Here is a 144179-nt window from a genome sequence, read left to right as displayed (position 1 = left end):
AGAGGCCCAATGCAAATTTTCACTGCCGAGCTATAAACATTCAAAATGTCAACAATCCACACTTTATGCATCAATGCTCACTAGTATCAGCAGTATTCAACCCTCTGACATGCTTCTCTTTCCCGCATGAGCCAATGCAGGGTCAACTTACATTAACAATTTGGTTGTATTTGGAGAAGCACCAAGTATCAACAGAAAAAATAAATAAATAAATAAAAGTTATCACATCCCCCCCTCCACATACCGCACCCCAAAGATACCCCACATGCACATCTTAGTATGCATTAAGAATATTTCTATATTTGTCATGCACATCTTAGTATGCATTAAGAATATCTCTATATTTGTCATTGGGAGATGTTCCAAATACGTGATTGGGATGTGTAGTAAAACGTTTTAAGGATACATTTGTGAGGGGGAGATGCGACTTCCCTACCCAGTACCCACCCTTTTGTTACCCGGTAGATTCTCCTTATCATTAGAAGTCATATTAAATGGGTTTAAAAGATGTGAGTCTAGTTTGCTCATTTCAGTAATTCATACTTACACAGACGGGAACAGGGCAGCTCACACATTACCCAAATTTTCTGTCGTACTATTACTTGTCTCAGTTTCCTGATTTGCAATAAATATCATCACTCATAATTGTATAGTTGAATGAATTTGCCTTGTTAAGGCATCAAAAAACTAAAAAAATTAAACCTATGGTTTTAAAATGAGCTGGGATGCTCTCATGAGCTCAAATTGAACTACACGACTACAAATCCCCCACACCCCGCGGTTTTCATGAATAAACAAATTCCCTCTCTCTTTGTTTGAAAAAATGCCCTTCATTCATCTTCAGTTCAAGCATGGTTTCTAAAATTGGACCGGACCATATGGTCGGATTGGAAAATTGGTAACCGTTCAACCCTTGGGTCTGGTTATATTGTAAACCGTTATTTATTAAATAACCATTGAAAAGGTCAAAAAATCATTGATACGAGCGGTCGAACCACTAAACCATTTGACCAGGCAACAATTTGTGGGTAGCGTAATTCATTTTCGTTCGATTAAAAAAAAAAAACAAAACAAAAAAATGCCATTCATGTCCCTCGATTCCAGCCATACGAGTTAGGGTTAGAATGAAAGTTCATTTTCCTTCTAACCCTTCCAAGTTCCAGCCTTCCTTCCGCTCAAACCTCATACTCTGACGGCACGACCGATGACTTGCGGCAGCCATGACCGATGGTGAATCACGATGACTGACGACTACGACGGATTTCCTTCCTCAAAAGAGCTCCATCTACGACAGTGAGCAACAAAGAGCAGCAGCAGATTTCCTTCCTCTTGTAATCAGCAGCAATAAGGAGCAACAAGGAGCAATGGCAGTCGACGATTTTGCAACGGCAGGTTTCCTTCCTCTTGTAATCAGCAACAACAAGAAGCAGCGGCGACCGACAGTGAGCTTTGAATTTTTTGCGTAATTTTTATTAGAAATCTCAATATGATAAAATTTTTCATATGCAAATTATCATATTGGTTTTCATATGATAAACCAACACCATATTGATTTCCATATGCAGATTATCATGATTCATGAAAATTGCTTAATTTTTTGATTAATTTTTATTGGAAAACTCAATATGATAAAGCAACACCATCATGATTGATTTTCATATGCAGACATCATGATTCATGAAAATTGCTTAATTTTTATAGGAAACCTCAATAAAATAAAAATTTTCATATGTAGATTATCATATTGGTTTTCATACGATAAACCAACACCATATTGGTTTTCATACGATAAACCAACACCATATTGGTTTTCATATTCTGCACTTGGTTTGTAATCTTTTTATTACTTGTAATTGTGATCTTTTTATTTTTGAGTATCTAGGTATTATATTTTATGAATTAAGAATATATGATGTTATGGTAATATCTATAGAATCGTTTGTAAATTTTCTTTTTCTGTCTTCTTAGTGTTTTTAAACAAAAAGTGCAGAGGAAACTCTGAGAGACTTGACCATTTAAAGGGGTTCCTTTCCATTTATATAGATAAGGGCATTATTTATAAAGCAAGTTGTTTTTCTTTCTTGATAAATAATTGGAAAAGCCTTTGTTTTCAAGATCTGGTCATACAATGAAGGGAAGAAGAAGAGAAGAGAAAGGGAAGAGAGGAGAAGAGAAAGAATGTTTTTTTTTTGAGTGCCAAAATCTGGGCTGGCGGCCCCGAGTCAGCTTACTAGAGCTGATTTATTTCATAACTTCTTGCTATATATATATATAGAGAGAGAAAACTGGGCATATGCCTAATATTATATATTCATCATGTTACACAAAAAATAAATGTGATAAATAAGTATTATTAATTATAGAAATGGATAAAAATACAAAAACAGAAAAAAAAGAATTAATATCTAAGCCGTGATTCATTGACCGGTCAAATGGTTCAGCTGCTCAACCATCTGGGTCACTGGGTTGTTGACCAAGCCAACAGTTTTTTGCAGGCAAGCATTGGTGAAACAACTTGGAATTCTGGTCGGGTGATGGGTCAGTTTGATTGTAGGTTGGAAGCACTAGTACATAGATGTAGACATTTGACACTATTAAACATTTGCATCCTACTAAAATGGCATTAGAGAGCAATCTTAGTAGTCACTGACTGCATAAATGAACTCTTTGCAAATCAGAATATTAGAAGACAAAAAAAAAGCAAAGGTCAATTTCAAATGCTAAAATAATTTTCTATAAATGATGACTTTGATGGAGTCATGAAGGGCTGTCACAGTGACACCTCAAAGTAGGCCAGGTTACCCTTTAGAAACCACTCGGTCCAAATCCACATAATGTCATGTAACATTTGAGGTTTGTGGACCACCTCAAGATTTCCACCAGAGTCATTCCAGCTGTTCTTGTGATGGGTTGGTGGGGGAGCATTGAAGAGTTCAGAGATGGAACAAGAGCCTGTACAACCAGCACTTTGACTTTGAAGTTCATCCTACTAGGTTGGTCATTTGATGGGTTTTGTAGCCTCTTTCTTGGCTGAGAAATATTTGATTGTGGTTAGTCAATTTGGTGATAACTTCAACAAGTTTCAAGTTTGAGAACTGATGATGCACAATCTGGCCGGTCTTAGTTGTTGACGATCTTGCCTCTGAAGTGAGTAACAGGGATCTGAAATGGGAGGAGAAGCTCCGGGGAGAACCCGGCGTAAGGGCTCCGAAGCTCAAGTTAGAATCTTTCAAAGGCAAGAATAACCAGATAGCGCGAGAGTTAGCATACCTCCTCCCTGGGGGGTAGAAGCCTTTTATAATCATTTCGCGTACTCACTTCCATGCCTCCGTCAGGTCGGGCATGATTACTTCTGAACTCCTGCCAGTTCGGGTGTCACTTCCTCTGGTTGAACAGAACCGCCACTGTTCCTTCTGTCGGAGCCGTCCAGCGGCATGTGACGACGGTTGCAGGTGGCGGTGGCAGGAAGCCGTTTGAAATGCGGTTGTCAGGCATCAGATCTTAAATCAGTCAGGTACGCCGCCCTTGGGTAAGGGCGTCCTTGGCATCGGGTATGTCTGGCGGGCCTGGTGTTTTGGAAGTGAAGTGTTGGAGTGGCGAGCGAGGTGCCTTGAGTTCGGTTTGGAGTGTTCTGAGCTGGCACGGGTCAGCTCGGGTTAGCTTTTGAGGCTTGGGGCCCAGTATAGTTCGTGCTCCTTGTAGGGAGCTCGGGTTCTCAGTAGGGAGCTCGGATTTAGGGAGCTCCGGCTCCTAGTACCGAGCTCGGACTTGGGGAGCTCAGTTTTCACGGAGCTCGGACCTTCGACCGGGAGCTCGCTCTTTATCAAGGAGCTCGGACTAAGTACAGCGGTCTGGAGTTCGGGCTCGGTAGTGAGTTTGGACTTGCTTCCGATGTTCGCCGTGTGCTCTACTGTCCCGAACTGCTTGCCTTTGCCGCGTGTCGGGCGATCACGAGGTCGGGCCAAATTTCCCTTCATCAATTGCCCCCCACTCCCTGCGGCGATGGTTCCGTCTTGGCGCGGGGAGTTTGCAAGGTAGCAGTATGGTTTTTGGTCTGTGCTGAGCGCGCTTGCTCTAATTTGATTTTCAAAAAAGGGCGCGCGTTTGGGAGTCGTGACGGCAATTATTCGGGAGTTGCGCTGCAGACGCTTTTATTGCGAGGGGACGTGCGCCGTTGCTCCGTCAGTTTCGGGAAGACGTGTGCCGACACCTGTCCTTTGACAAGACATGCGCGACGTTCCGTTAGTCTCTGAAAGACGTGCGCCGATTGGTTTTTGGAAGGCGTGCGTCTTAACGCGGTTGTGGGCCGTTGGATTGGCTTCGATCTGGGCCGTCGCTTTCCGTACGCTGTGGATATAAATAGTGCGCGGGGGGGGGGGGGGGCGTCCTTGCTATTGTCGCATATCTTGAGCTCACGCCTTAAGTTTCAGCTCGCGTCCCAGGTCTTGCTTGTTCGAGTTCTCGCGGTCTGCTTCAGTCTTCTTCCTGGGTGAGTATTTTTTGGAATCCCGTTCCGTTTCGCAATGTCTGGTTTGGAGGGTTCAGACTGTTCAAGCGGGTCTGATGTGGGTTCTACGAACCAGTTTGCGTCCCACGGTAGTTCAAGCGAGCCCGATGTAGGTCCTGAGGGAGGGGTCGGGCCTACCACCCAAGGTGCTTCGGGTAGGTCGGCATCCACCTCCCGCCGTGGCCGGGTTGTAGATCAGTTCGGCCCTTCGACCATGACGCTTGAGGAACTTCAAACCCTCGTAGACTACTATAATTTGCCCAGTGAGTATGGTTATTTTATCCCTACGGGGAGCTTTCCTTGGGAACATGGCCCTGATGAGATGGTGATTTTCCGGGAACAGCTCGCCGCGGGGCTGCGACTGCCCTTCCACCCTCTTCTTGTCGAGGTCCTAAACCACTTCAGTGTGACGGTTGACTAGCTTCACCCGAACTCTATTAGGAACTTAGTGGGAACGATCTCTTTATTTTGCGACGAGAACTTCCCTCTGGATCTGGAGATTTTTTCTTCTATCTTAATGTTGAAAAAGCAAGTGGGTCCCCTTCCTGGGCGTAGGCGGGCATACTACCTGTCCCCTCGCCCGGGCTTCAAGCTTTTACACGGACTCTCCAATAAGGTCCCGGCGTGGAAGCGGGACTATTTCGGGGTGCGAAGTGCGATGGGGTGGCCGTTTCAGACCGGCTGGGGGGTGGCCGCTCCTGATTCCGGCATCACACTTGATGAGGAGACGGCGGAGGGCCTCCGGCAATGGGCGCGGCTTGGGCTGGATTGCCAATGGTATCTGACGGAGGCCAAGCTTATTGCTGCGGGCCTGAGTTCGGGTAGGTTCTTTCCCTAGTGATCTTGTCTTGTTCTTCGCTTATGTCTTACTGATGCCGAACTCCTTTTTGCAGGTACAATGGATTCCCGAGGGTCACGAGGTGCGCACTTGTTTGTGGGGATGAAGAGGAGAAAGCGGGTGGCCAAGCGAGCTCGCGCCGAGCCATCCCGAGCTGTGGAGCCCGAGGTGCCGGACTGTCCGGCAGAGGAGCCCGAGATGGTTCCTCCTATGCAGGGGCCGGCGGAGGCTCCTTATGCTGAAACCACACACACGGGGGCTCCCACCTACTCCGAGTCTGCTCATATGCGAGCTGGGCCGTCGGGCTCGGAGGCCCCGGGGGACTTCAGGAGCGTGCTGTCGCCTGTGCATGCTCTTCAACGGAGTAAGGAGGTGACGTTTCCTGAGGAAGTTGCAGCATGGACCGAGCTCCCACTGCACCAAGTGGCCTGCCGTGCCGTTACTCATGCCATGGTGGTAAGTGATTCTTCCTTTAGTGCTTGGCTTCTATTTTTTCATTCATTTCTCTGATCTCCTTTCCCTTTGATAGGTGAACTCCTCCATTCACGCCTTGGCGAACCAGGTGGAGAAATGCTCGTGGCAGGCGCGAGCTGCCGAGGAGGCTGCTCGGACTGCCGAGGAGAATGCTCGTGCTGCTGATGCTGCTGCTCGCCGTGAGCGGTCTAGGCAGGCGAGGTCTCAGAGGGATGCCGAGGCCATGGGGGTGGTGGTGCAGCGCATGGCGGAATTGAAGCTGGACCTGGAGCACCAGGTCGAATATCTTCAGGACGATATCAGGGAGAGGACTCAGATCTTCTCTCAAGGCATCGAAGACGCGAAGAAGAAGGCTGTCAGCGATTACATTGCTTCGCCGGATTTTAACGACCTGATGGTAGACTCCTATAGGAGGGGTTTCAAGTTAAGTCGGTGGATGATCCGGAATACGTACCCCGACCTCGATACCAGTGCCATATCCACTTCGCGCATCACTCCGGAGATGGCTAATGCCGCGGATGCCGAACCAGACTCCGAGGGGGAGGTAGGTCCTTCGGGCGTCGTCGGAGAGGCTTCTGATAACGATGAAGTAGCTCCGGGCTTGTGAAATGAAATGAAATGTACACATCTGTTTTGAAATGAAACGTCTTTTTGTTCATGTACGGGTGTCTTCGAGCTTATATTTTTTGCCTGATTGACCATTTCTGTCAGTTCGTTTTATGAAATGACTTCGGCGTACTTGCTTTGGTGGCCTATAGATAGTACCTTCTCAAGTTGACAACGTTCCAGGGTCGGGGTACTTGTTTCCCTTCTAGGGTTCCGAGCTCGTACGCTCCCCCACCGAGTGTTTTCATTACGCTGTAGGGTCCTTCCCAGTTTGGTCCAAGTTTCCCTACGCCGGGTTCGAGCACCATGACCTTACGGAGAACCAGGTCGTCGACGCGGAAGTTCCTCTTTTTTACTCGTGCGTTGTAGTACCGAGCTACCTTTTGTTGGTAAGCCGCAGTTCGGATGTGCGCGAGGTCTCTCACTTCGTCCAGTAGGTCGAGGTTGGTGCGCAACTCGCCCTCGTTTGTCCGTTTGCCGTACGCTTCCAGTCGTAACGTAGGCACTTCGATTTCTGCCGGGATCACTGCTTCGGTGCCATAGGTGAGGTTAAAAGGGGTCTCACCCGTGGCGGTCTTTTCCATGGTTGGTGTGCCCATAAAACACTTGGTAGTTCGTCTGCCCACAAACCTTTGGCTCGGTCCAATCGCGCCTTTAGTCCGCGGAGGATGGCTCTGTTCATTACTTCTGTTTGGCCATTTGCCTGCGGGTGTGCGACCGATGTGAAGTTCTGACTAATTCCCATACTTCGGCACCATTCTTGGAACTTGATGTCTTCGAACTGTTTGCCATTGTCGGAGATCAGTACCCGAGGTAGCCCAAAGCGACATACGATGTTTTTCCAAAAGAAGTTTTGTATGTTTCGGGCCGTAACTATTGCCCGGGGTTCGGCTTCTATCCACTTTGTGAAATAATCTACTGCCACCACTAGGAATTTTCTCCCGCCTGTCGCCGGTGGGAATGGCCCCAGGAGGTCGATGCCCCATTGGGTGAAGGGCCATGGACTGGTGAGGTATTTGAGGTCGGCAGCGGGCTGATGGTGGATGCTGACATGCTTCTGACACTTGCCGCATTTTCTAGCGAGCTCGATTGCCTCTGTCTTCATCGTTGGCCAGTAGTATCCTTGTCGAAGTGCCTTTTGGGTGAGGGCTCTGCCCCCCAGGTGTCCGCCACACAAGCCTTCGTGGATGTCGCGGAGTACCAACTCGGCTTCGGCTGGGCGCAAGCATCGCAGATAGGGGAGCGTATAGGATCGTCGGTACAACCGTTCGTCTATCATGACGTATTTGGCTGCCTGGCGCTGCACCCTCTTGGCTGTGTTGCGGTCCGCGGGGAGGGTTCCGTCTAACAGGAAGCTCGCGAGTGGGTCGATCCAGCTCGGCTCCGCTTCGGTGACAGGAGCGACCTCTCTTGCCCCATCGAGAATGCTGGGCCGAAGCAAGTCTTCTACGTACACGGTTCTCCTGGCGTTGTGGCTCGTGCTAGCCAGTCGGGACAGGACGTCGGCCTCAGCGTTCTCTGACCTCGGGATTTGCTTGATGAAGTGTGATTGGAAGTTGAGCAGAGCTTCCTTTACTTTTGCCAAGTACGCAATCATAGTGAATTTGCGTGCTTCGTACTCGCCTGTAACTTGGTTGACCATGAGCTGGGAATCACTGCAAATAACCACGTGCTTTGCCCCGACCTCGTATGCTAGGTTTAGCTCGGCTATCAGTGCCTCGTACTCTGCCTCGTTGTTGGATGCCGCGAACTCAAAGCGTAGTGCATATTCCAGTTTTGTTCCGCCCGGGCCGCGTAGCACTATTCCAGCCCCGCTGCCTTGTTGGTTCGAGGAGCCATCTACGTGAAGGATCTAGGGCTCCTCCTCCCAGTTCGCGCTTGGTCTAACCAGGAGGGATGCCACACTGGCTGCTACTTCGCGGGGTTCGGACTTGTTTGGCTTGGGAGCTCCGAGTTCGCCCGAACTGGGGATCTCGGGCTCGACCGTCTCAGGGGCTTCGAGGCTAAATGTGCATTCTGCGATAAAATCTGCTAAGGCTTGGGCCTTGATGGCAGTTCTTGGCTTGTACTGGAGATCGTACTCGCTGAGCTCGATGGACCACTTCGTCAGCCGGCCGGAAACCTCGGGTTTGAGTAAGACTTGCCTGAGAGGTTTGTTGGTCAGGACGATGACGGTGTGGGCCTGGAAGTACGGGCAGAGTTTCCGTGCTGCTATCACCAGAGCATACGCTAGCTTTTCTATCTGCGGGTACCTTGTCTCTGCTCCCTGCAAGATTTTACTAACATAATATATGGGTCGTTGGACCCGGTCTGCCTCCTTTACTAGTACCGAACTGACCACCTCGTCGCTGGCCGAGAGGTATAGTTCCAAGACTTCGCCTTCCTCAGGCCGAGCTAAGGTTGGTACTTTGGCGAGGTAGCCTTTTAGCTCGTCAAATGCGAGCTGACAGTCTTGGGTCCATTCGAACCCTTTGCCTTTGATCGCTTTGAAGAAGGGTAGGCAGCGGTCTGCCGATTTGGACATGAAGCGGCTCAGGGCGGCTATGCGGCCGTTCAGCCTTTGGACTTCTTTTATTTTCCGAGGTGGTCTCATATCTAGGATGGCTTGTATTTTGTCTAGGTTGGCCTCGATGCCACGTCGATTGATAACGTAGCCCAGGAACTTGCCCGAGGTGACGCCGAAGACGCACTTGTTGGGGTTTAATTTCATGTTATGCTGACGCTGGATTTGGAAGACAGAATCTAAGTCTTGTATTAATTCTTGCGAAAACTGTGTTTTGACGACCATGTCGTCTACATAGCACTCTATCTTTGTGCCGATCAGGGGCTGAAACAGCTTATTTACAAGTCTTTGGAAGGTCGCCCCGGCGTTTTTTAACCCGAAGGGCATGACCTTGTAACAGTATATACCGAATTCGGTTATGAAGCTGGTTTTTTCCTCGTCGGGCTGGTCCATCCGGATTTGGTTGTAGCCTGAGTAGGCATCCAGGAAACTTAGCAATTCGTGTCCCGAGGTCGCATCCACTAGGCGGTCGATCCTAGGAAGGGGGAAGCAGTCTTTTGGGCAAGCTCGGTTCAGGTCGGTGTAGTCGACGCACATGCGCCACTTGCCGTTTGCCTTTTTCACCAGCACAGGGTTGGGCACCCAGCTCGGGTAATGGACTTCCCTTATGAAGTCTGCCGCGAGGAGCTTTTCGACTTCTTCGTCGACCGCTTTCCAGCGCTCTGGGGCTAAGTTCCGTTTCTTCTGTCTAACGGGTCTGACTAAAGGGTCAGTGTTAAGTTTGTGAGTTATAAGACTAGGGTCAATACCGGGCATGTCGGCCGCGGACCATGCAAAAATATCTAAATTTTGGAGTAAAAAACTTACCAGTTCGGTCCGTAGAGGTTCCTTGACAGAAGCACCAATCTGGAGTGCGCGAGCTGGGTCCGTAGGCAAGGTTGGGATCGCGACCGTCTCTTCTGTCGGCGAGGCTCGTTCTTCGCCTTGCTCCGTAGGCCGCTCCAGGTCGAGGTCGCCGGCCGGCTTGGACTTGCCCTTTAGGCCGGCGACGTAGCACTTGCGGGACTCGAGCTGGTCGCCCCGCACTACCCCCACACCGAAGTCCGTAGGGAACTTCATCGCCAAATAATAGGTAGAGACCACCGCCCGCAAGATATGCGCGATCGGCCGTCCCATTATGGCGTTGTATGGGGAGGGGGTCGCGACCACCAGAAAATCGTGGTTGAGTCTGACCGCACAAGGCCACGTGCTGACTTCCACGGACACCGTTATCTTTCCAAGGGGCCTGACTTCCTCCCCGCTGAACCCCACCAGGGGAGTGCTCGCAGGTTTTAGTTCGCTCCTTGGCAGTTGTAGCCGATCAAATGCCGACTTGAATAGGATGTCTGTCGAGCTGCCTGAATCTACGAGTACGCGCCTAACTTCGCAGTCACTGATCCTGAGTTTAATGACGAGTGCGTCGTCGTGAGGGTAGCGAACTCCCCGCGCGTCATCTTCTGTGAAAAGGATCGGCTCCTCGGTCTTCGGCCTCTTCGGGGGGTTCCGCTCCTCGAGGACTGCTTCGCGAACTGAGGTTCAAGCTGCCGCAGATGTGCACCCCGCCACCACTGAACCTCCCACAATTACATGGATGGTTCCCCGCACTGGCCTTTCTGCCGGAGGCTGTCGCTGCATCGGTTCGGCAGGCCTGCTGCTAGTCTCCGGGGCGTCTTTTAAGTGTTCGCCTGGCTGGTCCGCTTTATTGCTATTATTGTTGTGCTGTACAAAGTTTCTTAAGTATCCGCGACGGATGAGCCCCTCTATCTCGTCTCGGAGGTTATTACATAGCTCGGTACTGTGACCGTGGTCCCTATGGAAACTACAATACAAATTCTTGTTTCTTTCGTTCGGATTTCCCTTTAGGCGAGGTGGCCATTTCACGAAGGGGGCGTCCTTGATCGTCATTAGGATCTCGGTCCGCCTTGTGTTCAGTGGTGTGTAATCCGTCCGAGCTGGGAGGGGAGCTCGGAATGACTGGTTCGGTTTCGGGTCCCGGGCCGGGTTTTTTCGGTCGACCGAGCTAGAGGGCTCGCCGTCCCTCTTTCTTTTCTCGTTTCCGCCCTCGGTTCTTTGGTTGATTTCTTCCTCCGTCCTCATGAACTTGTCCGCGAGCTTGAGGAACTCGGCCACGGTTGCAGGCTGGTTAGCTACCATGTGCCACTTGAATTCCTTGTGCGTCACCCCTCTTTTTGTTGCGGCAAGCTGTACCGCGGGGTCTAACCGAGGTATTTGTAAGCATGCCTCGTTGAACCGTTTGATGTAGCCCCGTATGGGTTCTCCTTCCCTTTGGACTACTCTGAAGATGCTTTCCTCTGCTCAGGGGCACCGTTTACTGGTAACAAAGTGTGCAGTGAAGACCTGCACGAACTGAGCCCAACACTTTATCGATCCAGGGGCCAGGTTCCTGTACCAAGTGCGGGCTACCCCCTTGAGGGTGGTGGTGAAGGCCACACACATGCATGATTCACTGGCCCTGGCGAGGTGCATTTGGGATTGGAAAGCGTCCACGTGGTCGTTGGGGTCGAAGGATCCGTCGTACTTGTCTAGGGGCGGGAGCTTGAAATCTCTAGGCAAGGGGACTGCCAGGAGTTCTGAGGCGAGGGGGGAAGGAACTGAGAGAATCGGGGCGATTCCTACCTCGTTCGAGCTCGTCTTGCCTTTGCCTCTGAGCTCGAATAGGACGCGGGTGGCGGTTCGTCGACTTCGACGGCGTCTTCGCCGCTGAGTGGGCCTTGTGCTGGCGCTGCTGGCCTCCGTGTTGCCGAGCTCGATGGGCTCGGAGTTCTGGTAGTCCGTTGCTGCCAGTGCGCCGAATCGATTTCCCACCAGTGGGGATTCCGGTTTTGAGACCCGAGGTGCTGACCTCGCAGGCGAGGTTCCTGATCCGCCTGCAAGCCGCGAGGCGGGGATGACCTTTCTTTCTCTCCGGCCTGGGGACGAGGCCTGGCTGTTTGGGGGATTCTGGGGCCTGGAGGCCTTTCCTTGGTGAAGGCGCCCATCCTGCGGCGAGGCCTTTACTGGCTTCGGGGCAGGGTGGCGAGGTGGGAGCAGCGGTTGGTTCAGTGTCAGTTGGGGAAACTACTGCTGATAGTGGTATTGGGATAGGTTGTGCAACACTTGGTGTTGGTGAAGCTGGTGTTGCTGGAACTGCTGCATCTGGGCTTGCATTGCCCGCATGCATTGCATTAAGTCGTCCAACCGATTTTGGCTAGCTGCCAGGGGGACGGTGGTCGGTTCAGTGAACGTAGTCTCGATGGGAAGAGGGAAGGAGATGTTTGCGGAGGGCAGGCTTATAGGTGTCACTGCTTGTGGCGTAGTTAGATTGGGGATTCCATCCACCGTGAGGGGGATGGTGAACAGCCCAACACACACCACGAGAACTTGGAGCTGTTCCCCGGTGGTGTTTGTCTCTGTGCCGCGTCCGGCGTTGCTGGATGAGGCCATAAGTAATGAGTTTTTCAGAGACGAAGGAAAGGGTATGAAAGTTTTGGAGGGAGGCTTTTTGAAGCGTGATTCCCACAGACGGCGCCAAATGATGATGCACAATCTGGCCGGTCTTAGCTATTGATGATCTTGCCTCTGAAGTGAGTAACAGGGACCTGAAATGGGAGGAGAAGCTTCGGGGAGAACCCGGCGTAAGGGCTCCGAAGCTCAAGTTAGAATCTTTCAAAGGCAAGAATAACCAGATAGCACGAGAGTTAGCATACCTCCTCCCTGGGGGGGTAGAAGCCTTTTATAATCACTTCGCGTACTCACTTCCAGGCCTCCGTCAGGTCGGGCATGATTACTTCTGAACTCCTGCCAGTTCGGGTGTCACTTCCTCTAGTTGAACAGAACTGCCACTGTTCCTTCTGTCGGAGCCGTCCAGCGGCATGTGACGACGGTTGCAGGTGGCGGTGGCAGGAAGCCGTTTGAAATGCGGCTGTCAGGCGTCAGATCTTAAATCAGTCAGGTACGCCGCCCTTGGGTAAGGGCGTCCTTGGCATCGGGTACGTCTGACGGGCCTGGTGTTTTGGAAGTGAAGTGTTGGAGTGGCGAGCGAGGTGCCTTGAGTTCGGTTTGGAGTGTTCCGAGCTGGCACGGGTCAGCTCGGGTTAGCTTTTGAGGCTTGGGGCCCAGTATAGTTCGTGCTCCTTGTAGGGAGCTCGGGTTCTCAGTAGGGAGCTCGGATTTAGGGAGCTTGGGCTCCTAGTACCGAGCTCGGACTTGGGGAGCTCAGTTTTCACAGAGCTCGGACCTTCGACCGGGAGCTCGCTCTTTATCAAGGAGCTCGGACTAAGTACAGCGGTCTGGAGTTCGGGCTCGGTAGTGAGTTTGGACTTGCTTCCGATGTTCGCCGTGTGCTCTACTGTCCCGAACTGCTTGCCTTTGCCGCGTGTCGGGCGATCGCGATGTCGGGCCAAATTTCCCTTCATCAAGAACTTATACTGTCATTACCTGAGCTTGCATCCCTTTCGTGGTGTTAGAATCTGATCGCCACCACAGCAAACCCAAGATAGTTGCAGTAGCAAGAACTTGAGTAATTCTCAACCAACTCAAATAATCATGGTGCTTTTCTTGGCTGAGAAATATTTGAATGTGGTTAGTCAATTTGGTGAGAACTTCAACAAGTTTCAAGTTTGAGAACTTATATTGTCAAGTGGCTGAGCACTTTGACTTTTTATAGTTTTATTTTTTATGCCTAGGGGTTAATTTCAGTTAGGGTGGGGCCTGGCCCAATTTTTTTCTTTGTTTTAGCCAAACTTCTGTGTTTTTGGTGATTAGAAGAGCAATATCAAGTGCACCATACTAGTTTCTTTCTAGAACTTGTCTGTTGCTTGCATCATGAAATGTTCTGATGAGCAAATAAGTTCTTGTGACATAGCTTTTGTGGAGGAGATCAAATAAGTTCTGCATATAATTGATGTAGGCCCAACTAAAGCCCCCAAGCCTAGATGGGCTCCCAGCTATATTCTTCTAAAGTAGTTGGGATATTCTTATTCCTGAACTTAAGGCATTTTCATTGACCCTATAAATATTATATCCATCAACGCCATTAAACGAGGTCAATAGATGGGAGACACACTCGAAAAATGCAAAACTTTTTAATTGATACATGGTTTTGGGTTTTCTAGTAATTTTATATCTAAGCCCTATATGTATAATTTTTGCTGTAATCTTGTTATGTTTGGAGGAGCAAGGATTGGGGCTGCAAGTTAGGTCGGGTTGGATTCGGAGTTATTAAGTATTCAATGCGTCCAAATAGGCTAAAATTTGAAACAAAAATAAGTCAGAATTTATACTCAAATCATATGCACTACCATGGTTTTGTATCAGTGCAAATTTATTTGTATTGCAATCAAATACAGCCTAAATAATTTACTTCATTTGAAATTTGAAATTTGAATGAATAAAGCCTATAAGCACACTAATAAAATGCTTTAATTCACTGGATTTTTCATTTAAAAAGAAATAAAATTTGACTTAATTTTATGCTAAGCAGGTTATGTTTGTTTACTGCAAAACCACTCGTATTCGCTATAAAATTTACACGTTGGGGCTGTATCATATCTTTCCATTTCCTTAGTAATACTTCCAGTTTTAGTTAAATTCCAGCTTCTAGCTTCACTTTTTTCGCATTCTCAGTCTTGATATATTTGTGCTGGTTTAAATGAATTTACATCACAAAGGAACATAACGTTTTTAACAAATCAAATCTCATTTTATTTTTTTATTTTTTGGAAATGAAAAATCTAGCAAATTAAAACATTATATGGGTGCGGATACAGGTCCTATTTTCTCAAATAAAGTAAATTATTTATTTACAAATTAAATCTAATTTAACCATTTAAATAAGATAGAAAACTGAACCTGAATAATTGAAGAAACGATTTTCAAACGGTCATTGACCTGTGTGATGGAAGACCATCCAGGCAACTGGTTCTGTTTTACTCCTATCTGATCTTTTGCCAAAAGCTGTTGATTTGTCAATGACCAACTGATTCAAGCGATTAACCATTGACCTGTCTGGTCCAAACAATGGTTTTGACCATTTTTGTTTTAATTATTTATTTAAATCGCAACGAACATCATTCATTCAAATCAAACAGTTGAACCACTGATCCAAAAATTAATGATCAAAGTGGTTCTGACTCTAGATCAATTTTTAAAACATTATTTTAAACTACACTGCTTGAATGGGACAAAAATACCCCTTTTAATAATTGAAATTTCTGACTAAAATGATCATTGCCTTACAATGGAAACCTAAATGTCATTCTCTATATGGCTGAGATTACTTTTCAACTACGACCCATTAGTATTTGTTCCCATTTAATAAAATCCCAATCCAACCCGTTGCAGCTTCTTCACAGCATCGCCACGCCACTTGTAGAAGTCCACATGGTTGTACTGCATATAAATAGCTTGTTTTGCTTGTCATTTATCCCGTGTACTGCTTGTCCAATACCACTTTGAGATATAAACAAAATGTAACTTTAATGCAAAATATTAAAATTTTGCATTTTTCGAGGGTCTTTTCCTATCTATTGACCTCGGCTTATGGATTTTCTTTTATAATAATTAAAGTACCTCGACTGGGGGACGTAAGCCTTGTTTTCTATTTTTTATTAAGGATAAGATATGATTTATTAAAACCTTGTTCTCTATTGGTCAGAAGGTTACTTTGACCCATTGCAAGGAGAGTCCTTAATTAACATTGATAAATAGTGAATTAGTGATGTGGGGTGATTCAACCCAGCCAATTTAACGTTAGGAGGCCTAGCCCATGAGCACCAGATTAGGGAATGAGATCTGCTACAGCAAGGGTTATCTTGTTCTCATCGTACGGAGCCAACTGTGATGGGTTCACATGACCCTACCTAAGCTGTTGCAAGCCCTTGTACGATTCTCATCTTAGGCGTTCATCACCACCTACTTCCAGGTAGTTCAAGTATAAATAGGGGTACCCCTCTCCAGGTAAGGGGTGACAAAAAAACTCAAGACCAATAGTTATTGTCATAAAGGTACTATTGCAATAGCTGCTGCGGTGACTTTATTCTAGAACTACCTACCAGGATTCTTTCCCGGTACTCTTCCTTCGTATCCAGAACTAACTCGACCATCGGAGACTCTGCCTCGGGTTCTCACCCGGGGCATCTGATGAGTTTCTACCTTGCAGCACTTCAGCCACCTACCCTCAGCTTCTACCATACTCAGAGTCCACCCAGCCTCGACCTATACACCTTGGCCTCAACAGCGACCTCTCCAAATCTTCAAAGCATTCGGTCCCATCTCAGGGACCCGCTTAACAGCGCTGGACCTCCCACTGGGGGCAGAAGATATGGTCAGACCATTGGGCGAGCTCCCCCATTGACGTGAGAGCAGAGAACGGCCCAATACGCTCCATGTGGGACCCCCTCGAGGCATCACTAGTAGAGCTCCTGGTGTGGGCCACCTTCTACTATGGTGACCCCCCATGGCCCCCTCACCCAATCTCTTCCTACCTGCCTCGACCTCGTCGATAGGTCCTCTCGGCACCTCGGCCGGTTGCTACAGCGCCTTCTCGTCGCACCCCGGCTGGCCCTCCTCGACAGGCCCCTTTCCCTTTGCGGGGATGTCTAGAGTGGCTCCCTTCGGGGGAGTTGTCGAAGAGGTCCATTTGGCAGGGACCTGTGCCTTCGTCTCCTTGGCAGGGACCTGGTGGGAAGACCCCCCCCTTTGCAGGGGTCGAGACCTTCTCGGCCTTCTCCTTCTGCCCATCAGAAAGCCTCTGAGGTGTCTTGGACCATCCCTTCTGCATGGCATGAGCACGTTCCAAAACAGCCTGCGGGCATCCATAGGCACCTCTACAAACAAAGTAAAGCCATTAGTAAGGCAGCAAAAAAAAAAAAAAAAAGAGAGAGAGAAGAAGAGAAGATAGAAGAAAAAGGAAGAGGGAAAAAGTACGTGTTAAATGACTGCTGGGTCTCTTCTACCGAGGGGGAGACCTCCTCCTCTACCAAGGGCTGGGCTCGGACTATCCCCAGGTCGAGCAATTGCGCAAGGTCATCGTTCTCCTCACTCGTGAGTGCGGGGACACTCTTCTCCACAGCCTGGCTAGCTTCTCCCCACCTCGGCTTGAAGGACCAACCCTCGGGGCATGATAGAAAGAAGAATTTTTCCTTCTAGTTATGCACGGAAGAAGGGTTGTCTATCGGCTTGGTCTTACGGGGTTGGAGGTAGTACATGTCGTCCTCGGAGGATTGCCTCCTTGGCACAAACAACGCTCAGAAGAGCCTTAAAGTCGGCTCCACCCCCAGGAATCGAGCCACCACTAGCATGGCCACTGTGGTCCTAACGGCGTTGGGCACAAGTTGGCTGAGAGTAATCCCATACATCCTCAACAGTTTGGGAATCAACGGATGAAGGGGAAACCGGAGAGTTCTCGAAACCCAAGCGGAGGACATCAGTCTTAGCTATTACTTGGGCAGCCCTCATCCCGGGAAAATGGTCAAGGGTTCCCTCCCCATCGGTTGGGCAGGCCCCTTCGACCTCCCTCGATGTCATAGAAGCGGCACTCTCACAGGGAGGGTCCTCGCCTCGATGGCTGCTTTTGGCACCCTCAGGGGCTACCCTTCCCTGAAGCACCATGACCTCCTGCCGGAGGGGGGCAAGAGTAGAAGAACTCAAGGGGGAAAGGGGTGAAGGGGTACAACAAGAGCTCCTTTCCGACTCATGTGGAAGTTCATAGCACTCAGGTCCAGAATCTGAGAAAGACATTGTTTAAAGTTACTTAAGAAATGTGGAGGAAGAAAGAGTGAGAGTAGAGTGTTGAAGGTTGGAGAGTCAGGAAGCTGAGTTCACTCGAAGGCAAAGGCCCTTAGAGGCAAACGATGGGAATGCTACTCCTAAGGGCCCTATTTGAAGAGGAACGAACAACCCAAAATTCTCAAGATCCAACGGCTAAGAAGCCACTGCCTCCACTACCCAATTATGGCGCGATGTGTGACGCTCAACCTCAGAAGGTGAAACGATGCTCTAGCAATGGCTCGGATTGTCCTTGATCCAACGGACGTGGAATGCCTCCGCACCTACAATCCAGCTACGCCACATCCCTAAACCCTCACTCTCGGAAGGCGAAACGATGCTCACCCTCCGAAGGCGAAATGACGCTCACCCTTGGAAGGCATAACGATGCTTCGGGTGAACTGACGTGTCCACCCATTGTGGACTACCAACCTACGCAACCCGACCGCACGAAGGCATGCACCGGTCAGACCAGAAAGCCGTTCCATGCACGAGTCCTTGGGCTTCACAGGTCTTCGGCCTAAAATAGCCTTCGGATTCACAAGTCTTTGGCCTAAACAACCTTCAGCTCCATTGGTCTTCGGCCTAAACAGCCTTTGGCCCCATATGTTCTTAGTCCAGATGCCGGTGCTAGAACATCCGCACTGATTGTGCCTCCCGAATCACTTATCCGAAGCAGTAGTGCTGTAAACCACTCGCAGCCTCCGCCGAACTCATAAGGACAAACTAGGTATAGACATGAAAGGGGACACCACCATGGGGTACACCTTGGCTGCCCGGCCCACTGGCGCTCACCATTATTACTCCCATTAGCCAAAGCCGAATTTTCCTCTTCGGCTTCGGGAGTGGGGGGCAAGTGATGTGGGGTGATCCGCTAGGAGGTCCAGCCCACGAGCGCCAAATCAGGTAACATGATCCGCTACAGCAGGGGTTATCCTACCCTCATTGTATAGAGCCAACCGCGATGGGTTCACATGACCCTACCTAAGCTACTGCAGGCCCTCGTACGGCTCCCATCTCAAGCGTTCATCTCCAACTATCTCCAGGCAGCTCAAGTATAAATAGGGGTACCCCGCTCCAGGTAAGGGGTGACAAAAAAACTCAAGACCAACAGCTATTGTCATAAAAGGGCTATTGCAATAGCTGCTGCGGTGACTTTATTCTGGAACTACCTACTAGGATCCTTTCTTGGTACTCTTCCTTCGTACCCAGTACTAACTTGACCGTAAGACTCTACCTCGGATTCTCACCTGGGGCCTCTAACAAGTTTTTGCCTTGCAGCACTTCGGCCACATATCCTCGGCTTCTACCATACTCGGAGTCCACCTTGCCGGAATAAGTGGACATAGGTTCTCGTGAGCCTTGACAACCCATCCATGTAATTAAGAACCCCATACAGTAATGGTGGGTAGTCTCTATACACACGCAATCAATTAACATACAATTGAATATTTTTTTATATTTATTATTCTTTATTGTTGTTATTTTGTATATAAAAGAAAAAAATTATTTTACCCCAAATGGTTGCTTTTTCTTTTTTTCCCCACGCATAAGGGGCACGTGAAATTGGATTCGAACTCTTATCAAGTCAGCTGATAAGGCCATTTTACTATTGGGTTCAGTGAGCTGATGAGTATATGACAAACTTTTTTTCGAATAGTTAATTCCTTTCAATAAAGACAACTGTTGAACTAACTTGTTAAATGGGGTAAAACTTGTTACTACACTTCCACTAGAAAAACTTGTTAAAGCAGAAACGTTTATTATCAAAGTAGTTGTTTATATCAATGAATAATCTTTCAATTGATCATGTGTTAATGTTTAATGTTTATGTCTATAACATTGTTGGGAAGAGGAACCGCGATTATCATGGTGAATAATAAGAATGCGATTGTTTGAAAGACACTCGGATTTGATTCCTTTCTCTTTCATTTTATCTGGAAAATCATGAACAAGTTTATTAAATAGAATTATCTATTGAACTTATTTAAGGTATAAATAAATGATTAAACAAGAAAATATTCAAGGGTGTGGTTATTTGTCCAACTTCAAGTTCAGCCATTAAGGATCCGTTCGCTTGTCGGTAAGTTATTTATCCGGCTAAATGCAGTTATTTGGGTAAATTTTTCCTAGGAAACACTTACCCGGGTAAGTGTACTTACCCATGTTCTTTTATTTCTCATGTAAATAAGGCAATGACCATTTTAGCCATAAAAATCCATTATTAAAAGGGCATTTTTGTCCAATTCAAGTATTGACAACTTTCCCCATAGGTGGGAAAGTTAATTTACCCACCTAAGAAGTGATACCTAAGAAAATAAACTTTCCCTGGTCCCCACATAAATTTGAGAAAAGAACATGGGATTTTTTATCAATGGGAACCAAAATCCCATTGACCAACATTCCCCCCTCTCAAAATCCGAAAAAAGAATGCCCCCTAAGAAACTCATAAGCACCTCCTTCAAAACTTATTCAGTAAAGGACAAATTAATAAGTTTTTCAGTTCCCCCAGGTCAACTGTTATCAAATGTCTCCTATAAACTAACCGTTCAGCTGATTGCTGAAAATTGCATTTGACACACCCATTGCTTCAGTGGCCAATGCTCCCTCATGGAACCAATTGAGCCTTACTAGGTGAAATCCCCTAAATTCATGCTAAGGTGGGGTGTAGGGGTGCAAGTCAAGCAAGTTGGGTTGGTTTTATGCTCAACCTAGGCCTAATCCTAAGAATTGGGCCTAAGGCCCGAGCTTGAGGTCAATCCAAACTGTTCAACCTGGGCCTGACTCAAACTAAAATTTGATGTCCTTGGGTTGGGTTCGAGCCTAGGCTGGGCTCGGGCTGGTCAATCATCCCATACTAAAATTTAATGTGAATGTAAGCATATGTGTATGACTTATCAAAAATCAAATGCATATATGTATGTACATAGGTGGTCATGCTTTGGTTAGAATAAGATAGGATCAAGCTCAAGCTAGGTTTGGGCTACCCAAAAAATAAAAAAAGGTTGAACTTTGGGGTCTGGCCCAGCCTAAGGACAAAACATCCAATCCCAAACTAAGTAAAATTGTGGATTGGATCAGTCCAAGCTTGGGTTGGTCCTACTTAAGTTGCACCCCTAGAGGGGTGGCATGTAGTTGGTCTAATGTCCCTTTCCCTCCATTTTTTGGGACTTCGTGTGTGCTCGGGTGTGAACATTGGGAAAATACCTTCACTAGCTCTTCACTCCATGGTTGATGCTATGGAGTCACCACCCATTAGAAAATAGCTAACAAGGAGTGATGGGGCTCCCCGAATTGCTTTTAGTAAAAAATAATCTCAGAATAAATAGTGACTCCATACCACTTTGCTAAGGCAAGGCTCATTTGAGTAAGTTGAGAGGGAGAGAGGGAAGGGGTTAGGCACCCCTCTCTCCTGTCAATGTGAATACTGAAATCCCTTCTTTGTAATTAAAATTTTTATTTGATTTTGCTTCTAAAACAAAGAAATACAACAGGTCAGAGAATTGGGAATCGGTATTTTCTAGAAAATTGGAAGGGTGTTATTGAATCCGTATTTTTGGGTAGTCTGAGGTGATTGGTAAGGTTAGATTGAGCCAATTGGGCCCAACTCGGGTAGATTTGTAATCCGGTCAATCTAGGACCTTGAAATGGAATCTTGGTGCGACGAAGGTATTTTGGGTTGAGATTTCACAGGTGGGTGTTTTGGGAGGTATTGGGTCTGATGGTTGTGTCCAATCCAATGATTGAGGTGAAAGTGGAGGTCGATTTGGGCCATCGAATAGGTATCAGGTAGGTTTAATGGCAGACCTGAGGGATTTCAAGGTGAAAGTTGGGTTCTTAGGGTTTTTGGGTGTTTCAGGGGGATCGAAAGGGTCTGATTTGGTGTTTGGGGTATCTTGGAGGTTCAAGCAGTAGACTGTGCAAAAATTGGGTGCTGACATGGGGACCTAAATTGACCCATATATGACATAAAGTCTCCATAGCCACTTAATTATTGTTTGCTTTAATTCCAATGAACACAATGAAACCATCTTTTGCTTTAGATAGTGTATGCCCTTAGCTCTGGAAGTTAGCTCCCATACCGATCGTTTTGGAGTTAAATGAATAAGGCATGAAAGCCTAGTTCGTGTTCAAAACAATCTCTGAGGACTTTGGATCGGTAAATCACATCCTCCTAGGGATTTTGGACATAGTGCGTGAAGCTTATGCCAACTGATGCCTATATAAAGACGCCCCCATTTTCTAAGAAGGATACACATGATTTAGCTCTCATAGTTCACTAGCTCTCTAGTTCTCTCACTTTTGACTCTCTCAAAACTCTTCGTTGACTTAAGCATTGTAGTGCCCACCCCGGGAAAAGTAACCCATACACTTTGAACATCACTTTCTTGCAACTTGACCAGATGACCTACTCAATCTAGCGTCCAAGTTGTTTGCTAGCAAGGAGCACTAGATTGTGCACCATTAGTTGGCGTTATCTATGGGAACACGCTACACAAAAACTAAGTTCTCATTCATTCTCTGAGCCCCAAGTAACGGCATTCTCAAGCAATAACAACAACACCTGGATCAAAGGAACCCCTACAGGAGGGCAGAATCAAAATGATCAACCCAAAAAAGTTCTTGCCATGATGGCCTACCTAGCCAAAGTGAGGAAACTCCTGCCCAGCTTCCACTCTTGGTTCATCCAGAAAGTACCAAGATCGGAGAATGCTAAGGCTGATGCATTGTCAAAGCTGATCAGCATTAGTGACATCACCATGAGGATGGTGTACATTGAAGACATGCCGCGACCTAGCATCGTGAGGGCGACAGAAGAGGTCCTTCTCATATTGATAGAAAAACCAAGCCAAATCAATCCTCTCGTTGACTATCTACTCCACTGGACCCTACTAGCAGAGCATAATTGGGATCGACAGGTAGAGCATCAGTTAGCCCAGTATGTCCTCATTGACAGGCATTTATATAGGAGATCCTTCACGATCCCCTACTTGCCTTACTTGCGCTACTTGCGACCTTCAGAGGCGAGCCAAGTGCTACATGAGATCCATGAAGGTCTTTGTGGAGGACACTTGGGGGGTAGGGTTCTTGCCCAAAAATCACTAATGCAAGGATACTACTAGCCTACTATGAAATCAGATGCATTGGAGCTCATCCGAAAGTGTGACAATTTCCAAAGGCACACTAAAATACTTCACCAACCCATAGTCGACCTGAAGAATCTAACCAGATAGTGGCTTTTCACCCAATGAGGGATAGACATCCTGGATCCCTTCCCACCTACAATCGAGCAGAGAAGGTTCCTGGTTGTTCTAGTAGATTACTTTATGAAGTGGGTGGAGGCAAAGCCGTTGGTGACTATCACATCCCAGAATGTACAAAGCTTTTTTTTGGAGTAATATAGTGTACAAATTTAGACTATCAAAGGTGCTGATCTTTGACAATGGAAAACAGTTTGAGGACATTAAGTTCCAAAATTGGTGTGCCGAGATGGGGATCCAGCAAAACTTCACATCGGTGGTGCATCCACTAGCAAATAGACAAGCTAAGGTGATAAACAAGATGATTCTCTATGGACTAAAAGCTCAGCTAGCACGAGCAAAGGGTTTGTGGGTTGCCGTGATGCCCAGTGTCCTATGGGCTTACCGGATTACCATCAAGACCACGACAGATGAGACCCCATTCAATTTGACCTATAGTACGAAGGTTGTCATCCAACTGAGATTGAAGTACCAACCTTATGACTAGAGAAATAGGATGAGGAGGCCAATGATGATGAGTTGTAGACCAACCTTGACCTGATCGAAGAAGTACGTGACCTGACCTACATTCGGACTGTGGCTTACTAGCAACGAGTAGCTCGGTACTACAATGCCCGAGCCAAGTGATGCCAGTTCCAAGTTGGCGACCTTGTACTTCAGAAAGCTTGGGCCGAACAAGGAGGGTCCCAATAGAGTAAGACAGGTGTTTGCTGAAGGAATGTATGAGCTTGAGACATTGGAAGAGAGGCAAGCGCTCTATGCCTGGAACATCGACAACCTAAGGAGGTACAGTTAACCCCTAATTCACGGTGCAGTTTTAAACTAAGAGGAAATCAATATTGTGGAGATGAAAAGATAATTGAGTGGAGATCACTTCAGAGTAAAGAATAAACAAGGACTTAAAAGGTAATTGAGTGGAGTCAACACTCTCTGGTCTTTCTTTATTGTGTTTGAAAACTATGTTAAAATGGTGTAAACCTTTATACATCTGTGCAAGTCATAAAACTTAAATCAAAAGTGTCATATATATAAAATAGGGTTAAGTTGGCTTAATTGATACGACCGAATACCGACCCATCCCCATGCAAAGAGTAAAACTGGAATTCTAGCAAATTTTCTGAAGCTGTAATGAGCTTGAGACATGGTGAGGCCCAGGAATAATGCCAACCAAAAGATGTTGACATTTAACCTTTGGGTCCATGAAGGTGTAAATAGCGAAAGTGCCTTACCGTGCTTCCAGCTGAATACAAGAGAAAGAATCTAATGAGTGTAATAAAATGGCCTTATGCATCGCCCCTGAGATGAATATGGTGCAATTTATTAGTTTTGGATGAATACCTTTTTCTCTTTTCAAATTAAATTGATTGAAGCAGCATATTACCAAAGTAGCTTCTGCAGTGTAAAATTAATTTGATTTGAAATATAAAGATTTTGTGTGTTCATTGTCCTTGCAGATATAGGTCGGCCCAAAGGAAGGTTGATATTTGGCCGGGCAGTGAACACACATGCGATGATGAATATTGATATTGTAAAGCTATTATCCATGTGAATAGTAGTTGGTCCAAAGAAAGGCTATTGTTTGACAGGATTTATTATCAATGTTTGATTGTTGTGTTGAGAGTACCATTTACATTTGATGTTTCTGTGCAAAAACTAAATGTCAAGTTGTGTTGGGTATCTTGCCTTTGTAATTTATATTGTTATTGATTATATGTTGTTTTTGTTCTCTGTTCAGTTTCAGCAACTGCAAATAATGTTTCTGCTCAAACCAGTGCCATTCCTATGTTGAATGGTACAAACTTTAAGATCTGGAAAGAGAATGTGGAAATCGTTCTCGGCTGCATGGATTTAGACCTTGCGTTAAGGACGGAGCGACCCATCCCAGTTGAGGACAATTCCAATGAGGCCAAAGTTGAGAAATGGGATCGCTCTAATTGCATGAGTTTGATGATTATGAAACGTTCCATACCGGAAACGTTTAGGGGCTCTATTTCTGTGAGCAATAATGCTAAGGAATCCCTTGTGGCAATACAACAGTATTTCGCCAAGAATGAGAAAGCGGAGACTAGCAACCTTTTAGCTACTCTAATTTCTATGATGTACAAGGGAAAAGGAAATATAAGGGAGTACATACTGGAAATGTTGAATCTTGCGGGTAAACTAAAGGCACTAAAGTTAGAGATAAATGATGATTTTCTCGTGCATTTAGTTTTTATTTCTCTTTCTGCACAGTTCAGTCAATTTAAGGTGAGTTATAATACTCAAAATGAGAAATGGACTCTTAATGAGCTCATTTCTCAATGTGTGCAAGAAGAAGAAAGAATCCAGAGAGAAAAGACGGAAATTGCTCACTTAGCATTAACCTCTTAGAATAATAAAAGGAAGAGGACTAAGGATATTGCAAATGGAACACCCATGTAGAAAAAGGCGAAGAAGCATGGTGTGTAGCTCATTGTGACACTAGCAAGTGCACTAGTCGTTCAAGTAATAAAGTAGTGAGTGAAGTATCGTTCCCACGAGGATTTAGAAAACAATTACCAATACTAAATTGGGCACTTCTTATCTGATCAACAATAAATCAAAACTTTAATGAAAGCTAAAAATTATAAACTAAAATCTATCTAAAATATTGGCCCAATTGCCTTCAAATCAGGTTAGAAGAGTAAGCAGTAAATGTCAATCTCAGAATTCAGCAATCTATCAATTTGGATCATTCGAATAAATCATGATTGAGCCTTGGTTTGGTGAAACCCCAAGGTCATGAACAGCCTCTCTCAAGCGCATGTTCATCCTATGCATGAGTGACGGTTCTTCTATCTCTAGAAAGAATCTAATCTCCATGCATGCATTTCTTCAAACACTTCTAAGGCATCAATTCAAATCTGAATTGATCACCAACTGAATTGTGCAAGTTATCTCTAACCTTGCACTCAATTCAGTTCTTAAATAGTAGATCTGAATTCCTAGAGTCTCTCTCAAGCACTCTAGGAATTCCAAGCTTTAGATCCATTCGGCCAATCTGAAAATTGCAGATCTGAATTCTCTTTCAAGCAATTCAGATCTTGCAATCTCAGATCTGAGAATTCAGATCTGAATTTTGAAGGTTAGTTGGCCGAATTAATCTACAATAACACCCTTATTCAAGAAACTTCGAGTTCAATTCATGACCATTTGAATGATTTAAAAAGAATTAGATTGTTGAACTGAAATTTTACAAGCTGAAATACATCAAGGAAGAATGGAAAAAAAAAAAAGAGAAAGAAGAAAGAAAATATAACAAAGAAACTGAATTCAAATAAAAAGAGAATGAAACTACAATTGATTTATTACAAAAGATCTTTGAATCACAAACCCTCAATTCGAACTCACCTTCTCTTCTAGCTTGCTTGTCTTGAACTTCCTTCAGCCCTTCTTCTTCTTCTTCCTTGCGCCTAGCCTTCTTCTCTTCTCTTCTCTCAAGGTGGCCGAACCTCTAAGAGTGGGAGAGCCTTCCTCTCAAGCAATTGAACACCTCTCCCCCCTCCTAGAGGCCTCCTTATATAGTTTTTCAAGGGGGCTCTTGCCCCTTCTTGAAGCCTCTAGAATGGGGTGTATTACACCCCTTTCTTGAACTTTCTAGAGCTCTCCTGAAAGCCTCCTAAGGGCTGCTATTTGGGCTGCACTTAGGCTCTCTCTTAGCACATGATAGCTATACATTGAGCTGCTCTTTTGGGCTGAGAATGGGCCTTCCTTGCTAGGCCGAATTCTACTCATAGCTAGGCTTTCTTTTCTTGGGTTTTCTCAAGGAATTCACTTGCTCTTCTTGGGCCGAAGTGCTCTCTCTTGCTTCCACGACCGGGCTGGACTGAAATTGGTCTTTTTGAACCTTCTTTTCTTGCATTTTTCCTTCATTTTCTTGGATTAATTATCCCTAGAACTTATTCTTAGCATTAAGCTAAATTAAGGCAAAAATTAATAAAACCGGCATAAAAATCCATGCTAAAGTCCTCAAAAATTATAGATAAATTGTAAGTTCATCAAAGCAAGGTGATGGATTTACCTGTTTTTTCTACAAGAAAGGAGGACACATGAAGAAAGAGTGTCCCAAATACGCCGCCTAGCACATAAAGAAGGGTATGTCTCTCACTTTAGTTTGTTCTGAGGCTAATTTAGCTTCTGTACCTATAGACACTTGGTGGATAGATTCTAGCGCTACTACTCACAAAAGTGTGTCTATGCAGGGTTGCATCTGGAGCCGACCGCCAACTGATGTTGAAAGATTCATCTATGTAGGCGATGGCAATAAAGTTCCTGTGGAATTTGTAGGACATTTTAGATTGATTTTAAAAATTGGTTGTTATTTGAATTTAGTTGAGATGTTTGTAGCTCCATCATTTAAACGGAACTTAATTTCTATTTCCTATTTAGACAAATCTGGTTACTTTTGTAGTTTTGGAAATAATAAAGTTAGTATTTCTCTAAATTCAAATATTATTGGTACCGGTATTTTAATTGATCGTCTTTATATGTTAGAAACTATTGCTTCCCACAATGCAATCCTGCATGCAAGTACTAAAGGTGCAAAGCGTAAATTAATTGAGAATTCTGCTTCCTTATGGCATAAGCGCTTAGGCCACATCTCTAAACAAAGAATTCAGAGGCTTGTGTCGGATGGAATTCTTGATTCCCTTGATTTAATGGACTTCGAAGTCTGTATTGAGTGTATTAAGAGAAAATTGACGAACAGAAAGAAAATAGGTGCCAATAGATGTACGGAAGTCTTAGAACTGATACATACGGACATCTGTGGGCCATTCCCTACGCCTGCATGGAATGACCAACAGTACTTCATTACGTTCATAGATGACTATTCACGGTATGGGTACCTATGCTTAATAAGTGAGAAGTCTCAATCCCTGGACGTTTTCAAGTCTTATAAAGCTGAAGTTAAACTTCAACTTGGTAAGAAAATTAAAGCTGTCAAATCTGACCGTGGTGGGGAATACTATGGCAGATATGATGGATCAGGAGAGTAACGTTCAGGACCTTTTGCTAACTTCCTAAAGGAATGTGGTATCGTCCCACAGTACACATGCCGGGTACACCCAGCATGAATGGTGTTGCTGAAAGACGAAACAGGACACTTAAGGACGTGGTAAGGAGCATGATTAGTCATTCTTCTTTACCTGAATCACTTTGGGGAGAAACATTAAAAATTGCAGTATATATCCTTAATAGAGTACTTAGCAAAGCAGTAACTAAAACCCCATATGAGTTGTGGACTGGGAAAAGGCCCAGCATAAGGCACCTACACATTTGGAGATGTCACATTTTCTATCCACTCTCTACCCACCATGAATTATATTGGAGTCACAACTCTACTATGAATTGAGAGATGTGTGGCTGCAATTCACGGTGGGTAGAGAGTGGGTAGGAAAAATGAGTAGGAAATCTAGGTTCAACAAACCAATAAATGTGTAAAACACATAAAAAAAAGACTTTTAAAACTGACCAACCATCCAAGTTGGACAAATCAGCCCAAGTCCATCTCAGAGATGTATTGATTTACTCTTAAGGTTGACTTTAATTGCTATAGTTGAACTTCTCCTTAACCCAAAGCGCAAATCTTTAAGGTTGAGCTTAGGTTGAATCAATGTGCTTCATTTGCATAATTACATCTTTACATCTATCTATCTATCTATCTATCTATCTATAATTATATATATATATATGGATTTTTCAAGACCTCTTATTTTAATGCATGTTATTATTACATATAAGAGAGAGAGAAAGAGATTATTGAAAATTAATAGTATTTTATTATTAAAAAATACCAAACAATTATGAAAAAATACCCAAGCTAGAATTAATAGTAATTGTAATTTAAGCTATAAATAGCAGAAAATTACATTTAATTACCAAAAAGTTATATTTAATTACTAGAAAATTACATTTAATTAGTGTTATCCAAGAAAATTACTGTATTTTAATAATTAATAGTATTTTAACAAATTTAATTTTTATTAAAAACAATATTAATAAATACGTTATTAATAAATCAACTGTATTTATTAATTAAGAGTACTTAATTAATTATAGTATTTATTAATTAATTAGTGATATATTCAATAAATATAGTATTTTTAATACTTATAGTATTTTAATAAATACATTATTTATTCAAAATAGTATTTTATTATAGCATCAATAATAATTATAGTATTTTTAAATAATTAATTTGATTTATTAAAATATTTTATTTATTCATAAGTACAATATTAAAACGGTCCCATATCGTTTAAAAACCTATAGCATGCAATTTATATATAATTTGAAGCCTAATAACTACAATTAATAAAACTACTAAAGTTAATAAAGATATTAAAATTTAAAAAGTTTTTTCTAGCAATTATTAAAAGTTATGAAATTAATAAAAAATAATTAGTAGTTCATAAATTATAAAAATAGAGATATAATTTAATAGGATAAATAAAATAAATATAAAAAATAAAAGATTATGAAAAATAAAAATTAAACCATTTGCATAATGTCATAAGACTCCTACTTAGGGATGATTATTTATAACTTAGCTCAACCTTGGGTTCAAGCAAATATTTTCTTCTAAGCTTGTCTAATTCATATCTACACCAAACCCAGGTATAAATTATTGATAGGATAATTAAACTTTAATAGGTTTATTAGGGGTGAGCACCATTCAATTAAAACCGAAAACCAAACAAAAAATTTGGGTTTCTATTTTTTAAAATTTTTTGGTTAAATCAATTTTCAGTTTTAGCTTTTAGAATTGAAATTTGGTTAACCAAATTAATCGAACTTTCTATTATTATCTATAATATATGATATATAATATGTAAGAGATAATATATAATATGTAGCATATAATGTATAATATAATTAAAGTTGATTTCATAATATATATTATATGCTATAATACATGTAATAGAGTATATATTAATAAAATTCAATTTTAACTGAAATAACCAAAAACCGAACCAAATATTTCAGTTTCAGTTTTGGCTTTTATTTTTTAGTTCAGTTTTTAAAAGTTTGATTTATTTGGTTTAATTTTTAATCGAATAAACCGAATTCTCACCCCTAGGTTTTATCTAGCAACAATTAAAAATTAGTATTGATAGGATAATTAAAATTAATAATAAAAAAGTAACAAATTATTTATAACTTAACATAACCCAATTAGATCTATAAATTTCTAGGCTCAAGCAACTATTTTCTTTTGAATTAGGTCTAGCTAAGATACTCACCAAGCCCACACATTATCAGGGATAATCATATTCGAAATTGAATTGAGCAACAAACTGTTAGAGTCCAATGATGGCTTTAGTAGAGAGGGCTCAAGCTAAACAATCCCTAATAAGCTCAACTTAGAAGTTATATGCATATATGGTAAATATTGTTATATAATATTTATATAATAAATTGGATATTAATATATATTTTTATAATATACTAGAATTAAATAAAAAATTTAATTTATAAAAAATCATAGTTTTATAATTAACATGGGCAATCCTATAAGCCTATACAAATATTATTACACTTAAGGTGTGGGGTAGGCTAGGCCAAACAATCTTAAAAGTTGCTAATACATTATCAAAATTTAGCTTGAAATTTTTAATTTTTTGGTTCATCTGGCTACACAATGTGGGTGGCTCATTCCTCATAGTTCCTTTGGCTTCAATATTATCAAAAAATATTTAAAAGAAACATAAGAATAATAAATGCAAGGGTTGCACTTGGTTTGGTGACTTTGGTCCTATACAATTACGAATGTTGTTTTTTTTTTTTTAAATAGTGATGGGTGGAAGAGTGTAAAGTTTTACATCGATAAAATCAATGTAGTTTTTACATCGATTATTGGTGTAAAACTTTAGAGGTGATGAGGTTTACATCTATTATCGACATAAAACTATACTCCATCCAAACACACACTAAACTAAACTCAAGTGTAGTTTTACGTCAACAATAATCACACCCTCTTTCCAAATGCATATAAAACTGAACCAATGTAAAATTTACATTGGTTCTTTGTTTACATCGCATCCAAATGAGCCTAATAGAAACACATAAGAGTACACAATTGTTTTATATTTTCAACTTTTTAAATAATTAATAATTATTCATATTTTATATACTACTTTTAATAAATTTTTTAAAATACAAAAATAACAATAATTTATTTCAATTAGGTTTATTCATCAAACTGATGAAACCGATCAACCCGATCAACTCGACCAGAGTTGGTAAATTTTCTAGTATTTTAGGTCAGATTTGGTTCAAAAATTTCCCAATTCGACCAAGTTGGATCAGTTTCACTTTGTCCATTTGTAAACCAACCAAAATCGAATGACATAACCATGGATATATTTATTTATATTTATTTATATTATTTTAATGTGTATTTGTATTTATAAAACAGTATTTTATTATGAGCTCCATTAATCTCACGAGCCACTTGAGTCTGGTATTTCCAAACTCAAACTTGAATTGACCAACTACTCAACTCAAACTGAATTACTGTGAGCTGACTTTGAGAAATTAGCAAGCCAAACGCAAATAGCTCCCTTGAGATGAATATGGTGCAATTTCAATTCAGTTACGAAGAGTGTGGCGTTGACACAGGAAAGAGAAGCAAGTGCAAGGAACAGTGTTGCACTCTCCACTTATATGGATCCCGGGAATTAAAACCTTCTTGCAAACAATTTAGAAACCATACATATATACTTTTATATCTTATATAAAATATATTTTGCAAAACAAATCTCAACGGTTGAAATCGGCTGCCGGCAGTCTTGGTTTCCATCAGTGAGAGTGCATCCCCGATCATTACCTTTGTCCGACAAAGGGGCTGATCCTGTCACTATGATCACCCACTCAGATGAATTCTCAGACTGTCCCAACATACCCAGGTTTTGACCCCCGCTAAGGATCTCACTGATTGGTACATCAAAGACAGCCCAATCCGACACCTAGTGTAGTATCATAATCGAGTCTAGGGGTCGGGTGTAACTTTCCAGTTTTGCCCATCAATCTCCAAGGTCCAGGGCAATACTGGAAATCTGGTCCAGTTCAAAGATTCAATTAATCCTACACTGTATGTGCCTAGGGTCACACCCTGGCAGCTGAGACAAGCCACCCCAACCGACTTGGTGGCACTACAGTGTCAGCCTTGTCAGGATAGGTCTCCCCAGACCGACCCACTGGCTGTGAACATTCTAAACTAACACGAGTCTCATTAAGTGTCCAGTTTAAGGGTATTACACAGAAACATACCAAGGGAACATGAATCAAATATGTATCTTTATTCATTTACAATAAACTCATAAAGTACATCATTCTGATTGAAGCTAAGGGCATACAAAAACTGTCTAACAGCTCCCACTTGCACTTAGGTCCAATCAGGTACTAGCTGGAGTCCCATGCTTTCCACGTGTTTCTCAATGGGTCTACCACATTCTCCGCTGATGCTACCTCTTTACACTATCCTCCCGTAGGTCCAGCGTTGTCATACAATAGTGGAATGAGTGATGTGCTGAATTCCAAATTCAGGAATGAACACCTTCATTCATAAGGCAGCCTCACTTACGGCAATGCTTTCGGCTTGGGTTGTGGACTATTAATTTGCTACTTAGGACCCCTGTTTGCTGACATTCAGGAAACAACACACGATCCTATCGTGAAACCATATCCAGATGTAGACTTTCTATCATCTAGGTCTGACTGGAAATCGGCATCTGTATACCCTTGGATCTGTAGTGAGCTACCGTCGAATACTAGACAAAACTCTTTTGTCCTTTGAAGGTATTTAAGTATGTTTTTCACAACAGTCCAATGCTCCTGCCCTGGGTTGGCCTGAAATCTGCTTACTACACTCACTGCCTGAGCAATGTCAGGATGAGTGCACAGCATGGCATACATGATGCTCCCTACGGCAGAGGCATAGGGAACGTCTTTCATGCCATCAATCTCCTCAGAAGTCTTGGGAGACAACTTCTTGGAGAGAGTGACTCTGTGCCTGAAAGGAACATTTCCTTTCTTGGAGTTTTCCATGCTGTATCTTTTTACTATTTTGTCAATGTAAGCAGATTGAGATAATCCTATTATCCGCTTCGATCTATCTCTATAGAGTCGAAGACCCAGTATATAGGAGGCTTCTCCAAGATCTTTCATGGAGAATTGCTGCGAAAGCCATACTTTCACCGTAGTTAACATTCCTACATCATTCCCAATGAGTAGAATGTCATCTACATATCCCCACTGTACTTCGTGTAGACATAGGGTTCATCCGGATTCTGCTCGAAGTCAAACGATTTGACAGCAGAGTTAAAACGGATGTTCCAACTTCTAGAAGCTTGCTTAAGCCCATATATGGATCTGTTAAGTTTACATACCATGTTTTCCTGACCTGCAGCAATGAAGCCTTGCGGCTGCTGCATATAGATATCTTCAGTAAGATCTCCATTCAGGAATGTAGTTTTGACATCCATCTGCCAAATCTCATAATCATGGTATGCTGCTACAGCTAGCAGAATCCTAATGGATTTAAGCATGGCCACAGGCGAAAAGGTTTTCTCATAATCGATGCCCTCTTTCTGAGTGTACCCTTTCGCCACCAGACGAGCCTTGAAGGTCTCAACTTTACCATCGGGGCCCTTCTTCCTCTTGTAAATTCATTTGCAGCCAATTGCCTTTACCCCGGAGGGCGGATCTACTAGAGTCCAGACTCCATTGGTCTCCATTGAGTCCATCTCTGCTCTCATGGCCTCCACCCACTTCTTGGAATCTATGTCCAACATAGCTTCCGCGTAAGTCATGGGATCCTCCTCACTAGTCAAGGTTTCCACCAGGTAACTATCATGGTCATAACCATAACGGACTGGTGGCCTGGATGCCCGAGTGGATCTTCTAAGTTGGTCACTACCTGGAACTTGTGGGACATCTCCCACTGCTCCTGAGCTCTCCTCATCAAGAACAACTTCCTGACGATGGGTGTCAAGGATATAGTCGGTTTCCAAGAATTGTGCATTTCGACTGCAGAACACTTTCTGCTCACTTGGGTCATAGAAAAGGTAACCTACAGAGCCTTTTGGGTAGCCTACAAATAGGCAATGGCTGGTCTTAGATTTCAACTTGTCTGCACTCGTTCTTTTAACGTGTGCTTGACAACCCCAAATCTTCAAGTGTCTGACACTTGGTTTCTTTCCTGTCCAAAGTTCATATGGAGTATTCGGAACCAATTTGGTTGGAACCCGATTCAGCACGTAAATCACAGTCTCTAATGCGTAACCCCAAAAGGATGTGGGTAACTCTGAGTGTATGAGAAGCGACCGGACCATATCTAATAAGGTCATATTCCTCCTCTCTGAAACACCGTTAAGTTGTGGTGTAGCAGGAGGAGCTAATTGTGATACTATCCCATTGTCCTTTAAGTAGTCCCTGAATTCGTCAGAGAGATATTCGCCACCTCGATCGGATCGAAGGGCTTTAATTTCTCTCCCTAACTATTTCTCGACCTCTTGTCTAAACTCTTTGAACTTTTCAAAGGATTCAGATTTGTGTCTCATTAGGTACACGTAACCATATCGTGAAAAATCATCTGTGAAGGTGATGAAATACACGTGTTGATTTCGTGTCCTAACACTCAGGGGACCACATACATCAGTATGTATTAGGTCAAGTGTGCATGTACATCATTCAGGCTTACCGTTAAATGGCCGTTTCGTCATCTTGCCTTGTAGGCAAGGCTCACAGGTGGGAAGATCTTCTACAGCTAGAAAATCCAAAGGACTATCCTTTACCAACCTTGTGATTCGGTCAACACCGATGTGGCCAAGTCAGTAATGCCACAGACACGTGGGATTAACTGTATCATGGGCTCTCTTCTTGGGGTTTTCAACCGACGTAGTTTCGGTTATGTTAGTTTCTAGAGAAGGATGTAGAACATAGAGACCGTTCTCCAGTTCCCCGTATGCGATGAATCTGTTATTTCTTTTAATAGTAATCGTATTACTAAAGAAGACAGAATAACCATCTGCACACAGTTTTGAGACAGAAATCAAATTTCTTCTTAAATTTTGTACATAAAGACAATCTTTTAGTACAATTTTTCCTTCTCTAAAATTTAATTCCACGGTTCCTATGGCCGCGGCTGCAACGGTTGCAGTAGTCCCCAAGTAGAGTGTGACTTCTCCTTCACTCAGCCTTCTGCTTACCTTGAACCCCTGCAGTGAGTTACACGCATGAGTTGAAGCCCCGGAGTCAATACACCAGGACGCAGAAGCTACCAACAAATTGGTTTCTATAACACAAGTTTCGAAATTACCTTTCTTGGATTCCAGGTAGGCAGGACAATTCCTTTTCCAGTGGCCGGTCTTCTTGCAAAAATGACAGGCATCTGATGCCTTGTCCTTCCTCCGTTTCTTGGGTTTGGTAGCCTTTTTCTGGGGCTTTCTCTTCGCCTTCCTTTTCTTGCCCGATTTGCCAGTTTCAACAAGCATGGCAATGGGCTCATCCTTTTTAATCAATTCTTCGGCCCTCTGCAACATATTGCTGAGTTCCTGCAAGCTGACGTTCAGCTTGTTCATGTTGTAATTCATGATGAATGGATTAAAGGATTGAGGCAGAGAGTTGAGAATAGCATCGATCTGAGTTACCAGATCCAGCCCGGATCCAAGAGCCTCCAGTTCGTTGATATAGCCCATCATCCGGAGACAATGGTCGTGAACTTGTTGGCCCTTGGTCATCTGCGCGGTCATGAACTGTTTCAAGACCTTCTGCCGAGTAGAACGATTCTGCTCTTCGTACATTGTCCTAAGACTGTCCAATACGTCCTTAGCAAGTTCGATCTGATCGAACTGCCTCTGAATTGGATTGTCTAAGGAGGCAATGATGTAGCAGCGGGCAAGGGAGTTTTTCTCCTCCCATTCTTGGTATTCTCTTCTTCGGGCCTCAGAAACCCTATCCCCCGGACGATCCGGGGCAGGATTCTTGGCTACCTTGTCCAATTTCTCAGAGGTTAAGACCAACATAAGGTTCCTATACCAGTCAGCATAGTTTGGGCCTTTCAACTTGTTGTCATCAAGTAGCTTTGCAAATGATCCGTTTGCCATTTTCTGATAAAAGAGCAAACATCAGTCCACGACCTAATTTGATTCATGTTAATTTCATAGATATGGATTTTAATCTACGATCCATTTCCATTTATTCATCTCTGAGATTTCCCTCCTTTCTCAGTGACGGAGACTACGGGTTGTCTCTAGAAATGTGGGAAATCACATAGGGTGCATGAAGCCAACTGTTTCAGCTGCATAACCCCACCACCTTTCTGTGAAGGATCATATCCACTCATCATATGAGTTTTCCCTTTGGCCTCTGTCAGACAAGGTTCAGAGCCGTTTTCAGGTAAACCTTTCTGTCCAGTGAGTGCTTACCCATCATATTCGTGAACGCCAAGGTACCGTGAGAGAGTTCCCATTTTCTGGTGAAGCCCCTCCCACATCGGTCTATGACGCCCCTATCATCTTATGAAACACTTAGACAAGCCCAACAGCAAATGGATAGCCCATTTTCTTGTGTGTTTCCTCATTACTGAAGGACCCATCCTTGTGCTAATGATGGAAGGCCTTTAGAGAGTTCATCATATGAATCTCCCTATCACATGCACTCATATTATCTGGAGGGAACAGATAATTACGCCCTAGTTCTATCTTTAGGTCAAACCAAAGTGGCTCCCACTGACTTTCATAAAGCCAGATTTTGGTGGGCCTAAATCGGCTAGGGTTCCGCACGAGACCTCATGATGAGGTGTGGGGCCCACCACTGAGGGAGGTCATCCAATGACCAAAAGGGACACTATGGCAATGATGTGCATTCAGCCATGGTGTGCGAAAGAGCCACTGTCGATTGAGCATGGACCAAGTACTTATGGCCCATGTACGTAGCACATCACACATCCATACATCACATGCAGGGATAAATTGATCCAATCAATTAATTATCTGTAAAGCCCATTTGAAGCCCATTTTTAAATCCATAATATTAACCATTAACATTATCTAGGTATATGGGCCGAACGGTTCAACCCATATAGCTTTAAGGGTTAAGTGGGCTTTTAGCAGTTTTAACTGTTTAAAACTGGGCCTTTACAGGTTGGGCCGAATTAACCATTCAATTAAATATCAATCCTCAGGCCCATTAGTGGGAAAATTAGGGCTGACTTTCAGCCTTGATTAAACCCTAGATTTGGTCCAAACAGTTTGAACCAATCTTGGTTCGAATGGGTCTAGGGTTTGATTTTTAATTAAATCTTTAATTCAAGAAAATAATCTGAAATTAATAACTGATAAAAGAAAAGCAACAATCAGTAAATCAGGGCTGTTCGCACAATCCATCCTGCAAAACAAAGGTTAGATCACAGAATGCAGTTTCACAAACTGCAAATCGCAGATGGCGATTCTCCCATCTACGAAATCTTCTTCTCTGCGAAATCTCCCTTTCTGCGCCGCCATCTTCGATCCATAATTAAAATAAATAGAAATCATATTTCTATTAATAGTTACAACAGATCGAATACCTATACATTGAGTCTAGAAAATCAAAAAAATTATTTACAGACCAAATGTGATAAATAAATCAAGAAACCGCAAATCTTGCAGGTTCCCTACGCAAACCAAGATTTCGATCTCCTCTTGTACGAACAGCCCATAAATCAAGAAAATCATAAAGAACAATTCTAAATAAAAATCAGATTTATAAAATTAATTTCAGATTATTCGCCCATTAATTTTGGGAACAAAATTTCCCAAAAACCCATATCTGCGCAAATCGGGTAGAACACCTTCTGCCCATTTGCGCAGGTTCAGATCTGAAACAAATTGGTTCAAGATTTGAACCATGGCTCTGATACCACTGAAGGGATGAGAGATCCATCCTATGGACGCCCAAAGATTGCGGAATAAGGGGCGAATTTCAAAAATTTTATCTCTCCCTTCAACTGGGAATCGTATTCCCTATTTAGAAAATCATATTTTCAAGGATCAATCTTGAACCATAAATTGAACCAGATCTGAACCAAAAGGAGTGGGAGAGGATAATACCTGATATGGAGAAATACTATCTCCCAATGGAGGTGTTCACGCCCAAGGAGGATCCAAAATCTGCTCCCACTGAAGATGGCGCAGTGAAGGATGGAGCAGAATCAACAATGTTCTTCAAAAGAACTTGACCCTTCGCAAGAATCAACTGGACGGCTTGTGAGTACAGCTCCAACCAATCTTTTTCCAAAAGATTGAGATCAAGATCAAATCTTGATTGCTCCCAAGAACTGGAGATCGAACTGAAGGAATGGCAATGGCAGGAAGGTGGCGGCAGGAGAGAATTCACAGTATGCAGGAAATCTCTCAATCTCTCTTTCTTTAAGAGAAGAATGTTGTTGATGATGTAAAAGGCTGCCGCCCCCTTCCCCTTTTATAATCTCAAAGGGATCAGCTCCTAATCAGATTAGGAGTTGCTAATCCAAATCATATTTGGGTTAGAAGTCCCTTAGTGATAAGGGATAATCCTTATCTTATCTGCAAATCAGATCAGCTGTCTCCTAATCTAATTAGGAGGTTTCCAGATCTAAATCTTATTTAGATCTTGGACTCTCTGAGTGGATAGGGTCTAAGCCCAATCCTTTTAGCTGACCCACTTCAGAATTCGCCCCCTTTAAATGACTGATCAAATCAGCCCAGTTCGAAATGGGCTTAAGGCCCATTAAGGTTATGTACTCAAAAAACCTTCCAAATTGCTGCCCAGTTGGGCTTCCTTGTATGGCGTGGGACCCAAGCATTGATCTACACATCAGCCACATGGGTTCAGCCCAGCCTTTGTTACAAGGCCTGGCCGAATGCACTGCTGAAGACAGTGTACCCCCTGAAAACCCATCAAATGAGCTCTATGGGCCCAACACTTACACTAAGTGGTCCCTGGGCCAAGCCACCTTGTAACACCCAGGGACTGTGGGCAGATGCAAGATTAGCCCATCAGGCATTATCCTCAATGGTCTTACACTTAACCTCTCAGCCCATAATGATCATACACTGCCCGACAAGAGAGGACCTCTCCCTCGGCTGCAAGGAACAGTGTTGCACTCTCCACTTATATGGATCCCGGGAATTAAAACCTTCTTGCAAACAATTTAGAAACCATACATATATACTTTTATATCTTATATAAAATATATTTTGCAAAACAAATCTCAACGGTTGAAATCGGCTGCCGGCAGTCTTGGTTTCCATCAGTGAGAGTGCATCCCCGATCATTACCTTTGTCCGACAAAGGGGCTGATCCTGTCACTATGATCACTCACTCAGATGAATTCTCAGACTGTCCCAACATACCCAGGTTTTGACCCCCGCTAAGGATCTCACTAATTGGTACATCAAAGACAGCCCAATCCGACACCTAGTGTAGTATCATAATCGAGTCTAGGGGTCGGGTGTAACTTTCCAGTTTTGCCCATCAATCTCCAAGGTCCAGGGCAATACTGGAAATCTGGTCCAGTTCAAAGATTCAATTAATCCTACACTGTATGTGCCTAGGGTCTCACCCTGGCAGCTGAGACAAGCCACCCCAACCGACTTGGTGGCACTACAGTGTCAGCCTTGTCAGGATAGGTCTCCCCAGACCGACCCACTGGCTGTGAACATTCTAAACTAACACGAGTCTCATTAAGTGTCTAGTTTAAGGGTATTACACAGAAACATACCAAGGGAACATGAATCAAATATGTATCTTTATTCATTTACAATAAACTCATAAAGTACATCATTCTGATTGAAGCTAAGGGCATACAAAAACTGTCTAACACAAACTGCCACCTAATTAGGAGCAACCAGATTACGCACCATCATGAACCTTCCTCCTAGTTTTTTTGCTCCATTTGAAATCACATGGCCACTGCTACATCTCCCGGTAGTAGTGGTACATTTGTCTTTCTCTTTCTCTCATTTTTTCATCATTATCTCTCTTCTTGCACTTTGTTCTTCTCCTCCTCCTTTTTCCTCCTCTCCCTCCCCTACATTTTCACTATCACCACCAAACCCACTATTTAGCCAAACTTGCATTGTAAGATGTGAACTCTCATGACCATAGTATGTTTGGACCAATAATTGAAGAAGACCACCGCTACTGCTTTTATAGATTCCTTCATCTATGAACAAACTCTATTTTCCCCGATCTCTGATTTAAAATGCATTGCTCCATTCATAATTTTCTAATCTAGTCATCCTTCAATATCCAACTTAGTAGCATAAGCCTAATCAGTTGAAGGCCACATCCAAGGTAGCATTCCAATCACACTAACTCAGTTTCATACAAAATAATGCTTATGATAGTTGTTTCTACTAAATTTTTCCCACTGAAATGGAATGTCCATGTGAGACTCCCATCTAAATTCCAGTCCTGATTGGAATGTATGATGATGGAATGTCAATTTTGCTTTATTCTGGTTTCCTTCTCTATTGAGATGATGGGTAGCAAATCAGGCAATCATCCTTAAAACCCCTACCTCTTGCCCTTCCTTTCCCTACCTTAATTTTCCTTAAAACCAAGCATAACCTAGGTACCATGCTAACTTGTGAGCCACTCTATTTCATTGACGAGGGACATGATTTAAGCATACCATGCTAACTTGTCATCACATTTCATATCTTTAATCACCTATGAAAACTATGAAAACTGAGAAGTCTCCTTTACAATAACCTGGTGAGTGGTGACAGATGAGTGGTGACAGAGTATGATGGCACAGGTTTTTTCTAAAGCGAGGAAAATATCAATCCGACATTTTTTTTTTTTTTTTAATGTTCGTGAACTGTAATCCCATGGGCAGAGTGCCTTTGATACCCACCGTTTATAGAGCATTCTCTCAATGTTTAAGGGGGCCAAAGTGGAGTAATAATTGGGCCCCACCGGAAGTCTAAGCCCAACTCAGACCCAATGCCAAAATATAAGCCTGGATCCAGGCTTACATGGGCCAAGGTTGGACTGGGATCATGATTCTGGTCCAATTTTAATTCAAAACTCAGTTTTTGTTTGAAAATCATTGACTTAGTCAACAATTCATTAATTCAGATAGTTGAACCATTGACTTGCTTTGGATGGGTCATGAATTACAGATAGTGAGAATCAATTAAGCATCAATGATTCACTATCATGGAAATATTACTCTTTTAGCTCAGAATCTATTCATTCTGTTTTGGTTAAGGCAAGTTGTCGCCTAGGTAGTTTTAGGTGTTACCCAATTGTTCCGAGATGCCATGTATCATGATGTTAGTAGAGGACCAAATCTGTTCTCATCAATTATTATTATTATTATTATTTATTGTTGTTATTTTGTATATAAAAGAAAAAATATTATTTTATCCCATATGGTTGCTTTTTCTTTTTTCTCCACGCATAAGGGGCATGTGAAATTAGATTCCCAAACCCATTTTACTATTGGGTTTGGTGAGCTGACTATATGACAAACTTTTTTGGAATAATTAATTCCTTTCGATAAAGACAGCTGTTGAACTAATTTGTTAATTAAATGGTTGATGTACTTATTACTACATTTCCACTCTATGGGATTCTTAAAACAGCTGAATATGCAGTTGACACACGCATTGCTCAAGTGCCCAATGCTCCCTCGTGGAAGCAATGGATTCATTGGGCCTAAGGCTCAAGCCAAATTGTTCAACATGGACATAATTAAAACTGAAATTTGATGCTCTTGGGTTGGGCTCGAGCCTATTGGGCTCCAGTTGGTCAATCAGCCCACACTAAAATTTAATGTGAGCATATGCATGTGTGTATGATTTATTAAAACGTAAGTGCATATGTGTTTATATATACATATATGTATGCACATAGGTGGGTTATGCTTGTGTTAGAATAAGATAGGGTCAACCTCGGGTTAGCTTTGGGCTACCAAAAAATAAAGAAGCTTGAACTTTCGGACTGGATCTAGCCTTAAGGACCAAAAATCGAAGCCCAGAATGTGTAAAATTGTGGGTTGGGTTGGTACCGCTTAAGTAACACCCCTAGTGGGGTGGCATATAGCTGGTCTACTTTCTCTTTGCCTCCATCTTTTGGGACTTAGTATGTGTTAGGAACCTAAATGGACCCATATTCAAAGTCCCCGTAGCCACCTAATTATTGTTTGTTTTACTTATAATTAACACATTGAAACTGTCTTTTGTGTTAGACAACGTATGCTCTTAGCTCCAATCAGATTGTTGTACACAAACATTTATTAGTAAATAAATAAAGTACATCGTTATTTTATGTTAAATTTGTATACTTCTATGAATTACTCCTTAAATTGGACACTTATAAGTCTCATTTAATTTAAAATGTTCTTAACCATTGGATAGACTTAGGGAGTTTATCCTAACAAAGCTGACATTAGTGTGTTGCTAAACTGATGGAGCAGCTTGTTTCAACTACTAGGGTTCAACCCTAAGCATAGCCAGTGGATGTTTAAATGAAACACTAAAATGCAGACCAATTTCCAATTATGCCCTAGACCTTGGAGATAGATGGGCAAAACTAAAATGTTATGCTTGACCCCAAACTTGATTAATGATGGAGGGTGATTTGGCCTGACCTCGCAGTACGGGTACACGTGGGCGTGACCTTGCTCAAACAGTGACTCAGCATGACAGTGCAACGGACGTGACCACACCTCCTCCCCAGGGTTAAGGCACTTTGGGGGCTCCCGAGTTCGGGGCACCCTGACATCTCTAAAGGCCCGAGCTCCCCCCAGTGGACCTCGGGCCACTCCCAGACAGGAACGCACCGATCCATCTCTAAACACCCCGAGGCATGGACACCTCGGGTCAGCCAGCTCGGCATAACTTGCTACGGGCAGCTCGTCACTTAAAAGACAGCCCGACTCCAGGTAATTCGCGGAAGGGTAGCTCGGCATACCGCAGGAAGGCTTTCTGCTTGACCGTCGTACCCGACAAATCCGTAGACAGCAGACATGTCCCTCGTCAGAAAGCACCGCGCTTGTCACCTTCAGAAAGGTGTCCCGCACCTGACAGGCACGTACCCTGCAACGACGGCCCCACGCGTGCCACCTCAGCCTTGCCAGTAACGGCTGTGGCAGACTGACAGTGGCGGTTATACCTGCCCTGTCAGAAGCAGAGGGCCTGAAGCAACGAAATTCAATTATAAGGGGCTTATTCTCAAGGAACAAGGTATCTTCAAATCACCTGTGCAATCTTCACTCTTAGCCTTCATTTTTCCTTTGCTTCTTGCACAAAATATTGACTTAATCATCGGAGTGTTCCCGCCAGGCAAACCCCCAAGAGTTCTTCTTCTTCCCTCTCGTTCTAGGTGCCTCTCAGGAGCCACGCGAGTGCCAGATAGGAGTGACCGGATTGCGCTACATCATTTGGTGCCGTCTGTGGGAAACGCTTCAAAAGGCCTTTCTCTCTAAACTCTCACAGTTCTCTTCTTGCTTGAAAAAATTCAGCACTCATGGCTTCCTCTAGCAACGTCGGACGAAGCATGAAAATGGATAACTCCAAGGAACAACCCCAGCTTCCTACTGTCTGTATCGGACAGTTCACCGTCCCCCTCTCGACGGACGGAATCCCCAGCTTGAATGTGCCTCTTACAGTGGCACCTGTCGTCGCCCCACTCCCTGTTACCGTCGGAGCGACGTTCACCGAACCTTCGGTCGTGCCCCCGATGGCCGGCTCGAATCAACTGGAGGACTTGATGCAGTGCATGCGGGCCATGCAGGCCCAAATGCAACAATTCCAGCAACTTCAACTCTATCAACATGTGCTGCACCAGGTCTCCCAGTATCAGTATTAGCAGCAGTTCCCCCAGCTGCCTCAACCTCAACTTCAGCAACCGTAGTTCCTACCTCGGCACTCAGCCTCGTAGCAAGCTAGGTCTCGCCGCCAGGACGAGTGCCCCTCTGGCCAGGGTGAGGCCCCCCAAAACCTCCCAAAAAACCAAGCCTCCCCCCACGGCAGACGAGAGAGACCGGCTGCCCCGGCCTTGCCGCGGGCGGATAGGTCGGGAGGACCCCAGCTCGCCAGGTCTACATCACCTCGGTAGTTGAAGTTTGAAACCCCGATCCTTGAGAACCGGTTCGAGATCCTGGCAATAGACTCCAAGCAGGACCCCTCTGTCCGCAGCCATCACCATTCCGGACAGCGCAGAGGTGAGCAGCACGAATGTCAAGCCCACCAAGAAGCAGAGATGCCACCGCCGAGCTCGCCGATCTGTTACCCGCGATTTGCCCGAGCTCGAGGGCAAAGAAGAGGTAAGCTCGACCGAGGTCAAAGCTCCCCTCCTCTCAGTTGCATCCCCCTTGTCTTCCGAAGTCCTGGCAGTCCCAATGCCCAAAGACTTCAAGCTCCCCCCTCTTGACAAGTATGACGAGTCGTTTGACCCGAATGATCATGTAGATGCCTTTCAGTCACAGATGCACCTGGCGAGAGCCAATGAGTCGTGCATGTGTGTGGCCTTGTCTACTACTTTTAGAGGAGCAGCCCGCACATGGTACCGGAACTTGGCACCTGGGTCGATAAGGAGTTGGAAGCTGTTCGCACAAACCTTCACGTCCCACTTCGTCACCAGCAAATGGTGCCCGTGAACTGAAGAAAGCCTCCTCAGCATAGTGTAGAGAGAGGGAGAGTCCATCTAGGGCTATATCAAGCGGTTCAACGATGCTTGTATGCAAATACCACGCCTGGACCCCGCCGTACGCCTTGCAGCAGCCAAGAAGGGCGTGACACACAAAGAGTTCAAATGGCACATGGTCGTCAACCAACCAGCGACCATAACCGAGTTTCTGAAGCTCGCGACAAGTTCATAGCCACCGAAGAGGAGATCAACCAAAAGGGCGAGGGCGCACCCGAGAAAAGAAAGAGGGAACAACCGAAAGAAAAAGGATACAGCTCGGGGGGCAAAGCCGGGTCAATTATTCTGAGCTCCTGTAGCGGACCGAGTTGATTACACCCCAATGAATGCGAAGCGGGCCGAAATCCTGATGGCGATCAAGGACGCCCCATACGTGAAGTGGCCACCCCATTTGAGGGGGAATCCCAATGAAAGAAATAAGAATCTGTATTGCAGTTTTCACAAAGATCACGGTCACAGTACCAGGAATTGTACAAACCTCCGTGACGAGATAGAGGAGCTCATCCATCACGGATATTTGAGAAACTTTGTACAAAATAATAATAATAACAATAGTAATAAAACAAGTCGGCAAGGGGAGCACGGCAAGGATGCTCCCGATTCCAGTAGTAGGCCGGCCGAACAACCGCAAAGGCAGCCTCCAAAGGAGAGGCCAGTTCGGGGGACCATCCACATGATAGTGGGAGGTTCGATTGTTGTTGCACTTCAGCAGCAGCTCGGACGTCAGTTTGTGAGGCCACCCGGGAGGAGCAAAACCCCCCAAAGTGACCAAGGACGGAAGACCCAATTTTCTTCACAGAAGATGATGTGCGAGGGGTCCACTATCCCCACGATGACGCGCTTGTAATAAAGCTGATAATCAACGACTTTGAGGTTAGGCGTGTACTCGTCGACTCAGGTAGCTCAGCTGACATCCTCTTCAAAGCTGCATTCGACCAGCTTCAGTTGCAGAGAAGCGACCTAAAGCCTACAAACACTCCTTTGGTGGGCTTCAGCAGAGAAGAAGTCCGTCCCCTTGGGAAAATAACAGTACTTGTGGAAGTTGGCACATGGCCTTGCGTGGTCAGTTTCAAACATGACTTCCTGGTGGTCGTGACCCCCTCCCCCTATAATGCCATAATAGGTTGACCAATGACCCATGTCCTGCGGGCGGTGGTCTCCACCTACCGTTTGGCTATAAAGTTCCCTACAAACTTCGGTGTGGGGGTAGCGCGGGGCGACCAGCTCGAGTCCCACAAGTGCTATGTCACCGCGCTGAAGGGAAAGACCAAGGTAGCCGACGACCTCGAATTAGAGCGACCTACGGAGCAATGCAAAGAACGAGTCGTGCCCACAGAAGAAACCGTCGTAGTCCCGACCTCAGCGGCAGACCCAGGTCGGATGCTTCAAATCGGTGCTTCCGTCCAGGAACCTCTACGATCCGAACTGGTAAGTTTCTTACATCAAAATTTGGATATTTTTGCATGGTCCGCGGCAGAAATGCCTGGTATAGACCCCAAACTCATAACTCACAAGCTGAACATTGATCCTGTAGTTTGGCCCGTTAGATAGAAGAAACGCAACCTAGCCCCGGAGTGGTGGAAAGCGGTCGATGAGGAGGTCGAGAAGCTCCTCGCAGCTGACTTCATAAGAGAAGTCCACTACCCGAGCTGGGTAGCCAACCCCGTCCTAGTAAAGAAGGCCAACGGCAAGTGGCGCATGTGCGTCGACTACACTGACCTAAACCAGGCCTACTCAAATGACTGCTTCCTGCTCCTCAGAATTGACCGCTTGGTGGACGCGACTTCAGGGCATGAGTTGCTAAGTTTCTTGGACGCCTATTCGGGCTATAACCAAATCAAGATGGACCCAGCAGACGAAGAAAAGACTGCCTTCATCATGGAATTCGGCCTGTACTGTTACAAGGTTATGCCCTTCGGGTTGAAAAACGCAGGGGCAACCTTTCAAAGGCTTGTAAATAAATTGTTTGCACCGTTAATCGACAGAAAAGTAGAATGCTATGTAGACGACATGGTCGTCAAAACTCAATTATCACATGAATTAATACAAGATTTACATTCTGTTTTTGAAATTCTGCGTAAGTTTAATATGAGACTGAACCCAAACAAGTTTGTATTTGGTGTGACCTCGGGCAAGTTCCTAGGATACATCGTTAACCGGCGCGGCATTGAGGCCAACCCGGATAAGATTAAGGCTATTTTAGATATGAGACCACCCCAGAAGTTGAAGGAGGTTCAGAGGTTGAACTGCCGCATAGCCGCCCTGAGCCGCTTCATGTCCAAGTCGGCGGACCGCTGCTTGCCGTTCTTTAAGGCAATTAAGAGCAAAGGGTTCGAATGGACCCAAGACTGTCAGTTCGCATTCGATGAGCTCAAGAAATACCTCGCTAGTGTGCCGATCTTAACCCGGCCCGAGGAGGGCGATGTTTTAGAACTGTACCTCTCGGTGAGCGGCGAAGTAGTCAGTTCGGTACTAATAAAGGAAGTAGATCGGGTCCAAAAACCCATCTATTATGTTAGCAAAGTATTGCAGGGAGCAGAGACGAGATACCTAGAGATGGAAAAGCTAGCATACACACTGATAATCGTAGCTCGGAAGCTCCGCCCGTACTTCCAAGCCCATACTGTTATCGTCCTCACCGACAAACCTCTGAGGCAAGTCTTACTTAAGCCTGAGGTCTCTGGTCGGTTGACGAAGCGGGCCGTTGAGCTCAGCGAGTACGACCTCTAGTTCAAGCCGCAAACTGCCATTAAGTCCCAAGCCTTAGCAGATTTCATTGCCGAGTGAACGTTCAGCTCCGAAGCTCCTAGACCGATTGAGCATGAGGTCCCCAGTTCGAGTGAGCTCAAAGCTCCCAAGCCTGTTCAATCTGAGCCCCGTGAGGTAGCAGCCAGTGTGGCATCTCTTCTAGCTAGGCCAAGTGCGAGCTGGGATGAGGAGTCCTAGATCCTTCATGTAGATGGCTCCTCGAACCAACAGGGCAGCGGTGCCGAAATAGTTCTGCATGGCCCAAGCGGTACGAAACTGGAATACGTGCTATGCTTCAAGTTCGCGGCGTCTAACAATGAAGCAGAGTATGAGGCGTTGATAGCTGGACTAGCCTTAGCCAGAGAAGTAAAAGCCTAGCACATCGTTATCTGCAGTGACTCTCAGCTCGTGGTCAACCAGGTCACTGACGAGTACAAAGCTCGCGAGCCGACCATGGTCGCCTACTTAGCCAAAGTCAGAGAGGCCCTGCTCAACTTCCAGTCACACTTCATCAGACAAATCCCTATGTTGGAGAACACTGAGGCCGATGCCTTGTCCAGGTTAGCCAGCACCAACGACATCACCATGAGAACCGTGTACATAGAGGACCTGTCTCAGCCTAGCATTCTCAGGGGGGTAGAGGAGGTCGCTCCCGTTGTTCGAGCAGCGCCGAGCTGGATTGACCCGCTTACGAGCTTCTTGCTACACGGGACCCTCCCTGCAAATCGCAATGCAGCTAGAAGTGTGCAGTGCCAGGCAGCCAAATATGTCATGATAGACGAACGGCTATACCAGAGATCTTACACGCTCCCCTACCTGCATTGTTTGCGACCTACCGAAGCCGAGCTCGTACTCCGCGACACTCAAGAGGGTCTGTGCGGCGGGCACTTGGGGGGCAGGGCCCTCACCCAAAAGGCACTTCGACAAGGGTATTATTGGCCAACAATGAAGGCAGATGCTATTGAGCTCGTCAGAAAATGTGACAAATGCCAGAGACATGCCAATATTCACCACCAACCCGTTGCTGACCTCAAGTATCTTACCAGCCCATGGCCCTTGGCACAGTGGGGCATCAATCTACTCGGGCCATTCCCGCCAGCAACGGGTGGAAGGAAGTTCTTAGTAGTAGCAGTGGACTATTTTACCAAGTGGGTAGAAGTCGAACCCCTCGTGACGATCACAGCCCGAAATGTTCAAAACTTCTTTTGGAAGAATATTGTGTGCCGCTTCGAATTAACTCGGGTATTGATTTTTGACAACGACAAGCAGTTTGAGGATATCAAATTTCAAGACTGGTGCCGAGACATGGGAATCCGACAGAACTTTACTTCAGTCGCACACCCTCAAGCAAACGGTCAAGCAGAGGTCACAAACAGAGCCATCCTCCACGGATTAGAGGCGCGGTTGGACCGGGCTAAAGGATTGTGGGCAGATGAACTACCTAGTGTTCTATGGGCATATTGGACCATGGAGAAGACCGCCATGGGAGAAACACCCTTCAATGTCACCTACGGCACCGAAGCAGTGATTCCCGCAGAGATCGAAGTGCCTACGCTATGATTAAAGGCATACAGTGATTAGACAAACGAAGATGAGCTACATACCAACCTCGATCTAATCGACGAAGTAAGGGACCTCGCGTACATCAAGACAGCAGCCTACCAGCAAAGAGTAGCTCGGTACTATAACGCCAGGGTCAAGAAGCGGAATCTCCGCGTTGGCAACCTGGTCCTTCGTAAAGTTATGGTGCCTGAGCCCGGTGCTGGCAAGCTCGGGTCCAACTGGGAAGGCCCTTACCGAGTGAAATGAGTGCTCGGGGAAGGAACATACGAGCTCGAGACCCTCGAAGGAAAACAAGGTACCTCGGGCATGGAATATTGTCAACCTAAGACAATACTATCTGTAAGAATCGAGTAGGCCACGAGCCACTTCCAAAGCCTAAGGGCCAGAATACCGAGCTAATATGACCTCGGCACAACAGGACCCAGTCGCCTCTATGGCATGGGCAGACTCCGAGAGTGAGCCACAAGCTACTCCTCCAGCCTAAGAGCTGAAACACCGAGCTAATGAAGAAACCTCAGCAGCATACAAAATTGAGTTACCCCATCAGCATGAACTAAGTACTTGCAGCACCTAAGGTGCAGGCGGCTCGGGCACGAACCTTACAACAAATAGCCTGCCCTAGCGTGCAAAGAGTTGGACCCATTAAGGATAATAGACAGCAACCTACCCCGGGTGCAGACAGGTCGGGCATGTGCCCTACTATGTCCACCCCGACGTACACGAGGCTACCCCTACTAAACCGTTCGGGGCCACGATGGCCGTTAAGGAACACCCACTTTGGAAGTCCAACTCGACAGGTTAACAGCTTGGGGTGAGAACCGTTTCGACAAAAATGAATTGCACAAACTTTTGACAAAAGGAAAAAATTTCTTCATTGTAGAAAATTCATTACATAAATTCCATTAAGAACGTCTTGATTACAAGAAAGAAAAAGGGAGGAGATTAAGTTACAAATATAAAGAGACAAACTACTTCGGGAGCTCGTCGCCTCTATCAGGGACCTCCTCGGGGACAGTATCTGGACCAGCATCCTCTACTTCCTCTTCGACGCCCTCATCTTCGGAATCGAGGTCATCTTTTGACTGATGCACGATGTCGTCAGTGATCCGCGAAGTAGAATGATACTCACGTTACGTTACGTCCCTAACCGGGTTCGTAACAACCCACACCATTGTTATGACGCAGCAATCCAATCTAATCTTTCACACAAGTGATAGGAAAATTTTCTTTTGTTTGTCCAAGTAGATACCAGCCCATGACATCCAGGTCAATCAGGTCCAATTTATTCATAAGATTTGTAAGTTCTTAGGTCCTATAGTTGTGAGCAATACGATTCCCACTACTTAGAAGCGGAGGCTATTAGAATGAAGTCCTCAATGAGCCATTAAGGTGGTGTTCTTTACCTTGGATTGACTATGATATATTGCAGTTGAAAACACATCACAATAGCGTAGATCAATCCACACTACAGGCCTATTTCTGGTTATTAACAGATTTTTATCGTGGACCGATCAATGCTACACCATTTTACTGTTTCAAGAGTGATCCTATGCTTCGCAGGGGATGTCTACTTAAACAATATATCTCATTTTCTCACAGTTGCAAAATCCCAGGTCTTGCTAATAACCACTGCTAATCTTCTTCTTGCCCCTATTACTGATATCGCACTGTTACACTAGACTGCCGGTGGTAAATATTCCTTCTCCATTTGATCATTTCTTATCATATCTTCTGACACCACATCTCTATTTCGATCGGTACTTGCAGCTGTATTCTGTCTTTGATGGAAAATTCACGTCCTACTACCATTAATACGACCATTGTCGCTAGATACGGGTTTCAAGCATTTGTTGTTATTTTATTGTTTTTTCTATTTCTGTTATTCAAACTGGTGAACCCCTGTTTCGTTTTCATTATATAACTGCTTGTGAGAAAACTTATTCAAGTGAAACCCAAACCCCTGTTTTGTTTTCATTATAAATTAGCAACTTGTTTTACAATAGATTTTTCATTGATCAAACGTTGGTTTGCTGCTAAGGTTAAAAATAACTATTGAAATTAAGGGAAATATTCACACAAAGAATAGATTCATCATAAGAAAAGGTTGATTTCTGGCCCCCATAATCCCAGAATTTTGTCACCATAGTTCTGGGCACTATGCCTTGTTTCTGCCTACAAACTATTGCCCAGAAATTAATCATCAACAATGGCCAGACTATATGCTATATGAGTGTAAGTGGTATCTTCAAAGACTATGTTGGAAACATAATACTATTAATATTAGTAATTATTATTAATAATAGTTTATAAAATACTATGTTTTAAATATTATTTTTATTAATTATTAATATTCTTATAAATTTACTAATATTTTTTATTATGTATATTACTAAAATATAAAATATTTCTAATGATTAACAACATATATAATTCACTTCAAATATTGTAGGTGAGATGCATAAAATCAAAACGTAGGGTGTGGATTGAAATGCACCACACCTATAAAATATTATTTCTAATGATTAACAACATATTTAGTTCACCTCATATATTGTAGGTGAGATGCATAGAATCAAAACGTAGGGTGCGGATTGAAATGCACCACACCTTACAAAACATCTATTTTGGTGTAGTGTGGTTTAGTCCACACATCTTTGTCCACAGTGTAAAACAACCTATCATGTTAGGGTGTGGTGTATTTTCATCCACAACACACCATCCAATTTTTCATCTACGCTATAAAACACCCCTTAAATTGTTAAAACATTCCACTAATCTCTTTCCAAATTTAAAATTGAATAACGATAACCATAAATCCAGCATATAAACTGATGTAGGCACACAAGGCAGGCCCAATGGCACGCTGACACATGACATCCTTGTCAGCCCTCAGCCACAACAGTCCTCGAATAACGAAACAAATTACATTATTGCGCTCGACCCATTCCAGGCAGCAACATAAACCAATCATCGGATGAAGGGTTGTCATTATATTGTTAGTCACCTGACTTTAGAATTTGCACATTAAAGTGGGTTCCACCCTAACCACAGGCCTCTGGAAAAGTACATAGCATTAACTACATGAAAACTAGCACCATAGACAAAACATTTGATGATTTTGTCAAAAAAACATTTCATTTCCGAAATGAAGAACATATGTGGGCTAATACTAGCAGGAGCGCTTTTAAATGTCGAAGTACAAGGGCGCTCCCTCCCCCTGGTATTTCCAAGATATAATTTTCATGGCCGACTTTGGAGCTGATTTGGGCCAAATACCTCAGTCCTTATTGAAAACATAGTCTAAGTGCCATACTCTTTTTGAATGGGCTCGCTTTTGATATTGTCTTTGCACTTCAACCCATTGCTGTCTCACATGTCTACATTTGGAAGATTAATATGAATGACATCTCATAATGAGTATGGGTAATATGGTATTTATACATAATATTTTTTTAATTGAAAAGACAAATAAGAACCTGAATTAGTTAAGGTGTTATATACAGAGGCTCCCAAAACAGCCCAAACTGTTTACAAACAGCCAAAGTTTTTTTCTAAAAAACCTGCAGTTTATGGGTTTGATCCCAAGCCTCCACTTATGGAGGAATGCTAAGGGTTGTGCTAAATAATTAGTGCAACTTTTAAATATATTGGGCCCAATAGGCGTGCTTAAGCGTCACCAACCAATCCAATTCTGGCCCACTCCTGAGACCAACCCAAATATGTCAAATTTCATCAGGCTGGTCATGGATTGGACAGATGAAGATTTACCTTGGAGTTGATCAAGATGGGCCAGATTGCTTTGGCTGGGCCGGTAATAACTGCTTAGGAATAGAGAAACCAACTGGGCTAATATTGGCATTGATAGAGATAATGTGACTCATTTTAGATCTTTCTTTGAGTTGAGTATAGATGTTAAAACTCTCATTGTTGGTGTTATTTCTGCTATTCCTGTGCCTAGGATTAGATTTTCATAAGCTCATGATTGTATTGTTCTCTGTTTTATTTTCTTTTCTATTGGTTTGTTTCTCTTTGATAACATGGTTACAGAATTTTAAAGTGACCGCCTTTCACTTGGTCCCCATTGGCTTTTTGGTAAGTTATTTACTCGGGTAAGTGTATTTGTCCATAGTCTTTTATTTCTCAGGTAAATAAGGCAATGACCGTTTTAGCCATAAAAATCTATTTTCAAAAGGGCACTTTTGTCTCATTAAAGTTTTGGCAACTTTCCCCCAAAGTGTGAAAGTTATTGACCCACCTAGGAGATGGGTATCACTTTCTTAGGAAAATAAAGTTTTCCTGGTCCTTGTTAGTGACGTATGTAACTGATGCACGGCCAACATGCATGGGATAAGATAACCTTGCTAATTATCTGTTATTGTTATCTCCTGTTGGAGATAAGCTTAATCTTGTACTCTGTATAGTTTGACATGTTTCTGTAACCTTATATATATATATATATATATATACCAAAAATGGCTTTCACTCCATCTTCCACCTCTTTTTCCTCTATCTCTTCCACTCAATCTCCCTTTGGTAATCTCTCCAATCTGATATCAATGAAATTAGACAAGTACAACTTTCTTCTCTGGAGGGCCCAAAACCAACCATTACTAATGATATGTAAATTTCTGGCCCAAGAAGTAAAATAAATAAGGCCCACTAAAAAATCGAAATAAGCTATTAAGTCCACAAAGAGATGTTTTTTTAGGTGGGACCAATACATTGGCCCATTAAGTCCACAAAAGCTAAGCATTCAAAAGGTGTCTTCTCATTCTTCATTCTACACAGATGTCTACAATTCTCTACCTTGCCCAAAGGTAGGGGAAGGCTAAACCGATTTTGGCTACGCCGTGAATCCAGAAGGCGATTCAATTCTTGACGAAAGGGGGGTTCAAGAATTCTTTCTAATCCCATGAACCAAAACTCAAGCCATTCATCTTGGCTCACCTTTTCATTGTTATGTTTCACTAACTCTTGACTTTCCTTGGTAGCGCTGCCTCGATGCTTAAGTATTGCCTCCTTCATCAATTGCATATAAGCTTTATAGAGATATTCACAACTCTTTGGAAGGTACCTATTGCCTTTTTTATCAACCCCTGTTAACTCCTCGACACATGGATTAACTTCCTCATAGAATTCACCATAGATGGGAAGTCCGACAAGTTGCTTCAGGTTCCATAAAGTTATCCCAATCTCACCTATTTCTATGATGAAAGTGTTTGTATCCCTACACCAAGTTTCACATAAAGCATGATACATTCCAGTGGGTCTGTCATAATCATAAGTAGATGCCAAAATAGATGAATAAATCCCAGTTGTCTCTAACTCTATATGATATTCCTAGAGTATGACATGGCCCCAATCCCAAAATCCGCTCAACCAATGAGATTCACCATGGGGACTTAAATCAGAACCCCAATGAGTTAGGTTGTCAACAATCTTTTGTGCAATAGTCGGGGTTAGGACTAGTGAATACACAGAGTTATGATGAGTGGTGTCACAATGCAAAATAGCTATGAACATCCAAATTGAGTTTGGGGTTCACTTCATGGCTGAAGTGTAAGGAGCCGCCATCCATCGATACAAGGAACATGGGAGTGATGGGCCTCCCAAGTTCAAGAAACAAAACAAGACTCTCATGTGATCCCAAAAGAGGCTATTCTAGGTACTTTATATGGGAAAGAGGGAAGGTGTTAGGCATCCCTCTCTCATACTCAACATATAGTACCATTCCCCTAATTTGGTATAGAAAGAATAAGAATAAAAGAAAACAAAAATCTATAAGATTTCTAGCAGCCTTGCCCATCAAAAAGGATAGTCATGGTGAGCTTGTTTCCCAAGTGATTCAACCATTTCATTCTCTTTTTGGGTGAGGGAAACCCTTAAATGAGCAAAAGATTAGGCAACTACATGCATCCTCCTTCTTTATCCAAGGATCCTCTCATTCCTACTAGGCTAATGAGAAAAAATCAAAACACAAGGGAATCAATCCCCTATGAACCACCTCACTTAGGGCTCACTCAGCACAATCTACACTTATGATTTAAAACAAAAAAAAAGGAAACAAAACAAAACAGTAAACAAGATAGAAAAACTAACTTGAACTAGAATTTAACATAGAGCCAAAATACTATTATGCAAGTATTCTAACAATCAGATAAAAAAGGATTCAATATGTATATTCATTGAACTAGACAAATCTGAATTTAAATACAACAAGAGAAGAAATTTCAGCAATGATATTGATTCTAATTATGTTAAATGACTAATAAATGACATAGAATGTTATCAAAATCAGTCAACAAAGTGTTTTAATAATTTTTGCTCCAAGTCACCAATAAATTAACTAAAAAAATAACAAACATCATCCAATAAAAAAAAAATCAATGCTGAAATGAAATAAAAAAAAAACACCTAGAACATTAAGAAGATTCAAGAAAACAAAAAAAAATACTAAAGTAAAACAAAAATAAAAAATAAAAAATGATGAGGTGAGGGGCTCACCTCTTTGTGGCCTTTTGACATACACTACAAGATAAGTGATTGAAATTGTTTTCGTATCTTTTTGAGGTTGAACCTTGCTTGAATCGAATGGGTAGAGGGACTACTTCTCCAAGGTTGCATTGAGACTTTTCTTTTCTTTTTTTCTTAGATTGAATGATGATGGAGGATAGGTTCAGATGGACTCTTGGAAGGGAGAAGGTTTAAGGAAGAAAAAAGGTTATGTTTTGGGGTTAACAGAACTAGGGTTTTGATGGAGCTAGGTTTCTGTTTGGGGCTGAGAAGTATGAACAAGAGGGTGATGCGTGAGTGAGTGGATTTCAATTGGAGAAATAGAAGGCTAAAGAGGGATATCAGAGAGAGAAAGAGAGGGATTTCGGTGAGAGAGAGATAAAGAGAAATGGATTCTTTACCTTAGCCGAAAATGGTGAATGGACCTGCTCCTTTCCTTTCCTTCTTTCTTCTTCTTCTCCTCTTCTTCTTCTTCTTCTTCTTCTTTTCCGACCGAATGGAGATCCATTTCTATTTTTCTTTTACCTTTTCTTCTTTTGTTTTTGGTTGGGGCATGGAGATTTGATGGTGGCGTTTCAGTTGGGATGTAGGTGAAAGGAGAGGTGGAAGAAGACAATGAGAGGGAGAATTTAGTGGTGTTGTGTTGGTAGAGGTTGATAGATGGGTAGGTTCAGTGGTGGAGGAAGAAGGCGGAGAGGAGAGGAGGAAGGTGGAGTTCGGTGGTGGGAGCTTGAGAGAGTGAGGGAGAAAGGAGGAAGAAGATGGATGGGTTCGATGGTGAGAGCTTGAGGGAGTGAGGGAGGGAGGAAGAAAGTCTGAGAGAGAATCCCCCGAAAAACCCCCTTCTCTTGGCTGGTTTGGTTTTTTAGTGTAGGTTTTTTCTTCCATTTTTTATTATTTTTTATTGTTAAATCGAATGGGATAGGGCCAATTTGGTTTGTTTCAGTTGGGATGGTTTAGTCTCATTAGAACTAAATTAGGTCTAGTTTGATTAGGCTTGAACTGAGAAGGTTTGGAAAGTATGGAGGGTTGAGATGTTTTGATGCTAATCTAAGGGTGGAAAGCTTCCTAGAGTTTGCTCAGGTTTCCTTTTTTTCTCATTGGCTCCTCCTCCTAAACCGAATTTAATAGGCTAGGGGACAATTCCCCTTGATTTGCTCTCCCTTGTTTCCTTTCCTTTAATGCATAGAATGAGGGGAGTTTTAAATTTAAAATTTGAATTTGAGGGGGGAATAGATAGGTGGCAGTTAGGGTTTTAGAATTTAGGGTTTTGGGGTTTGGAAGTGAGGGTTAGGCTGACCCTAGGGTGGAGAAGCAAGGGGGCTCAAATCTAGGGCTAGGATTGATTTTAGGTTTAGTAGAGGCTTTAAGTGATTTTCCAAAATGTGTAGGGTCCTAATTGAAGATGTGTAGGGGGTTTTTGTAATGAAAGGGCAAGTCTAAGGGGTCTGGTGTGCAAGATTCAAGGGTTGAGATTAAAACTCAAGATATTAGGGTTTTTCTCAACCAACGAGATCGCACGAATTGGAATCTTCGTAGATGGAAGGGTAAAATGGGGAGTTTTGTAATGAAATTTTTCAAGAGGGTTCTAAGGTGTATAAAAAGGGCAATGATGGGGTTTGATGGCCTCGAGGGGTGTTTTCGAGTAAGAAATCGTGATTTGGAGTGTTGAGCAATAGGGATGGTCGAATCAGGATTTTTCTTAATAGAAGGGTAAAATGGTGATTCTAGGTTTAAAAATGGAGGAGGGTTTATTCGGGTGTCTAGGAAGATGATTACGTGGTGTAGGTGTATTAGAGGGTGTACTGCAATGCGGATCTTGAAATGAGAGAGTAGTAGTTAATGAGAACCCTCAATTTGGAATCTTTATAGATGAGGGGTAAATGGGTAATTTTAAGGCTTGAATTTTACCGGATCGATGATCGAAAGGTTTTGACGGGGTTTGATGGTGCCAGATGATGTGTGATGATGGATCTTGAATTTGGGGCATACCGGGCAATGAGGATAGTCCATTTGGAATCTTTTTAAGCTAAGGGTAAAATGGTCATTTTAGGGTCTAAAATGTGATGGATCATCGATCGGAATGTTTTGATGGGGTTTGGAAGTGTCAGATGATGTGTTATGATGGATCTTGAATTTGGGGCGTATTGGGCAATAAGGATGGTCCATTTGGAATCTTTTTAAGCCAATGGTAAAATGATCATTTTAACGTCTAAAATATGATGGATCATCGATTAGGAGGTTTTGATGGGGGGTTTGGTAGCTTTTGAAGGTCCTAGATGATGTGTTTCGGTGAAGATCTTAGATTTGGAGAGTGGCGACCAACGAGGATCGTTGATTTTAATTGGAAAGTTGGTGGAGGTCTTGAGGTCTTGGATGGAGTATCTCGATGAAGATCTCGGATTAGGAGAATAGTGGCTAATGAAGATTGTCGATTTAGAATCTTTGAGTACGAAGGGCAAAATGGGTATTTTGAGGTCTGAAATTGGATGGATGGTTGATTAGGAAGTTGATGGTGGTTTTAGTATAGTTTCAGCGTCTTGGAGGAGCTATCACGATGAAGATTTATGATTTTGAGAATGGTGGCTAATGAGGACCGTCGATTTGGAATCTTTTTGGATAAAGGGCAAAATGAACATTTTGAGGTTTCCCCTGCAGGGACGGGGATGGGGAAATTTTCATCCCCATTAGTGGGAATGGGGTAGGGACGAGGAGATCACTCCCCTCCCCACAGGGACTCCAATACCCCACCCTATGAGATCTCTGCTAATATATGTATATATGTATACATGCACATATATGTATTATATCTATACATGCATCTATATATTAATATTTTTAAAAATAATATGGTTGAATATGTTTGAATCTTTTCTAATATGATTATAATTTTTAATTATTTTATTTTTATTTTTTAAATAAAATTAAAAAACAAAATGGTTGACATTATAAAAAGTTAGGGGGAGTGGGTATGGGGATAACCTTGTCCCTATTAGTGGAGATGGGGATGGGGATGGAGATTTTCATGGGGGTGGGGATGAGGAGAGGCTCCTCGTTCCCGCCCTGCCCCATCCTATTGCCATTCCTATATTGAATTGACATGTTTTGAAAATTCGGGTATTAAATTATCATGTTTTAAAGTTCAGGGATCACTATGGCACTAGGCCCAAAGTATAGGGCACTAATTAGGAATTTTCCCAATTATAAAATAGGAATGCAACTTAGATAGATTGGATTGGGCTGTTGTCAACCCTAGTCCAACCTAATGTTTTTAAACCTCAACCCTAATCTAAGCCAGCCCAATCTTGATCTTGCGGTGCTCTTGACCATATAGCCCAACTGAATAAGACTCAATGTTATTTTAATAACTACCAAAGTGAGAAAAAAAAAAGGAATCATAATTATCTTTCTTCCCTTAGGCTGTGTTTGGTTTGAAAAAATAAAAGAATATTCTTTCCATTCTTTTCCCTACCTTTTCTTTCAAATCAAACACAACCTTAATGTTTACGTTTGGATGGAATTGATCATGGTTTTCAAAATCAAACTGGAGAAAAAAATTGGGAACTGGTCTGTTTCACCCTAAAACCGTTTTTAGGCCAAAAATCATTGATTTGATCAACAGCCCGCTGAACTAAGCAGTCAAACCATTGAATCATCGACTTGGGCAACAGTTTTTGGTCCTTTACTATTTTTTAAGTCAGAATAGGCCATCTGTGCAAAACAAATGATTAAACCATTCGACCCAAGGACCAATCCCCGGAATGGTTCCCTAGCTATCTGGTCCGGTTTTAAAACCTTGAAATTGATCCCAAGGCATCAAACCATACCCAACGTGACTTATGTACTGGCTTGACATTTTTTCTATCCCTATATTTAACCTATTATTAAACCAACCTATTTCTTTTTCCGATTGGATTGGGTTGCATTCGGTTTGACCCCATCAAATTTACACTTCAAGGTTTGGCTGAAATAAATTGAAAATGAGAACTATGATTGGTCAATTATATTTTATGGGAATAACCGATAAAGTTAGCACCTATAGAGACTTAGGGTGCATTTGATAACTCTTTTCAGACCTTTGGTTGCTTTTCAGATGTTATGCACATTAAGAGTTCGGCTGATTATGGGTTCAAAACTACAGTTTAGATCTAAAATCGGAAGAGATCAGCTAATCTCTTAACGTGGTCAAATGCATTTCAGACCACATTTAAAGACAAAAATAGGCCTCAACAATTTTGTAAATGCTCCGCGTTGTCCCTCATTTAACTCGGCAAAAAGAGCTCACCACCATCAAGCTTCTCTCAAAGTATGTTCTTTAACCCAAATCTCCATTTTACCTCTTGTTTTCTACTATTTTCTTTAGGCTTTGAAACTCAAGTCTACATTCTACTCCCTGTTCTTCAAATCAAATCTACTTACTTGTTTGTTTTATTCCACTATATTTTGGGATTTTGGGATCGACCAATCTGCCTCAGCTTCGAGCATCCTCCCTTGCAGGTGCGATTCCAAGAAGAGCAATTGGTGTTGCTAGGATCGGCCGATAGAAGCAAATTGAATAGAGCTACCGTCGCAGTTCCCCGCCACTCTCTGTTCAATGATAAGAGGAAGAAGATGAATAGCAGATCTGGGCATTTGGAAGAAGAAGAAGAAGAAGAAGAAAAAGAAGAAGAAGGGGAAAGAGAGAGAATTTAGAGGGAGAGTAACCAGAGAGAGGAGGGGGGAATACCACCGCCCTATTCAGCCTTCGCAAAAAGAACGATGATCAACAATCCCTAAAACTGATTAATTATTTTTATTATTCATTTGTTATCTTTATTAATTTTAATTGTTACTTTTTAATTATTAATATTTAATCAGTAATTATTATTTTTAATTATTTAAGTTTTATTTATGTATATTACTAATTATTAATTATTTTTAATTTTAATTGTGTTATTTTATAATTAATAGTTATTTTAATTTTTATTAAGTATTAATTACTTTAATATTTTTTATTAGTCATCAATTATTTTTAGTAATTTTAAATGTGTTAATTATTATTTATTCATATTATTTCAATATTATTTCGAATTTCATAAATTATTTGATATGAAATAGTACAAATTGAACTCAAAATTATCAAATAATCTGTTTTAAGAGTAAAATAATAAAATCAGGGAATTTCAGATGTTGAATAGTTGATCCAATACAAACAACCTTATCTATTCAGCGCATCTAAAAAGTATAAAAACATCATAGCTCTTTTCAGATTTCAGATATTTTTAACATTTTTTTAGCTTTTCAGATTCAAGATTTTATATTTATCAAGCGCCATCTTAAAATATGTATTAGCATATGATTTCTAATTTTGATAAAATAATAACACGGTCAAGCTAGGGGTGTAAGAAAGATGGATTGGATTGCGTTTGGCCAATCCAGGCCCCACTTTAAAAATTATATCTTGGACGTAGACCCAACATATATATGACGTCCACGCCGATTTGCCAAATTCCTTAATTAGAAACTAGGCTACAAACTAGGCTACTAAGCATTGGCGGAGAAGCTCTAGTTGGTTTTTACTTGTGTTTGGCAATATTACATTTATGCATTGATAAATGACAGAAAATACATTTTCCAATGCATATTTACACTGATAATAAGATGTAAAATTACATCAATAAAAAAGAAGTAAATTTGCATTCAAGTGGACTTTTGATATAAAAGGGATAAGTACATTGTACTCCCCTTCATAAATCAGAAATGGCAGCCACCTCCTAGCCTACTAGTAGCCCCCCCATAAACCGCATCCTGCCCGTGAATTAGGCATCAATTCATGGTCAGGATTCAGTCTACTCCTAAAAATCTTAGCTCTACTATAGGGGTGGATTGAATAACAAAAACCCCTTGATAAGAAAGGCATATGTTTTATTGGAATTCATGTTTACATCCATTACAACTAAAAATCTGTTTGCTAAGAAGGTTAATTTACCGATGCAAAACTAACTCAACTTTACAATTTAAACGAACCATTTTGCACTCTACATATTTATATTCACTCTTATTTGCATCGTTTCCAAACACAGCCTAAACATCAAGTATATGTCAAAGTTGTATCAAATTATAGTGTTATATAATTGGTCATTGAGTTGAATTGAACCATGTGAACAATTGTTGGGGGTAAGGCTGGACTTGTTCAAGTATTCTAAATATATTACATTATTATTATTATTATTATTATTATTATTATTATTATTATTATTATTATTATTATTATTATTATTATTATTATTATTATTATTATTATGAATTGGAATGTATGTGATGCATGGACTTTGTTAAGCAAAAATTTGGAAGGGAGTCTTCTGACATACTTAATTGGACCAAATCAAATTAAATTCACCCAAGCATTATTTTGTTAATATTTATTATCACTAGATAAATTTGTTTTTTACTAATTTTTCATTATTCTTATGTTTAATTTAAATATTTAAATCAAAAGTTAGGTTGCGCTAGAATTTGAACTTACCTCTTTAAATACAATTTATTTAGAGAGAGAGAGAAAGAGAGAGAGTGACATAGAAGTTATAGGTTGGGATGGGTTCGGCTCAATTGGGTGATAGAATTCCACCTAAGCAAAAACTCTTTACACACTTTGAAAGCATCAGAGTCTAATCATACATTGAAACATTGAAAACATCTTTCCATAAATTTAACATACATGTATAAGAGACACTTCCAATGTGTGACCAGATGCTATATAAGCAGAGCTTTTACCTTGAATAGATTTGAGATCGTCGGTTTGCTAGTTTAAGTATTAGGCTTTGTCCTAATCCTAAAACTTCCAAACTATGTTTTATGTTAACGTAGGGTAATTTGGTTAAATAAATTAAGTAGGTTAGTTAAATGGTATTTTGACTATGGATACCTATAGTCAAATAGGTTAATTGAGTTAATTAGGTTAACTAAGATTCATTGACATAATTAGGATTCAGTAGGTTACTTAAGTCACTTAAAGATAATTAATTTTATGATAATACATTAGTATTTATTAAGTTGGCCGGTTAGAAATTCTGGGTTTTCCAAAATAATAGAGGGAGTGGGTGGAAACCGATTTTCACCTGCCACCTCCGACTGCGCTTGGCCGTAGCTTTGCATCTGAAGAATTTGGAGTTTTATCAGCACTCAGAGAATCAATTTAATTGGAGATGCAACCAAATGACCTCTAACCATTGAAAAATCAAAATTTGTAGGGTTCGGAGATGGATTCAACGCTACTAAATGTCGCCTTACAAGTTACAACACCAAAATGCCCTAAGATGCCCAAATTCACATGAGATTTTTCACAAAAAATCCACCATGTTGGATCCACCCAAGTTGCACCTTTATGTTATGGAAGAAAAGAATGGGTGTGGTTCAGAAAAGTACAGTTGAGGTGTAGCCGTGTAGGTATTAAGTTAGAAAGTGTTGGGAAACCATAAGTTAGAAAAGTACATTGTGGGCTCTTAACAAAGCGACTATTGAGACTATAAATTAAAGTAAAAAGTACTGTAAGTCAACTAGGAATAAGCAGGAGAAATTGCACGATGCATGTGAAGCATTATGTGTATACAATGTCAAGCCATACATGCATTCTAAGAACAATAAATAAGGTTTTCTGATACACACCTCTTACTTAAGTTGATTGAGAGAGTATGGATTAAGCAGCAGTGGTGGTTCATTTAGTTGTAATGTAAAACCACTCTCTAAACTTCTACATCCGGTTGATGGTGAACTTGTCCCCCATATACTTGATGGCTCATCCTTGATGAATTGCACCTCTTGAATGTTCCTTTGAAATTGAGTGAATCCTTCGTACCTCCTCAACCCTTCAAGTTCTGAAGCAATTTCTTTCATTGTTGGCCTTTCTTTTCCATTTAAACTCAAGCATCTCTTTGCAAGGTTGGCAACCACTTGTAACTCCTCTTTTCTACTCTCTTTTACAACTTGAGCATCAAGAATCTCAAAAAGTCAATTCTCATCCATTGAAGAAATAAAATATGTAACTAAGTTTCTCCCTTCTGTAGGTCTAGTGTAAGAAATTGGTTTCTCCCCTGTTAGTAGCTCCACAAGAACAACCCCAAAGCTATAAACATCACTCTTCTCTGTGAATTGACTTGATTGAAAATACTCAGGATCCAAGTATCCAAAAGTTCCTTGCACTATTGTTGTTAAGTGGGTTTTATCAATTGCAATTGATCTTGAAGTCCCAAAGTCTGCAACCTTAGCTCTATATTTGTCATCTAGGAAAATATTTGAAGACTTTATGTCTCTATGATATATTGGTATGGAAGCTGCTGAATGCAAGTAAGCAACTGGTCCTGCAACTTCAGTGGCAATTCTTAAGCGATTATCCCATGACAATGAAAAATCCTCATTTTTATGATGAATATTATAGAAAAGTGTTTCACCAGAGATGAATTCATAGACTAGTAGAGGAATTTCTGTCTCTAAGCAACACCCTAACAATTTAACCACATTCCTATGATTGATTTGGGAAAGGATGACTATCTCATTAATGAATTGTTCAAGTTTACTTTCATCAAGTATTTTTGATTTCTTGATTACCACAATCCTTCCATCTGATAGCATACATTTATAAACTGTTCCCTGTCCCCCTTGACCAAGAACTCTGTTCTCATTGTATTGATCAGTTGCCTTTCCTAATTCTTCTGCCATAAAAACCTTTATTTTCTCAACATTGCCTTCTATGGATAAGATTTGTTGTTGCAATAACAAACCACCATTTCTTTTGAAGAAATTCTCTTTGCGTTCATTGATTTGTCTTTTCTTTAGTACTTGGTACAACCAATAACCAACAACAAGTATTACAACACCTATACATGTACCTGCATAAATCAATGGAAGCTAAGGAGTCACAAATTACAACAGTAAGAGGACAAATAAGTGAAAATGGAAATGCGAATAAAATAATGTTAGTATAAGAACCTAGGACATAAATTTGGTACCAGGTCTGGGCTGGGACTCGTTCTGAGATTAATAAGGATACTAAATGGTCTGGTTTGGGACTTTAGGTTCTTTGGACTGATTCATATCAGTTGGGGACCGTCTCCACTCTCCACCCAGACCTAGACCAGTACTAAGTGTTACTCTCCATTCTTACTCTTTCCTTACTTTTTTTTCTCTCAATGCATATTTTCTTTTTTAATGTGGATTAGCTGAAGATAGCTGTTTAGCGGAATGTGGAATCAATGATATTTCTCAATTAGGGATTCAAAGCCAACCTAAACCCAGATTAACACAGTCCTTAATTATTAATTATTTGGGCTTGGATTTTTGATCGTCAAACTGAGACTAGATTACAAGATTTTGGGCATTGCTATTTTTCAAGTTGACCCAGGCCTAATACTTAAATAGCCCCAACTCAGCCCAATTATATACACTCATATATTACATATATTCATACACATGCACACATAGTTGGATAAATGCATATATACATGTGTCAAATTTTAGAGTGGTCTCATTGACCAACTCAAGCTCGGTTTTGGCTTGTGCCCAATTCAAATACATCAAATTTCAGGGCTGGTTGTGTTCATATTGGAAAGATTGGACTTGATCATAATTTGAGCGATAGATGCAAATCTTAGGGTTGGGCCTGGGTTGATCATAAACCCAGTCCAGCCTACCTGGCATGCATCCCTACATACAATGTCAACCATAGTGTTTATTGAATGGCTGTGGGTGCCATATATTTGTGATTGTCATGGGCATTATCATTGGTCACCTCAGAGTACAGTTGGGGTAGGTGCCAGGTCGGAATTGATGCTAATTTACGAACGGGCATCGGTGTATAGAGTGGGGATTTTGACATTTTGAATGTTTATAGGTTGCAATGGAATTCAGAAATCTGCATTGGTCATGACTGGGCTGGGCTATGCAGCTGTATTAAAGGCTGTAGCCTATAGGTTCAGGCCTGAACTATCCCAAGTTTAGGGGCCTGAAACATAATCCTGGGACAGGCTTGTATAATTCTCGGCCTATGTCTTTTTTATATTAAATGTTACAATTATATAATATTTTACATTAAATAACATATAATATGCATATAAATTTATTTTATACATTTTATAATATACAATTTTGTATATAAATTTTTTTTGAGGCAATATGTGTATAAATATCATATTACAAAATAACATAAAATAATATATATACATACATATTATATACTTTATATATAAAATATTTGAACATACACGGACCTGGGCCTGAAAACAAAAACCTAGGTCCAAGACCATAAAATAATATATATACATACATATTATATACTTTATATATAAAATATTTGTTTTTCCTAGTTGGACCGGGCTGGACCAGGCTGAAATGATCACCCCTAAATAAGGGTGCGAGTTGGATTGGACTGAGTTAACGGTTTATGCTGTTTTGGGGTCAGCCTTTGGGTTAGGCCCATTAAAATTTTAGCAAAATCCCAACCCTAACCTGCAAAAGTTTCACCCCTAACCTCTAATTTGAATTAGCCATCACGTTCAAACTGGACCGGTTTTGGATTGGACCCCATTCAGTTCAAAATCAATTTGGATGGATTGGACGAACCAATAAGACATTGGATTGGACCAATCCGGTTCAAATTATTTATTAGATTGGATTGGACCTGGTCCATCCATAACAAATTTATATTGGTTTGGGTTGGATTAATTGAATATCTAGTCCATTGATATAAGATAAGAATATATATATATATATATGTCAATGGATCGGGTTTGGGTTGAAACCAATCTAAATCAAAGTAAATTTGAACAGATTGAAAGGTTAAGACATTGAATTGGATCGATCCAAATTAATCCAAAACATTGATTAGATTGGAAGGTTCAGACTCACATTGGACGACCAAATCCAGTCCAATTGACACCCTAGGTTCAAGTAATCCGAATTAGATATCTAGTTACGAAAAGATACAAGTGACAGATCCCTGGTTGACCAATGACCAGGCGATTTTCCGAGACATATCGGCCAGTAGTAAAGTAAATTCGGACTTTCATTATATTACCTACAATTACTTGTACCGCCACCAATTTTGTGTGAGCAGGCGGGGGCAGTGGGGCAGGCAGCACTAGGATCTGAACGCACCCGCTTCTATTTCTTCTTCCGTCCCCCTCTGTACCAGGAGGGCAAGAGCAGTTGTAAGTCCCAGGCATATTTGTGCAAATCGCTGATACGAATAAGTTTCTATCTTTTCTCATGTTGCTGATATTGGAAACAAATAATTTGGGAGGGGTGAAAGTATTATTGCAGAATAGGTTGAAGCAGCCGCACAACGAAAAGACGAGGAACTGATAAAGCAGCAGCAGCAGCCGCATAACCAGATCCAGAACCATACTATTTCGGTGCTTCCGTTTGGTGATTTCCATTTTATCACTCCTCCTATATTCGTTTATATGCATGCAGGTTGGGTTGCCTATCGAGTATACTAACTTGAATAAAAAAATCGGTTTTTCGTGATTAATTGTGATATTCACAATTATATATTGTGATATGTGAATGAACGAAAAGGTGAATAGGGTAAATATACCATGTGACTCAAAATAAACCCTCTATGGGCTTAGTCTCATTTTGGTTCTGAAACTTCAAAGCGTCCCAATTCTGTACTTAACTTTCAAACTTAAGTACATACCGTTAACTAGTTGTCACTCGTCACGGTATCATGTGATATTATGCGTGACAAGATTTTTGAAAGTATCAAAATTATCTTTCAAAATAAAACATTGTTCCTCTTCTTTTTTCTCAGAGAAATGAAACAAGGGTATAAATTTTGGATACTGAGTTTTGCAAGGGAATGATAATGGTCACATCATTAATCCCGGGCATGGGAGTTGGAAGAATTGAGAAACAGAGATTATAGAAAGAGAGAAGAGAGAAAAAGAGATGGTTCAAACTTCTCAGGTAAAGATCATTTGAATGGTTGATAAAGAAAATTAGATGACACCTGAAGTATATTTATGTTTTTTCATATGCCACTTAAGCAGTAGGTCTTGAGTTGGCATGTTTTAAATGTTTTAGTACTAAATTGACGCATTTTGAAGTTTGGGGACCAAGGTGAAATTAGGCACAGAGTACAAAGGTATTAATCTGCAATTTCTCCTAATAAAATGAAAGATTCCACCCTTCCTCCCTTGAGTTCATATTAATGTTAACAAAAAAAAACAAAATACTAAAGGAAATGGTCAATTATTAAAACACCCATTATATTTCCACGGTTTTATTCAAACCTACCCTACAGTTTCTATTTTACAAAAACACCACATAGTTTGAAATCAATTTACACAATTAATCTTTTGTTCTATATCGTCATGCAATAGTTATATAACCACCTTATACCAAGGGCATGGCCGTTGTTTCTTTCAAAAGTATGTTAACATTTCATATCAAGTCAATCTTCTCGAAAGAAATAATATTTGAGCTCCTGTAGATCTACCAAACAATGTTTGCATTCATTATAATGAAAAGAGTAGACAATGGTGTCCGGATTCTTCATCTGCAAGAGCATATTTTCCTTCTTCCAACAGAGAACAGAATTGACTGAAAGTAGTTGCAAATGACATTTCCATTTTTATTTCCTGTAAATTAAATCTAAATAGACAAAATTTTGATTAAGTAAATTGATTGAAAACTGTATATAGAGGGTTGTATTTTTCTTTGATCAATACAAATTTTTTAATTGATCAATACAAATTGCTACATCTACTTAAAACGTCATATTAATGTTTTTTATACACATGTATTTTTCTAATTGAAATGGCACCGGCATACAATGTGGCAACACATATTTCTCACAGATGTGTATTGATCAATATACCCAAAATACAATGGCAACGCAATGCCATTGTACCAAATACCCTCTCTATTAGTCTTTGACTCTTGATTAGACCTGGCAATTGGGTGGGTGGGTTGGGTTCGGGTTGAATTTCGGGTTGGATTGGCAAATACTAGACTCTAACCCTAAATTTTTAGGTTAAGATTGACCTATGGGTCATTTTGGGCCATCCAAAAAATAATGGAAATTTTTAAAAAATAATAAAAAATACCAAAATTAAATGAATTGATCTTAAAATTCCAAAAATAAAAAAATAGAAAAAACTTGAGTATTTAAGAATTTAAAAAATAAACAATAAAGGGTAAAGAATAAATAGCTAAATATGAGACCCTAACCCTATTTTTCGGGTTGGGTCAGATTCATGGGTTAGGTCAAATTTTTTCCAGGTCTACTCTTGACTACTCTAGGGATTTCACATTAGGAGCCTCAAATTAAACATACACACCACAGCAATAGAAATTAAAAACAATTAATATGATGTTTTGAATTTATTTGTATGAGTGACATTGCAGCAATGGTATATTGTGATGGGGCAGGTCTGGTTCGATAACCCCACGTCACATATCGGAATCGAGTTGGGGTTGGAGTTGACCCAAATCCATACCAAACACAACTTGTTGATATCCTTACCCGCTTTAATCTGATTGGAGGTCACAAGGTGGTACTGTAACCATGGTAACAGCAGAAGCATTTTTTCTAGAAATTGGAATTGAAATGACCTATTATCACAATCTGTTTGGTATTGAAATGAAAATTAAAAACAGCTGGAATGGGATTTCATTCCCTCAAAACGGAATGCCATTCCATGAAAAATTGGGAATGGGCGTTCAATTAAATAATTGGAATGGAAATAGCTCAGACATTTCACGTAAAGAAAACGGACCGTTAAAAATTTGAAATATAGGATTAGGAAGACCTTTCTTTTTCTCTTATTTTTCTTCTTCGAAATAAAACCAACCTACATGATCGATTGACCTAATTATTAAAATATCGTCAACTTCTTATAAAAAAAAAAGGCTCAAATTAAATTTTACTGTTTTCGAGGGATTTTCCTATTGACCTAATTTATGGTCTGAACTGGAGTCTGGAGGGTAGAAGTTCACACGGCCCAATTGCAGGGCCCACTACATTGGTGGTAAGTGGTAACTGGTAAGACCATTAGACGGTAAGAGTGGGCTTGATTAATATAATCATCGATTTTTAAGTAAGCATCCTAACGTACACGTAATACTGGGTCAATAATAATATACCACGTCATCTATATACACGTGGTCCCAGACACGAGGCTATGTGGTGTATCATGATTGTTGGCATCTGATTTACGTAAAGACCCATTAATAATCTACCTTGTGGTATGTGAGTATAACTGAGTTTTCAGATTTTATGTGAGCAGGTTTCTAAGTAAAAATAAATAAATAAAAGCCTTGAGCTTGCTTCTCTGGGCTTGCCCACGTCAACGCCACAGTCTACAATGTTGTAGATTTTCGAGATCAAATTCATTAAATAATTATAAAAAGAATTGACGTCCATTTGACCTTATTCTCTGGGCTTGCCCACGTCAACGCCACAGTCTACAATGTCGTAGATTTTCGAGATCAAATTCATTAAATAATTATAAAAAGAATTGACGTCCATTTGACCTTATTTGAAAAATCACAGATTATCTGTACAACACTGAAACTTACCGGTCAACCGACTCAACCCCTTCTTAAGGGGATAAGTGGACATAGGTGCAAGTAAAGCTTACTGGCATCTGCTAAAGCCAATCAGCCATAAAACTATTAATCAATGATGAAATAATCCCCAACTCCCTATGCGTATATATTAAATTGCACATATATCATCCCACTTGCACTTGAATAGAGTTGTAGTTGATGGAAAAGTGGCCATGACCTCGCTTAATCTATCCAATGGTTATTGATGGAAGATGATTATCTTATGGTTATTTTCATGCAATACTTTTATATACAATCAATTACTCACTTGGTTTTCTTAAATTATTATCTATTTATTTTATTTTTATAAAAAAAAATTATTTAATTATTTATTTAAAAACCTTTTATTCATAGAGATGCCAATATTGTTAGATTGATCTTAGTTCCAACTCTTATTGAGTCAATTGAAATCCATCTGATGGGACTTCATTCAGTCTCTTCGAGAGCAATCCACCCAACGTTCTTATTCAGTTGTTTCATTCCTAAATATATGGAGGTTAATGTTGGGTGCTAAGGTTCTAAATATATGGAAATCTCCAGTACGCTCAGCCCTATTCAGATTAAGTTGTCTCAGTTGTTTCTTGCTTCTGTGAGTCTCTCTAGATCTTAGAGATTTCCTTTTATAGTAGCTTTCAAGTACTTAATCTGGATTCTACAGGAGAACGAATCAGCCCCCCCACAACGTCCCATCAGCCCCCCACAACGTCCCACAGCACGTCTCCGCCGTGTATTGGGAATATCTTCCGATAATGATGTATTCCCAATACACGGCAGGGATGTGCTGTGGAACGTTGTGGGGGACAGTCTTGTGAGGGGGGGTTGATTGAACTCGTTCTACAGTAGGCAATTTAGTCATATTCATTTTTTCTGTCTCGATCATGAAATCTTTCTTGGAATATCATAAAAGCAGGGAAATTGCCGTTCTAATCGGGTTCCCTAAGGGTATTAGTGGACCAATTTTGGGTTGGACCCCAACCAAATCAAAATCAATTTGGATGAATTGGATGGACCAATAAAACATATTGAATTGGATTAGTCCAGATTTAATGGTTCAAAGTATTTATTGGATTAGATTGGACCTAATCCATCCATCCATAATGGATTTATATTAGATTGGGTCAAATTGAACAAATATCCAGTCCATTGATAGAAGATAAGAATACATGTATCAATGGACCAGGTTTGGATTGGAACAAATCTAAATTAAAACCAATTTGAATATATTGGATGGTCTGGACCAAGATACAAAATATCGATATGCCCGATAGGCCGGTAGGGACATATCGGGCAAATCGATACTGTTTTTTATTACTTTTTTTTTTCTGAAACCGGTTCAAGGGGGCCAGTTTAAGGCTCCTCCACCCCCTGAACCAGTCAGACCCCCGATACACCCACTATATGTGCGTATTAGAGGAGTCCCGAAATGATACGTATTGGTCGATACAGGCCGATACGTGTCAATACTTTGAACCTTGGTTTGGACATTGAATATGCTTTCAAAGTATTCATCGGTTTGGATTGGACCTAGTACATTTTTAATGGAATCATATTGGACCAAATCCGATCCAATTGGCACCCCCTAGGTAGCTTCCTTGCTAGATCCAGATTCAATTGCAAAATATGGAATTTTTTAGTTTGAAAGGCTAAATGTGAAGCTTGTTGTAAGTTTTTCTTAGAGCCTCACTTTCACCCTATGGGAGATATAGTTCCTCTTGTACTGAAAAAAGGGACTTTTGGCACAGACAACCCTTGAATTTTGTCAAAAACAAATCATTTTAGACCCTAAAGAATTAAAAGTCATTTTTGCCCTCAAATTATGATGGAAATGCCACTTTAAGACAAAAGTAGACACCGCTAATAATTTAATAATCAGATGAAATAGTAAAATTTTTTTTATAATAAATATCAATTTAATGTTTCATTTGTTTTTTTTTAATTTATTGGAGTGGATAATTTTTATATTTTGAGGTGAAGAGAAGCATTTGTGTGAGTGAAATGAAACACGAATTTACGCTAGGTTTGGTTTGAATTTAAGAGTAGGGAAATGAAGGGAAATCCAAGAAAACCTATACAAGATTTGTAAAGATTTTCCTCCTTTCCTCCTTTCCTTTCCCTACTTTTTCCTTCAAACCAAGCATAGACTCAAGGAAAAGTGCAAGTAAAATAAAATAAGAAAAAATTGAGGCGAGTATTTTGATAATTTAATGCATTGTCATTTGACATAACAGCCAGGGGTATTTGTTGCAAAGTGAAAATTCAGGAATGTCTTTATCACAAATGAAAATTCATGGTGGTAGTTGTCACCGACTCCATAGTACAAGAGGCTCCTTGGCTTTTTGTTTTCTCACAATGGTTTATGCCAATTAAAGCTATCTATATTCTATGAACCAATATTCTCTTGGATCATAGGAGATAATTTCAACTCGATCAGGTCCCTTACCGAACGTATGAGTCGTTCCTCTCAATTGGGGCCCATCAATGACTTTGGGATAGTTTGAAATGAGAATTAAAGAAATTCTTGTTTGTAATTTTAGATTGATTACTATCCACCTTGCCAGTTGTAACATCAACCATACCTTAGAGCCCCTTCCCTGGCTTCTACACAAAACTCAAAGTGAAATTTCCAGTGTGTATTTCATTCTGTCGAAGTTGACAGGTAAGAAATCTAGCTTTTTCATCACAAAATAGCAGAAACAAGACAACAAAAAAGCAAGGAATAACTGACAATCAAGTACTATAATGATTCCTAGCCCATAAAAGGTAGAAAACTCAAACCTGTCGAACTAAGAAAGGGATCAAAACCCTTCAAAACAAATTTAGAAGAGGGGCATCCTCTTCTAACAGAAAGTAACTCCTCTTGTTCAAACTTCAAACCAGAACTCCTTCAGGAAAAATTCAAACTCCACGAGATTTTACAAGTCAAAAAATGGGGTTAGGCAACCCAAGATTCAAACTCCACAAGATTTTACAGGTCAAAAAATGTTGGGCAACCCAAAATGCAAAATCTCAACCCCAATAGCCCAATCAAGGTTGCAAAAACATTGATTCAAAGGGCATTCCCAAAACAAATGTAGTTCACCTTGCATTGATTGAAACAATCACAAAGAGAACCCTATAACAACTCCAATAGGTCGATTTGAAGACCCTAATCAATCTTAATAACCAAGAATGAAAGTTGTCTTCACAGGTAATGAGATCGAACTTTTTTTCATACCATGTTAGAGCAATTCAAATGACACTGGTTTGAATCGGGTGTCACTATTCATCCACCTAGAAAAGAACAAATTATATTAACTCTAAATACTGTGAAAGAATAATTATTTACCTCAGAAACAAGAAAAATATAAATACATACAAGCAAAAAAAAAAGACCAGGAAAAAATACAAGAAACAAACAATGAACAATATAAACATGTCCCCATCACCCCCTATCTCTACAATCTTAAAGTGTAGCAGATAATAAAATATCTATTCAATCCAACTTGAAAGAAAATGATTGGAAATTAATACATTCTCTTGTTGATTATATAAATTTTAAGTCCTAAAATAATATTTTTAAGAAAGTAACCTAATCATTGGTAGGTTCCAATGGACAACTAAATCAACTCTCCGTAAACAGTGAGTTCTTTATATAAAAGGATTGATAAGCACCCGTAATAGTGCCTGCTTAGAAAGAGAGGTTATCAAGATTGGTCAAGATTTTGGAAGGGAGGTGAAAATTGGATCAAATGACAATTGAAGACCCAATATCCTATAAATCAGAAACCCAATCTAAACAACCAAAAATCAGGTTCAAGAATTGGAAAACCGTATCAACATATACAAGAGGAATGTAGAAAATACAATACAAGAATAACCTGTTTATCAAGTCATAATGAATGATTGGATCCTTCAAGAAAACCCCTAGAGAACCTTGCCACCTTGAATGGAGCGGTGACTGCAGCAATGGATCTCATTTTTCAACTTCTTGATCATGCAATTTACAATCTCCCAAACAGTTTCTTAATCGATCAAGTTTACGGTCTCCTTGACAGTTAGAATCTTAACTAAACCAAGAGAAAAATGAACCAAATATTGTCTTAATGAACCATGAAGGCCTTTCCATCATGATGCACATGAGTTGTTTGAATTTCATCTCTTAATATATTCCCTGCATCAATAGCAATATTTTCTACAAAAGGAAAATGTAAAATTAGCAATATCCTTACAAAAATATTAAACATAAGATAAACTAGTTAAGAACACATCTCACCTTCAACCATCCCTTCTATTTGTGAAGAGATACGACCATTTTTAATACCAACTTCTTGTCCAATATTTTATTCCTCAATACAACTTTCCATATTTATAGATTGCATTGGGGCATGAATTGTACACCGAGCACGGCGACGCAATTCAGTTAGGCGGATTCTTCCTTCAGTTACCAAAATTTGTATTGCCCCTATATATATGTCTATATATTAATAATTTATTCATATAAAAAATAAGTAAAAAGTAATAGAAAATATCCAATCATTTGGTGGAGTTGGTTCAAATAATGTTTGATCACAAACCTCTGTCTTTAAAAATTGAGGAGATGTGATCTACTTCATTTGGTCAAATTTCACACAACCCCATATGTCTCTAAATTATGTCTTATATAATATAATTATGTAAAAAATATAAAAACAAAAAGAATTACCTTCGTTAGGACGAGATTGTTCTAACATATTTAACCCTACTATGCTTTGCAATCTTAAAGAGCTACCATCGTGTTGATATGGTCCATTAATTTCATTATGTACTTCCCATTCTTCTTTGTTTGCATGTAATACTTGTCTCCTTTTTCTTCGAGCCTCATTTACATGTTCTCTTTGTTCAGCTGTAAGGGATTGTCTCCTTCTTCTTCGAGCTTCATTTATGCACTCTCTTTGTTCATCTGTCAATGATTGCATCCTTCTTCTTCTAGCTTCATTAATGCGTTTTCTTTGTTCATCAGTCAGGGATCGATGTCTTAATCTATTTCTTACTCGATGACTTTCCCTCTGCTGCTCATTTAATTTCTTTTGGCGTCTCCGTTCAAGTAAAATTCTTCTTTGCTCATCAGTCATTTGCTGACGACGTATACGTTGCAACAGTCTTCGTCTTTCTCTTTGTGCATCAGTTCTAGAACTTTTAGTTTTTATATTGTTGCATATGCCAATTGATGGTTCTGCATGATTCTCCACAAAGTAAACAACATAAGTTACAAGTTTTAAAAATCTAATTTCAAGAAACTAAAATAAATAAAGGCAAACTAAATGCTTATGAGTGGAAAATCTAAAATTAGTCCATGCAAACCCACCCATACACAAAATCAACAACAAGATCTATGAATAGGTCTCAACAACAAAAGAATTAAAAAAATGGCAAATAAAAGATAAATAAGTAGATAAATTGAATGATCTTCACTCCAAAAAAAAATTCAGAATATTAACACAGATTCTAATGACAAGATTTTTAAACTAGCATATAGATAGTAAAGAAAAATTGAATACAGGGCACAAGTATGATAGAGGTATTATTTAAAGCATGAGTCTGCAAATGCAACCAAGCATTAAAAAATGGAACTCTAAGGCCCTGTTTGGCATCAATTCTGGGGATTCTCATTCTCAGAATCCTTTCAGAAAGGAACTGAAAGGGAACTCACTTATACTGTTATACGTTAAACCAAATGTGGTAACTTGCTTACAATGTATGCTTTTGTTTTTCAAACTAAGAATAACTACTATATCAGCAAAGCTATATCGCTTTTCAACACAAGACCAGAAATTCCATAACTCAGAGCCTCAAGTTTTTCAGGTCCAAAATTGGATTTCAAACCTGTTCAAAATCCAGAGTTCGTTAGAGAGGGTAACAAAAATGGAAAAAAAAAAAAAAACAGAGAAGATTGCATATCATAACCACGGGAGAAGAGACCATATAAACTTACCTATTTACCGGCAAGGTGAGTTGGGGTGTGGGTATATGCTGCTGCAAAAGAAGAAGACATCACTCTCTGTTTTTGGATGAATGGTCTGTAGACTCTGTAGGGACAAAAGGGCTTTTCTGATATTGAAAATGAAGGACAATCATGGTACCTGAGAGATCAATCACCAACTGAGAAGATTCTTTGTGCCGTTGAACAGGAGAGATGTCAACCAGAGAAACAACGAAGAACGATGAAAGAATGAAGGGTGCTCGGGTTTTTTGAGTCCGATTATGTTTTTGTGAGAAATTACTAGTATGCCCTTTCTCTCACATGTGCTTTGACCATACATGTTCGTTTTACTTAAAGGATGTAACAGAAAATAACGGGATGAGAAATTCTCATCCTAAGAAGTGAAAAAGTTCATTTAGCAGAATCGCTAGATTTTGCAAGGGAATCATCCAGAGAATCAGAAGAATCACCAGAAATGATTCTCTGAATGCATGCCAAACAGGGCCTAACTCTTCAAATTGATAACCGAGTTTACACTCGACACTACTAATAATCCAGGTGAAAATTGGGCTATGAGGCAAAAGATATGCAGAAAAGTACGGACAGGCCCAATGCAGATTTCTGAATTCAACTGCAGAGCTAAACATTCAAAATGCCAAAAAACCCCACTCTGTACACCAAAGCCCGCCCGTGAATTGGCATCAATTCTGACCTGGCACCTACCCCAACTGTACTTTAGGCCTAGAAATTCTGACCCTGAGCTGAACCGTCATTCTCCCAAAGATATGTGCCTCTTGAGGTGTGAAACATAAACAAACCTAAGCATTGACTTCAATTAGAGGTTAGGCAGTTTAGCTCCACAATCTCAAGGCATTTCAATCTTTCCCAAGTACATTGATTCATGACTCCATGTATAACCCTTCATAAGAAAAAATGGACCATTACACACTGGGTGTTTTTGCAGTGCATTCATGGTGCTTGATACCACAAACATTTGGTCCAGCCTAGGCGACTAGGCAACCCAGTGTCGCCCAGAATCACCTAGACGCCTTGAAAACTATTTACCTTGGTCTCCCATTAGGAGGTAAACCTAAAGCCTGCACCTTTTGGGACCCTATGATTTTTTTTGTTAATAAAATAAAATTTATTAAAAGAAGAAGAAACTGATACAAGTGACCAGAGATCACCCGAAAGAGAAACTCCAGACCCTGCCCACCCCTTCTTGGCAATTATCCCAGGGAAAATAACAATAACAAGAGGCACAAACAACCACAACCAAACAAACTGACCCTAAGCATGTAAACCTCATGACAGAAAACTCCAGATAATACCCAAACCCAATATTTTTACCCAAAAGAACCCAATTTAAGAAAAAACAATCAGAAGCATGAAAACCCAATAAGTGCCAATGAAGTAGACAAGCCACCAACCACCAAAAAAGCCAAACTGGGAGTTCTCTATTTTTTTTTTTAATGAATGAATGGTATTTTATTAAATAGAGAGAGAAATAGTACAAGCATGAAGCACCCTAAGAGGAGGCACGAGGTGTTACCTCCCCTTAAAGGTGGTTCCAAACCCAACTCTTTTCAGATTGCAGTTACAAATTAGCCAAAAACAGAGAACCTCTTGAAGCCCCTTGTTTAGCTAAAGAATCTGCCAAAGCATTTGCCGATTTACTAACTCATTAAAAGCTAACTGACATGGTGCTCGTAAGCCATTTGACTTTTTTGATGATGTCCCTATATCCCCAAACAACAGTTTCTGGGTCCGACATCCATCCCACTATCACCTTAGAGTCTCCTTCAACTATCAAATTAGTCACTCCAAGTTGGTTGGAAATCTGTAGTCCTTGTACCACAGCTAATATCTCAGCCCTTGTAGAGTCTCCATAACCCAATGGACCTGAGAATAAGGACAGAATGCTGTCGTCCTTATTCCTCAAGATCTCTCCTATACCCGAAGGTCCTGGATTGCCTTGACTGCTCCCATCACAGTTCAATTTCACAACTCCTTCCGGAGGGGGTAACCAAACTGCTTGTGTTCTATTTTTCTTGGATGATGTGGAGGCCACTGCTGCCCAACTCCTTCGAAGGTCATCACTAGAGTAATCCACAAAGAGATCAGTAGTTTTTAGCCAAAGGATTGCCCTTGTCAGTATACAATCCCTTATTTCAGCAATGCTTCTCTCCTCCTAGAAAATTCTGGCATTTCTTTCCTCCCAAATGGTCCATAAGAGGGCTGCCCTAATACATTTCCACATTACCTTCCCTCTCTTTGTTGGCCAACCAAAAAAAGACGGATCAAAAAGCAGATTTACTTCAGGAGGCAGGTTCCACTTGTACCCAAATAGCATAAAAACCCAATTCCAAATATTTACTATAAAAGAGCAAGAAATCAATAGGTGATAACAGTCCTCATTCTACACTTTACATAAAATGCACCAACTGGGGGACAAGCATGAAAAAGGTCTCTTTTTTTGTACATTGTCCATAGTATTAATTTTACCATGATACACTTCTCAACAAAAACCAACAATTTTAGATGGAATTGGCCTTGACCAGACTTCTTTAACTGGGAACAACAAAGGGGTAGGGGTAGAGCAAAGGGACTTAAAGAAGGAAGAACAAGAGAAGGAGCCATTCGAGGTCAAAGACCAAATTCTTCTATCTGGTTTAGGAGGGTCCAAATAAACAGAATCAAGTAAAAGTAAGAGCTCAGAGACAAAAACTGATTCCTCATCCCTCAACCCTCTACGGAACACAAAGTCCCAATTAAGAGGCAATGGGAGAATGGGGGGAGAAAGAAACCTCAAAACAGGCTCCTTTTTATAGAGGGAAATAGAAAAAAGGGAGGGATAGAGGTCTTTTAATGGTTGGTTGCCCACCCAAGCATCTTCCATAAAAAGCACAGAATTACCATTGTAGACATCATACCTTACAAACTTGAGAAATTTTGGGAGGATGCCAAAAATCGCCTTCCAAGGTGTAGTGAGTATGGCTTGTTGAGATATCCTGGCATCCCAACCAGATTCAGAACAGCCATGGATACTAGCCACCACCTCATGCCACAATCTCTCTCTTCCAGAGGCCACCTCCATAACCACTTGCCAAAAGAGCTTCATTCTTATTTACTAGGTTCCCTAACCCTAAGCCCCCTTGTTCCTTGCTTCGACTCACCACCTCCCATCTAATCAAATGATCCTTTTTCTCTGCACTTGGTTCCCACAAAAAATCCCTCATCAACTTTTCTATCTTCTTGGCTTCCCTAATAGGTATCATGAAAGCAGATAAGTAGATGGGTAAGTTTCCGAGTGTAGCCCTAATCAAAGTTATTCTACCCCCAAGAGAGATATAGTTCTTTTCTAGGTCACTAGCCTTTTTTCAAACTTCTCTACCACCGGGATCCAAAACCTACTTTCCTTTGAATTTGCACCTAGGGGAAGTCCTAGAAGGTCAAGGTACAAGCAGAAATAGGGCATTCTGAGCAGGCAGCAATAGACTCCAACTCCCTTCCCTCCACATTTAGCCCCACCACACAACTCTTCTCAAGATTTAGTTCAGGTTTGAGACATTCTCAAAGAGGGTTATTAGATTTCTTAGATTTCTTGCCCTCAACAAATCACATCCCTCACAAAAGATTATGATATCATCTACAAACTGAAGGTGGGTAACTAGAACTTGATTTCTTCCTAATCTCCATCCTCTTATCAATCCAACCGTGTCTGCTTTTGACAAAAGTCTACTAAAAACATCAACAACCAATGTGAAAAGGAAAGAGGACAATGGATCACCTTGTCTCAAGCCCCTACATGCAGGGAAAAAATCCTTTACTACTCCATTTACTAAAATTGAGTAATGGCAAGACGTCAGACAACCACCTATCCACTTGCAACATCTATCCCCAAAACCACACTTTCTGAGCACCTCTAGCAGAAAACTCCAATCCACTAAATCATAGGCCTTTTCAAGATCCAATTTGCAAACAAAACATTGCCTACCCAATCTTCTCATCTCTTCCACACTTTCATTTGCTGTTAAAATTTGGTCAACTATTTGTCTACCATGAACAAAAGCACCTTGAGCTTGACTTATGATGCGAGGAAGAGCCTTTTTGATCCTCAAAGATAAGACCTTTAACAGTATCTTATACATGGTTGTTATCAAGCTGATTGGCCTAAAATCTTTGGGATGTTTGGCCTCTTTCTTCTTTGGGACCAGGGCTAGGAAAGTGGCATTTACTCCATGGCTAATGATAAACTGTTCCTCAAATTCTTTGAAAACTTCTAACAAGTCTCCTTTGTAGAGAAGATGGGCCAAATGGCCCATAGGCTATTTATCCTTTTTTATCTTTTATGTTCTTTGCTGTAATGGGCCTTAATCTGGGCTTTATTCTTTCTTATGTTATGTCTTTTTAATTTTCTGCCCAACTAAAGGCTTCTCTGTAAATTACTAAAGTTTAACTTAATGAAATAGAATTAAGGGAGTAAGAGAAGAGATTATGTTCGAAAATCTCTCTCTCTGAACCCAAGTTGCCACCACCTTCTTTTTCTTCTTCTTCTCTCCTCTTGAACTATGATTTCTGCTACTTTCTTTTGAATTTTTGCAACTTTCTAAATAGTCATTTCTTCTCAAAAGGATGTTTTTCTTCTTGGTATAAGAGCAGGCTCGTTTTTCCCTTTTTTTCACCTTTTTTTCCCATACACAATGTGTATGGAGAACTGAATCGTATGAATAGTTAAAGAAACCTACTTCAGCCCAGTTGTTAGTGTTTTCTGGAGAGAAGGGGACTGGTTTTGTCATCCTTTTGATTGATTCAAGTGTGTTGCCTAAAACCCTAATTTTCTGGAGAAATCTGATTGCGGGCCCCACAAAGATTTTGACCTGGGTGCTCAGTGACTGAAGGCCTTCTCATTCTTCTTCTTGAAGATCGAATCAAGTGGATTGGTGTTTTGTGAAGTCTACAAGGAGCGACTGAGTTTTCTCTGTTTCTCCTAGCTTCCAAGTGTGACGCAGGTTGGCTCACAACACAGTTTTTGTTTCTCCTAGCTGCATAGAGGTTGGCTCACAACACAGTTTTTGTTTTGTCTTCATTTGTTGTTATTCGAAGTTGTTTGAAATCATTTTTTGAAGTATTTAAGAAGATGAACTCCGCAGACTTTGAAAACAAGCATATTGCTGAATCTGGACAAGTTCCGGGAGCCTCTGTAGACTCTCTACTAGCTATGACCACAGTCAAGCTGGATGGAACTAATTTTCTGGCTTGGTCACAATCAGTAAAAATTCATATTTGTAGTAGAGGCAAATGGGATTTTATCTCTGGGAACAAAAAAGCGCCTCCGGAAGATGATCCATCATATGAAAAGTGGATGCAAAAAAATTATACTGTTATTGGATGGCTTGTGAATTCAATGCAACCACTGATTAGTCAGCACTATTTGTGGATGAATTCATAAAAGAAAATTTGGGATAGTGTTGCTGAAACCTATTCCCAAAAATTAAATGTGGCCATGGTTTACAAGTTGAGAAGTGATGTGAAGAATTTGAGACAGGGGGAGAAACCATTAGCTGTATACTTCTCAACACTAAAGTCTTTACGGCAAGAAATAGATTTGATAGAAGTTGTAGCCTGGGACACCACTAATGATGCTGAGACCTACAAAAAACTGGTTGAGAGAAACATGGTGTTTGAGTTCTTGACAGGGTTAAATCCAGAGTACGACATTACAAAGCAAAATATTTTATCCAAGGATAATGTCTCACTTTCTCAAGCATATGCCTTGGTAAGTAGTGAAGAAAGCAGAAGACTTGTCCAGGTCCAAGGGGCTCGTCTAAATGATCACTTTGCTAATATGGGAGTGAAACCCAAGGGGGTTGCAGGGACTCCAAGTAGCTCAAGGAAGAAAGAGATTATCTGTGAGTACTATAAAAAGCCAAAACACACTAAAGACAAGTGCTGAAAATTGCATCCTAAGCTCCTACCACTTCGGTTTCAGAAGAAGTCTGATAATATAAAGGCAAGGAGTGCCAATGTTGCTGCTAGTCCAGATAGTGACAGATACCAAACTGAAGAGATGACGGCTAGTGAGAAGTTAGCAGCTATGAAAGCAGAATATGAAAAGCTTGGGAGGATGATCAGTCACCTAGAGGGTGTGACCTCTTCTTCCAACCCTCCATGAAATTCAATCTCTTCTGCATTTGCTCATTCAGGTATACGGGCTTCTGCCAATCATGCAACCATTTCATGTAATCGTAGGATCCCTTGGATTATTGATTCTGGTGCTTCTGATCATATAACCAGCCTTTCTACTTTGTTTGTTTCATATGATTTACTTCCTGGACGTGACAAAATCACCCTAGCCAATGGTCTCTTGCCCCTATCTCCGGCAAGGGAACCATCAAGGCTACAGACTCCTTGGTTCTTCCTTCTGCTCTTCATGTACCCAGACTAAATACAAACTTGTTATCTGTAAATAGCCTAAGTCATTAAACTGTTGTGTAACCTTCTTCCCTTCCTACTGTGTTTTTTAGGATCTTGAGTCTCAGAAGGTGATTGGGAGTGGCCGTGAGGCGAAGGGAATATATCTGTTGGATACTCCTGGACAGTGCCATGAGCAACCTGGAAAAACTGCTTTTGGGTCTACAATTACAGAGTCCATCAATCAAGTCATGTTATGTCATTTTCGTTTGGGTCATCTTTCTTTTTCTACATTAAGTCATTTATTCCCAAAACTATTTAAGGGAATTAGTTTGTCCAATCTTCATTGTGAGTCTTGTGAACTATCAAAACATTGTAGAAACAGTTATCCTCTGAGTAATAAAAGATCTTCTTCTCCTTTTAATATTGTGCACTCTGATGTGTGGGGGCCTTACTACATACCTCCTATGGGTGGATACAAATATTTTATCTTGCTCATTGATGACTTTTCTCGGTTCACTTGGATATTTTTTATGAAGTCCCGTGATGAAGTTCCCAGACTTGTGAGGCAATTCCATGAATTTGTCCTAACCCAGTTTGATACCAGAATTAAAATTTTCAGATCCGACAAAGAAAAAAGAATATTTTGAGAAATACCTGACTTGCTATCTCACTGATTTAGGGGTTAACAAAATGGAGTTGTTGAAAGAAAAAATAGACATATTGTTGAAGTTGCAATAAGTATTATATTTGCCTCACATGCCCCTACAAAATTTTAGGGTGATGTTGTTCTCACTGCTACCTACCTTATAAACCGTATGTCATCCAGGGTTTTAGGGTTTAAGTCTCCCTTCAGTCTTCTTCATTCGGACAAAGATCTTTTTCCTATTCCTCTTCGTGTCTTTGGCTGCACTTGTTATGTACATATCCCAAGTGTCCAGAGACATAAATTTGAACCAAAAGCCCACAAGTGTATCTTCCTTGGTTATTCCTCCACACAGAAGGGTTACTGTTGCTTTAATCCAAAGACTAGCACTCGGTGTGTCTCAATGGATGTCACCTTTGATGAGCTTTCTTCCTTTTATGGTTCTTCTCTAGAGAGACATTGTCCAAAGGGGGAGGATTTGTCACAGGTGTTTGTTCTTCCTTATCCTGTCCCAGTTGAGTCTTTTGCTGAGTCTCTTCCTCCTTCAAATGAGTAAAGAGAGGATCAGTCACTTCACTCTCATTCCAATGTTCCTATTCCTCCTCATTTACCTCATCGCCCTCTTTTTAATCCCAGGTTGTACCACTGGCAGAGAACCAGAAATGAGCAGATTCTTTCCCCTACAACACATGAGCCTCATGCACTTCCGGTTACAGATGAGACAACAGGTACTGTTACAGCCCCTTTGGAGCCATCCTTCCTAGACCTTGATATCCCCATTGCTATTAGGAAAGGAAAAAGGAAGTGTATTGCACATTGCATTTCCAAACACCTTTCTTATAGTTTGCTCTCTCCTTCATATTTTGCCTACCTTTCTTCTGTTGCTTCTAACCCAATTCCCAGGTCTGTGTCAAAAGCTCTTAATATTCCAGAATGGAGGGATGCTATGTGAACAGAATGACACTTGGGAAGTGGTTGATTTGCTTGAAGGGAAGGATCCAATAGGCTGTAAGTGGGTTTTTACTATCAAATATCATGCTGATGGCACCATTGAAAGGTACAAGGCTAGGCTGGTTGCAAAAGGCTATACACAGACATATGGGATTGATTATCTGGACACCTTTGCCCCTGTTGCCAAGATGACTTACTGTGAGAGTTCTGTTATCTTTGGCTGCACACTCAGATTGGCCATTTTATCAACTGGATGTAAAGAATGCATTTCTGAATGAAGAGTTACATGAGGAGGTCTATATGTCTCTTCCTCCAGGGATGTATGAAACAGATATGAAAGGAAAGGTCTGCAGGCTGAAGAAGTCTCTTTATGAACTCAAACAATCCCCTAGAGCATGGTTTGAAAGGTTAGGGGCTGCCCTTGTTAGCTTTGGCTATGTACAAACACAGTCTGATCTTACCCTCTTTGTGAAAAGGAGAGGATCCTTGGCCGTTTACCTGATTGTGTATGTTGATGATATTGTTGAAACTGGTAATGATGTCTCAGGGATTAATGATCTCAAATCTTTCCTTCATACAGAGTTTGAGATCAAAGATCTAGGGGAATTGAAATATTTTCTTGGCATATAAGTTGCTAGATCCAAGGATGGGATCCTTATATCTAAGAGAAAGTATGTTCTTGATTTTGTCTCTGAAACAGGGAAGATGGGTGCTAGACTAGTTGCTACTCCTATCGATATGAGCCATAAACTCTCTACTTCAGATGGAATATTGTTAGAAGATAAGGGAGTCTTCTAGAGATTACTTGGAAAACTTCTTTATCTATGCATGACTCGGCCAGACATTGCATATGCTGTCAATTGCATCAGTCAGTTCATGCATGGTCCCAGGGATACTCACATGACAGCAGCAGAGCGGATTTTGTGTTATTTGAAGGGCTCCCTTGGAAAGGGAATTCTATTTGCTAAGCATGGCCATATGAAACTTGAAACCTACACAAATGCTGACTAGGCCGGAAACATTGATGACAGAGGATCTACCTTTGGGTACTGTAGCTTGGTGGTAGGTAATATTGTCTCTTGGAGAAGCAAGAAACAATCAGCTCGATCTTCAGCCGAAGCAGAATACAGAGCCATGGCCCATGGAGTTTCTGAACTATTGTGGCTTATATCCTTGATGGAGGAACTGGGTATTGAGCATAATAAGCCAATGATGTTATAATGTGATAATCAGGCCGCCATCAACATTGCTCACAACCCAGTGCAACATGACAGAACTAAGCATATTGAAGTTGACAAACACTTCATTCGAGAAAGAGTGGCTTCTGGAGAAGTGTCTACCTTTCATCACCTCTGAAGGACAGTTGATTTCCTCACCAAGGGCATTCCCAAGGCTAAACTTCAGCATGATACTGGCAAGCTTGGCATGATTGACATCTATGCTCAGCTTGAGGAGAGTATAGAGAAGATGGGCCGAATGGCCCCATAAGCTGTTTATCCTTTTTTATCTTTTATGTTCTTTGCTGTAATGGGCCTTAATCTGGGCTTTATTCTTTCTTATGTTATGTCTTTTTAATTTTCTGCTCAACTAGGGGCTTCTTTGTAAATTACTAAAGTTTAACTTAATGAAATAGAATTAAGGGAGTAAGAGGAGATTATGATCGAAAATCTTTCTGAACCCAAGTTGTCGCCACCTTCTTCTTCCTTTAATTATTTTCCAACAGTCTTGAAAGAAAGCCATAGTAAAGCCATCTGGCCCTGGTGCCTTAGATCTATCCATTGAAAAAACTGTTTGTCGTATTTCCTCCTCAAAACTCCTTTCCAACCACAATTTCATCTCTTCAGACAGTGTAGGCCAATCCAACCCAGCCAACTCCAACTCCACACCATCCACTTCAAGTTTAGTCACCAAGTTTTTCCTTCTTCTTCCATTGGCCATCTCATGAAAAAATTTGGTATTCCTGTCCCCTTCCTTTATCCATTGATGCCTAGATTTTTGCCTCCAAAATATCTCTTCTTGCAAAAGAACCTCCTCTAATTCCTTTTTCAACTTCCACCACCTTAATTCTCTTTCTTGAGTATTCATGGTTCGTTGAGATTCCTTCTCATCCAGGTCCTCTATTTGGTTCATCAGATTGGATTTTTGTTCCTCTATTCTCCCAAAAAGGTCCCTATTCCATTCTCTTAAATTCCCCCTTAGGCTTTTCAACTTCTTATGAAACCTTACCCCTTTCCACTTCACCCCCCTCATATCTTGATTCCACCATTCCTCAATCTTTCATACAAAATCTGGGTGTGTCAGCCACATATTTTCGAACCTAAAGGGTTTGGGTCCACTCCTAAATGGCTCTTGACCTAGCTCAGTGGGACAATGGTCGGAGGTAACTCTAGGTAGATCTTTGGATAGCAAGTCTCTCCAATGATTTTCCCAACTTTCATTAAAAAGGAATCTATCAAGCTTCGAGCAAGTTGGGCTTTCTTGGAAGTTAGACCAAGTAAAAAGGCCCTGCACAAGAGGAAGCTCCTTAAGCTCACTACAATTAATAAAATCATAAAATTTTCTCATACTAGTTGTAATGAGCTGTTAGGGGTTATTTGTCTCATTAACAAAGCATAATACATTAAAATCGCCACCCAAACACCAAGGACCCTCCCATAGCCCTTGGATTCCATATAACTCTTCCCAAAATTCATTCCTCTCTCTATAGATATTAGGGCCATACACATTGGTCAACACCCAAACGAAACCATCGTTCACCGACTTGAACTTTACAGACACCAAAAAGTTTCCTATTAACTCCTCCTCTGCCTCTACAACATCCTCTTCAACCCAATGTGACAATACCCCCTGAAGCCCCCCAAGAGGATGCAATGGCCCAACTTATTCCTCTTGACTACTTCTGGCCCATTTTTGTCAAAATCGACTAATTTGGTCTCCTGTAACATCACTATATCAGGCCTATTCCTTCTGAGCAGATCTTTAATTAACCTCCTTTTCCTTGCGCTCCCTAAGCCCCTCATATTCCAACTGATGATTTTCATGGGAAACAAAATTTTAGAGCCCAACTAAGGTTAAAGGTTCCTACTTGGGAGTCTTTCTTCTTCCCCTTCCGCCACTAAACTCAAATGTCCCCTTCTATATCTGAAATCAACCTCTTTACTTCAGTTCTTTTCTTTTTCTTTGTGTTATTTCCCACTCCCTGGGTGCTTGGACAGTTTTTTGGGTTTCGATTCTCATATGTGTTTTCCTCAATCCTCTGTGATCTTGTACTCCTCCAATAGTTCACAAATTTGCCCCTATATCCTCTCTAATTCTTCCTCCTGCAATTTTTTCAAGAGTAGCTCTCCCCCCTCCTTTTCATAGTTTTTGTCAACATTCTTAGAAACCACACCCAACCCCTCCCTTTGTGTGTATTCCTCAAGAAGAGCACATATTAGATTCCAAATTCTCTCTAACTCCTCCTCTTGCTTTTTTCTCAACTGAATCTCTCTCTCCTTTTCAACACAACCATTAGCTATGCCCACACCTTCCCCTCTAAAAGCTGTTCTTTCCGTTTGAGAAGCCGAGATACCTGTTTCAAGCACAGAACCCACATCAGTACCAAAACCCAAATGAACAAACATACCTATACCATTATGGGTCAAGGACAAAGGTTCTAAAGTCCCAGAAATGTAATCAGGGGCTGCCACCAAACCTTGTGTCTGAGGAGAAAGTGGAAGTGTATTTGGTTCTATTAAAGTTGTGTTAATTGTAACATCCAAATCCACCTTAGCATTTTGTCCCTAACCGCTGAATTTATGTTCTGTGAACAGAAAGATTCATGTTCCTCTGATTCAATGAAGAGAGTGTGTTGCTCTGTTGAAAAGGGAATAGGCTCCGGGTTAAGTGTCCCCTGTGTTTCCTTTGTAGGCTCTACTGGATTTACCGCCAACTTTGGTGACGTAAGAGTTTGTAAAACTTCCTCCTAGACATCTTTTGATGGGCCCAAGTGTTAGACAGTTGTATGCCCTTAGCTTCAATCAGAAATATGTACATTATGAATTTATTGTAAATGAATAAAGTACACATTTGATTCATGTTCCAGTGGTGTGTTTCTGTGTAATACCCTTAAACTGGACACTTAATGAGACTTGTGTTAATTTAGAATGTTCACAGCCATTGGGTAAGTCTGGGGAGATTTATCCTGCCAAGGCTGACACCGGTGTGCTGCCAACTGTTGGGGTGGCTCGTCTCAGCTACCAGGGTGAGACCCGAAGCACATGCAATGTAGGATTAATAGAACCTTTGAACCGGACCAGATTTCCAGTATTGCCCTGGACCTTGGAGATAGATGGGCAAAACTGGAAAGTTACACCTGACCCCTAGACTCGATTATGATACTACACTAGGTGTCGGATTGGGCTGTCTTTGATGTACCAATCAGTGAGATCCTTAGCGGGGGTCAAAACCTGGGTATGTGGACAGTCCGAGAATTCATCTAAGTGGGTGATCATAGTGACAAGATCAGCCCCTTTGTCGGACAAATGTAATGATCAGGGATGCACTCTCTCTGATGGAAACCAAGACTGCCGGCAGCCAATTTCAATTGTTGAGATTTTGTTTTGCAAAATATATTTATATAAAGATATACATATATATGTTATGGTTTTGAAATGATTTGCAAAAGGTTTTAATTCCCGGGATCCATGTAAGCAGAGAGTGCAACATTGTTCCTTGCAGTCAAGGGAGAGGTCCTCCCTTGTCGAGCAGTGTTTGATCATTATGGGTTGAGAGGTTAAGTGTAAGACCATTGAGGATAATACCTGATGGGCTAATCTTGCATCTGCCCATAGTCCCTGGGTGTTACAAGGTGGCTTGGCCCAGAGACCACTTAAGGTAAGTGTTGAGCCCATAGAGCCCATAAGATGGGTTTCAGGGGGTGCACTGTCCATAACAGTGTATTCGGCCAGGCCTTGTAACAAAGGCTGGGCTGAACCCATGTGGTTGATGTGTAGATCAATGTTTGGGTCCCACGCCATACAAGGAAGCCCAAGTGGGCAGCAGTTTGGAAGGCTAAGTGAGTACATAACCTTAAATGTGCCTTAAGCCCATTTCGAACTGGGCTGATTTGATCAGTCAATTCAAGGGGGCAAATTCTGAGATGGATCAACTGATAGGATTGGGCCAAGACCCTATCCACTTAGATCTGGAAGCCTCCTAATTAGATTAGGAGATGGCTGATCTGATCTGCAGATAAGATAAGGGTTCTTCCTTATCACTTAAAGGGACTTCTAATCCAAATATAATTTGGATCAGCAGCTCCTAATGGGATTAGGAGCTGATCCCTTTAAATCTATAAAAGGAGGAGGGGGCGGCAGCCTTTAGAGATTGATGTTCAATTCTCTTCAGAGTTGAAATCACAAGAAGAGAGAATTCTGCACCCTGCGAATACTCTCTTGCCGCCTCCTTCCTGCAGCCGCCACCTCCAGTAGTTCGATCTCCTACTCTCTACAGGAGTAATCAAGATTTGATCTTGATACCAATCTTTTGGGAAAAGATTGATTGGAGCTGTATTCACAAGCCATCCTGTTGATTCTTGCGAAGGGTCAAGTTCTTTTGGAAGAACATTGCTGATTCTGCTCCATCCTGCACTGCGCCATCTTCAGTGGGAGCAGTCTTTGGATCCTTCCTTGGATGCGAACACCTCCATTGGGAGATACTAATTCTCCGTATCAGGTACATCCTCCCTCCTACTCCTTTTGGTTCAGATCTGGTTTGGTTCATAGTTCAAGATTGATCCTTGAAAAATATGTTTTTCTAAAATAGGGAATTCGATTCCCTGCAAAGATGGGAGAAATTTTTGAAATTCGCCCAATCCCTTCCGCAAGACTTGGGCGTCCATGTGAATGGATATCCCATCCCTTCACCAAGGCATCATCTAATAAGAAAAGCAAGTCTGTGTGAAAGCTTTCATCCTCTAAAATCGACATTGACAACTGCAGATCGACACTACCAAGGCTGACTACGTCGTCTGTGTTAGACTCTGAAGAAAATCCTCCTCCTTGGAGTTGTCTTCCTTCTCCATTTCTAACTGATTGCGTCTAACACTTCGGGGATTGCGATGGTCTGATTCGCAGGGCTTGAGGAAGAAGATAGACCACAGTTAGTGTCTATTGAAAGGAGGCCCTTTGGCATGTGACTACTTAAGTGATCATGTGCCTTTAAGGCTGATGGGCCTTCTAGACTTGGCCCATTTGCCAATTTGACAGATGGGCCAAGTGGAAACAAATTAATTGGGTCATTTCCTTCTGGAAAATGGGCCCACACAATTCTGCAGGCTTATGAGTGCTAATATGGGCCCTCACGTGACAACTTAAGTTAGATGCCCCCCTGGTTTGACCCACTGGTTCACCCTTAATTGGAGACTGCCTTATTTGGCCAAATCCTACTAGGATTCAAAACTTCCTGTTCGGCCAAATCCTAAATAGAGCCCCTTTCAATCTAGAAAAGGCAATTGAACTAAGAGCATCTCGGTGTTTCCTCTTCATTCTAAATCTACTAACTGCAAGAGAGGTCTTCTTAAGCTTCTTCACATCCTCAAGTTCCTTGTTGATTCTTTCCAATTCTAACACCAAACTCTTCTCAAAAAATTGGCTTGTAACAGAAACCTCATTCTTCTTCCTAACAGCTACAGCCAAGACAGAAGATCTTTAATCATATTGACTTGCTTCTCAAATTGAGTACTTTTCTTCATGGCCTACATCATTTTCCTTAACCAGCATAGGATATTTCTCTTCCAACTCTTTGAACATCTTCCTAACACAACCCTCACCCCCTAGGACAAGTAAACCTAAAGATACGATTTGCATATTTCAACTTCTATATTCACAACCATTTCCAAATCAACTGATTTTTCAATTACATGGGTTTAATCCAATGTAATCTTTTCATCGCTTGAATCACCTTCATTTTCTTCTCTTTTCCACCTTGTCTTCTACCACTGCATTCTTACTCTTCTCTAAAGCTGAACATGTTCTGTAATTTCTTTTCCTTTTAAAATCTTTGAACAAATACCTACTGTGTCCTTTTCTTCTCCCCCCATCTTTCTGCTTTCAAAACCTTCAGGCTCACCCCTTGCTTTTCCCTCTGAAGCTCCAGGTCTTTTCCTTAGATATCAAGCAGCACAATTAAATTTCCCTCCTTAAGCACCATCTCAGATCTTTCTAGCCCCCCAATGATTTCCTCTGTATCCTTCTTTAAACCTCCTTCCCTTAACTGCAAGATACCTCCCCCAAACTCAAGATCCTTATCTTTATCTTATTGGGAAACCCCTGAGACAACTACTTGATCTTCCCTTATACTTTCCTTTCTCTGATTCTTTCGCCTGCTCTCTATCTTCAGCCTCGTCACACCAATCCAAAGGGTTGACAATACCATGTTCTAAAATGATTGATGTCTCAAAAGACACTAATGCTCTTCACACCTTCAACAATCACCAACTCAGCACTCTCTGCAAACCTTGTACCATTATTTTGGGAAGGTTGCCAAGGATGAGAACACCCCAAAGCCCTTTCCTGGATGGAAAGAAAACAATTAGGAATGACAATACATTGCCTTAACCATCTATAAACACTCCTGGCCCACATGCTTTTTTAAGTGAACATGGGCTCCCTGCACTGGACCCAGCAAATTAGTTGGACCACTCAAGCTGGTTCAATCCAAATTTGGGCCCACTTCAATTAATTTCACCACTTTATCACTTTATGCAACCTCCATCAGCTTTCTATCTTCAATTGTAACTAGATTCCCTTCTAACCCAAATTAAAACTCAAACATCCAATCACTCCCTATTGATTCATCTCCCTTTGCAGCCCTTGCACATTGCCACATAGTTTTGCCACTTCTCTTTGTTCTTCTCAAAAACGACGGGCAAAACATCCTGTCCAAACCAACGAGAGGGTTCCACCTGCAACCAAAAAGAGAGAACCATCCCCAAATACAACAAACAAAAAGATATGAAATTAAGAGATAGAAAGCAATCTCACCATTCAACATGCACAAGATGCACCAATAATGGAACAAGAACCAATTTTGGTCTTTTCTTTTGTAGCAAGCCCCAAGTATTAATGCAGCTATGAAAAACTTCCCAGTAAAAAGCACCAACTTCTGGGGAGATAGAGACACACCAAACTTCTTTCATAGGAAAGGAAGAAGAAGAGGTAGTGACTATACCCGACTATCCCTTATTGTGTCATCAAAAATTAAATTATCCAAGAGTTTCAACGAGTTAAGACACAAAAGAAATTTTAGACTCTCTAAGATTCCTTGTTAAGCCCAAATTTGAATTCAGCCCTGAAGATAAAGGATAAAACTGAAAGAACTCAGACACAAGTCTTTCTTTTAAGGTTGGAGAGAATGAACAAAGAAGGAAACACATCTTTCAAAGGAGACTCCCCAATCCAGATATCCTCCTAGAACCTAATCCTATTACCAAAGGCCAAACAATACATGATTCCTTGTTAAGCCCAAATTTGAATTCAGCCCTGAAGATAAAGGATAAAACTGAAAGAACTCAGACACAAGTCTTTCTTTTAAGGTTGGAGAGAATGAACAAAGAATGAAACACATCTTTCAAAGGAGACTCCCCAATCCAGATATCCTCCTAGAACCTAATCCTATTACCAAAGGCCAAACAATACATGATTAAGAAATTAAGGATAATAGGAATAGCTTTCCATGGTGAAACCAAGTTAGCTTTGTGCAAAATATTGGCATCCCAATCATTCCTTGATAGTCCATGAATACTAATCACAACTTTATGCCATAGCATTTCATTGTCCAATAGGAAGCTCCAAAGCTGCTTACTCAAAAGAGGCAAGTTCTTTTTACTTACATTACCAATACACTAAAGCTACTCTTTCAACATGACATCAAAAATGCCTTTTACATAATGATTTAGTTGAAGAGGTCTATATGGAGCAACCACTAGGGTTTGTTGCTCACAAGGAGTATAGTAAGGTGTGTAAGTTGAGAAAGACAACTTCCGCATGCTTAGTTTGGTAGATTTAGTGAAGTGTTAAAGAACTTTGAGATGGCTCAATGTAGTGTCAATCACTTTGTGTTTAATTATGAGAAGAAATCTTCCTATTCTTTCCCAGTCAAGGAAATCTGCTCTTCTCCCATTCCCCTTACAATTAGCACCTTCTGTTGGGAAGTGTTTATTGGAAGCATTAACACCTTTGATCCACTTCAAAGGAAGAGACCAAATTGGTGTTTGTTCCCCAACTGGTGTGTTCTTCGCAAGTTGAATGGTGAGACTGTGTTTCGTCTTCTTATCTGTTGCCCGTTTATTAGCTTTCTTTGTGGTTGGTTTACTTCTATCTTTGGATGTAATTGGTCTTCTCCTGATAGGTCGGAGGGTTTGTTTAGCCCTACTAGCATTAGCTGTACAAAAAAGAGGGGTAGGACCTTGTGGAGATGCACTAGAGCAGTACTAATTTGGACTGTGTGGGAGGAAAGAAATGCAGGAATTTTTGAAAAGAAGGAACGAAGTAAGGAAGCCTTGGTTGAAATTATAGCATTGAAAGTAGCTCATTGGGAAAAAAGTTTGAAGCTGTTTTCGGATTTCAAAATTGAATTGAAGATTTCTTCAGAGCTTGGGGTATCATTGTTGCATCCTGAACTACAAAACAAAGATCTATTGAGGTTTGGTCTCCTCCAATAAATGGTAGGAAGAAACTGAATTTTGATGAGAGCCATTTGGGTAACCCAGGCCCCTCAAGTATTGGAGGAGCCATTAGGGATGAAGAGGGGAACATAATTGCTTTATACTCTGGCCCTGTGGAGCAGGGTGATGTGGCAAGATCAGAGTTTTTGGCTGCAGTTTTTGAGGTTGAGAAGGCAAAATAACTGGGTATTAATAGGCTGATTATTGAGGGAGATTCTAAAAACTGTGGTTAAGTGGCTGGTTAAAGGGGAGGGGTGGCATGGCATTTGAGGAATGAATTCAGAAAATTCAAATGGCTGTCACAGGACAAGTTAATCCATGTGAAATGGGTGAGGATGACTGCTAATAACTTGGCAGATAGCTTAGCCAAGCAAGGGGTACATAGAACACAAATGTTTTGGGCTCAAATGTAGTACTGATTTGGAACAGCTTCTAAAGCTAGCTCTTTTCACAACCTCTTGCTTTTTTTATCAGTAAACATGTATTTTATTAAATTTCAGATTGTGAACAGTTTATACAACTTGGTGATGGGACTGTTTTTTTTTTTTTTAACTGTCTGGATTTGACAGCCAGCGCACAATCACCTTAGAATCCCCTTCAATCAATAGGTTCTCCACTCCTAGTTGATTAGCAATCTTAATTCACTGTACTGCAGCCAATATCTCAGATCTTGTAGAGTCCCCTATCCCTATCAGGCCTGAGAATAAGGATATGATGTTGCCATTTTCATTCCTCAATACTCCTCCAATGCCAGACAGTCCTGGGTTACCCTGGCTGCTTCTGTCAAAAGTCAATTTAAAAAACCCTTCTGGGGGAGTTACCCAAACTGTAGTGGCTCTGGTTTTTCTAACCGAAGTGTGTGCAACTGTGGCCCAATTTTCCAAATGTCATAAAATGAAAAAGAGCTGAAAGAAGCCAAAGATTTCAGCCAATGGATAGTCCTGGTTAGGATACATTTCTTCACTTCTGTAAAGGACCTCTCTTTATCTTAGAAAATTCTAGCGTTTCTTTCTTCCCAAATTGTCCATAGGGTGGTTGCTCTAAAACATCTCCACGTACTCCTTCCTCTTTTTGTTAGGCAAGCAAAGGTAGTTGGTGAGAATAATGATTTTACCTCCGCTGGATGATTCCACCTACATCCAAACAAAACAAACATCCAGTCCCAAAGAACTGCAGCAAAGGAACAAGAAACCAATAAGTGGTAACAGTCCTCACTATGAGAATTGCACAGTACACACTAGTTTGGGGACAAACAAATAAAAAGCTTTTTCTTTTGTAAGTTCTCCAAAGTTTTTTTTAATCAAAGTGCTCCAAAGTAGTAATCTTACCAAGGTACACTTCCCAGCAGAAAACAACAATTTTGGGGGGCGCAAGCTTTGTCCAAACTTCTTTCACTGGGAAAGACTCAAAAGAAGTAATCAAAGAAAGGGATTTGAAGAAGGATGCACAAGTGAAAGAACCTCTTGGGCTAGGAGTCCACACCCTTTTATCAGGAGAAGAGGGGTCCAAGCAAACACTCTCTAGAATGGATAGAAGTTTAGTAACACAAGCAAGCTCCTCCTCCCTTAAGCCCCTACGAAAACCAAAGTCCTAGTTCAAGGATAAAGGTAAAACTGGAGGGGGAAGAAAGACAGAGATAACCTCCTTTTTATAAAGGGAAAGGGCATACAAAGAAGGAAATAGGTCTTTTAGAGGTTGATTACCCACCCAAGTGTCTTCCCAAAAAAGAACCAAATTTCTAGAGCAAGTATCATACCTTACAAATTGAAGGAACTTGGGGAGGACACCACGTATTGCCTTCCACAGTGTTGTTTAGGTAGCCCGATGAGATACCCCAACATCCCAACCAGAGACAAAACAGCCATGAATACTAAGCACAACCCTGTGCTTAATTAATTAGCGAGGCAAAGCTCAGGAGGGAAGCAGCCCCGACACCTTGGCCGCTCCCCCCGATCTCCTCTAGCCAGCACCTTATGAAGGTGAAAAGCAAACCAAGAGAGCTAAGGACTTCACCTCCCTTTCCTCCCAAAGAGGTAAGGGGCCCCGATCACCTCGACGCCTTAGCCTGACCTCGGCCGATCTCCTTAAAGTCAACTTCCTAGGCAAGCAACTAAATGGCAAGCCACCTCGGATGATGACCTTTTGCTACTTGTGACCTCCTGGAAGGGGGCATAGACCCTCATATACAAAAGAGAGAAAGAGAAAGAGAGAGAAGCAACAAAGGCACAAGATATGCAAAAAGTATAATTCAGTAAGTGTTCTCTTTCAGATCTTACAAAAATAAGGCCTCGGATGGGGAGGTTCGGCCCTTTACAAAAAAGATAAACAAAACTATAAGAAAGAGACAACAAAAAGAACAAAAGAGCTGCCTATGCACCACCCTCGGCAGCAAAAGTAGTAGAGTCCTCGGCGGCTGCAGGAGCAACAAGGACCTCGATAGTAGGAGCAATGGGGCCCTCAGGAGAAAGAGTTTCAACATTTGAGGGAACCTTCAACTCGTCCACTGGGAAGTTGGGCATCAGCCTCAGCACTTCGAGCTTGGTGTCCTCGATTCTCTCCATAGATAGGAGTCGGCCTCGTAGTCAGCAAGACAACGCTAGTACTCCTCCAGCATCTTCTAGATGGTGACGGCATCCTTCACCTCCTACTCAGCCTCCGTTCCCCTCGCCTAAGCCGCCATCAAGGCCTCGTCAAGGCGAACGCACTCGAGCTATGATTTTTTCAAGGCCTCCTGAAGCTCGGTAGTCCAGGCCTTTTCTGCCTTGAGGTCCTCGTCCAACATCTTCCAGACCTCCCTCCCGTCGTTTGCAACCGAGACGGCGGTGTCCCAACTACTCTCGGCCTCGGCGACCCGCACCGCGAGCTACTCATTCTTCTCCTCGACTTTCTTTAAACGATCACGGAGGAGCCCGACTTGGTCACCCAAGACGACGTAGTACCGACAGACCTGCAGTAGAAATACCCCCATCAGCAAGATAAAGCCAAAAAGAAAGACAACACACAAAAGGAGCGATGATAGAAGAAGAGCATACCTCGACCAAATGGTCGAAGCCGTGGTCCCAGAGTTTGAGGGGGCCCCCATTCATCATGGCCAGTCGATCCCCCTGAGGGATCACTCCCTTAATTAGTGCTCTCCTGACCCTCACGGTATCAGGGGAATCCCCCTCTCGGACGGGCCACTGGGGCGAAACATTCGCCGTGTAACCAACTCCCCTTCTTCTAGTGGCCCTAAGGAAGAAGGGGGAGCAAAAGAAGGCCTCGCCGCGGGCCCTTTGGTCGGAAGCCCCCTCGGCACAACAACGGCCTCTCTCCATCGCAAACTACCCTTGACTGGGTGGTCCTTGTGCGCCAACCTCTTTCCTAGAGGAGGTTGAGGTGCATCAGCTGGCCTCTTCTGGCCAGTTTCATGTTGTCGGCTCCCTTCGCCTGGCCTCTTACCTCGGTTGGCCCCCGCGCCAGTTGGAGCATAAGGCCAGGGCATCCTCTCGGCAGGAGCAGCCCCTCTCAGTGTCTGCCTACCCGACTGACCCTCACTCAGTGCTTTCTTCTTGGTTTGGGCCCTATCTAGCAGCAACCTCTTTGCGTCAATCGACATCTCTACAAGAAGGCAATATGAGAGTCAATACCTTCAAGAAAAAGTGAAAGACCGACATGTTAAAAGCCGACAGCAGGACTCCTACCGAGGCATGCAGGGTTGAGCCCAACGAAAACTAAAGGGAGCTTCTCCTCCACTAGGGGCTTGGGTCGAATCGTCCCCAACACGAGAATGTGGGTCATCACATCGACTTCATCGTCCCAAAGTAAAGGCTTGGACTTCTCGACAGTTAAGTGCATCTCCCCCAGGCCGACCTAAACGGCCAACCCTCGGGACAAGAAACGAAGAACTTGCTCTTCCAGTTGTGTACAAACGAAGGGTTGTCTACAGGCCGGCCTCTCCGAGGTTGAAAGTAGTATATACCCGCCTCAATAGGATGTGGCCTCGGCACGAACATGGCACGGAAGATCTTTTGGGTCAACTCCACGTCCCGAAGCCGAGACACCACCAGCATGGCAAGGATAGTCCTAAGGGCATTGGGGGCTAATTGGCTAATTGATATGTCGTACCACCTCAACAGCTCAGGGATGAGAGGATGGAGGGGAAATCTAAGGCCAAACTCCAAGAAGTGCTGGTAAACACAGATCTCCCCCTCCTCCAGCGTTCACGGCCGATCACCGATGTCAAGGACCCTAAGCCTGTAAGATCGAGGTATGTAGTACTTCCTACCCAAGGTCTACACCTGCTCGAAGTCAAGGGTATTATCTAACTCCGAGTGAGGGAGACAATCGATCGTCACCCCTCGGGCAGCATATTCAACCACCGTCCTCAGGCTAGGCTTAGGGACTTCCTCCCCTCCAACCACCGCAGGGGATCCCAGTGATTTAAAAGGCACGCCTAGGCGCACAGGTGAGGCGCATTTTAGGGTAGGCGCCTTGCCCAGGTCCTAGGCGCGACCCATTCAAAAGGCGCACGCCTGGTGCGCCTAGTGCATCTTGCACCTTAGCCCAGGCATGAGCCTAGTGTGTCTTGCGCCTTAGCCCAAGCATGCGCCTAGTGCGTCTTGCGCCTTAGCCCAGGTGTGCGCCTTTTAAAAATTTGACGCTTTTCCTTTTTTTTGAGTCTAGCGGCTATCCCGGACCCCCGTGCCACGCCCCTCGAGAACCCCCTATTTGGTAATGTTGTCCATTCATTCATCCTAATAAAATATCTTCTTAAAAGCAATTAAAACTATAAAATCATTATTTTTTGTGTGAAAACTCAGAACTTAAGACTCTAACATGGACTTGTTCGAGCTTGTCTCGAGGGGTGTGGCACAAAGGTGGCTCGTAGAATTAGGAATGCAATATGTCACATTAGCTACTTGATCTAATTGAGAAAAAAGAGATTATGGGTTTTATATGCTTGAAAATGTTTTATATGTTTGATTTCATTTTTAAATTCTCATCTGAATATGCTTTACATATTATGTTTATGTATTTTAATTTTAGATAATAGGTTTTTTAAAACATTTATTTTAAATTTTAAGTTTATATTTTTATTAATATTATGTTTTATAATTTTTTTATTTTGAATTTTTTGGCATTTTTTGAATTTTTTGACTTTTTTTATTTTTTAGCTTTTTTTTAAATTGTGCGCCTTACCTCAAAAAGGCACACGCCTCGCCTTGCGCCTTTCACTTTTAAAACACTAGGGGATCCCTCGTCCTCTGGTGGCCTCGTTGATCCAACACTCTCATGAGGAGATTCATCGCCCCTTCGGCTGCTCTCGGCACCTACGGAGGCAACCCTCTAACTCAACACCTCGACCTCGGGCCTCGGCGTAGGGACCTCGACTCTCGAGAAGCCTCCATTGTCACTAGCTAGTGATGGGGACCGGTAGGAACTAGCCCCTGAAAGGTCTGGGAGCTCGTAACACTTAGGGTCGGAGTCTGAGCAAGACATTGTGGCAGAGAAACTTTTACCTAGAGAAGACAAGGTCTAGAAGGCTTTAAGGAAAAAAGGAATGCCGAGGTCTCTTGGAAGCAAAGGCTCTGGGAAGCGAAGGACACTTGAAGGCAGCACCAAGTCCATCTCCAACAAGCCGAGGCCTTCGATATAGGAAGCTTCCCGGCGCTCCCCATTGAAGGCAAGATATTCTCCTTAGGTGAAGCCAAAGCCCTCATCAAGAAGGCCCAACGACGTCCGAGGTCCATAGATCGGACCCCCTCCATGGCCTCGGGAGAGGGGCAAATGATGTAAGCACACCTTACCCTAACTAGTAGCAGGCGCATGTGGCAGGCAGCGGCGCTCAGAACGGATCCAATAAGGGCGCACAAAGCAGAGGTCGTCACGCGACTCGGAGCCAATGGTGCAACCGCACGCGGCGGCCTCAGATGGATGTGCTTCCTAAGAAAGGACAACATCCTGACCGTCCGAGCCCACCTACCTCCTAGCGGCCTCAAGCATAAATAGGGGGCAACCCCCTCAAGGTAAACACCTGGAATCTAGACCCAAGAACTATGAGAACTCTCCAATTTCCTTGTGGCCTCGTTTGAGTGTTCCCACCTCAGGCCTCATCCACCTTGTATTGCACTCGAACTAACTTGACTATGGGAGTCTCTGCCTCAGATCTTCACCCGAGGCCTTTGACGTTCTCTCTCATTTGCTCCTCGCAAGACGGACCTACCACCACTCAGCCAACCCAAGCCTCGGACTACTTGGCCACACCTCGGCTAGGAAGCGAATTGACAATGTTGCCCCTAGCCCATCCTAGGCAGCAACAGGAATCATACATGTTACATCGTATAAATCCCAGATTCCCAATCCTTATATAGAACAGGAAACAAACAAAATCAAGAAGGTTCTTAAACAATGACTGGGGCTTAACCCTAAAAATCAGATAATAGACAGAAGACTTACCCGATAGCTGCTCTCCAGGAATCTGCATAGCTTCCTTGAGGAACTGATCATCCTGATTGATAACATTGTCAGAAACCTCTCGAATCTTCTCAGACCCAACAGACGAAGAAGAAGAAGAAGCAGAAGCAGAAAACGACGAGACGGAAGAAGCAGTAGAAGTAGGAAAAGGAGGTACTGCAGAATCATCGGCGAACTCCACAGGTGGTGCCGTCGTCGAATTCTCCTGGAAGGAGATCATCAACCTGTAGATGCTTTCTTCTCGATCCGCAATTTCACATGAATCAGCTGCCCCGAAATCCTCCACAGAGCCCTCCATCGCCGGAAAATTCTAGGGCTTGGGAATGGAGAGGGTCATGAAACTCGGGCTAGCTCTGCCAGACAAACCCTAATTGCAGAAAATTCCATGGGGACGATGATAAACGCAATCACGGTCAGAAGGAATAACGAACTAGAAGAATTAGGGTACAGAAAACCAACGCGGATGAAAGAGGATATAGTAAGATGATAATGGCATGTAATTCTCTTTCTTTATCTCTCTCACAGCATCTACATAACGTGTTCTTTCGTCTATTGCTCGTTTAAAATGGAATCTAAGATGAGCATTAAGAAACGACTGATAGAAGTGTTTTCATCGATACAGAGGAAGAAGAAAGTGTTCATTAGACTTTCCATCTGATTGCGCGCAGGTACAGGATTTGGAAAAGCGCACTGATCAACTGACGTTTCCAGTTTCTCAAGAATCTCAACCAATCGCCGTCTCGGGAGATCCGACCGTTTGACCCGGTTCCAGGAGAACGCTAATTTTGTCTCAAATTAGAAAACCCGACCCGGACATTGAATCCCTTTTTCCCTCTGGTAAGTAATTCGGCCATCTGGGTCAACGTGTCAACCTGTGATGAATGGGTCAATCGGATTGATGGTCCTTCCATCAAGGTCAAAATCTTTGATCAAGTCAATGATTTCTTTAGGTTTAAGAAAGACGGAATTGGAATTGTTAATGGATCATCTACCCGACCAAATGGATCAATGAAAGATAAAGCCCGAATTATAATTGTGAATGGAATCAATGGATCACCTATCCAACCAACTGGATCAATGACAGGTTTAAAATAACGCTATGGATTCATCCCACCAACTGCGTCAATGACAGGTTAAAAATAACGCATTGGATCCAGATTCGATCTAATTTCAAACTGATGAAATTTGAATCTCTCTTAAACGGATTCAAACTCAGGTAAATGGATATCAATTGCAGCCCTAACGGCAAGTCAGAACCAGGATTATGACCATGTCATTAATCCAACCATCCGAGTACTCCAGCTGAAAACACCGGTTTTTCTTAGAAATCCAAACTGGCCCACCACACTACTCTCTCTCCCTCTTCGCGGTGGGGTTAATGAGTGATTCATCAGTATGCACCCATAAAATTACCAAACTATATGCAAATGTTGTCTATTTATATAGAGAGATCAAGATTGGCCAGAATGCCCAGCTTCGACTATAGAGTATAGACATCAATATCTCATCAAATCGGTCAATTGATCAGACTAACGATTAAAAAGAATACATAAAGAATAAACCCCCCAACTAAAACAAAAAAACCAAAGCTGCAGCAACAGACACCCTTTTTCAACTTATGCAATTTACATTGTTTACCATATAAAAAGATTATGCAATTTACAATCTACCAAGCAATTTCTTAATTGATCAAATTAATGCTCTCATTGAGGGTTAGAACCTTAACTAAAAGCCTGCGAGAAATTGAATCAAAATATCCTCTTAATGAACCATGAAGATCTTTCCATCATGATGCACATGTTTGAATCTCATCTCCAATGTTGTTCGCTGCATTAATAGCATTAACATTTTCTACAAAAGAAAAAGTAAAATTAGTAGTATCCTAAGTAGAAAAATATCATAGATAAGATAAACTAGCTAAGAGCGTACCTTACCTCCAACCATCCCTTCTATCTGTGAAGATATACCACCATTTTTAATACCTACTTCTTGTCCAAGATGTTGATCCCCAATACAATTTTCCATAGTTATAGATTGTATTGGGGGATGAGTTGTACACCGAGCGTAACGACGTAATTCAGTTAAGCGCATTCTTCCTTCGGTTAGCAAAATTTGTATTTCGCCTATATATGTCTTAAGTATTAATAGATTTATTCACATAAAAAAAGTAAAAAATAACAGAAAAGATCCAATCATTTGGTGGAGATGGTTCCAATTATGTTCGATCAGAAATCTCTTGCATTTATGAAGTTAAAGAGTTATGGTCCTCTTCATTTGTTTAAATTTGATCCATTCATAAATATTGCTAAATTAGAGATGTTAGTATACAATATTTACAAGAAAGATAATACAAACAAAAAGAATTACCTTTGCTAGGTAGAGATTTTTCAGCCGTTAGGGCATGTCTCCTCCTCCTCCTAGCCTCATTTATACGCTTTCTTTGTTCATCTGTCAGAGATTGATATCTCAATCTATTTCTTATTCGATGGCTTTCTCTCTGCTGCTCATTTAATTTCTTTTCGCGTCTCCGCTCAAGTAAATTTCTTCTTTCCTCATCAGTCAATTTTTGACGACGTATACGTTGTAACAGTCTTCGTCTTTCTCTTTGTGCATCAGTTCTAGAACTTTTAGTTTTTATATTACTACATATGCCAACTGGTGGTTGTGCATGGTGGTTGTGCATGATTATCAACAAAGTAAACAGAATTGTAAGTTCCAAATTTTTAATTCAACTCCAAAAAATGAAAATAAATAAAGGCAAATTAAATGCCTAAAAGTGGATAATCTAAAATTAGACTATGCATACCCCACACACATACAAAAAACTTACAACAACAAACTCTATCAATACCTAGATCCCAAGCTCCCAACAACAAAAGAATTAAAATTGGCATGTAAAACATAAATAAATAGATAACTTTAAGGATCTTCATTAAACATAGGAGCATGAGTTTTATGCGAGAAACTTGGGCAGGCCTGAATTGAACATATTTTAAATTTTAAAACACCCTACCAAAGAGCCTAAGCCTGAAGAAGTAGAAACTCTTCAAATCAAGTCCCCAATTTAGCAATAAGCCAGGTAAAAATTGGGGGATGTGGCAAAAGATAAAGGCCTCCTGAGGTGTGAAACCTAAAACCTAAGCCTTTGACTTCAATTAGAGGTGAGGCAGTTTGGCTCCACATAGTCTTGAGGCATTTCCATCTTTCACTAAGTAGATCTTGATTCATGACTCTATATATTGGCTAAACTTATGATTCATAAACATACATAAGAAAAAATGGATAAATACACACAATGGATGTTGTTGCATTGTGGTGCTTAAATCCAGGTGTTTTTGGTCCCACGCATGATTCACAATTTTGATATCGATGACGCCATGTAGGTATAGAGAAATTTCAGAGATATTTCATTAGTTTCGCTAAGATATTTGAAAAATCTAAAAAATCAAGAAAGTTTTCTAGAAACATGCAATTGGTTAATAGACCTCCAAGGAATTATTAGAAGTATAATTGCAAATTTAAGGCTCAAAAAACCATAGCAAAGAACTAAATAAATCAAATAGAAGAAAAGTAAGAGACTTTAACAGGTATCTCTCTCTTTGTCTCCCTTTTAGTCTTTTAGCCATCTTCTCTTCAAGTCTTCATTAAATATGTAACTTACTTGCCATTTTGACTTTTGTCTTTTATGTTATTATATGTTCGATTAGATTGAGATTACTCTTTTGTAGTTATATGCATTTTTCTTGTTCTTTTTTTTTATCAATAACAGAAATCTTTATTAATGAATAATACTTGTGAAAATTAATTACAGAAAATGGGGAGGTAAACTATCTAACTCCACAACATCAAAATGACAAAAAAATACTAAAAATGTGCCCAAAACAAAGAATCCTTAGCCACCCCTTGCTTAGCTAAACCATCAGCCATTGAGTTAGCACTTCTCTTCACCCAGCTTTATTACACCTCTAAGTCCTTACACAGCCAATTAAGTTTTTTCTTCTCATTGCTGTAGCTCCACAAGCCACTGATATCTCCTTTCAGCTACCCAATCACCACCTCTGAGTCCCCCTCAATCACTAAGCATCTGATGCTTAATTCTCTTGCTCTTTGGATTCCTTCAAGAACTGCTAGAATTTTGGCCCTAAGAGAATCATCCTCTCCAATTGGCCCAAAGAACATGGCAGTAATATACCCCTCCTCATTCCTGAAAACACACCCTATCCCAGAAGGCCCCGGATTCCTTAAGCTACATCCATCAAAATTCAGTTTTATGAATCCGGCGGGAGGGGGGGGTCCAAGTGGGACTACAGTTCCTTTTATACATAGCAAAAGTAGCAACCTCTTTCCACTTTCTCAGCAAGTCTGCCATAGAGAATTCAGAGAATATCTCCATTGATTTCAGCCAATGAGCAACCCTTGAAAGTATCAAATCTATTAGGTTTTCTGTGGTTCTTTCCTTGATCTGAAAAAAATTCGTGAATCTCTTTCTTCCCATATCTCCATTTTTCTTGTTCTTTTGAATTATAATGACTTAGTAAGCGAATCATATCAAAATAGTAAATCAATGATCCAATCACAAATTCCCCAAATTATGATGGTTTTAGTGGAATATCAAAAAATTAATAATATTCCAAAACTTTAAACCTTAAATATATAGTCTTATCAATGAAATCTGAAATGCCATTAACATATCAACAAAATTTCAAAGATATTAGGGAAAAATGATTCCTGGAAATTTTCATATAGCAAAATGGGGGTATTTAGGGTAAATTTTGCCAAATATCACTGATATTGGGAACCATGGTTCCACATACATAGAATAAAAAGATACTAGGGACTCAAAATTCATCAATGACTGTCTCATTAGAACAAGGTCCCATATAAAAACCATATCCATATGGCAAAACTAAATGAATAATAAAACTTAAATGCAAAAACCATAAAAAAATAATGAAAACAGTAAAGTTAATTCTAATCATGGGTCCCATAAAACAGTGATCCCATGAGGATTTCAAGCCTGTTAGTTTGGTGGGAAAATGCTAACCAAAGCAAGAAGCTAACCAAAACCCAAGAGGAAAATCATGAGAGACAGTAGTCGTACAAGACTACAGATATTCTTTAGATTTTGAACAGAAAATAAAAGAAAGGAAGAGAAGAGGAGAAGAGAAGAAGAGAGATGGAGAGGTAGAACTTGTGGAAGGACTTTTGTGAGAAGAGAGTGGTTGGTGTGATGAAACAGCCGCCCCACCCTTTTGAATTTATATATATAGTTTCCTAATTGTAAAAGAACTATAATGCTTACATGGCAAGATAAGATAATTAAAAACTAATCCTAGAGAAGATAGAATAAGATTAAAACTAATCCTACTAGAAAAGCTGATCCAATCAATGACTTAATTAAATCTAAGTACAACTCAGGCTGTCACACGAGTACACTAATGTGGGGTCCACAATTTCCTACACTCCCCCTCAAGTTGGGAGTAGATGTTTGTTATTCCCAACTTGCATAGGTCTTCTTCTAACTTCTTTCTTGAAACAGCCTTGGTGAGAAGGTCTGCAAGTTGCATGTCAGAGGTGATGTAGGGGAGGCATACTTCTTGAGATGTAACCCTTTCTCTAATAAAATGCCGGTCCACTTCAATATGCTTAGTTCTGTCAAGTTGTACTGGATTATGGGCTATATTAATGGCAGCCTAATTATCACAGTACAACATTAGAGGTTTCTCATAAACAATACCCAATTCCTCAAGTAATGATCTTAACCATAGAATCTCGGCCACACCATTTGCCATGGACCTATATTCAGCTTCAGCACTGGAACGAGAGACAACACTTTGTTTCTTACTCTTCGAAGAGACCAGATTACCTCCTACAAAGGCACAATATCCAGAGGTAGATTTTCGATCATCAACACACCCAGCCCAATCAGCATCTGTGTAGACTTCTATCTTCATGTGGTCATTTTTCTTGAACAAAATGCCTCTCCTTGGGGACCTCTTCAAATATGCTAATATCCTCTCAACCGCAAGGAGGTGAATAGTTCTAGGAGAGTGCATATACTGACTTACTACACTGACTGCATAACTGATGTCAGGTGGTATGAGGCAAAGATAGAAAAGTTTTCCGACTAACCGTTGGAACATAGCTTTATCTTCAAGAGGCTCTCCACCCTCTGCACTAATCATGTGGTTCTGTTCAATAGATGTGTCCGCAGGCTTAACTCCTAACTTTCCTGTTTCTTCTAGCAGATCAAGGATATACTTTCGTTGAGAGACAAAAATCCCATGCTTGGATCAAGGATATACTTTCGTAGGAACATAGCTTTATCTTCAAGAGGCTCTCCACCCTCTGCACTAATCTTGTGGTTCTGTTCAATAGGTGTGTTCGCAGGCTTAACTCCTAACTTTCCTGTTTCTTCTAGCAGATCAAGGATATACTTTCGTTGAGAGACAAAAATCCCATGCTTGGATCTAGCTACCTTAATGCCCAAGAAGTATCATAGTTCCCCCAGATCTTTAACCTCAAACTCTTGATGAAGAAGTTTCTTAAGAGACTCAATTTCACTAGTATCACTCCCTGTTACTACAATATCGTCCACATACACAGCAAGCAAAGTTATGGAAGAACCCACTCTCTTAATAAACAAGGTGTGGTCTAACTGGGCCTACACATATCCGAACCTATCAAGGGCTTGTTTTGAATCTGTCAAACCAAGCTCTGGGGGACTGTTCTAGTCCATATAAAGCCTTGTTCAACCGGCAAACCTTTTTTCCTGTCTCCGTACCATAAAATCCAAGAGGCAACTGCATGTAAACTTATTCCTGCAAGTCTCCATTGAGAAAGGCGTTTTTAACATCCATCCGATACAATGGCCAAGAGTAACTAGTTGCAAGAGATAATAGGACTCTGAAAGTGGTCATCTTTGCTACTGGTGCAAAAGTTTCTAAGTAGTCAATACCATATGTCTGAGTAAATCCTTTTGCAACTAACCGGGCCTTATACCTTTCAACAGAACCATCAGCATTCTGTTTCACAGTGAATACCCATCTACATCCAACCGGTTTCTTTCCTTTAGGCTGATCAACTATCTCCCAAGTATTGTTTCTGATGAGGGCATCCATTTCTACTTTTATTGCATTTTTCCATTCTGGTACTTCCAATGTTTCTTGTATTGTTCTGGGAATGGGAATATCAGTAATGGATGCGAGAAAAAACTTATAGGAGGGAGACAAATGATCATAGGACAAGAACTAAGAAATGTTGTGAGCTATGGATGTGGTGCAATGGCGCTTGCCCTTACGAACTTCTATGGGAAGGTCAAGATCATTTAATTAAGGTGAAGGCTCCATGGTGGGATGTCTCTCATTTGTAGCATCTGTGGTACCTAGAACTGGATCTGCAGAAGGAACTGGGGCTACTGTGGTACCGGGATCTGGATCTGTAGAGGGGACTGGGACTGGCCTGCACTGCTGATGTCCGAAATCAACCTGTCTCCATCGTCTGTGACAGACTCTCACATCCCTACACCTTTGACAACCTTCCCCATTACACCCTTCTTCACTTAGTGGGATTGGTAAAGGAACTTCTGATGAGCTACTCCAAGCCTCACTATTCTCTCCTTGAAGAGAAACCCTTGGATAATAGGGTCTATCCTCAAAAAATGTGACATCCATTGAGACAAATCTTTTTCCAGAAGTGGGTCCATAACAACAATATCCCTTTTGAGTTTGGGCATAACCAAGGAAAATACATTTGGAGGATTTAAACGAAGCAAGTGCACCCAAAGGTTTTGAGTGGAATGGTAAACAATTCTTTATTAGGGTATAAAAGGGTAAATGGAGGTTTCATGTCAAGAACCCGTGAGGGAATCCGATTGATGAGATAAACTGTTGTAAGAACAGCATCCCCCCAGACACGTATAGGCACATTTGAGGTAAACATAATGCCTCTGGCTACCTCCAATATGTGTCTATTCTTTCTTTCAACAACCCCATTCTGCTATGGTGTATGTGGGCAAGTACTCTGATGGATAATCCCATGATCAAGCATGTAGGAGGCTAATGGGTTTGCAAAATATTCTTTTGCATTATCGGATCTAAATGAGTTCAAGAACCATAGTCTTCTTGGTTCAGAGGACTAGAGAAAATCCAGATGCACTTCACTTTCCAGTTGCAGCTATGATTGGGACAATCTGTTGTAAATGAGTTCAAGAACCAGAATACTTTTCTGCTGCTGAACTTAAAAGGCCTGTGGGATTTGTAATGTTTCCTAGTCCAGAATGGGGTTACATTGTTCCTACACTGGGTTGTCCAGGTGCTTGTTGTAATACCTGTGTTTTATTAAGTAAATACGCTACCTTTTCGTCACAAAAAAAAAAAGAGAAAAGAATAGGACCCTCAAAACATGGATTTGCATATTCTTTACATAATAGAAAAGGAGACAATAAACCTTGCAATCAATAGCATATAAAACAAAAGCTATGCTATAATATCCAAAAATGGCATTTTTCAAGGGTAAATCTATGATGCAGGAAAGATATGGTATGGAAAGAGTTTTGACAATCAAAACCCATCCATGAATTTTGATAAAAATCCCCTTATTTGCTACCACGTTTATGATTCCACTTTATTGGTCAGTTGCTTTTCAGATATCATATCTTTTCCACATCATAGTGGCACCCATTTTTCAAAAGATGCAAAAAAGGGATCCCATCCTACCTTTGGAGCTATATAAAAGATAATCCTTTCGAATTCTTGCTTATGAAACCCAAGAAATCAGCTGCATTAAACAGAAACCAATCACTGCTTTCTATGATCCACACCTATTCTCAAAGAGAACCCGTACTCCTTTCTTACCAATCCTCTATAAGTTCACAAAAAGGGTTCATCTATGTTAGTGGAAAGAATTCTTTTAATATAATTTCTCACATTACATAATTCACCCAATTAGACTAATAACTAGGTTTTTTTGTTATTTGGGTGCCCCATTCAAGAAATCACGTAGATATTCCCTTAATTACATTTCTACTAGGGGCAAAGAAAACCTTTTGATTCTAATTCAAAAGTGCAAATGAAACTACTAAGTATCATTTTTCTACAGAATTTTCCTTTGAAAATTTTGGTATATATTCCCTCTTTGTTTGAGAGAAAGCCAGCAAATATAAATAAACTTTTTATACATAACAAGAAAATAGATATCATAAATAGTCACATTTCATCAATAAGGCTACAAATGGCCTTTAAATTGTAGTTGTGTGCATTATCATGGTGTGAGGAATCATAATCAGCCAAACATCATGGACAAGGTCGTAGATGGTTTTCCCCCTCACACATAGGTTAATATGCTATGAAGAACCATAATCAACTAAATTTCATGAACAAGGTTGTAGATGGTTGTCTCCCTCACATATGATTAAAAACGAGACAAGGAGAAAGAAAAAAAGAAAATAATAACAATAAGGAAAGAAAGTGTGAAAGGAGTATAAGGAAAGATGGAGATCTAATAGAGGAAGTTGTAGGAGTGTCATAATGAAGAAGTGGAGGAGGAATACTGCAACCCTACCTTCTTCTTTCTCCTCTTTTTCCTTTTCTTCCACACCACAATCTTCATTTCTTTATTGATCAAAAAAAAAAACAATCTTCATTTCTTTCTTCTTAGATTTGTCTCTTGTTACTATAAATTCTATCAACTGAATAGCATTAGCCAACAAAATGGCATTAGCCCCTTCTCCTTGTAGGAGATGGGTTTATATAGTGGAGGGAGGTGGTTAAGTAACTCCCCACTCCTCTCTTCTTAGGTGGTGCCAAGTTTCACCCCACTTAAAATGGGTTAAGGAGGGAAAAGAAAACTCTTCCTTCCTAAGGTGACAAGTGTCCCCCCACTTAAAGTGGTTAGACGAGAAAAAATAACTCTCCTCTCTAGGGTGGCATGTGCCCCTCCATTTCAGGTGGCTAAAGGAGGGAAAATAAATCCTTCTTCCTAGGGTGACATCATAGTTTTCATGGTGCCAAGGCGAGACTAGGTGACTGGGGTGCACCTAGTCGCCTAGTCGCCTAGGCAATGGATTTTTTTTATGTTAAAAAATAGATCCTAGAGTAGTTCCCTAGGTACCATAACCATATTTCTTTAATAATTATTCATGGTTTTCATAAGAAAAGTATAAATTCCATATTAAAGTATAGAAAATCAACATATTCTTGAGAAGAAAAGGAAGAAGGAAAATAAAATTCAAAAAATATAGGGGCTGAACCCTTATTTTTGTTATAGGAAAAGTAGAAAATAAAAAGTATTGGTAGTAGTAGTAGTAGTAGTAGTAGTAGTAGTAGTAGTAGTAGTAGAAGAAGAAGAAGAAGAAGAAGAAGAAGAAGAAGTAGAAGAAGAATATATGGAAGAGGAAAATGTGCTGATTAGATAAAATTTTTAGTTCTTCCTTACTTATTGGTTCAGGTTTTTAAGTCTTTGAGGGTTCAATACAGCATTTAGCAATGTTTGTGTTGATTAAACCCTAATAAATAAGAAAATAATAAAAAGAAATTAGTATATAAACACACAAAATGATTATTTTAGTTTAATAATGTCTATTTTATAATTATAATCTAAAAAAAATGAATAAAAAGTATTTTATAGTAGGAAGTAGAAAACTGTTAGGCGATTGGGCGAGGCGAGCCTCAAAGGGCGCCTTGTCGCCTAGGCGCCACCTTGACAACTATGGGTGACATGTGTCCCCCCACTTAAAGTGGTTAGAGGGAAAATAACTCTCTTCCCTAGGGTGACATGTGTCCCCCCCCCTCAAGTGGTTAAAGGAGGGAAAATAACCCTCTTGTTAGAGTAGGACAAGTGTCATCCCCTTTATAAATAAGTGGGACACCTCACAAAATTATTAATCAACACAAATAAATATTTTAGGGCCTACTGTCCCATTAAATGGGATCTACTGTAGGCCCATTAAATGCTTATTGCATTACAAATAAGATTCACTAAACTAGACTACAGGCCCCTTTCTTTACTAAATTATTTCAGCCCATCCATAGGACTGACTGGGCGTAAAAAGTTAGGTTGGAAAGAAAGCCCCTTTTTTCTTTTTTTTCTTTAAGCCGTAATTGGGAGTAGCTTAATAACATATTAACATGCTCCTAGTCCAGCAAAATTAAGTACTTAACAATCTACCAAATAATTCTTAATTTTTTGAACAATCAGACATTTAGTAAATAGCATACTCACTTCAAAGAAAACTCCTAGAAGACCCAATATGCAATGTAACAAAACAAGATAAGATCAAACATCGCCTCACCTCATAAAACTACAATGCAAAAATGTAGAGATTACACATCACTAAGAAACAGAGGACAGTATGACTACAATATAAAGAGACGGTTGTCAGCCTATTATCAGAGTAACAATGTTGTCAGGGTGTTCTTTTCTTGAAGCTTTATGTTCCTTTTAATAGTTTGGGCTACCAAGGGCATAAATGTAATTGTATGTCTTTTATTTATTACTAATATAAATAAAGAATGAGATGCCGCCAACCCAAATTTTGGCACTCCAAAAACATTCACTTTTTCTCCTCTCTTTCCTTTTTCTTCTCTTCTTCTTCCCTTCACTATACAACCAAATCTTGAATGAAAACATGGTAGCAGATCCAGGTTTGACCAAGTGGTTTAGTGTTCGATCATTGTTGCCCCATTATAATTAATTAAATTTCAGCACAAGGTATGGGTGGGCTTGTGCTTGTCCATACTTCAAGCCCGATGGCTTTCACGTGAGGGGGCATGTTTGAGAATAAAAACCTATTTAGGAACCTCAACTAATAGCTTAAGATTTTAGGTTGAGCAGTTCCTTGAGATGAATCACTTCATCGGAGTTCGTGTGCAAAAACACTACAATAGATTGGTATTGTAGAAAAAAAAAAAGAATAGACACCTTCTTGAAGTAGCGCAAAGGCTGATGTTACATATGAATGTACTTAAACAAGCAACCGGTACCATCAAAATCCCAAGAGGTAAGTCCAACTGAGCCAAGTATCCTTATCCCTGTTGATTCCTCTGCCCCCATTTTAATTGTAGATGATCTTGACATTTCTATTGCCTAAAGAAAAAGGGTCAAGCCATACACTACCAAACACCCCATTACCCATTATGTATCCTATGACCACATATCTCCCTCTTACCATGCCTTCTTGTATGTTGTTGATAGTATTCCCATACCCGAAAGTGTTATAAAGGGATAAACTCAAGTATATGGTTTTGATTATGATAAAACTGAAAGAATGGTAGGATCCATCCAATGGACGCCATGAAGGTTGCGGAATGGGTGGGCGAATTTCAAAAATTTTCCTACCTTCTCCCAACTAGGAATCATATTCCCTAAATTTAGAATATAATATTCAATGATCCTACTTGAACCATAATCAAACCAGATCTGTACCAAAAGATAAATGGGAGGAATATACCTGATCCGAAGAAGCAGTATCTCCCAAAGTTGGTGTTCACGCCCAAAGAATGCACCAAGATCCGTTCCTGCTGAAGATGACACAGCTGTGGATGGAACAGAACCAGCAGGGTGCGTCCTACACACTGGATCCTTCACAAGAATCCTCTGGAAGTACTAAACACTGTATCTTTTTCAATCTTTCTTGCAAGACTGACGTCAAGAATAGATTTCTTGACTTTCCTTTTCTGCTAAGATCTAATCTTGCAAAGGCAGATGGCGGCGGCAGGAGGAGAATTCCAAAAAACGAAAAAGGCTGAACTGCTTCTTCTCTTTTCTGGAGTATGAATGAGATCCTATCTCAATCGCAGGAGATATCCTATATCTCTTCAAAAGGTTGGTTCGAAATCTGATGATTTCTCTCTCTTAGGGTTTCTTCTCCTTTCTTCTTGATTAAGAAACCTCCTAATCAGGAGTCATCCCAATCCAAATCAGTATTTGGATAGGGGATTATCTTAATCCTATCTGCAGATAGAGTTAGCTTACTCCTGATCTTATCAGGAGGTTACCAGATTCAAATCTAATTTGAATTTGGTCTCTAAGAGTGGATAAGGCTAAAGGCCCAATCCTTTTACTAACTTTAATCTCAGATTCGCCCCATGGATGGGTGATCATATCAGCCCACCTTGAAATGGGCTTTTGGCCCATTAAGTGTTCAGTGTCTAATTACTTTCCAATCTGCTGCCCAGTTGGGCTTCTTTGTATGGCGTGGGACCCAAGCATTGATCTACACACCAGCCACATGGGTTCGGCCCAGCCGAATTCACTGAAAAACTCAATGAACCCCTTGAGTCCATCATATGGACCCTATGGGCCCAACACTTACATTAAGTGGTCCCTGGGCCAAGCCATCTTATAAAAACCCAGGGACTGTGGGCAGGTGCAAGATTAGCCCATCAGGTATTATCCTAAATGGTCTTACACTTAACCTCTCAGCCCTTAATGATCAAGCACTGCCCGACAAGAGAGGACCTCTCCCTCGGCTGCAAGGAACAGTGCCACACTCTCTTCTCACATGGATCCCGGGAATTAAAACCATTTGCAAACATTTTGAAACCATACATATAAATATAAGTATATTAATTTTGCAAAACAAAATTCCAACGATTGAAATCAACTGCCGGCAGTTTGGTTTGCATCAGAGAGAGTGCATTCCCGATCATTACCCTTTGTCCGACAAAGTGGTTGATTCTGTCACTATGATCACCCACTCAGATGAATTCTCAAACTGCCCCAACATACCCAGGTTTTGATCCCCGCTAAGGATCTCACTGATTGGCATATCAAAGGCAGCCTGATCCAGCACCTAGTGAAGTGCCATAATCGAGTCTAGGGGTCAGGTGTAACTTTCCAGTTTTGCCCATCTATCTCCAAGGTCCAGGGCAAGACTGGAAATCTGGTCCAGTTCAAGGATTCAAGTAATCCCATACTGCATGTGCCTCGGGTCTTACCCTGGTGGCTGAGACAAGCCATCCCAACACTTGGTGGCACACCAACATCAGCCTTGGCAGGATAAATCTCCCCAGACTTATCCAACAGCTGTGAACATTTAAAACTAACATGAATCTCTATAAATGTCCAGTTTTAGGGTTTTACACAGAATTAAACCAAACAACATGAATCAAACATGCACTTTATTTATTTCCACTAAATAACAAAAGTACATCAAATCAGATTGAAGCTAAGGGCATACATAAACTGTCTAACAAAAACATTTGCTCCAATGGCAAAGATGAATACGACTCGAGTTCTTCCATCATTGGCTACAAATCTTAACTGGGAGTTGCACCAACTTAATGTAAAAAATGCCTTCTTAAATGGTAATTTGGAAGATGAGGTGTCTATGGTTCAGCCATCGGGGTTCTATGCAAAAGGAAGTGAAAATAAGATGTGCAAATTGATAATGTCTCTATATGGCTTAAAACAATCTCCTAGAGCATGGTTTAGTAGGTTTCATATGGCAATTCAGCAAGTAGGGTCTAGACAATGCCAATTTGAGCATGCTTTCTTTGCTAAGAGATGTCAAGAGCATATTGCAATGTTGATAGTGTATCTGGATGGCATCACATTACAAGGAACTAGGGCTTTGAGATACAAAAGTTGAAGCAGCTCTTAGCCTCCCAATTTGAAGTGAAAGATCTGGGACCCCTAAAGTATTTTCTTAGGATTGAGGTTGTTCGCTCACAAAAGGGTATCTTCATCTCTCAGAGAAAATACATCCTGAATCTTTTACAAGACACAGACAAACCAGGTGCAAAGTCAGTTGATATCCCTATGGATGTTAATCATAAACTAGATGATTGTGATGGTGAACCTCTGAAGGATGTGAAACAATTTCAAAGGTTAGTGGGAAGATTGTTATATCTGTTTATGACACGCCCTAACATTGCTTATATTGTTGGGGTTCTAAGCCAATTCATGCATTCACCTGAGGTTCCACACTTGGAGGTTGTTGAGAGTATCTTTAGGTATTTAAAGAAGTATCCAAGAACTGGTTTGCTATTCAGAAAACATAATCATTTGAAGGTGGAAGCTTATACAAATGTTGATTGGACATGTGCTATGGATGATAGAAAATCCACAAGTGGGTATTGTACTTTTGTGGGTGGAAACCTGGTGACATGAAAAAGTAAGAAACAAAGTGTGATTGTAAGGTCAAGTGTTGAAGCTAAGTATAGAGCTATGGCACAAGGGGTGGCTGAGGTACTTTGTTTGAAAAATCTGCTAGAAGAGCTTGGGTTCAATATTGACAATCCCATGTCTCTCTATTGTGATTACAAAGCAGCCATAAACATTGCAATTAATCCTATTCTCTATGATAGGACTGTTAGAATAATGTTAAAATAACTTAGTTGCAGATGTTAGGGCCTGTTTGGCAAATTAATTTATTTCGTTTTTTTATTTTTGTTATGTCTGTTATTGTACTCAGGGGCACAAGGGTCTTTTCCCTTGTTATTTCTGTCGCCCTATATATAGTAAAATAAAGACTGGCGCCGCTAGTACTTATACATTGCAAACCTTCTCTCTTCTCTCCTCTCTTCTCTTCTCTTCTCTTCTCTTCTCTTCTTCTTCTCTTCTCTTCTCTCCTCTTCTCCTTATCTCTGGCCGGCCACACTGTCAAGATGGCATTAGAGCGGGAATGCTGATTAAAAGAGGGCAGATCGATCAACCCTACTGTCAAGAGAAGACCAATCAACCCAAAGAACAGATCGAACAGACTAGCAGAACAGAAATCGGATTCTGGACTACAGAATAGCTACAATTGGTACAGTTCTCCCTATTTTTCTCTTCTTTACCCTCCTTGGTCATGTGCCAAGTGAAAACCCTATGAATCTAGGGCGGCTGAATGCTGTCGAACCTATGTAACCCTAGTTTTCTTGGATCGTGTGATCCTGTTCATGTGTTAAGACAACTGTAGGTCAAGGATGACCTGTCTTCTCAATGGTTTGAGTTGACTATAAGTAAGATCTCTCCTGCTGATTAGTGGCTGTTAGACATTCTGGAATTCTGGTAGGTGGGGACTGTTAAAACTATACAGGTCTGAAATCTGTCGAACATTACCTCAGTTTTTGTCCAGAATTTGGTACTGTTTGTGCTCAATCTGGTTGGTAAACCCGAGTGTGTGGGTGTGAACAGAGTGGAGCATTGTTTTGTGGAGTAAGGAGGGGTCCTAAGTCCGGTGTTTGGGACTGATTAACTGCTTGACCATGTCGACTGAGAATTCTGCTACTTCAGAGATCTCAGGGAGCCACAATGGAGTGAGTGGGGGAATGGATATGAGCTTTCCCATGGCTGTCATTCCCTTTGATGATCTGAATTACCTTGAGTGGTCTAGGGGAATAAAACTCTACATCACTGCTAGGGGGCGAATAGGATACATCAATGGGAGAGTAAAGGAACCGAAGTATGGAAGTGTTGAGCATGATAGGTGGAATCAAGAGAACAGTATGGTGATGTCTTGGCTCTTGGTTTCAATGCTGCCACAAGTAAGGAAGACTTTTATGTGGGCTGAAACTGCTTGTGAGATATGGGAACAAGCGAAGTCCACTTATTCAGAACAGAGACACTACGCCAAGATATATCAACTACAAGCTGAATCTTCTACTTGCAAGCAGGGGGAGAGGAGTCTCTCGATGTACTATTCTGATTTGACATCAATATGGAAAGAACTTGATCACTATCAGAATGTGAATTGGAAGTGTGATGAAGATGCAAAGGCCTATAAGTCACTTGTATCACAGCAACGAGTGTTTGCCTTCCTCCTAGGGCTGAATCCATCATAAGAGTCCATCAGGGTACAGATCTTGGGTAGTAAAGACTTGCCATCAGTCCAGGAGGTGTATGCCTTGGTGCAGTCAGAAGAAAGCAGAAGAAGTGTGATGAATGGTGTAGAAGGGGAGTCAGTTGCCCTAGCGGTCCAGGGAAATTCAGATACAAATGTCTGAGGTGGCTTTAAAAGGGGTGACACTCAGAAAAAATCAGAAGATAAAAGCAAGTTTTGGTGCACTCACTGCCAGAAGACACGACACACGAAAGATACATGCTGGGATCTCCATGGAAAACCTAAATGGGCACAGGATTTGGGTAAGAAGTCAGCACCGGATCAGGGCAAGAAACCAGGTCAGCAGAATCAAAAAAGGTATAACTCAGCTAATATGGCATCGATAGAGACTAGTCCTTCCGTAACTCAAGAGAGACATCCCGGTTCTGACCCTAAGGAAGATATTATCAACTCCTTCCGTGAACATTTGGAATTGTATGGTAGGACTCTCCACCAGGTGGATTCTGGGCCTACTCCTTCTACCTCATTTGCGTCTACATCAGGTAATACCACAGCCTTCCATGTGTCATCTCATACTACTGATTCACCTTGGATTATTGACTCCGGAGCCTCAAATCACATGACCGGTAAGTCAAATTTGTTTCAGACATATAACCTTCTCTCTGGGAGAGATAAGGTAAGATTGGCTGATGGTTCTTTTTCTACTATAGCTGGCCGAGGCACCATATATCTCCCACTTGGCCTTACTCTTCCTAATGTTCTGCATGTTCCGAAATTACCTATTAATTTGTTGTCCATTAGTAGTCTTACTCACTCTTTGAACTGCTCAGTCACCTTTTCTCCGTCTTCATGTGTGTTTCAGGATTTGACCTCGGGGAAGACGATTGGTAGAGGAAGCATGGTGGATGGTCTCTACATGTTGGAGAATAATGCTGGTCTAGTGGCGACTGAGTCCACAAGTTCGTCGAGTGAGAGCCAGGCCTATTTATGGTATAGTCGTTTAGGTCATCTTTCTTTTGAGTCGTTAAAAGTTATGTTCCCAAAGTTGTTTGAGTCCTTGTCAGTGAGTCAGTTACAGTGTCAAACTTGTCAGTTGAGTAAGCATTGTAGAAGTTCTTTACCTTTATGAAATAAAAGATCTGAATTTCCATTTCATATTGTTTATTCTGATATTTGGGGCCCTGTTACTCTACCTACTGCGGCTGGCTATAAGTATTTTGTTACTTTGATTGATGATTATTCTCGATACACTTGGGTTTACCCTATGCGATCTCGAGATGAAGTGCCACAAATTGTGAAAGATTTTCAACGCATGGTGTTCACTCAGTTCCAAACGGAAATTCATATCTTCCAGTCGGACAATGCAAAGGAATATTTCCATAGTGATCTCACGAAGTTCTTTGCTTCGAATGGGTCACTTCGGCGAAGCTCTTGTGCTAGGACAACCCAACAAAATGATGTGGTTGAACGAAATAACCGTCACCTTCTCGAAGTTGCTTGTGGCTTGCTGATTCATATGGATGTGCCAAAACAGTTCTGGATGGATGCAGTATTGTGTGCGACATATATCATCAATCGCATGCCCTCTCAGCTACTAGAGTATAAGGCCCCACATCGGCTCTTGTTCCCTACAGCCCCGCTGTCCACCATTCCGATGCGTGTTTTTGGGTGTCGTTGTTTTGTCCACAACTTGTCACCTACTCGTGGTAAACTTGACCCTCAGGCTATTCCTTGTGTTTTTCTTGGTTACCCTTCATCTCAAAAGGGGTATCGTTGCTATGATCCCATTGCTTGCAAGTACTATGTTTCCATTGATGTCTCATTCTTTGAGAGTCAACCGTTCTTCTCGGTTTCTCCTCAGAAGGAGAGTAGGGTTGAGGAGAAACAGGTGACGACTCAGATTCAACTACCTCATTTACCTGATCCTCCTCCGTTCCGGGTTTTTCATCGTCGCCATAAGAACCAGCAGAGTTCAAGAGCCGTGGAGCCGGACACTATGCAACCAAAATCATCGGATTCACCCGAGACAGATCCGTCTCATCAGCCAGGTACACTTGCTCCCATTGCCCCTTTAAATGTTGATTCCTCTGTCACCAATGATCTTAATATTCCTATTGCTAAGAGAAAGGGTGTTAGATCTTGTACCACTAATCATCCTATCTCTAATTTTGTGTCCTATGAGCATGTTTCACCTTCGTACCGTGTCTTTCTCTCTTCAGTGAATAGTGTCCCCGTTCCTAAGACCGTGGCAGAAGCTTTGTCAAAACCTGAATGGACAGATGCAATGCAGGAAGAAATTGATGCCTTACACAAAAATGGTACTTGGGAGTTGGTAGATCTTCCTGAGGGGAAGGAACTAGTGGGGTGCAAGTGGGTGTTCACAGTGAAACACAAAGCTGATGGAACTGTTGAAAGGTACAAGGCTAGACTGGTAGCAAGAGGCTTCACACAAGTATATGGAGTGGACTATGCAGAGACTTTTGCTCCAGTAGCGAAGATGAACTCTATCCGGATTCTCCTTTCCTTGGCCGCAAATCTTGACTGGGATCTTCACCAATTGGACATCAAGAATGCCTTCTTGAATGGTGACTTGGAAGAGGAAGTGTACATGACCCAACCCCCAGGGTTTTGTGCCAAAGGCAGTGAACAAAAGGTGTACAGGTTAAAAAAGTCCCTATATGGGTTGAAATAATCACCTCGGGCTTGGTTTAGTAAGTTCCATTTAGCAGTCCAACAGATGGGATTCAAACAATGCCAGTCAGATCATACCCTGTTTGTGAAAAGAGGTGAAGGTAAAATTGCAGCTCTTATTGTGTATGTGGATGACATAGTGATCACAGGAGATTGGGAGGCTGAAATCCAGAGACTAAAAAAATTCTTAGCCACTAAATTTGAGGTGAAGGATCTAGGCCCTTTACGATACTTTCTTGGAATTGAAGTTGCCCGCTCTCACAAGGGCATCATTATTTCCCAACGGAAGTATGTCCTAGATCTACTAGATGATACAAGCAAGTTGGGGGTAAAACCATCTGATTCACCTATTGAACCTAATCACCATCTGGGAGACAGTTAGGGAGAGTTTTTGAAAGATGTAAAGATGTTCCAGAGACTCGTGGGGAGACTTCTGTATTTGTCTATGACCAGGCTTGATATTGCCTATGCAATGGGTGTCCTTAGTCAATTCATGCACAGCCCGAGGACAACTCACTTTGAGGCTGTAGAGAGTATCTTGAGATATCTCAAGAAGTTTCCTGGAGCTGGTTTGTTGTTCCAGAAACACAGTCACTTAAAAGTGGAAGTATATACTGATGCAGATTGGGCAGGAGCAGTCAATGACCGAAAGTCTACTAGTGGCTATTGTGCCTTTGTAGGAGGAAACCTTGTCACATGGAGAAGCAAAAAACAAAGTGTGGTGGCTAGATCCAGTGCTGAAGCAGAGTATAGAGCAATGGCTCATGGGGTTGCGGAAATCATGTGGATAAGAAATCTATTAGGTGAACTGGGTTTCGCAGTAAGCAATCCTACGTCACTCTACTATGACAATAAAGCTGCCATCAATATTGCTGCTAATCCAGTTCTACATGACAGGACGAAACACATTGAAGTGGACAAGCATTTTATCAGAGAGAAACTTGAAAGTGGAGAAGTGTGCACACCATATGTCAGCTCGGAAGAGCAACTTGCAGATATCTTCACCAAAGGTCTTCATCATGTGCGGCACAAAGATTTGTGTGACAAGTTGGGCATGATTGACATCTATGCTCCAACTTGAGGGGGAGTGTTAGAATAATGTTAAAATAACTTAGTTGTAGTTGTTAGGGCCTGTTTGGCAAATTAAATTGTTTTTTTTTTTATTTCGTTATTTTTATTTCTGTTATGTCTGTTATTGTACTCAGGGGCACAAGGGTCTTTTCCCTTGTTATTTCTGTCGCCCTATATATAGTAAAATAAAGACTGGTGCCGCCAGTACTGTTACATTGCAAACCTTCTCTCTTCTCTCCTCTCTTCTCTTCTCTTCTTCTTCTCTTCTCTTCTCACCTCTTCTCCTTATCTCTGGCTGGCCACACTGTCAAGAAGGACCAAGCACATTGAGGTAGATAAGCATTTCATGAGAGAGAAGCTTGATAAGGATGAAGTCTGCACTCCCTATGTTAACTCTAGGGAGCAACTAGCTGATGTTCTCACAAGAGATCTTCCTTATTTGTGGCACAATAACTTTGTGACAAGTTGAGCATGATTGACATATACAGCCCAACTTCTGTCATTGTGTTCATTTCTTGAAGCTTTATGCTCCTTTTAATAGTCTGGGCTGCCAAGAGCAGAACTATAATTGTATGTCCTCATTTAAATAAAGAATTTGGCACCGCCAGCCTAGATTTTGGCACTCAAAAAATAAATATTCTTTCTCTTCTCCTCTCTTCCCTTTCTCTTCTCTTCTTCTCCGCTTCACTGTATGACCAGATATTGAATGAAAACAAAGACATTCTCCAATTACTTATCAAAAAAAAGAAAGATACTTTCTTCGATTAATTGATCAATTGCCAATTACTTTTCTAGTGATACAGTCAACACAAAGAACAGCCTCATGAAGGTAGCACGAAGCCCTAAACTCCAAATGATGTTTTACAAATAAGACTGGGATGTGCTGCAATCCATGTTCAAAGGACTTCCCTCTCAAAATCTTGCTATCATCCATGCACATTTTGATGCCAAGCTGGGTTTCAACTTGGTGTGAACCAATCATTAACTGAAACTATGTGAACTTCAATACTTCATTCAGAAAACGTAAAAGATTAAATATAAAAAAAAAGAAATCAATATTTTCCATATATCCTTCTATTCTTCATATTGTTGTTGTTATTGTTGACTTGTTGTTGTTGTTGTTGTTGTTGTTTTATTTGGTTTTCTTCTTTATCTCATCTGTGTTATATTCCCTTTTCTTCTCATTTGGTCTCCTAACCTCCTCTGTTCTTACTTTCTAGACCAAGTCACCAAACTATACATCTTTTTTTTTTCATTTCTTTCTGGATTTTGTTTACTTTTGAAACCCTGATCTTGCTTCTATAAGAATCTGAACCAATCAATTTATTCACCTTCTATTATTAAGTTCTATGCAGAAGTAATACGCCATATACACACATCAAACAAATAGTCCTATCCAAAATGACAAAAGAAACTAGAAAACAGCATCCAAAGTGCCAACACTTTTTTTTGCACCCTTCCCCACTCTAAAATAAATACAAAATCGTTAGACTTGCAAATCCCCCCCCAAATACTTTCATGGTTAGGTAATCATAGCATCACCTTCTCAACTCATGTTTCTATGTCGATGAGCGAAAGTAAAAACACCTCACTATAACAATTAAATAATTACCCCATGAAGCCTGTAGGAAATATACGCAACTCCCTACTTAATGTTACAATGGTCCTAATTTATTAATTTTAACAACATATACTACACAGGCTCAAAATTTTCTATCTCATTACCTCGCATCCAAGCTCTGAAGATAGTTATTATAAGAACAAATAGTTCTCTTAATCTATAGAAGATAGGAACCTTATGTATAAAACAGAGTATTACATCATGTAAATCCCAATCCTTATCTACAACAAGTAACCAACAAAATCAAATAGGTTCGTAAAAGACGACTGGGGCTTCAGCCTACAAATCCAAGAATAGGCAGGATACTTACTCGATAGATGCTCGCCAGGGTTCTGCACAGCTTCCTTGAGGAACTGATCGCCCTGATTGATAGCATAGCTAGAAACCCCTCGAATGTTCTCAGAACCAACAGACGAATAAGAAGCAGAAGCAGATGACGACGAGGCAGTAGAAGTAGGAGGAGCTGCTGTAGAATCACCAGCGAACTCCAGCGGTGATGCCGTCAACCTGCCCATGCCCTCGTCCGGGTCCGCCATTTCACATGAATCAGGAGCCCGAGAACCTCCACTGCTGTGCGAATGGAAATGGTCAAGAAACTAGGGACAGCTCTGCCAGACAAGACCTTATTTGCAGAGAATTTCATAGAGATGAAGACAATGAAATCATGGTCTGAAGGAACAACGAACTCAATTACTCAAAGAATTAGGGTACAAAAAAACGACGCGGATGAAAGACGTAATGAAATTTTCTCCTCTCGCAACTTATTTACGTGTTCTTCCGCGTTTCGTCTATTCCTCGTTTAAAAAGGAATCCAAGATGAGAAAAACAAAGAAACGACTGAATGAGGTATTATCATCGGTAAAAGGAAGAAGAAGAAAGGGTGTTGTTTATTAGACTTTCCGTCTAGTTACAGGCTTACAGCCTTACAGGTACAAGATTTGGCTATTTGCTCTGCTCTGTAGCCTGTTGTTCGTTGCTCCCACTGTTTTCAACCGATCGCTGACTCGAGACTAGGGTTGATCATTTCTGACCGGGCCGCCGTTGCCCAGCCGGACCTCGAATAGGGTAATCTCCAAAAACCTCGGGTTGTGTCATCTTACTACCTAAACAGATAAACAACGACAAGTTGCAGGCCCATGATTGTTTTCCCACTAAAAAGTTCGTTTTGTCATAGGATCATGATCATCCAAACGGAAAATATTTATTGTTTAAGCTTAAGGACATGGGGACATGGGGTTTATTAATTTAAGGACATTAAGGACATGGGGACATGGGGTTTATTAGAAATAACCTAAAACAGAACATTAATAGAGATGTCAATGGGTCGGGTTTGGTACGGGTTTGTCTCAACCCTAACCCGACCCTCCAGCACTCCAACACGAATCCGACTAATTAAAAATATATGGTTTTTGAACCCGGTTTGATCTTATGGGGTTTAATCCGATTCTGACCCGACTTGATCCATATAATTTCAAATGTATTTTTTAACATATTTTGAATATCTAAAATACATAAATTTAAGTAAGGAAATTGTTTTATAGATTCTAAGGTATTATTTTTTCTATTTAAAAAAGAAGAAAATTAAAATCAACATATAAATAAATTATAAACTTTAAGCCTATAGAGTTAGAAGTCAAAAATTTACAAGAATACTTGGTATATATGCAACGTATCATGACTTGGCAGAGTAGATCAACTAAACCCTGAACCCAACTCAGATCAAAAGATCAAAATCCTAACCCGATCCTAAACCAAATATACTTGACCCTAACCCGACCCTATAGGGTCAGATTAAGCTAGGTTTACCATTTAACCCAACACATTGACATCCCTATTCATTAGGGGCACAAATAGTATTTTCATTTTTATTTTTGTTAGCGTACTCTATCGTTATCTCCTTGATTCTAGGAGATATAGTTCCACTCCAATTGTACATATCTTTTTTCTTCCAATTTAGGTTGCCGACCTCATTGTATTCCAAGACTCCATTATAGATAGGTTGTAACCCATTGAATTATTTATTAAGAGAATTATTATTTGCTTCTTACTCTTCTGTGTTTTCGTATCATGGTAACTGAAGGTGAACTCTTCTGTTACAGGTGAAGAATCCGACTGTGAAAACCAATCGTTCAATCCAATTCGACGGATCTGAAGGGTGGCACTCACGATAACGGAGTTGAAGAGTCAAAGAAGAAACGGGAACCGGTGGAAACCATTACCAGAAGACCGCATCCGATTTCTGGTGACACGAATCCCTTGCCTTAACTGCTTCATCGAGCGGACCTCGGATCTAAAAGAGAGCTCACCAATGCACCGACTCTGGTGATCAGGTCCGCCCCCGACAAGCGTAAGAATATTGCACCGGAATAGCATCTCAACAACGCTTATACCACCTCCGTTATCGAAATCCCACCTGAAGATCTCGCAGAAAGGATCGTAGTTATAGATCTGGAATCCATGATCGGTGCCGGCAGCAAAGCATCCGTGGTCCTGATTGAAGGAGAAGGAGATTCGGGACTGTAGACGGCGCAAGATCCAGATTATCATGGTGAATAGGATTTCAGTTAGGGTTTTGAACAAAAGGAGAGGTCGAAGATGGCGAATTAGAATTGGAGGAGGCTTCCTAACCTTCGCGTGCCCTTATCACTTGAAACAGCCAACCACTGCATCGTAGAGGAGAAAGCCAGGCTGTAAATTTCTGCTCTATCTGCACCCCTTCGTACCTCTTGCAGCAACGTGCCATTGAACGTATTGAATATCCTAACAAGAGTTCCCTTAGTACTGGTCGTAGCAAGAATGAGTGCAAAACACACAATCCTTGAATCATGAGCCATGATGAACTTCATACGCTTCGAACCACAATGCTCAACCCTAACTTGTCCCTTCTGTAGCCCGGGGCAAACCAGCACGAGCGACCCTGACATCTGTGAAACCGCACACAACCCCTTCGGATTGGTAATTCTCTCAATTTGATGCAACACCATCAGGTCCGCGAAATTGTACACGAATATCTTCTTGACACCGGTGGTTGTCCTTGAAAAGACCCCGATCAACGGTTTACATCTTGTGGTCTGCGAATTAGAAAGGAAGGTTACGTAGGTGCAAAACCTTCGTCAGCGTCTGCGTGTACCAGAATTGAGGCTGCTCCGATGAAGAAGACATTAGGGATTCAACGAAGTTTTCCTTTTAACGTCAGTATTTTCCCATGATTCGTGTTGCTCCAAAGATCTGTGTTTCTCCTCATGGATTCATCTGAAGCTGCTCAACATATCTCTCATCCCATCACTGTTACCTTCGATGGCTCAAATTATGATTTTTTGTCCCAAGAGATGTGCAGTTTTCTCAAGGGACGCCTTCTATGGCGATATGTGACTGGTGAGATTCCCAAACCTACTAAAATTGTTGATGAAACAGAAGATAAATTTGCTGAACGAATAGAAAATGGGATGGGAAAATCATCAAATATTGACCTGGTTTCGCAATACTTGTATTGCAAGCATCAAGTTGGAATTTCGCAGATATGACTCTCCTAAAGAGGTATGGGATTTCTTACAAGCCCGTTATTCTATTTCTGATGATGTGCATCAGTTTCAGCTCTATAGGCGTCTTCACCGTATGAAGCAGCAACCTGAACAGACCATTCACAGTTATGTCTCTGAATTACAAGTTCTTTGGGATCAGTTAGCACAGTGTGAACCTGATGGGATAGTACCTCTACAGCTACTACTTGTTCCAAGATTCGCGATCGCCAATGTGTTTGGCATCTTCTGATGACTCTCAGGGATGAGTATGAACCCGTTAGTGGTACTCTACTTCATCGTAGCCCATTAACTTCTCTTGAAGTCGTGATCAAAGATTTGCTTTCTGAAGAAACTCGTCTAAAAACACTCCGAGATGAGCGCTCCTTATTATCTTTTGATGCTGTTCTTGCTACTCCAGTCACCCCGGTTACATATGCTACTTCTTCAACTTCCTCTAAATCTTCAAAAAGGAGGTTTTGCAATTACAGCAAGAAGACTGGTCATACTATTTCTGAGTGCCGCCGCTTGCAAGCCAAAAAGGCGTCTGGACAAAAGTCCTCATCCACGGGTTCTCAGGCATCGAACTCTACTGCAGCTGTTGCCACAGAGGATTCTTCTGATAACACCTCTCCAAAATTCTCCCTTAGAGAACTCCAAGCTCTTCTTCACCAGCTCCAACCTGATTCTGGTATTTCTTCTAATCCAGTCTTGTCCATTATTTCAGGTACTTCCTCATCATGGTATCTTGATTCTGCCTATTGCAATCATATGACCTCCAATTCATGTCTGTTTACTTACAAGTCACATCCTTCTATTGCACCGATTGTTCATACTGCTAATAGCTCAACCTTAATTGTTAAAAGTATAGGAACTATTTCAACATCTCACTTGTCACTACCTAATACTTTTCTAGTACCAAAATTATCTATAAATCTTTCTGTTGGACAATTATGTGAACTTGGTTTTGAAATACATTTTTCAAGTCGTGGTTGTACTATGCAGGATCCACGGACAGGGAAGATCATTGGGACAGGTCGTAAGGTTGGGAGATTGTTTGAGTTATCATTTCTTCAATTATCATCCCTTGTTGCTGCTATCACCTCTAGTGTCTGGCATTCTCGCCTTGGTCACATTTCTACCTCTATATTAGGGTCTTTAATTTCTAATGGATGTTTGGGTCCTGTTAAAACAACACACTTTGATTGTGTTTCATGTCCCCTTTCAAAACATCATGCTTTGCCTTTTAATATAAGTGATTCAGTTTCTTCTGCACCTTTTGATCTTATCCACTCTAATATTTGGGGGCCTTCACCTCATAATACCATGGGTGGTTCACACTATTTTGTGATCTTTGTTGATGATTTCTCTCGATATACACGGATTTATCTTATGCATAATAAGTCAGAATTACCTGCACTTTATATTCAATTTGCCACCATGATCAAAACTCAGTTTTCCTCTACCATCAAAATTTTTCGCACTGATAATGCCATGGAATATAGAGATTCTATCCTTACTCAAATTTTTTCACAAAAATGGAACTATTATTCATAGATCTTGTCCCGGTACCTCTCAACAAAATGGGCGTGCAGAACGAAAACATAGGCATATTCTTGATACTGTTTGAACTCTCTTAATCTCTTCCTCTTGTCCTGAACATTTCTGGGGGGAAGCAGCTCTCACAGCTGTTTATACCATCAATCGCATTCCTTCTCCTGTTATTGGTAACATTTCTCCGTATGAACGGTTGTATGGCCATTGTCCTGATTACCAGTCTCTTCGTGTTTTTGGTTGTATTTGTTTTGTTCTATTACAACCTCATGAACATACCAAATTGGAACCAAAAGCACATTTATGTTGTTTTCTCGGGTATGGTATTGAACATAAAAGATATCGGTGTTGGGATCCTCTTTCCAATGACTCTGCATATCTCGTCATGTTGCATTTTGGGAACACAAAATGTTCTCAAGTCTCTCCCCATTTCAAGTCACCACGACATCTTCACAATTTTTTACTAATCCTACTATTTTGTTTTTTCCTGATGACTTACCTGTAGGTCCTACTACTCCTTCATCTGATAGCTCTCACAGTACTGCACAACCTGCAACCTCTCCTGATGCATCTACCTTGGCAATGGATCCTCCAGCTCTGCCTCCTTCTAAGCCCTTGATTCCTCCTGCTGAATTAGACCCTGATCATTCTGATGCTCCACTCCGTCATTCTGGTAGGGTCACTAAACCTTCCATTCTTCTTCGTGATTTTCATTGTTATTCTACCATTGTCTATTTATACGAGCCTCGTACCTATCGCGAGGCTAGTACTGACCCTTTATGGCAGAAAGCAATGACAGAAGAAATTCAAGCTCTTACAAGCACTCATACTTGGGATTTAGTTGACCTGCCTCCAGATAAATCCGTGATTGGTTGTAAATGGGTCTACAAAATCAAGACTTGGGCAGATGGTTCAGTTGAAAGGTATAAAGCTAGATTGGTAGCAAAAGGGTTCACACAGGAGTAAGGCATTGATTATGAAGAGACTTTTGCCCTAGTAGCCCGTCACACTTCTGTTCGCAGTCTTATTGTGATTGCTACAGCTAAGCACTGGCAGCCATTTCAGATGGATGTTAAGAATGCTTTTCTCAATGGAGATCTTTCTGAAGAGATTTATATGCAGCCCCCTCCTGGTTATGGTCATCTCCCTAATCAGGTTTGTCAGTTTGGTTTTCAATCTAGCACCCATGATCATGCCTTGTTCATCCGTAAGACCTCTAAGGGTTGTGCACTTCTCCTCCTTTATGTGGATGACATGATCATTACTGGCGATGATTTGCAGGGCATCTCCACTCTTAAGACTTTTCTCAGCAAACAGTTTGAAATAAAAGATCTTGGTCGACTAAATTATTTCTTAGGCATTGAGGTCTCCTCCGACCAATCAGGATATTATCTGTCTCAGGCCAAGTTGTTGGACAGTTTTTTATGCCCTTAGCTTCAATCAGAATGATGTACTTTATGAGTTTATTGTAAATGAATAAAAATGCATATTTGATTCATGTTCCCTTGGTATGTTTCTGTGTAATACCCTTAAATTGGACACCTAATGAGACTCGTGTTAGTTTAGAATGTTCACAGCCAGTGGGTCGGTCTGGGGAAACCTATCCTGATAAGGCTGACACTGTTGTGCCACCAAGTCGGTTGGGGTGGCCTGTCTCAGTTGCCAGGGTGAGACCCTAGGCACATACAGTGTATGATTAATTGAATCTTTGAACTGGACCAAATTTCCAGTATTGCCCTGGACCTTGGAGATTAATGGGCAAAACTGAAAAGTTACACCCGACCCCTAGACTCGATTATGATACTGCACTAGGTGCCGGATTGGGCTGTCTCTGATGTACCAATCAGTGAGATCCTTAGCGGGGGTCAAAACCTGGGTATGTTGGGACAGTTTGAGAATTCATCTGAGTGGGTGATCATAGTGACAGGATCAACCCCTTTGTCGGACAAAGGTAATGATCGGGGATGCACTCTCACTGATGGAAACCAAGACTGCCGGCAGCCGATTTCAATCGTTGAGATTTGTTTTGCAAAATATATTTTATATGAGATATAAAAGTATATATATTATGGTTTCTAAAATGTTTGCAAAAGGTTTTAATTCCCGGGATCCATATAAGCAGAGAGTGCAACACTGTTCCTTGCAGTCGAAGGAGAGGTCCTCTCTTGTCGAGTAGTTTATGATCATTATGGGCTAAGAAGTTAAGTGTAAGACCATTGAGGATAATACCTGATGGGCTAATCTTGCATCTGCCCACAGTCCTTGGGTGTTACAAGGTGGCTTGGCCCAGGGACCATTTAGGGTAAGTGTTGGGCCCATAGAGCCCATTTGATGGGTTTCAGGGGGTGCACTGTCCATAGCAGTGTATTCGGCCAGGCCTTGTGACAAAGGCTGGGCCAAACCCATGTGGCTGATGTGTAGATCAATGCTTAGGTCCCACGCCATACAAGGAAGCCCAACTGGGCAGCAGTTAGGAAGGCTAAGTGAGAACATAAGCTTAATGGGCCTAAAGCCCATTTCGAACTGGACTAATTTAATAAGTTAAATATGGGCGAATTCTAAGATGGATCAGCAAATAGGATATGGTCTTAACCCCATCCACTCAGAGAGTCCAGATCTAAATATGATTCAGATCTAGAAACCTCCTAATGAGATTAGGAGAAGGCTGATCTAATCTGTAGATAAGATAAGGGTTTATCCTTATCACCTAAAGGGATGTTTGATCCAAATATGATTTGGATCAGCAGTTCCTAATAGGATTAGGAGCTGATCCTTTAGGGTTACAAAAGGAAGGAAGGGGGCGGCAGCCTTTAGAAGGCACATACTCACATCCTCTTCAGAGCTGAAATCACAGAAGAAAGAATTAAGCAACCTTGCAGAATTATTTCTTGCCGCCTCCTTGTTCTTGCCGTCCAGTTTGCCAGTTCGATCTCCAGTTGTGGGAGAAGTCAAGATTCGATCTTGACATCAGTTCTTTGTAAAAGAATTGATAGGAAGCTGTGCTCACTTGCCATTCTGCTATTTCTTGTGAAGTACAGAGTTCTTGGAGAAGAACACTACTGATTCTGCTCCATCCTACACTCGCCATCTTCAGTGGGATTAGTTTTTGGATCCTTCCTTGGGCGTGAACACCTTCGTTGGGAGATATTATTTCTCCGTATCAGGTATAATCATCTCTTACTCCTTTTGGTTCAGATTTGGTCCAGTTTATGGTTTAAGATTGATCCTTGAAAATATGATTTTCTAAATAGGGAATGCGATTCCCAGTTGAAAGGAGAGAAATTTTTTTGAAATTCGCCCCTTTATTCTACAAGATTTGGGCGTCCATACGATGGATCTCTCATCTCTTTAGTGGTATCAGAGCCCATGGTTCAACTCTTGAACCAATTTGTATCAGATTTGAACCTGTGCAAATGGGCAGAAGGCGTTCTACCCAATTTGCGCAGATATGGGTTTTGGGAAATTTGTTCCCAAAATTATAGGCGAATAATCTGAAATTAATTTTTACATAAATCTGTTTATTGTTTAGAATTGTTCTTTATGATTTTCTTGATTTATGGGTTGTTCGTACAAGAGGAGAATGAAATCATGATTTGCATAGGGAACCTGCAATTTCGTAGTTTATGGATTATTTTATTACATTTGGTCTGTAAAATAATTCTTTTTTATTTTTAGATTGAATGTATAGGTATTCGATCTGATGTAATTATTAATAGAAATTGGGATTTCTATTTGTTTTATTTTGGATCGAAGATGGCGGCGCAAGGAAGGAGATTTCGCAGATGGGAGAATCGCAATCTGCGATTTACAGTTTATGAAACTGCAAACTGTGATCTAACCTCTGTTTTGTAGGATGGATTATGCGAACAACCTTGTTTGACTGATTATTGCTTTTCTATTATCAGTATTTAATTTCAGAATATTTTCTTGAATTGAAGATTTAATTAAAGATCAAACCGTAGACCCATTCAAATCAAGATTGGTTCAAATTGTTTGGACCAAATCTAGGGTTCGATCAAGTCTGAAAGTCAGCCCTAATTTTCCCACTAATGGGCATGAGGATTGATATTTAATTGAATGGTTAATTTGGCCAAACCTGTAAAGGCCCAATTTTAAATGGTTAAAACTGCTAAAAGCCCACTCTACGGATAAAGCTATATGGGCCGAACCCTTCAACCCTAAGTCGGCCCATATACCTAGATAACATTAATGGTTAATATTATGGATTTAAAATGGGATTCAAATGGGCTTTACAGATAATTAATTGATTTGATCAATTTATCCTTGCATGTGATGTATGGATGTGTGATGTGCTACGTACATGGACCATAAGTACTTGGCCCATGTTCAATCGACAGTGGCTCTTGCGCACACCATGGCTGAATGCACATCATTGCCATGGTGTCCTTTTTGGTCATTGGATGACCTCCTTCAGTGGTAGACCCCACACCTCATCGAGAGGTTACGTGCGGAACCCTAGCCGATTTAGGCCCACCGAAATCAGGCTTAATGAAATTCAGTGGGAGCCACTTTGGTTTGACCTAGATCAAACTAGGGTGTAATTAACTGTTCCCTCCAGCTAATATGAGTGCATGTGATAGGGAGATTCATATGATGAACTCTCTAAAGGCCTTTCATCATTAGCATGAGAATGGGTCCTTCAGTAATGAGGAAACACACCAGAAAATGGGCTATCCATTTGCTGTTGGGCTTGTCTGAGTGTTTCATAAGATGATAGGGGCGTCATAGACCGATGTGGGAGGGGCTTCACCAGAAAATGGGAACTCTCTCACGGTACCTTGGCATTCACGAATATGATGGGTAAGCACTCACTGGACAGAAAAGTTTACCTGAAAACAGCTCTGAACCTTGTCTGACAGAGGCCAAAGGAAAAACTCATATGATGAGTGGATATGATCCTTCACAGAAAGGTGGTGGGGTTATGCAATTGAAACAGTTGGCTCCATGCACCCTATGTGATTTCCCATATTTCCAGAGATAACCCGCAGTCTTCGTCACTGAGAAAGGAGGGAAATCTCAGAGATGAATAAATGGGAATGGAACGTAGATTAAAATCCATATCTATGTAATCAACATGAATCAAATTAGGTTGTGGACTGATGTTTGCTCTTTTATCAGAAAATGGCAAACAGACAATTTGCAAAGTTGCTTGATGACAAAAAGTTGAAGGGCCCAAAGTTTGCCGATTGGTACAGGAACCATATGTTGGTCTTTACCTCTGAGAAATTGGATAAGGTAGCCAAAAATCCTGCCCCGGATTGTCCGGGAGATAGGGTTTCTGAGGCCCGGAGAAGAGAATACCAAGAATGGGTGGAGAAAAACTCCCTTGCCCGCTGCTATATCATTGCCTCTTTGGACAACCGAATTCAGAGGCAGTTCGATCAGATCGAACTTGTTAAGGACGTATTGGACAGTCTCAAGACAATGTATGAAGAGTAGAATCGTTCTATTCAGCAGAAGGTCTTGAAACAGTTCATGACCGCGCAAATGTCCAAAGGCCAACAGGTTCACGGCCATTGTCTCCGGATGATGGGTTATATCAACGAACTGGAAACTCTAGGATCCGGGCTGGATCTGGTAACACAAATCGATGCTATTCTCAACTCTCTGCCTCCATCCTTTAATCCATTCATCATGAATTACAACATGAACAAACTGAATGTCAGCTTGTAGGAACTCAGCAATATGTTGTAGAGGGCCGAAGAATTGATTAAAAAGGATGAGCCCATTGCCATGCTTGTTGAAACTGGCAAATTGGGCAAGAAAATGAAGGCAAAGAGAAAGCCCCAGAAGAAGGCTGCCAAACCCAAGAAGCAAAGGAAGGACAAGGCATCAGATGCCTGTCACTTTTGCAAGAAAACCGGCCACTGGAAAAAGGAACTGTCCTGTCTACCTGGAATCCAAGAAAGGTAATTTCAAAACTTGTGTTATAGAAACCAATCTGTTGGTAGCTTCTGCGTCCTGGTGTATTGACTCCGGGGCTTCAACTCATGCGTGTAACTCACTGCAGGGGTTCAAGGTAAGCATAAGATTGAGTGAAGGAGAAGTCACGCTCTACTTGGGGACTACTGCAACTGTTGCAGCCGCGACCATAGGAACCGTGGAGTTACTTTTTAGAGAAGGAACTATTGTACTGAAAGATTGTTTTTATGTACAAAATTTAAGAAAAAATTTGTTTTTTGTCTCAAAACTGTGTGTAGATGGTTATTCTGTCTTCTTTAATAAAACGATTACTATTAAAAGAAATAACAGATTCATCGCATACGGGGAACTGGAGAACGGTCTCTATGTTCTACATCCTTCTCTAGAAACTAACATAACCGAAACTATGTCGACTGAAATCTCTAAGAAAAGAGTTCGTGATACAGTAAATCTCACGTGTCTGTGGCATTACCGACTTAGCCACATCGGTGTTGACCGAATCACAAGGTTGGTAAAGGATGGTCCTTTGGATTTTTGTAACTGTAGAAGATCTTCCCACCTGTGAGCCTTGCCTACAAGGCAAGATGACGAAACGACAATTTAACGGTAAACCTGAAAGATGTACATGCACACTTGACCTTATACATACTGATGTATGTGGTCCCCTGAGTGTTAGGACATGGAATCAACACGTGTATTTCATCACCTTCACCGATGATTTTTCACGATATGGTTATGTGTAACTAATGAGACACAAGTCTGAATCTTTTGAAAAGTTCAAAGAGTTCAGACAAGAGGTCGAGAAACAGTTAGGGAGAGAATTTAAAGCCCTCCAATCAGATCGAGGTGGTGAGTATCTTTTTGACGAATTCAGGGAGTACTTAAAGGACAATGGGATAGTATCACAATTAGCTCCTCCTATTACACCACAACTTAACGGTGTTTCAGAGAGTCGGAATAGGATCTTATTGGATATGGTCCGATCGCTTCTCATACACTCAGAGTTACCCATATTCTTTTGGGGTTACGCATTAGAGACTAAGATTTACGTATTGAATCGGGTTCCAACCAAATCGGTTCCGAACACTCCATATGAACTTTGAACCGGAAAGAAACGAAGTGTCAGACACTTGAAGATTTGGGATTGTCCAGCACATGTTAAAAGAACAAGTGCAGACAAGTTGGAATCAAAGACCAGCCATTGCCTATTTGTAGGCTACCCAAAAGGCTTTGTAGGATACCTATTCTATGACCCAAGTGAGCAGAAAGTGTTCTGCAGCCGAAATGCACAATTTTTGGAAACCGGTTACATCCTAGACACCCACCGTCAGGAAGTTGTTCTTGATGAGGAGAGCTCAAGAGCAGTGGGAGATGTCCCACAAGTTCTAGGTAGTGACCAACCTAGAAGAACCACTCGGGTATCCAGGCCACTAGTCCGTTATGGTTATGACTAGGATGGTTACCTGGTGGAAACCTTGACTAGTGAGGAGGATCCCGTGACTTACGGGGAAGTTATGTTGGACATAGATTCCCAGAAGAGGGTGGGGGCCATGAGAGCAGAGATGGACTCAATGGAGACCAATGGAGTTTGAACTCTAGTAGATCCACCCTTCGGGGTAAAAGCAATCGGTTGCAAATGGATTTACAAGAGGAAGAAGGGCCCCGATGATAGGGTTGAGACCTTCAAAGCTCGTCTGGTGGCAAAAGGGTACACTCAGAAAGAGGGCATCGATTATGAGGAAACCTTTTCGCCTGTGGCCATGCTTAAATCCATTGGGATCCTGCTAGCTATAGCAACATACCATTATTATGAGATTTGGCAGATGGATGTCAAAACTGCATTCCTGAATGGAGATCTTACTGAAGATATCTATACGCAGCAGCCGCAAGGCTTCATTACTGTAGGTCAGGAAAACATGGTATGTAAACTTAATAGATCCATTTATGGACTTAAGCAAATTTCTAGAAGTTTGAACATCCGTTTTGACTCTGCTGTCAAATCATTTGACTTCAAGCAGAATCCGGATGAACCCTGTGTTTACAGGAAATACAGTGGAGATAAGGTTATCTTTTTGGTTCTATATGTAGATGACATTCTACTCACTGGGAATGATGTAGGAATGTTAATTACGGTGAAAGTATGGCTTTCACAACAATTCTCCATGAAAGATCTTGGAGAAGCCTCCTATATACTGGGTCTTCGACTCTATAGAGATAGATCGAAGCGGATAATAGGATTATCCCAATCTTCTTACATTGACAAAATAGTCAAAAGATACAACATGGAAAACTCCAAGAAAGGAAATGTTCCTTTCAGGCATGGAGTCAATCTCTCTAAGAAGATGTCTCCCAAGACCTCTGAGGAGATTGATGGCATGAAAGACGTTCCCTATGCCTCTACCGTAGGGAGCATCATGTATGCCATGCTATGCACTCGTCCTGACATTGCTCAGGCAGTGAGTGTAGTAAGCAGATTTCAGGCCAACCCAGGGCAGGAGCACTGGACTGCTGTTAAAAACATACTTACATCAGAAAGTGTTTGAGAAACACGTGGAAAGCATGGGACTCCGGCTTGTACCTGATTGGACCTAAGTGCAAGTGGGAGCTGTTGGACAGTTTTGTATGCCCTTAGCTTCAATCAGAATGATGTACTTTATGAGTTTATTGTAAATGAATAAAAGTGCATATTTGATTCATGTTCCTTTGGTATGTTTTTGTGTAATACCCTTAAACTGGACACCTAATGAGACTCGTGTTAGTTTAGAATGTTCACAACCAGTGGGTCGGTCTGGGGAGACCTATCCTGATAAGGCTGACACTGTTGTGCCACCAAGTCGGTTGGGGTGGCCTGTCTCAGCTGCTAGGGTGAGACCCTAGGCACATACAGTGTAGGATTAATTGAATCTTTGAACTGGACCAGATTTCCAGTATTGCTCTGGACCTTGGAGATTAATGGGCAAAACTGTAAAGTTATACCTAACCCCTAGACTCGATTATGATACTGCACTAGGTGTCGGATTGGGCTGTCTCTGATGTACCAATCAGTGAGATCCTTAGCGGGGGTCAAAACCTGGGTATGTTGGGACAGTCTGAGAATTCATCTGAGTGGGTGATCATAGTTGGCAGTCTTGTATACTTACTGTTACTCGTCCTGATATTGCGTTTGCTGTCCATATTGTGAGTCAGTTCATGTCTGCCCCTCGCACTACTCATTATGCTGCTGTAATTCGTATCATCCGTTATGTCAAGGGCACTTTGTTTCATGGGCTTCACTACTCCAGTTCTTCCTCTCTTCATTTTATCGCGAAAACTGATGTGATTGGGCCGGTGATCCTACTGATAGATGCTCCACTACTGGTTATTGCTTCTTTCTTGGCGATTCTCTTATCTCTTGGCGTAGTAAGAAGCAATCGGTTGTGTCTCGTTCCAGTACTGAAGCTGAATATCAAGCTCTTGCTGACACTACCTCCGAGCTGTTATGGTTACGATGGTTACTCCATGACATGGGAATTACTCATTCGTCTGCAACCTCTCTTTACTATGACAATCGTAGTGCCATACAGATTGCCCACAATGATGTATTCCATGAGCGCACTAAGCATATTGAGATTGTCACTTTATTCGCCATCATGTGCTCGAGGGTACTGTTCGTCTTATTCTTGTCCCTTCCCAGGATCAGTCTGTAGATATATTTACCAAAGCTCACTCTCCTCTTCGCTTTCGTACTCTAGTTGGCAAACTCCAGATGACTGATACATTATCATCTTGAGTTTGAGGGGGGATGTTAGCGTAATCTATTGTTATTTCCTTAATTCTAGGAGATATAGTTCCACTCCAATTGTACATATCTTTTTTCTTCCAATTTAGGTTGCCGACCTCATTTTATTCCTATACTCCATTATAAATAAGTTGTAACCCACTGAATTATTTATTAAGAGAATTATTATTTTCTTCTTACTCTTCTGTGTTTTCATATCAATTTCTTTTATTAAGTTTATTTAAATGGACATTTTTTTTTATCAAAAAGAAAAACTAGGCAGCTCCCAATCTAGGATAAAGTATCTCTATGTGAGCACATTGCATGGAGTTATATCTAATATCAAATTGTCCTTTGCAAGCTAGGTAGGCTATCGTATTAGCAGCTTGATTTAGGGCATGTTCGTTGACTCTTAATGCTGAGTGCTTAAAAGTATTCATGCATTTTCAAAGGCAATAAGAGCATTAGGTTTCAGTTTTCACTTCAGCATTAAATGTTACATCATTCTTTGTTTTTCACTAATTTCACTGTTTTGTTTTCCATAAATTAACCCCAAAAGCTTCTTCCTTTCACATATACTATTTTTCAAAAACCAATATAATAATAATAAAATAGTATTTATAATTTATTATTATTATTATTATTATTAATATTATCATTAGTTATGTACTACTTATTATCTATTTAATTATTATATTATCAAGAAATTTTATTTTATTATTTATTAAATTATATAACAATTTATTATTTTAATTAATTAATAACTAATTAAGTAATTATTAGAAATAATTAATTAATAAAAAAATTAATTATTAAAATTTTATTAATTAATTATTTTAAATAATTAAAATTTAATTATTTCATAAGTTAAATGTTAATTAATAAGAAATAATTTTATTATTTTGATCATTGTTTATTTAATTATCTATTTAATAGATTATTTAACAATTTATTATTAATTATTAATAATATAAATTAATTAAATATTATTTTTCATTGTTATTTAATTAATTAATTATTAATTACTTTATATGGTTAATTAGTTATATCAAAATTAACAATTATGTATTTCATAATTAATTAATTAAAATAATAAATTATTAAAAAAGTTAAAATATATTATTTACTTAATGATTATTATCTTAAAAATAATTAGGAAATTAATTATAAAAATAATTGTTAATAGTTATAATAAAAGTTAATTAATATTTGTGCAATTATTTATTTTAAATATCTATTAATTAATTAATAAGTGCTCAATTTTTAAAAATATTTAATTATTTATTATTTTTACCAATTATATTATAAATAATTTTTATATTCATTTTATTAATTATTAATTAATTTGTTAAATAGTTAAACAAACATTTCATGTCTAAGGTTAAAATGGTTATTTGTTACTTTTCAGAATTCAACATTCAAATTTCAGAACAACATTCTCTACATTCAGATTTCAGAGCCAAGAAAGGTTCAGTAACTCCAATACACCTCTTAAAGTAATTATTACAGTTTCAAAGGCATTCAGACTTTGGATTTTTTTATTTTTTTTTATGAAACACATTCCTTGTTGACATCAGAACCTACATGAGACCGACATGAAATATTGAAATTTTAAATAATAAAAAAAAGTAATAGAAGTCATTGGATGTCAGTGCAATGTAGTCGCTTAGTCCAAGTCTTTGGTTGGCTTATATTATTCAAAAATTTGATTAGCTGCAAAGAATTATTGTATATGATAATTATTGTTGCAATCCAGATTTCCTACTCACTTTCTCTACCCATGCCCTACCCACAATATATTGCAGCAGCACATCTCACAATATAAGATGGCCATGTAAGGTTGCAATTGAAGGCGGGTAGAGTGTGGGGAAAAGAACAATAGGCAATAAATCCAATAAATAAATTAACTTAACAACATTTAAGTATAATTAATCTTAGAGGTGCAAATAGACTAGATCATGATTTGATTTAAATTTGAAATCCTATTTTGTTGGATTTAGATATCCCCTACAAGATTTTTAAATCGGATTGGATTGAAAATATGATCCATTTAAAAATCTAATAGGGCAAATTTTGAAAATAAAACGATTTTGGAAAAGATATTGAAAGGGCCTAGGGTAATGATTGATATAGAAAAAAATGGAAAATAAACATTTTGATCAAAAGTTATTGCATAGGTATTTTGGACATTTTCATACCCCTTGTTAGAGGATTCTTACATAGGGGGTCTACTTGTAATTGTGTTAAAAACTTGAAAGTTGGAAAGTTGAAACTAATGGTAAAATCAGACTTTTAGCTGGGTTAGTTTTTGGGAAATACCAGAAAAACATACAACCAATCATCCAAAAAGAAAAGGTAAAACTAGTTTATCTTTTAATTTGCCACAAACAAGATGTATAATAGACAATGAAACCCAACCAGAAGTGAACATTTCATTGTTTGTTAGACAGTGTATGCCTTTAGCTCCAATCAAATTGATGTACATTTGACATTTTATAGTAAATGAATAAAAGTACATAATTGATTCATGTTATATCTGGTATGTTTTTGTGGAATTATCCTTAAACTAGATACTTCTGAGACTCGTGTTAATTTAGAATGTTCTCAACCATTGGATAGACCTCGGAATGTTTATCCTGCCAAGGCTAACACTACTCAGAATGTTATATCTGGTTTGTTTGCAATATATACATACATATATATATATATATATATATATATGTTTTTATGGAAAATGTTTGCAAAGGTTTTAATTCTCGGGATCCATCAGAGCAGAGAGTGCGACATTGTTCCTTGCAACCGAGGGAGAGGTCCTCTCTTGTCGGGTAGTGTTTGATTATTATGGGTTGAGAGGTTAAGTGTAAGACCATTTATGGATTTTATACTGGATGGTATAATCTCACTTAAAAACCATAGTCCTTGGGCCTTCATAAGGTGGCTAGACTCAAGAACCATTTAGTGTAAATGTTGAGCCCATTAAGAGCCTATATTGATGAACTCAGGGTTCATTATTTACAACAGTGAATTCGGCCCGGCCTTGTAACAGAGGCTCGGCTGAACCCATATGGCTTTTGTGAGATCAATGTTAGGGTCCCATGCCATACAAAGAGAGCCAACTTAGCTAGCAATTAAAAGGGGAGGTGAGCCCACTTACTTAATCGGCCTAGGGCCCAAGATTAATATGATTCATCAATGTGGGCAAATTTAGGATTAAATATGGGTTTGGATCATCAGATAAGGATAAGAGGATAAATCTTATCCAATTAAAGAGTCCAGGCTCAAATAAAAATTTGGATTGGGAAACTCCTAATCAGATTAGGATATAAGCTTTTTAAGATCTATTTAAATAGAGGAGGGCGAACTGCAAAACAGTTATGCACTACTTTCAGTTCTCCCTCTCCTTCTACTCTTGCCACCATATACCCTGTTTGATCTCCATTCTTGGACTGATCAAAATTGGATCTTGGTTCTGATTTTTTTAAGAAAAATCAGATTTGAATTCTTGCTCACCTCCCTTGCTTGATCCTTGCTGGAGGATTGCAGTTCTTAGCTGAAGGATTGCGTCGCTGATCCTGCTTCATCTCAAGCTGTGCCATCTTCATTGGAGGTAGGATTTGGTACCCTCTTTGGGCGTAAACACCTACATTGGGAGCTATGTTTGTGGATTCCGTATTAGGTATAGCCTCCCTTTATTTTGGTTTCAGATCTGGTCTGGTTTGTTTCAAGAACGATCATTGAAAAATACAGTTTTTCTAAAACTGGGAATACAATTCCCAAAAGGGAGAAAGAAAATTTTTGAAATTTCGCCCAGCCACCCTGCATGGTTCGGTCATCCATATGATGGATCCCCCTTCCCTTCAATGGTATCAAAGTCAGGTTCAAGTCTTGAACCAAATTTAGACCAGATCTGAAGTCGCACAAATCGGCATAAATTGTTCTACCCGATTTGCGCAAATTTGCAATTTTTCTAAGAATTTAGTTCTCAGATTTGGGGCGTTTGATATGAAATTAATTCTTTATTATTCTACAATAATTATGGAATGGTTCTGTGATTATTTCTTGAATATTTGGGTTGTTTGTGTGATGGAGATCGAATTCTTTTATGGCGCCAAGATTGTATCCCATGGTTATGTTTTCTTGCTGTTCTTGATTGTCAATTTTGGTTGTAATTAATTTCAGATCATAATCTTGAAAATTGGATCATGTATTGGACACCAAACCCTAGGCCAAATTTGACCTAGTTTGGTCGAAATTATTAGGACCGAACCCATGGTTCAATGGGGTTTGTTCTCAGACCCATGGGCCACGTTTTAGGTGACCCAAATTCGGTTATGGGCCAAGGGTTTGATGGCCCATCATATGATGCAGTTTGGTCCACCCCTACAAAACCCTGTTTTGATAAGTTAAAGTAGAATCAACCCATTTTCAGTATAACAACTATATGGGCCGAACTTCTTTTTGTAGTTTAGCCCATATACCTAGATGGTATTATTTGATGATACATGGGCCTTAATGGGCCGATAATGTGCTAACTTTAATTAATTACGCTTTTATAGATTTTTAATTGATTGGATCAATTTATGCATGTGGATGTGTGTGATGTGCTGAATGTGATTCATAGTGGCTCTCTATGAACACCATGGCTGAATGCACATCATTGCCATGGTGCCCTAAAGATCATTGGATGATCTCCCTTCTTAATGGGCCCTACATCAGCTTCCACCCCAAGAGGAACCATGTGGAGCCCTAGCCCTTTTTGGGCCCATTTGAATCTGACTTTATGAAAGTTAGTGGGAGCCACTTTGGTTTGACCATAATTAGATCTAAGGACATTTTAATTTGTTCCCTCCAATTAATATAAGTGCAAGTGATAGGGAATTTCATATGATGAGTTCTCTAAAGGCCTTCCGTCATTAGCATGAAGATGGATTGTATTGGCAATGAGGAGATGCACCATATAATTGGGCTATCCATTTGCTGGTCTAGTTTGTTGGATTGTTTCATAAGATGATAGGGGCGTCATAGACTAATGTGGGAGGGGCCTATCATAAAATGGAAGACTCTCTCACGGTACCTTGGGGTCCACAATATGACAAATAAGCACTTACTCGACAGAAAGGTTTAACCTAAAATGGCAATGAACCTTGCTTGATAAAGGCCAAAGGGAAAACTCATTTGATGAGTGGATAATCCTTCATAGAAAGTGGTGGGGCTTTGCAGTTGAAACAATTGGCTCCATGCACCTATGTGATTTCCCACATTTCTAGAGACATAACTGCGTCTCCGTCACTAAGATAGGAAGGAAATCTTAGAGTTGAATAGTGGTATTCACCTGCCATGGCATGTGGAGGCGCATCTGGAGAGCCATAGCATGGATAGTGGTATTCACCTGCCAACAGAAAATTCAGAAAATCTCTTGATTCTCGCGGACGCATTTAACGCGAGTTGTCAATCAAGTTTGAATTTTGGTCAAATCAGCCCAACGCTTCATGAACTCCTCGCGCGAAGGCAATGCTCTCAGCACAAGGAGTGGGGGGCAATTGATGGAGGACGGTTTGACCCGACCTATGAAACAATGACACATGGACACTGACTCAGTGCGAGCAACAACTCAACATTGTAGCCTAGTAACGGGCCCATAAAGCAGCTCGCTGTATCGTAGCCCACAATAGGAGAAGCTCACCACGACGCGAGCTCCGGGTTCCCCGAGCTCCCTTTGAAGGAATTACCCGAGGCAACTTTAGCTCGCGAATGAGCCGCCTGACCTACACCCCCTTCCCAGGGATAAGGCACCCCGAGCTGCCTTCGAGCTGGGGGTCCTCTGACCTTTCCTAATACCCGAGCTCCTCCCAATGAACCTCGGGTCACTCCCAGACAGGAACACACCGATCTGCCTATAAACACCCAAGGTGAAGACACCTCGGGCTAGACAACTCGACTTAGCTTGCCACCGGCAGCTCACTGCTTACGGGATAGCCCAGCATAGGGTAACTCGCGAAAGGATAGTCCGGCATGTCACAGGAAGATCTCCTGCCCAACCACCGTACCCGACAAATCTAGTGATAATAGCCATGTCCCTCGTCAAGCAGCGTCGTGCCTGCCACCTTTTAGAAGGTGTCTTACACCTAACAGGCACGTACCTTGCGGTGACGGCCCCGCGCGTGCCACCTCAGCCCTGCCAGTAACGGCTGCAGTAGGTTGACAGTGGCGGTTATACCCACCCTGTCAAGAGCCAAGGGGCCAGGGGCAACCGATTTTTGTTATAAGGAGTTTAGTATTAAGGAGAATAGGTATGATCTCGATTATCTTCATACTCAATACTCGCACTATCTGCACTCTTAGCATTCATCTTCTCCTTGCTTCTACTATCGAGTAGTAACTTAATCATCGGAGTGTTCCCACCGGGTAACTCCCCCCAGGATTCTTCTTCTTCTCAGGTACCTTCCAGGAGCCACGTGAGTGCCAGCTAGGAGTGACCGGATTGCGCTACATCATTTGGCGCCATTTGTGGGAATCGCTTCGAAAAGCCTTTCTCTAAACCTTCACAGCTCTTTCTCCTTAAAAAACTCAACACTCATGGCGTCCTCAAGCAACATCGGATGAAGCATGGAGATGGATAACTCTAGGGAACAGCCCCAACTTCCTACTGTATGCATCGGACAGTTCACCGTCCCCCTCTCGGCGGACAGGATCCCTATCCTGAACGTGCCTCTTACAGGGGCACCCGCCGTTGCTTCACTCCCTACTACAGTCGGAGCAACCTTCACCGAACCCTCGGTTGTGCCCCAGCGGCCAGCCCGAACCAACTGGAAGACTTGATGTGGTGCATGCGGGCCATGCAGGCTCAAATACAACAGTTCCAGCTCTATCAGCAACATGTGCTACACCAGGTCTCCCAGTACCAGTATCAGCAGCAATTTCCCCAGCTGCCTCAACCCCAGCTTCAGCAATCGCAACTCCCTCCTCGGCACCCAGCCTTGCAGCGAGCTAGGTCTCGCCATCAGGAGGAGCACCTTTCTCGCCAAGGAGAGACCCCCTAGAA

General features: G+C 41.1%; 1 protein-coding gene and 1 pseudogene across 17 annotated transcripts; both read right to left on the bottom strand.

Annotated features, from left to right (window-relative positions):
* Window positions 1-63167: 63167 nt before the first annotated feature.
* On the bottom strand, window positions 63168-64653 carry LOC104612036 (wall-associated receptor kinase-like 1; annotated as a pseudogene).
* A 9181-nt stretch (window positions 64654-73834) lies between these two features.
* On the bottom strand, window positions 73835-123569 carry LOC104612015 (uncharacterized). 17 transcript variants are annotated; one of them, XR_016082406.1, is made up of 9 exons: window positions 122676-123569; window positions 102582-102869; window positions 102149-102337; window positions 100197-102065; window positions 96794-97358; window positions 76205-96708; window positions 76057-76097; window positions 74788-75297; window positions 73835-74547 (listed from the first exon to the last, which is right to left on the bottom strand). XR_016082406.1 is itself a non-coding variant. In XM_010279323.3 (6 exons), the coding sequence occupies exons 4-6, from the start codon at window positions 100510-100512 to the stop codon at window positions 74186-74188; spliced, it is 918 nt and encodes a 305-aa protein (XP_010277625.1). In that variant the 5' UTR covers window positions 100513-102065; window positions 102149-102337; window positions 102582-102869; window positions 122676-123540; the 3' UTR covers window positions 73835-74185. The 17 variants fall into 17 exon arrangements, 4 of the variants coding, with proteins under 4 accessions (XP_010277625.1, XP_088753864.1, XP_088753863.1 ...); XR_016082402.1 differs by having other exon boundaries at window positions 102144-102337; window positions 122676-123553; XR_016082404.1 differs by having other exon boundaries at window positions 76057-76094; window positions 102144-102337; window positions 122676-123553.
* Between the last annotated feature and the right edge of the window lie 20610 nt (window positions 123570-144179).

The sequence above is a fragment of the Nelumbo nucifera genome, chromosome 2, assembly GCF_055504915.1.
Source record: "Nelumbo nucifera cultivar China Antique chromosome 2, China Antique-T2T, whole genome shotgun sequence".
In the NCBI taxonomy this organism is placed as follows: domain Eukaryota; kingdom Viridiplantae; phylum Streptophyta; class Magnoliopsida; order Proteales; family Nelumbonaceae; genus Nelumbo; species Nelumbo nucifera.
This window is presented reverse-complemented; position numbering and strand designations above follow the sequence as displayed.

Bases quoted from the DNA above. Each gene is read 5' to 3' on its own strand.
- LOC104612015 (XM_088897738.1), bottom strand. From the start codon at position 100,512: ATGGAGGGCTCTGTGGAGGATTTCGGGGCAGCTGATTCATGTGAAATT. The intron at 75,298-100,196 runs GTAAGTCTTCTG...AGAATCATGCAG, and splicing joins TCCTGGAGAGCAGCTATCGG to AACCATCAATTGGCATATGC. The intron at 74,548-74,787 runs GTAATTCTTTTT...ACATATATATAG, and splicing joins ACAATCTCGTCCTAACGAAG to GGGCAATACAAATTTTGGTA.